This window comes from Paroedura picta, chromosome 7 (genome assembly GCF_049243985.1).
Source record: "Paroedura picta isolate Pp20150507F chromosome 7, Ppicta_v3.0, whole genome shotgun sequence".
NCBI lineage: Eukaryota > Metazoa > Chordata > Lepidosauria > Squamata > Gekkonidae > Paroedura > Paroedura picta.
The window spans coordinates 103,271,653-103,377,521 of record NC_135375.1 but is presented as its reverse complement, the minus strand read 5'-3'; the positions used below and the strand labels follow the sequence as shown (position 1 = coordinate 103,377,521).

At 47.2% G+C, this 105,869-nt stretch overlaps 1 protein-coding gene across 1 annotated transcript; it reads right to left on the bottom strand.

Moving 5' to 3' along the window:
- Positions 1–6,614: 6,614 nt before the first annotated feature.
- CLCN1 (chloride voltage-gated channel 1) lies at positions 6,615–94,810 on the bottom strand. The gene is made up of 23 exons (XM_077345855.1): positions 94,619–94,810; positions 57,837–57,978; positions 56,593–56,724; positions 54,054–54,182; positions 52,869–53,002; positions 51,331–51,408; positions 40,065–40,143; positions 37,233–37,358; positions 30,849–30,933; positions 29,098–29,199; positions 28,090–28,174; positions 25,143–25,292; positions 24,141–24,210; positions 22,515–22,625; positions 22,196–22,409; positions 21,201–21,334; positions 19,845–20,032; positions 18,090–18,195; positions 13,907–13,983; positions 12,904–12,942; positions 11,448–11,552; positions 9,240–9,326; positions 6,615–8,287 (listed from the first exon to the last, which is right to left on the bottom strand). The coding sequence occupies exons 1-23, from the start codon at positions 94,805–94,807 to the stop codon at positions 7,901–7,903; spliced, it is 2,949 nt and encodes a 982-aa protein (XP_077201970.1). The 5' UTR covers positions 94,808–94,810; the 3' UTR covers positions 6,615–7,900.
- Between the last annotated feature and the right edge of the window lie 11,059 nt (positions 94,811–105,869).

Below are 105,869 nucleotides of genomic sequence, written 5' to 3'. Positions count from 1 at the left end.
TCATTAGTACTGTACCAGGGACATAGGGCTGTCAACTTCCCACCGGGGGCGGGAGATCTCTTGCACCCAGCTCCCGTTGCTCATTACTGTTCAGGTGAGTGACAGGAGGCCTGGGCAAATTGGGAGGGCACAATGGGTATCCCTGGCTTGACACCATCACTTCCAGCAAGGTCCGGAAGTGATGCTGACATGCCAGGAAGAAGGAGGCTTGAACATTCACCGCCAACTCTGTGGTTTAAGCCATAGAGTTTTAGGTAAATGCTAGAGCAACAGGCCAGCACAATGATGTCACTTCCAGATTGCTCCAGAAGTGATGTCATTGAGCCAGAATACTGGCCACCCCCTCCCAAAGCAGAAGACCCCCTACCTCCCTCATCTCCTGCCAGTTGCTGGGCCATGGTTGGCAATCCTACAGCAATGGTGGGAAAGGCACGCTGAAAAAAATCAATTAATTAAAAGATTAATATGTTATCATATTATGGAGTTGTGGAGCAACAGCTGTCTTACTGTAAATGTGCAGAGGCCAACAACAATGGCAGCCTCCTGCATCTAGTCACCCACTACGTAACTTAAGTTTGGTCCCTCTGTAACGCTTATGGGATTGATCACTCAGACCCTCGACAAAGGCTGGTTTCACCTTCACTCTGTAGTCATGGAGAATTGGATTGGGAAGCTCAAAGCACGGATGTGTATATCTGAACATCACATGAAATGATAGTTAAGACCAACTGTGGTTAATAAAGATGGACTCTGACCATAGTCAAGAGGGCCTACTGCACTTTCGTTTTAGTCAGACCCTGGTGAACCAGTTGCCTCAAGGCATGGCGGCACAGTGTTGTTACCTGAAACAACCTTTTACGGGGAGACACACAGAAAATGCAGATAGCACAACCTGAGGTAAGTTCTACTAGATTTTACAAACAGGGAAGTAAATTCATGACGGCCATTTTGTGCAGCAGCACCATGTTTCCACAGAAACTTTGATGGGGCCTTAGAGTATGTCTAAACAACAGTGTAACAGAAGAGTTGGAAGTTATAGTGTCCTGTGTTATTTTAGAGACATTTTTTTTTAGTATTTCTGTTGTTTCTAATTAAGAAAGCACTACTGACATTTTAAGGGGGAAATGTCTTTTCCCTCAGGAGAGATGACATTTGAACAAAAATTGATAGTAATAAGGTCTCTCTTTCTCTCTCTGCCTCCCCAAAATAAAGTGCCAGTGTAGTCCCATGAGAAAAGAATTATGGGGGGAAAGAACAGAACAAGGAATTGGGAAACAGTAAAACACAAGGCATTATGCAGGGGTGGCCAAAGTGGCTCTCCGGATGTCCATGGACTACAATTACCATAGCCCCCTGCCATGCTGTATGCTGGCAGGGAATCATGGTAATTGTAGACCATGAGCATCTGAAGAGCCAGTTTGCCCTCCCCCGCTTGCAATTAGTGTACTCCAAGGAACACATTTCTTTTTGCCATCTCATTTAGGCCTCTGAAGTCAGCGGTCTTGTTTGCAATATGGAGGGAGACTATCAGAAGAACGTTTTTAAAGAGCAATTTGGCAAATCTTTTATGCTTTTCCTGGGGCCATTTAAGTCAGTGGTCCCCAACCTTTTCATCACCGGGGACCACTCACCGGGGACCACTCAACGCCTTTTACTGAGGCCCGGTGGGGGAGATAGTTTACTCCTCTACTCTCAACCACTGCCCTAACGCTCTCTGGTCGCTATGGTAATGTTTAAACATCCCTTCAAAATAAGATACAGACACGCCACAACCATGAACCTAAGGAACATTTTATTTTCATGGAAATTTTAACTCATGACAATGACAAATCAATGGGGACCCTGAGTTTGTTTCTCTGCAACGAGATAGTCCCATCTGGGAGTGATGGGAGACAATGACACCCAAAGTGTGTTGTAAAGGGCTGGGGGGGATGAAGTAAAGGGCCGGGGGAGAGGGAGAAGGCGTCCTTTGCGGCCCACCTCCAATTAGTCGGAGGACCACATGTGGTCCGCAGCCCACATGTTGGGGATCGCTAATTTAAGTGATACCTGTTGGAGATCACGGTTCTAAAACTGTGGCTTCAGTGGCTCTTTGATATACCACCTGTAGCTCTTCTGAACACTGTTCCCCAACATGACACCTGCCATTTTTCAGGAATGCACACAAAGCCCTTGCCTAGCCGAGGATATGGCGGGCAGGTGGTTTCCACCTTGAAAAGCTGTTGCCGGGCGAGCAGGTAACCTGCAAGCTTCCCTGAGGTGTAGGCCTTATGTCAGGTATTGAAGTAAGGTTGACTTTGCTGGCTGACAAAAACAATGAATGTGACTCCCCCTGAAGCGTGCAGTGAATAGCCCTGGACTAGAAATAAAAGGAGCACTAGCCTTGCTCACAAAACTGCACATAAAACCTGCACTCTCAGAGCTAGGGTAACACTTTGAAAACATACTTCTCAATACCTCTACTAAAACTGCTAAAAAATAGCAATGCATTCTTACTATAAATGTCTTTAATACCATGTTTTATAACCTAAACCTAGGGCATTTCCGCACCCGTTAAATGTAGTGTAATGTTTGGCAAAAGAAGTCGCTATATTCCGGCCCGTCCATATGACGTCGCCAACATCCAGCGTCTGGGCAGTAATCGGCTCGCTGCATCCTCCATTTCAAAGCACGAATTCAGGAATCACATAAAGTGAATTCACCAACCTATTTAGTGTGAGCTACCGGAGCGCAACCAGCAGACGAAACGTATGGAGGCTCAATTGCACTAAAGGCGCATGCCTCATCCCACCCTCTCCCTTGTTCCTGGGGACAGGAATCTCTTTTTTAAAATAGCTAACTTCCAGGAGCAATGAATAGGCAGACAAGCATGCAGGCGATGCCAGAAATATTTTTTTCCAAATTTGTAACACAAACCGTGCCTCTCCAAAGTTTCCCCCCCCCCTAAAAAAAAAAATCAGGAACGAGATTAATTTTTAAAAGTATCAAAGGACTCATGATCCCTTAAGGGATAGTGTTCAAAAACACTGCATCTATGATTCTGTGCACAGGCATTTCAATAGAGAAGTATGAATTTTTAAAAAAATGAATGGGCATTGCGGGACCTTTAAACATGGAGAAAGGGGATTGGTTGCCTGGATTGATTGACAGGTGGAAGTGCAACGCGTATAAGGCATGTTGCTCTCTTCCATGTGAAAAGAAGGCAGACAAAGGCGAGATAGCAAAAAGTGAGGAGGGGCTGGGAGGCACAATATGTTTTAGTGCTTTGCCTTTGAGCTGGCATAACACTATTTTTGCTGATGTGTGGAAATTGCCCTAATTCTCTCTGATAAGATAAGCCTGTGCTGGAGGGGGGTGGCGTGGACACACTGCAGCCGTCTCCATAGAAGACTAGACTAGAACTTTCCCCCTGACATGCTAGCTTTCTACAAGGAGGGAGTTGGGAGGGGGGAATTGGAGGCAAAATTCTGTTAGGTGATCATTTGCCTGCAGTCTGAAGTGCTAACGGTAAAGGCATATAATTTCTCTGAGAACTCAGCCATGTCCCAGTTGTTACAAACTAAACGTACGTTTCCAGTCATGGTATGCATTTCTTGCATTGTTTTAATAAATATATATTTGCTATATTACCACAGCGTTGAGAGATTTTGAAGATAGTTAACCTAGCTAAAACGGGAGAAAATCCACAAGTGCAAGCAAGGAAGACCCAAGCGTGCAAATGCAGAAGAAGGTTTGGTTTTTATATCCCATTTTTCACTGCCTGAAGGACTCTCAAAGCAGCTTACGATTGCCTTCCCTTCCACTCCCACAGCAACCCTGCGAGGTAGGAGGGGCTGAATGAGCACTGACAGGACTGCTCTGCGAGAACAGACCAATTAGGGCTGTGACTAGCCCAAGATCACCCAGCTGGCTGCATGTGGAGGAGCAGGGAATGAAACCCAGATTAGAAGCAGCTGCTCATAACCACTATATACCACTGGATCTCCAACTACCCCAACTATTCCTGGAGAAAGTGGATTTGGATAAGGCTTCAAGGAATCCATGGGAACCAGGACTGGAGGTGCTGGAAGGTCCTTTGCCAGACCAGTGCTGTATCGGACAGCAGGGGCTGAGAAGGAAAGCTGACCTGGGCTGATTATGAGGGGAACTGGTCATGCTCTCCTTAACTCGTGGTTAAAAAAAACCTCCTAGCATTCCCACTGCCATGTTTAAAATTATAGGCTGTTCATAATGCTGGAAAAGCGCCTCTTGTGGCGCAGAGTGGTAAGGCAGTGACATGCTGTCAGAAGCTCTGACCATGAGGTTGGGAGTTCAATCCCAGCAGCCAGCTCAAGGTTGACTCGGCCTTCCATCCTTCCGAGGTCGGTAAAATGAGTACCCAGCTTGCTGGGGGGTAAACGCTAATGACTGGGAAGGCACTGGCAAACCAGCATGTGGAGGTGCCAAAAGAAAACTTCACCATCTGAATGTCTGCCTGCTGTGCAGTTTTATTCCGTTTCCTCCTCACCCTAGCAGTTGTACAGAAAGGATCCTGCTGGTTGCCCAGGAGACTTATGCTTGGTGCAATTGTGTCTTTGTGAGGGTGAAACTCTTTGTTCCTCGTTGCTCCTTGAAATTGATAGTTCCTTGTAGGAGCCCAGCCCAATCTATGCTCTCTCTTCCAGTCCACAGGCCAAATGCAGGTTAGGAGCCACACTTCGAATATTAGAGGGACACTGCAGGTGCTCCAGAGACACTGGGGCTGCAGCACTGAGTGTCTTGGGGTGCATAATTTGGGGTGACCGCTCTGGCTGTAGGGCAGGGTTGCCAACCTCCAGGTAGGGCCCAGAATTACAAACATCTCCTGGTTACAGAAATGAGTTCCCCTGAGGAAAAGGTGTGCTTGAGGGCTGTTTTGCTGTGAGACTGCATTCTGCCCCAGAAAGACCGTTTCCGCATTAGGAGACATGCCTTGTTTTAGCCTCACTATGGATTTCCTTTGGATGCTGTGAACTTTGGATGCTGAAATTCACATGTAGTCTGATAGAGGCAGCCTCCCCTCCTGCTTTGCTCCCTTCCCCTTTTTTAAAATTATGATTTTTGCAAAATGGTGCCTGCTTGCCCCTTTGTTTTTGTTGCAGCCCGTAATGCCACCATTCTGCACCCTTGATCAACTCCCCCCAAAGTGCCCTGAATGTAATTTAAAAAAAAAAGAAAAAACCTGGGTTATAATGTTATATCACTGCCAGGTAAGACTCCCACACTGCTTTAAAAAAAACACACACATTGGAAACAGCGTTGTAACACGATTACCCCTTTCTTTTAAAGGCATATTTTTTTGAATGGAGGGAGGGAGGTAGGACAGCGACAAGGAAACAACTCAAAATGGGCGGGCGCAGGGAAAAACCCAATTGCATGCATTTCCACATTGGGTAGGCCCAATTTGGACCCCGTTTGGCAAGATGAAGTCGGGTTTTCTGGGGACTCCTTTGCTGTGGAGCAAGTGAAGGGGAAATTTGGGACTGTGCCTGAAGAAGCAAATTTTAGTGCGGAAACAGACAAAAACGTTGACGCTTTAAAAAAGCGGATCTGAATAATATCGTTAGTGTGGAAACAGTCTAGGTCTCTCTCCTCCCCAAACTCTGACCTCCCTTGGCTCCACTCCCCTCCCCACATTCCCAGAAATTTCCCAGCCCAGAGTAGGCACCCCAGCCGTGCAGCAGAGAAAGAAGGATGAATTGAATAACAGGAGGTTTTAGAACTATATTTATGCTGCAGACTGAAATAGGAGAGTTACTGAGACGTTGTTCTTCCTCTCCTGGGATGTATAGAAGAAGAGTTGGTTTTTTTACCTTGCTTTCCACTACCTGAAGGAGTCACAAAGCATCTTCCCATCACCTTCCCTTCCTCTCCCCACAACAGACACCCTGTGAGGTAGGTGGGGCTGAGAGAGCTCTAGCAGAACTGCTCTGTGAGGACAGCCCTGAGAGAACTGTCACGCAGCTGGCTGCATGTGGTGGAGAAGTGGGGAATCAAACGCAGTTGTCCAGATTAGAAGTTGCTCTTAATCAGTACATCATGCTGGCTCTCGAAGACTTGCTAAGGATCCCTAATGGGATTCTTGGCAGCTCCACCGAATTACAATTTTTAGGATTTGGAGGAGAGGATCAAAACCTGGTTTTAAAAAAAAATAGCCAATATAAATTTGTAGCGCACCCTTAAGAAGCAGTTGCTCTGTTTATTTCCTCAGTGTTTCCCATCGCCCCCATTATCTTACCTGAATTTCTTATGATTAAGACAAGTGCATTACAAAAAATATATATATTAAAGGACAACAGATGGGAGCCCTGCACGCACGCACACACACACACACACACAGCCTTACACAATCGAGTGACCTGAGACCTCCTCTTTTGACATCTTTTTCACAGCCAGCCCCCCCCCCCCCCAGTCCTGGTACGTCTGCTTCTGTGTGCATGTCACCAGCTGTGTGGGGGAATACAGCCTGGTTCTGCACATACCCGTCCATTCTGCAATCCATCTGCTGGGGCTGTGTGCAGAAACCATAACTCCCCTCCCCACCCAAACACCGGCCATTTAGAAGGCTCCCCCCTCCTTCCCTCCCTCCCTTGCTGAACAGCGAGTTGGCAGTATTTTGGCTTTTTCTAAAGGACTCAGCTGTTCCTTGTGCGCTCCCGTGAATCAAGGCACAGGATTTCCAAAAAGCCCTGAGTATCAGAGAGAAAGACACAGATTGAATAAGGGAGATCCAGCCAACTCCTTTCCTGCCGTTACCTGGTTTTTCTCCAATGTCTGGGGCATAGAGAGAAATACCACCACCACCACCACCATCCCACACACACACACACACACACTTTAACGCAGAAGCCCTATTCGCCAGTTGCAGTGAATGCATGTAAAATCCACGTACAATCCACTTGATTTTTCTTCATCTGTACACTCAGCAATCCTCACGTTACGTTCTGAATGCGTGATTCAAACGGCACGTTTATCCAGATGCTGGTTGTCGGATTCTTTTGGATATTGAATGTGCATCGGCTCTCGCAATCAGATGGATGCACGTACAGGCGAGATGCGTGTGTGTTCATTATGTATTTATGAGGAGGCCCCAAATAAACCCTGCTTCTGGTTTTTCTCCTCCTCCTTCCACTTAGTCCCAAAGAAATGCCCCAGTGGGGTGGGAGTTCTGAGCAGGTGAGTGGAGATTTCTGGGTGGGAAGGTGGGAGGAGGTGGGTGGGCCTGGCAGAGGGGACGTGGTCTTAAGGGTGGAGGTGAGAGGGGCTTGTGAAAGACATGAAACACAGTCCGGGGGGGGGGGGGTCAGTTCTACACTTATGCGGAACAGAAAGACGCTGCAAAAGAAAAGGGGGGAAGCAACTACACAAGAAGCAGGATTTCCCTTCTTATTCTGGACGTGTCCCACAACGGGCCTGGATGATTTCGACAGGTGGGCTGACCTTCTGTTCGATCCTCCTCCTGCCTCTTCTCCTGACCGTGCTGTGAAGCTGCAGGTGTATCAAATGAGGTAAGAGAAATGGTGACGGATACAACACGCTGTCGGCAATGACGGGAGGCGGGCAGCTTCCACTAACAGGGAATGACCTCACTTTTGCCGTGAACCTCTCCTCAGCAGGGAATGCAGCCCTACCGTTTTCAAAGGAAGCACAAGGCGAGGCCATATTCCCAGAGTCCTCCAGGCCAGGTCCACCCCACACATGCCCCCTCCACGTCTTGAAGGTGGCAGAAGAGAGAGACGGTCCATTCAGCCCAAGCCCTCCGGCGTGAGTCACCCATCCACAAACGCTTGATGGGCAGGCCGCAGGGCTCCTTCCCCCGAAGCACAAGTGTAGCAGGAGTAGCTTGGTGAAGGGGGTGCCCTGGGCCCCCTTCCGTATACAATTATAGTGGCACATCTTCATCTTCCTCGTCCAGGTCTGAGGAGTGAAGGTCGAGGTCCTTCAAGATGTCTGAGATGTTCTCAGCAGCTGGGCCGGTACGCTCCATCTCCTCCAGTTCCATATCGGCAACTGACAAGGAGCGTGTGTCTTTCCTGTCCTTTGGGCTGGAAGGTGGCTGTGGGCGGGGGCCAGTGGGGGCCACTGGGGTGTCCGTCCCTGAGTCCGCAGTGATCCCCCCAGGCGCCGTGTTTACACTCGGCTTGCTCCAGGCCTGGGTGGCCCATTTAGCCTGCTCCTTGGTGGAGGTCTGGGTGGCGTCACGGAAGCTCGCAAGGGGAGGGCGCAACTGGACACCAGAGCTCGTGGAGCCTTCGATTGCTTTCTGGAGCTGGGAGGTTCAGAGAGAGAGAGAGAGAAAGAGAGAGCAAATTAATAGGAGAACTGATCAGGAACACGCCCATGTAAACACTCACTCGGGAGATCAGAAAGATCCCAGCAAATGATTCATTTTGCTCCTGATGCCTAACTATAGTCAGCCAGTTTGGTGTAGTGGTTAGGAGTGTGGACTTCTAATCTGGCATGCCAGGTTCGATTCTGCGCTCCCCCACATGCAGCCAGCTGGGTGACCTTGGGCTCGCCACAGCACTGATGAAACTGTTCTGATCAAGCTCTCTCAGCCTCACCCACCACACAGGGTGTCTGTTGTGGGGAGAGGAATGGGAAGGCGACTGTAAGCCGCTTTGAGCCTCCTTTGGGTAGGGAAAAGCGGCATATAAGAACCAACTTCTTCTTCATAGTCCCTTCTGAGGAGACAGAAAAATGGCTACAACAAATCCCTTATTGGGCTAACGGATTTTATGCATCCCCACAAAGAACTATCTACGGAAGCAAGCACAGACTCAAGTGATTCTAACAGTCAAGTATAGCCCAACTGGCAGATACCCAAATCCACAAATCAGGGCCACACTCAGTCCTACAAACTTGAGGGACTCCCCCCCCCAGGTTTGCATAAAAATCTGAAAATAATTTTAAAAAATACAGGGGAATGGGATGTTTAAATCCCTCGTATCGGCAGGGTCCAGGGAGTGGTTTTCAAAGAACTGAAGATGAATCGAATTAGATGAGCTATGGAATGCCATTCCACTTCTGGTTCAAATTAGTTCAAAAATCTGCAGAACTGGTTTGACCGGGAGCAACAATGTAACAGGAGAAAACGCTGTCTCAAAACACAGCAATCAAAAACCAGGACCTTCTGCTCGGCTCGGCTCTTCCCCACCAACGGTAAAGCTTTTGGACAAAGAATAATGCACTGGCGATCAGGCCAGCAAGGCTTCCTTTACCTCTTGTAATGCAATCACACCTTTAAGCTTCCCCATACTGGTGACGTAGGCATGGGTCAGGCCCAGCAAAGAGAACAAGGTATGCGTCTGTGAGAGAGGGAGGTGGGAGACAGGAGGAAAGAAAAAGAAACTGATTGCTTCACAGTCATAACAAAGCCATGTGCCCATGGGGAATATTGTATACAAGCCAAGAAGTAATAGGGCTGCCCAACTCCTGTGGGGAAGCAGAGAGACTTAAGGACATAAGAGAAGCCATGTTGGATCAGGCCAATGGCCCATCCAGTCCCCATACTGTGTCACACAGTGGCCAAATCCCAGGTGCCATCAGGAGGTCCACCAGAAGCCCTCCCACTGTTGCCCCCCAAGCTCTAAGAACACAGAGCATCCCTTCCCCAGACAGAATGTTCCATCTATACCTTGGGGCTAATAGTCACTGATGGACCTCTGCTTCATAGAAGAACATAAGAGAAGCCATGTTGGATCAGGCCAATGGCCCATCCAGTCCAACACTGCCATCAGGAAGATCACCAGTGGGGCCAGAACTCCAGAAACCCTCCCACTGTTGCCCTCGAAGCACCAAGAACACAGAGCATCGCTGCCCCAGACAAAGTATTCTCTTTATACCTTGTGACCAACAGCCACTCATTGGACCTCTGCTCTATGTTTGTTCCCTGGAGCAGGGGTAGTCAACCTGTGGTCCTCCAGATGTTCACAGACTGCAATTCCCATGAGCGCCTGCCAGGCAGGGGCTCATGGGAATTGTAGTCCATGGACATCTGGAGGACCACAGGTTGACTACCCCTGCCCTGGAGGACAATTCCTTCTGCTGGCACACATGACTGAACAGCATGGTAGGATTCAAGCCATAATCTCAGATTTACTCTCTATGACTGCATAATTGCAGACATGCTGTTGTGTCATTGTCTCACTTCTGCTTCTTCTATGTACCAACAAAACATTCACTTGTTGGATAGGTAGGAACCTTTAAGGAGGTAGGCTGTTGCCACACTGATCCCTCTTCTAAGAAATAGAAGCCACTGAGGAAGAGACACTCCCTTGAAAATGAGCTATATACCAGATCTCATTTGGGTTCTGGACCTTGTTTTGGCTCCGGACCTCATTTTGGCTCCAGACCTCGTTTTGGCTCTGGACCTTTTTTTTGGCTTTGGCTTTCAGTTATAGAATAAAGAAGATTCTCTGTTTGACCGTAGCTATTTCATCAGCTTTCTTCTCCTCCTTGGTGTTCACCAGCTAGCAGGTCTTCTCTTTCTGTGCTGCCATCTCCATAAAGGCAGATGCAGCCAAGCTACCTCTTCCTGCAGGTGACACTGTGCATTAAGAAGAACAGGAGCTTTGCTAAAGAGATGATTCTTGGCACAGAGAGCTCTTGTGGCCACAGCTTTAATTGAGAGCATCTCTCTTACAAGGCACTGAATTAGGGAGGCTGGGTGCATCTGGTACATCTTCATCTGCAAAGGGAAGGTACCTATTGTAATAGGCACAGTTATATTTCTCATTACCAAAGCTTGGCACTCACAGAGGCCTGGGGAACAGCCTGCTGCGTATCTGAAAATCCCAGCTCTTATGCCTCTTCTGCCAAGTGGTATTTTGAGGCCGCAAAGAGCAGGTGTGGAAAAGAGCTCTTGCTTTTTCACCTCTTGGCTACTTTTCATTCATTCATTCATTCATTCATTCATTCATTCATTCATTCATTCATTCATTCATTCATTCCTTGGGATTCCTATGCTGCTCCTCTCCAAAAAGCTCTCAAGGTAGCTTAGCAACAAGAGGGACAATCTTGTACAATAAAACCTTTAAAATATTAAAGTTGAACTAAAATAAATTCAGCTAAAGTCACCCCAACAGTTAAACTATCTCCTGGGCTGCATGTCAAAGTCATTCAAGATAGATGTAATTGGCCCAGCTTTGAGGGCAGGAAATGGCTCAGGCAGAAGCCAGGGGGAGAGGGGGGCATTAGACAGGGTGGCCCTTTTGGATGGTAAAAGTGCAACCTTGGCCTCAACTGAATGCCTGGTGGATCAGTGCTGTCTTGTAGGTAGGCTTGGGCACTTGGGCGATTGCAGAAGTCCAAGGTGGCCAGCGCCGCGGCGCAGAGGCAATGGGGGTATTGATACAGAGACTCATCAGGGGACCAGGGTGGGTGAACCAAGGAGTGTGGAGATAGCAAGGAGCCCAGCAGACACTCACCTTGTGCAAGGATGTCCTCTCCACCAGCTGGAAGGGAGAAGGGTCTATGCGGCAGCTGTCGAAGCACACCTCTTTCTCCAGCTCCTCCTCCTCCCAAGCTTCTATCTGACACAGGAAAGAAGGGATCACACCCACACACTTGGCTGTCCTGAGGGGTCCCATGAAAGATCGGTCCCCAGGGCACCACTCCTGACAGTCCCACCGAGCCTAAGGGGGATTAAGCTCCCTTCATTCCCTTTTCTGCCGACACGGATGCTGTAACTCCATTTCCCCTTGCTGTTTCTTATGTTGGGATCTCACCTTTGGAACCCAAAATTTGGAACCTCAGAAACCTCCTTTCTCATGAAGATGCTGGCGTGATTCAACCACTTGGGGGCAAATAGGAAGGGAACTGGGAATCTATTTGTCTGCCCACTTACATGGAAAGCAAGTGGAGAAAAGAAATCCCCGCCCAGCACAGCACATGAGGGAGGGGTGGTTAACCATGGTTTCCTCCTTTCACATCCCTCCATTATTTGAAGCATTTCTCCTCCCTCCTGGCTGGCCCTAATAGTGAAATGGCAGAAAAGAACACTGCAATAGTGTTCTGCAATAGAGAGCCAGGGGGAGGGACTTTGCTGAAACCGCAACAATGTTAACGCACATGTCTTTTTCGCTAGTGTTGCAGATTGCTTGCAAGAGTGTAGCGTTTTTCGGAGGGTGAATCCACTTTTTGGGATTTCCCTAGAAGCGCTTCAACGAATCGCTTTTAGCGGGACTGTTTCAGGAGTGTGGCAGATTGTGTACGACGTCGTACATAACTGCATATTAGTAGCGATTACAATTTGCAACCCTTTTGCTACATTAAACTTGTGCGGAATGGACCCAAGTACTGAAGGAAAGCAACAAAAAGAGGAGGTGGGGAGGTGATGGTTTGGCTGTCGGCAGCCTGGATTTGCCAACCTTTAGGTAGGGCCTAGAGATCTCCCAGAATTGCATCTTGTCTCCAGAATACAGAGATCAATTCCCAGAAATGGCTACTTTGAAAGGGTGAACTCTATGGTATTACGCCCTGTTGAGGTCCCTCCCTAGGCTCCCTCCAGTAGCACCTTTAAGACCAACAAAGATTTATTCAAGGCGTGTGCTTTTGCGTGCATGCACTCGAAAGCTCGCGCCTTGAATAAATCCTTGTTCATCTTAAAGGTGCTATTGGGCTCTGATTTTGTTGTGCTACTTCAGACCAACACGACTGCCCACTTTAAATGTATTATAACTCTCTTAATGGCGGGGGACCTTTTCCACTTCAGTCACAGACACACCCCAAGCTCTCCCTGCTTGTAGAATCAGCAAGGGAAAGGACCCAACCACTTGCTGACAAGAAAGAGGGCTGTGATTATTTTTCAACCATAAACAATGCCTAATTCGGGACGGGGGGCAGTTCCTGTTGGCTCTCCCACATCCGTTTTTCCAGACTTACCTCCTCTGGCTTCATGGTGTCGACAATATCCGTTGAATCCTAAGGAGAATTGGAAACCAAAGCCAAGATCAGAACCAAGATGAAGCCTTAACTCTAGATTGCTCCTCATATTCAATTTAGTCCAGATTACATCCCCCCAGCCCTGGGAGACTTCATCTGACTGAGATGTTTCTTCCTATTTGGCTAGAGGAAGGCTCCAAACATGCTTGGGTGTGTTGGCAGAGTTTAAATGTGCAAAAGAGGGGTGTAGAAAGAAGAGAGAGAGAAAGAGAAAGAGAAAGAGAGAGAGAGAGAGAGAGAGAGAGAGAGAGAGAGAGCTAACTAACTGTTCTAACTATTGTCTGCAGACATTCTGTCTGTTTAACTGCTGTTCTCGAGGCAAGCAGGGAAGAAATATGCACAAAGAAACAAGAAGCCTCCTATTGTGCCAATCGGGACACAGGAGGAGTCAATTTGAAAAATATCAGGAAGTTCCTGATCTAGCTATGCTAAATACACGTTTCCTCCAATGCCCCCTGCAGGACACACTTTATATTCTGCTCAATCACGCACACTGCAGATCTTGCATATTCCAACAGTGTGGGGTCATAGGACATCAGCCACTGACTTCCCTAACAGCCCACAGGAATTCCAATTTTGAGGGATAAGCACGTGCAGTAATTCTGCTACGGCTGCAGCATTTCGTTGTTCTGACAACTGGACAGATTGGCTAAAAGTTTTGGATTGACTGACAAAATTCTCCCTGTCCATTGGGTAAAAAACAATTAAAGTTAATAATTGTTAATACAACTATTTATAAAAATGGCTACGCTGCACACACACCGTACAATAGATAAATAACCCTGGTCTGAAAACCCTGTCCCCCACCCGGGGGACACCCACTAAAGCTGCTTTCCTTGAATCTCCCGGAGATTTTTCTAGTCTGGCTCCTTCTCTTCTCCCCTGTAAGAATCAGGCTTCCTTTCAAACCGTTGGGCACCCGAGGCACTTTCAGATTCCTCACCTGCTCAGTCATCTCAGGCTGAGGCGGAGGGTGGTGAAAACACAGGAGCCGCCGTGTCAGTCGCCAAAATCTCTGGCCTGTGGGGAGGAAGCGAACGAGAGGAAACATGCGGGAGGCCAGATGGTGAAGCAGCCATCTTCCCCCTCCAGAATCCGGGCCAGACAGATATAAACAAAATCCTGCAGCTAGGGAATGCTAACTGCTAATTATTTCCAATAATTTTTGGAAATTATTATCATTATTAATCTATTTGAATGATCAATTATATTACTCAGTACTAGGGGTAAATTCTTGGTGAGAATCCTCTCTGGTTGAAACATTTACCCGGATGCTGAGAAAATAGTAATTTTTCTCTCAGATGTCAATGCCTAGGCATCACACAGACGTTTTTTAAAAATGAGGTCTGAGGTTCAACTGAAGTGATTAATTGTCTTATGGCTCTAATACAGTGGTTCTCAACATGGGGGTTGGGACCCCTTTAGGGGTCGAATGACCTTTTCACAGGGGTCATGGCAGGGCAAGCAGATTGGCGGGGGGGGAAGGGCATCCACACAACAGCCTTGCGGGGTAGATTGAGCTAGAGCGTTCATCTGTCTGGAGCAGTGGAAAAGAGCGATATCGGCATGGTGGGACAAGAGGCAGAACTGAACTGAGAAACCCCGGGAAAAAAACCTTGTTTATATACAATCATGAACGATGGATCTTCACACCATTGGTCAGTTTTGGTTTAATTTCTGTGAAAGAACACTGGCATAATTTTATAGTTGGGGGTCACCACAACATGAGGAACTGCATTAAAGGTTGCAGCATTAGGAAAATTGAGAACCACTGCTCTAATAGCACCTTTAAAAGACATTATTAAAAATCTGTTTATGTTTGGATAAACCTGCAGCTTCACTAGAGTTTTACTGTCTTAATTGAAGAGCCTCTTGTGGTGCAGGGTGGTAAGGCAGTGACATGCTGTCTGAAGCTCTGCCCATGAGGCTGGGAGTTCGATCCCAGCAGCTGGCTCAAGGTTGACTCAGCCTTCCATCCTTCCGAGGACGGTAAAATGAGTATCCAGCTTGCTGGGGGGTAAACGGTCATGACTGGGGAAGGCACTGGCAAACCACCCCATATTGAGTCTGCCATGAAAACGCTAGAGGGTGTCACCCCAAGGGTCAGACATGATCCGGTGCTTGCACAGGGGATACCTTTACCTTTTAGGTCAATAAACTTAACTGACTGACTGGACTATTGTTGCATCATCTACTGAAGTATCAGGCTTTCTCAACCAGGCCTTTGTGAAACCCTGGGGTTTCTTGACAGCCCTGGAAGGGTTTCCCCAAATGAGTGGGAGTTCATTAATTTTTAATCTATTTTTTTAAACTTCTTAAACATTTATCGGCTGATAAGACCATATACGGTCATGTTGACCTGCCCCCCCTCCCAAAAAGGCCAATGATGGGCCTGGAGGGGATGGGGAGGGGATGTACACAACTATGCTTCCCAACCACCAGTTCTGGGGTTTCTGAAGAATGTTTCAGGGGTCTCTCAATAGTCATAAAGTTGGAAAAGGCTGTCTTAAATTATAAATATAAGATTTCATTTCTCCTTATATTTATCGTCTATCATACGGAGGGACGACAAGACAGGACACAATTTCTCATGAAAATCCCCTGGCTTCAGAGGAAACGAAACAGCTGGCCCAGCTGCAGCCGACCCACGGGGAGAAGGCCCCTGTGGGTAGAACAAGGTCACTTTGGAAGAACCAAGGGAAAGAAATGACAGGCTGTGTCAAAGAAGTGACAGAAAACTGAGCTGCTTGAACGCCTGGGATGCAAGGATGACAGACCTGTCCTTCAGGAATTTTTATGCTTTGACTTTACAAATCAACCACCACTGGCAGCTGATATCATCTCCTGTGGAGAACTCCCTAAGTTAAACACAAAGCTTTATTAATGGGGAGGGGGGTAGTGTACCAATTCATGTGCAATAGGTCTATTCACCAACACAGCCATTCTCAACAGGGTCTGTACAGCTCCCTGGAGGCCCTGGCACATTTGAAGGGAGCCGCTGACAGAAAGATCGGCAAAGGGGAGCTGAAAAGTGGGGCCCTGGTAACTGGACCGATGAAATACCCTTCTTGACACGTGTGACGTCTTTAATTGCTAGAAAGTTTGACCTTCGTCGAGGGAAAGAAACAGTCCATGCCTTTGTGTGTGCTTGGATTAATGCATTTAAGAAAACAAAAGAATGCACATGGTTCTCTTGGCTGAATGTTCTAGAATTCTGGCTCACTTATAAGCGTAGCTCAAGATAGTACACAGTCATTGACCTTCAGAAGCGGGAGACTTCAAATAACAGTAAAATTAGATATACAGGAAAGCGGAGTAAAATATAACTTGCGGAGTGAGATAGCCAACATTTCTACCGGGATGCCATCTTGAAGCCTCAGCACAACTTGGCTAGCTTATATGTAAGACAAGGTGCATTGGGTATAGTTAATTCACTCTTAGCTTAGGCCTTTATTTAGCCTAGCTCACGGCACAAGTGGCCGGCCTGCAGCAGAGGGCCCTGAGAGAAGACCTCCTAAAAAGCACCTTAGCCAAAAAAAGGGTTGAGAATGGCCAAACTAGAAGTTCTACATAGGAGGAAGAGGCATCTGGCTAGCTACAGCTGGGAATAAAATACTTGTAGGCTAATTGGACTTTTATTGCATTGGGCAATTCTTATACTTGCCTGTTGTTTGGACAATTTCATCCCCAGGGCAGGGGAGTGGAGAGCTCAGAAACCTTTATTGGTCTAACAGCAGGAGAACAGAGAGCCAATCTTATGGGATTTCATTTTGCAGCACTCTGATCATCCAGCATCCTCATGGCCTTTTCACATCAACCGCTACTGAGCCTAGGCTCAACAGGTGGTGGCAGCAAATCTGAACTCCTTGACAAGCGTACCTATAAGATGCACCTGCGTGAGACCTTCACACATATTTAGGTGTGCACTTCAAAAGTTCTTAAGATTTGCACCTAAAACATAATACGTAAAGTGTCCATCAGAGACTATTAACTGTCGGCGTTGCTTTGCAAAGCTTTCATGCTAGCATTCATGGTCATGTGTGCTTTTGGATCTCGAACACTGAACCTTGCAGGAAGAACATCAATTGCCACCTACTTTAGCCAACTCTTGGAAAATGACGTTGACCTGAAGGCCAGTTGACGTGTTGGCTTGGTGAGAAGGCGGATTGATTAATATTGAGAATAGTTTTATAGAGAGAGACTTCCCAAGGGTGAAATTTGTACCTGGAGCCACTTAAAAAGGTAAAGGTATCCCCTGTGCAAGCACTGGGTCATGTCTGACCCTTGGGGTGACGCCCTCTAGCGTTTTCATGGAAGACTCAATACGGGGTGGTTTGCCAGTGCCTTCCCCAGTCATTACCGTTTACCCCCCAGCAGCAAGCTGGGTACACATTTTACCAACCTCAGAAGGATGGAAGGCTGAGTCAACCTTGAGCTGGCTGCTGGGATTGAACTCCCAGCCTCATGGGCAGAGCTTTCAGACTGCATGTCTGCTGCCTTACCACTCTGCGCCACAAGAGGCTCTTAAAGCCACTTAATCTGCCCTAAATTGAGTTGCAAGTACTCAATAGTAATAGAAATGAACTCTGAGGGTGTTTCCGCAGAAGAGAAACGTGGAATAAAAGGCGCCATCTGCATTATCACCTATCACCTGTCCCTGTTTTCCACCAAACAACCACTCTCAAGGCAAGTCACAAAGCTTCTCGCCCGCTGTCTAACACCACAACACCTGGGCTCGTCTCCCGTTCTAATTTTTATTTATTTTATTCAACAAAATTTATACCTCACCTTCCTGCCCTCACAAGGGGCCACCAACGTGGCTAACCAATTTGAAATACACCTAATGAAATCACATTTTAAAAACCATCAACACAATTAAAATTAAGCAAAAATACACATACAAAAACTTAAAAAAAAACAATTACAATGTAGGGCAGGAAGAACAGGGAACTGAGGAAACACCAAACCAAACAAAAAAGCTTTCACCCACTGGTGAAAGATGGCAATTGAAGGGGACAAGCAAATCTCCCAGGGAAGAGGGTTCCGACGTTTTCTATGTCCAACTTAGTGACAAGGCTCACACCTCCGCACCCTACTGGAATGTCCCACCCCCCAAACATCTGTACCTAGAGTTTCCTGAGGAGTTGGTGTCTCTGGCAAAGGTTTGTGAGGAGTCACAGGGCCATTGGGTTCTTCTGGGTGACTGGAGGCTAATGGGGGCAGCTGAGGCAGCTGTCAAGAGAAAGCAGAACAGAACAAGTTTCAGCATTTCCTGGAGAATGAGCATTTAGCGTTTCCTTAGCACTTTCCTCTAAATACGGTTGCCAGCTCTGGGTTGTGAAATCCCTGGAGATTTTGGCGGTGAAGGTGGGAGTGGGCGGCATTTGGGGCAGGGAGGGACCTCAGTGGAGTAGACTGCTATGGAGTCCCCCCTCCATAGCAGCCATTTTCTCCAGTGGAATTAGAGTCGCCAGCTCTGGGTTGGGAAATCCCTGGAGACTTTGGGGATGGAGCTGGGAGTGGGTGGGATTTGGGACACAGAGGGACCTCAATGGACTATAATACTGTGGAGCCCCCCCCCCATCCGAGGAAGCCATTTTCTCCAGGGGAACTGATCTCTTGAGATGAGCAATTCCAGTGGATCTTCAGGTCCCACCTGAAGACTAGCATCCCTACTGTGGACCCAAGATCAGCACAGGATGGCATTGATGTAGTTCTCATTTATTCTGTTTATTTCATATTATTTGTTTCCTTTGTTTGTAGCCCACTTTGTGGCTTGTCTGCTTGCAGTTGCATTTATTTAAACTACTGTGGTGTTTCTAGAAGGCACTTTGGGTGTCTGTGGAAGAGAAAAGCAGGATATGCATGGATGTAAGAGCGGTCCAGTTGCTGATGACTTATGGAGACCCCATAAGGGGCTTCCAAGGGAAGGGAGAAACAGAGGGCCTTCCTCGTCATGGCCTTCCTCTGCCGAGCCTTCTTTGATGGTCTCCCATCCAGGTACTGATCCCGCCTAGCCCCTGAGACCTAATGAGATGGGGCTATACCATGTGGCCTTCCCTCTCAAAAAGAAGTCCTCCCTCACTCAGAGGAGCCACGCTTTGATTTCCTTGTGGCTGATGGCTGCCCATCTATTACTATCACTGTTGCCACGTTTATACATTTATTAATTAAATTAAGGAAGAAATTTGTTGAAGGAAATGTCGAGGGAAATTAAAACTGAAGTTTTATTTGGTTTTTTTTTTCTAAACGGATTTTTTATGATTTGGACTTTTATTGTTTTTGTGTTTGTTGTGTATATTTATTTGATTGTACATTCTTCCTGAAGTTTATTGTTGCTATCATCATTCTTTTATTTTACTTTCCTTTTCGGTTAGAATAATGGTAAGGCTGATGGCTACAACATCTAATAAATAAACTGAAACTCAAAAAAATCAGAGTCCAGTAGCACCTTTAAGACCAACGAATTTATTCAAGGCATGAGCTAAGCTTGAACAAATCTTTGTTGGTCTTAAAGGCGCTACTGGACTCTGATTTTATTGTGCTACTTCAGACCAACATGGCTACTCGTTTGAATGAAACTAAAAAAGCAGGAGATATATTACATACATAAAATCCCTCACTTCGGCAACCTTTAAACAGGCCCTGTTGAGTAAGCCAGATGAGGGACTTTAGTCAGAGAGCATCTTGCCTACGTCAAATCAGTGAGATGGTTGCTGAGGTAACCTTAGAAGTAAAAAATTGCAAGGCCCACATTTCTTAACCACGGCGCCACATTCAGATTCCTTTCCCATCCTTCTTCCCTTCTCTGCATCTTTATAACTTTCTCTTTCGCCCTTCCCTGCAGCTTGCTCTCCAGCTGCTTCCCTCTAGTTCCTCACTTCAGTCTTCTCCTCTTCATCCTCATCCTCATCCACAAAAGCAAAGGATTCGTGTTTCCACGCAGATAGCTCATCTGACTTCTGAAGCACCTCCTTGGCGAGCCGCAGGCGCCGTTCTGGACTGAGGTGCCTGAGCAGAAGTCCCTGGAGATCGGGCCGCTCCACCGACCCCAGGAGAATCATGGATTCTACAGGAAGAGAGGAGGGGAGACAATAAAACGTTAGGTCTGTCGGAATTGTCACCTGATAGCTGCATACCCCCGGGATCTCCCCTGATCTTCATGAGCAACAGGGCAGGCCTGCACCCAAGTATGATCTTGTAAAGTTGCCCCGTTTGGGAAACTCCTGTAGGTTTGAGGGGGAGTGCCCGAGGAGGGTGGAATCCAAAGAATGGAAGGAACTGAGTGAGGACGTCATATCACTCTAGGGCAGCCCTTTGCAATCTTTTGACCACTGAAATATTTTTCAGGCTTTGAAGAACTCAGGAAGTGGTGACACGCCTGTCATGACCCCGTGAGGCACATCCAAGGAACATGAAACAGACAAAGGACATTTTTTAGGAATGTCCATAAGCTGTGTATTTCAGTTCATAGAGAGTAAAACAGGCTTTCGCCCACAACAGAACAACATTGCTAAAGACAAGGCTTAAAAGTGAGATCAGGCCTGATTCTGCACTTACTTTTTTTTTTCTGCTGTCGATCCTGCTGAATTCAGATCGATTTGAACCCGGATCTTTCTCCTCCCTCCCCCGGGCAAATTGAAACAGAAAGCCTTCTGCACTTGATTGGGGAAACTCAGAGTGGGGAGGGGAGCGGTGGTCACAAAGCTGAACTACCTTTCCTGAACTGGTGCTGGTGGGGGGTATTGGATGAAGTCCAGCTGGCACTAGTGCTTTATTTCATCTCTTTTGACTCCCAAGCCAGCAGCAGCCCCTCAGAGAATGAGGCAAATCTCTGCTGAGAGAAGTGTGGGCATCTGGAGCACAGTCTCTTTAAAACAGGGAGGGAAGCCTTGCAACCAGGAACCAGGAAGTCTTTGAACTGATGCCATGGCCAATCAGGGAAGACTGTGTGCTCAGCATTGCAGGCATGGAGAAGTAAGTTAATTGGCAAAAAGAAGAAATCTACACTTCTACTGGTGAGGGTTTTTCACATATTGAGGCTTATATCCACTCCTGGATATCACGGGAGAAAGGTAGGGTCACCGTGGATCAATCATGCATGTTGCAGAGGGAGCAGTCGGGTGGGCAAAAGGAAGCCGGGAGATGTCCTCATGGAAGATCTCTTTCCAAGGTAGCGATCCCAACACACTGAACTAGAGTGAGGTTAAAAAAAACCCACCTCCACCCTGGCTCACCTGTAGAATCCACTAAAGGAAAGGTCTTGAAAGCTGTGTCCTGTAGCAGAGCCTTCAGATCCTTGTATTTGCAGTTGGACCAGATGAATTTGACGTCACACACCATGATGTCCTCGACGTAGATGTTGTATTTGCTTGACGAAAGAAAGAAAGAAAGAAAGAAAGAAAGAAAGAAAGAAAGAAAGAAAGAAAGAAAGAAAGAAAGAAAGAAAGAAAGAAAGAAAGAAAGAAAGAAAGAAAGAAAGAAAGAAGAGTGAGCTAACAGCAAGGAAAGGGCCTATGGTCAGTCATTCATTGCATCAACTTACACTGCTGAATCAGCTTTGAGGCTCAATGAGACAGGCAGACTATAACCCTAGTAGAACATACATACATACATACATACATACATACATATATACATACATACATACTTATATTTATTTATGTTTACATTTATATACTGCCATTCCCTGCAAGCTCATGGTGGTTCACAAAAGAAAGACATTGTAACATCCAATAAAAACATATAATTAGCAACCCATTAAAACAGTCCTTAATAACACATAGAATGGCGGTATCTCATAGGACCTAAGAAAAAACCCTCCCCACATTCCAGAGCATCAGTCTTGGTTAAGGTGACCAGCTTTTAACACTGGTAAAGCGGGACACCATTGACCGGGAGAGTTCTTGATTAACAATTTGGTCTATATGGAGCAACAAAAAGTTTAATAGAAAGCATAGAACGCAAAAATAGTATTGTAATATATATTTTTAAAATTCAACGTAAGTACAATTTGCCAGGTACCCCTAGATGTCCCATTGGACATTTGGCCCTGGAGTGCCACTCGGAGGAGCGAATCAGGAGCCGCTTTGCGGCTCCTGATTCGCTCCTCTGAGTTTTTATCCCGGACAGAGCCCACCCTAATTCCTCCCCACCAGCCCTTACTGTTTTATTTAGTCCGCGGCGCAGATCTGATAAGCCGCTTCTGCAAAAGTATATTCCCTTGATGTACCTGATTTGATTCCAACCCAGGTCTGGCAGGTAGGGCAGCTTCTTCACTTGAATAATGCTGTCGTACAGACTGGGCTGCAGACTCTGGGCCACCATGTTGGCCAGGATGACGGCCACCATCATGGGCAGGATGTGAGAGATCTGTCCCGTCAGCTCAAAGCAAATCACCGCCGTGGACACCGTGTGGCTCACTGCGCCTGTCAGAGCCGCTGCACCTTCCCCAGACAGGAGAGAGAGAGGGAAAGTCAGCGTCCTATGAGTGGAGAGAGCTTGGAGATGAAAACCTTGCAGCCAGAGGGGAAAGCACAGGCTGGACTTACCAATCACTGCATAACCTCCTGGTAAGATTTTGTAAACGATGCCATCAAATAGTATCCCATCAGGGAAAAGCCAGGCCATGATTTCACCCACCAGACGTCCAAAGGCAGCCCCTACAAGCCATCAAGAAAACAATATTTCACATCTGGGAGTCCAGCAGATAGGCCATCCCACAGCCCCTCCAATCAGCACTGGTGTGAAATCAGTCACATGTCTCTCATGTGTGTAATTCTCTGTGTAAGAAAGGAAGGAGCTGAGGTACAGAGGTGCAAATCCTGTCATAAATCTTCCAAATGTGAATTATCTGACTAGAAAAGAATTCACAGTTAACAGGGTTGAAGAGTACCTCTTGCTTTAAAAACAAAATCCTGTAAGGGGTAGTAGCGTAAAATGATGTTGAAGTAAAGCAGAGGAAATAAATAATGTTGGTTGATCACCCATGTACTCATTTACCTCTCCCCAATAAACATTTTCTGGCTACGGGGCCTGTTCACAGAGGAAATGGGTCCTCACCTCTGCCCTGCCACTTAGGACAGCAACATATGGAATATTGCTCAGGAGCTGCTCACACTATAACTGTAGGCCAGTAGTGAGGCTGAGGAGTTGCTGCATAATGTTGTCGTTATTTATTAAATTTATAGACCGTCCCTCTCTGCGAACAGGCTCGGGGCTGTTTCCAACATACTAAAATCCAGTTTAAAATACAATAAGAACAATAAATCCCCATGCTCAGCTTTCCCACTTCAGGAGATGGAAGGAGGGAAGCCCAAATTATTTTATTTCCTTGTTCTGGCCTCCACCGTAACCCTGAGGGAATCATGCCCTTTTCCAGGCCCTGTGGAACTTGAGTAGTTCCCTCAGGGCCCGGATCTCAGCTCAAAACTGATTCCACCAGGGCGGGGCCAAGGCCGAGAAGGCCCTGCCTCTGGTCAAGGCCAGACGCACATCGTTCGGGCCAGGAACTGCGAACATGCGCATAAAGTAATGGGTTTAAACTTCAAGTACAACGATATAGGCTAGATATCAGGAAAAAATTTTCACAGTCAGAGTAGTTCAGCAGTAGAATAGGCTGCCTAAGGAGGTGGTGAGCTCCCCCTCACTGGCAGTCTTCAAGCAAAGGTTGGATAAACACTTTTCTTGGATGCTTTAGGATGCTTAGGGCTGATCCTGCGTAGAGCAGGGGGTTGGACTAGATGGCCTGTATGGTCCCTTCCAACTCTATGATTCTATGATTCTATGCTGATATTTGAAGATCGTCGAGAGACTAGTCTAAAGATAAATACATGGAGAAGAAGCAAAATGGCCATATTCTACTCCCACGAGCTCAAAAGATCTGTATTGCAGCTAGAGGAAAGGGGATTCTTCGCACTGACTAGACGCGAAGGAAGTTCAAGCTGGATCCATTCAAACTAGAGTCGCACAACCCAGCACTGTGGGCAATGGCTGGCATGTGAGGAGGAGCAGGGAAATGAGAAGCGGGTGTGTTAATGGGTTTCCCCGAAAGGTGCCAAGAGGGAAAGGGAGCCAAGGGCCTGGCTACCTCACTTCCCACACGGCTTCGCGTTTCCTTGCCCACTGCGTTACCATCCTGACCCATGTCAAATCCCCCGGAAGAAATGAAGACTCACCCAGCACAAACACAGGCATGAAGCCTCCGCAGGGGATCGGCATGGTAGTGGCGACGACAGACATCCAGAACTAGGACAGAGGGGACAGGCAGCAACCGTTAGTGTGTGGTATTGGCGTCTCACATGGCTCTGCCGGAAAGTCTGTTTGGTCAGGAATGGTCTGAGGTGAGCCTGAGACAGGTGTGGTGTGGCTGAGGGTGTTGCAGGCGTCGGGAAGCAGGAAAGCAGTGAGGGGAATCCATGCAAGTCATCCACATATGGGTGGGGTGGAGAAAATGGGAACAGAGGACCAACCAGTGTTTTGGAGAGAATGTCAATCAGCGCTTCCCCTGCAGCATTTGCTAGCCACCCCCTTACACCACTCCTTTTCCACACTATTCTATCTAGCAAAGATGCGCATAAAGTTGTTCTGGAATGTTTAATAAACCTATGGTTTGTAAGGATCCCGCCGCTCACATGCCTGCAATAAAGGGCTTTGGGGTCCTGTCTTCCTCCCTGCACTTCTAAAAAGTACCTGCTCAGAGTTTGGTTTGGAGGTGGTTTAATCACAAAGGAAAGCCATGATGCTGTAAAGTCACTGGAAAATTTAAGAAGACATCTGGCTGGAGCATCAGGAAGGTGGACTGGCATGGCCCTTTCTTCTTCCATGTAATGGGCCAGATTTTGGGATTTCTTCAGTGGAAGTCACCAGTCCTTTCTGCCTTCTTCTCCCCCACCCAGGACCTGGAACATCTAGGTGTGGATTGACACTCTGCTGTGGAAGCTGTGCCTTTAATGGTGCCATAGTAGTAACGGTGCAGAATCAATTCGGCCAAATTTGCATTTTTGAATCCAAACCAGTGATTCGGGTGATTCAGATTTGGCCAAATCGATTCAACCCGAATCTGAAAAGTACCAATTTTTCCCCCATGCACATCTCAACTCTCTACACCTGCCAAAGGAAAACTATAGGGTTAAGAGCTCTGTTGGCACTTTGCACACGACTCATGCTCTCAGACAGACCTTCATGAGGAAGAAGAGGAGGATGATTACAAACACGCTGACTTTGGGATGGATCCAGACCGCAGACTTCCCCAGGATCTGGGGGTCTTCTGTGTGCTTGACCCAAGTGTAGTTATCAAAGAGGCTGCTAATGGCCTCTCTGGGCATCAACTGCAAAGAGAGAACAGCATTTTCTTGAATCTTATCTACTGTTCTTAACTGAGCTGAAAGCTTTTGGCTGGCCTAAGAAGCTTTCCTCCCCCAAAGTGGACTCCTGTTCTGAGATTTTTCCATCAGAGGAAGGCTCTTTAGGCTGGAGAAAAGCTTTAAACTTGCAGACCTGCAGGCAAGTTAGCAGAGTGGGACAAAGCCTTCAGTCTGCAACTCCCTGATGTTCTGAGTTTTCATTTTAAAGAACTATTACCTTCCAAGCCCTTGATGGTTGTGAAGGTACGTTGAAGTGTGTGGGCAATTGCCAGGCAAAAGCCAGAGAATGTAAAAGCAGGGAGATATTTTGTTTAATTTGCATAATTTATGCGGTACCAGCATTTAGCTGCGGTTGTTGTCAGATCTGGGTCATCGTTGCAATGAGTTCTGATGTAACTATTTATTTTGTCACAGCACACATGCATCCTCCAAAAAACGATGGCTTCTGCCTTCCGGATCCACCCAGCTAAGTTTGAGGCTAGTGTTGCTGGCTACGGACTGGGATGTTCCTAAAGATTTGAGGATCATAGAATCATAGAGTTGGAAGGGACTCCCTGGGTCATCTAGTCCAACCCCCTGCACTATGCAGGACAGGATGGGCCCTGGAGAAGGGAAGAATCATAGCAGGGCACACTACCATAGACTCCAACTTCCAAGGGAGCAATTTTCTCTCGGGGAAATTGATCTGTGCAGTCTGGAGATCAGTGGTAATTCCGGGAGATCTCCAGCCATTTTCGCCAGGGGGAATTGATCTTTCCAGTCCAGGTTTTTTCAGCCAGGGTTTTGTGAAACCCTGGGGTTTCTTGACAGCCCTGGAAGGGTTTCCCAAATGGGTGGGAGTTAATTTAATATATATTTTTAAAATTTCTTAAACGTTTATCAGGTGATAAAAAGGTAAAGGTATCCCCTGTGCAATCACCGAGTCATGTCTGACCCTTGGGGTGACGCCCTCTAGCGTTTTCATGGCAGACTCAATACGGGGTGGTTTGCCAGTGCCTTCCCCAGTCATGACCGTTTACCCCCCAGCAAGCTGGGTACTCATTTTACCAACCTCGGAAGGATGGAAGGCTGAGTCAAACTTGAGCCGGCTGCTGGGATTGAACTCCCAGCCTCATGGGCAGACAGATTCAGACAGCATGTCGCTGCCTTACCACTCTGCGCCACAAGAGGCTCTTTTATCGGGTGATATGACCACATATAGTCATGTTGACCCACCCCCCTTCCCAAAACAGCCAATGATGGGCCGTGAGGGGGTGGAAAGGGGAGAGGCCCCAAGTGGGCATGTACACAGCTCTACTTTCTAGCCATATTCTGCACAATTGCATCACTTCTAGGGTTTCTCGGAAATGGTAGAATGTTTCAGGGGTTTCTCAACAGTAGGAAAGTGGAGAAAGGCTGCTGTAGTTTCCAGATCCATTCTAATTCCAGGAAGATCTTCAGATCCCTCCCCAACCGTATTTGACCCTCCCATTCTTCCAACGTACCCATGGAAGCCTTTTTGCCTGAGCATGTTGGAGGTGCTTGGGACCCTCCCAGCCGTTCCATATTCTGCTCAGTTGTTCCCGTAGTAAACCTCCCTTCCTCGCTGTGTGCAAAAAGGCAGCCAGTTCATGCAATCCCTTGTTAAGTAATCGGAGCAGCTTTCATCCCAGCAGTCCCCTATTGATTGACTGCTGGGAGTATTACTGGATGGGCTCACCGTAGGGTTCGCCCCCTGGCATTAGCTTACTGCTGCCAGATCCAGCAGTATTGCGCAGCAGCTTCTCCTGGAATGATTGTAATAGACAGGGTGGGAGCTCAGGAGGATAGCATAGCTGGCCGGTCTGCCTTGGGCAGAAATAGTTGGATGGCGCACCCTTTCAAAAGGCAGGACCCCTCAACCTCCCAGACTGAATGCAAAGGCACCTGGGATAGCCACTGCTTTGGTTTTGAGCAAGGGACAGAGCAGGAGGCCTGCTGGATTGATCGAGCCGCCATGCAATGGAGAATGGGGTTCTTTTGCTTCAGCCAGCTTCTGTTAGAAGAGGAAGATGCAAAGACACATTACACCTTTCTCAATTAAATCAAGAAAGAAATTTATGGAAGGAAATGTCGAGGGAATTTAAAACTGAAATCCGATTCATTTTTTCTATATTGCATTTTTACGGTTTGGACTTTTATGTTTTTGGTCATTGCTGTGTGCGTTCATGATAGTGCATATTCTTTCTTGAAGTTTATTGTTGTGACCCTTGTTCTTTTATTTTAGCTTCCTTTTTGATGTTATAATAACGTTACAGCTTGTAATAACATTATGGCTGCAACATCTAATAAAGACTGATACATTATGTTGAGAACTAACAGTCTACATTCTAGGGCAGTGGTCCCGAACCTTTTTGAGGCTGGGGACCGGCAGGGCAACTGCCCGCCTGCGCATGCCTTGCATGCGCGGCCATGCCTGCGGCCAGGCCACGCATGTCGTGCATGCCGTGCATGCCATGCATGCACCATGCACGGCCGAAATTGCGCATGCGCGATTTTGGCCATGCATGTGCAATGCGTGGGAGTGGCCCTGATTCCCTCTCCCCCCCTCCCACAGTAAGAAGCTTCCCGGGCCGCAAGCTTGTGGCCTGGGAAGTTTTTTACTGCGGGGGGGCGGGAAGAGGGAGCCGCGACCTGGCGCCATGGCCTTCACGGCCCGGCCCCGGGCCGTGGCCCACGGGTTGGGGACCACTGTTCTAGGGAACTGACAAGGGACACCTTACGAGCAGAACAGCAGTCTCACCTCTCCAGCCATAAACTGCCCGAAGCCTGGAGGAAATGTCAGAGATGCTATCAAGAAGGTTATCACTCCTGGATAGATAAGGCGGCTGGAGAGAGACAGAGAGAGAGAGAGAGAGAGAGAGAGAGAAAGAGAGAAAGAGGGACAAAGTCAGGTGGCTCATAAGGCAAGCTGATCTCTTAACATGGAATGCCACATCAGCAGGGCTATTTCTTTACTCATTTATCGCGTGAAGTATAGAGCCAGGAGATCTGAAGATTGTTTGGCTGCCAGGCAAGGGACATTCAGAGGGGGTTTGCCATTGCCTGCCTCTGCGTCATGACCCCTAGTGGTCCTCGGAAGAACTACCACCCAAATCCTTGGAGGTCTCCCATCCAAACCTCAATGTCAATAGGTCTAGTACTTAAGCTAAATCTACAACAGGCCAAAAACATCTTAGGGCAAAAACATCAAAGATACAGACTGGCAAGAGGACCTAAGGGTCCATTCCGCACAGCGCTAATGTTGCCGAAGTGTTACCATTGTGTAATGCTATTTATTTTGCGTTATTTTGCGTTATTCACGACATTGTACACAATCTGCAACACTCCTGAAACACTCCCGCAAAAATCACTTCGTTGTAGCGATTTTCGGGGAATCCACAAAAGTGGATTGGAGAGCACAAAAGTGGATTCCCCCTTAAAAAAACCACTTGACTCTTGAGAACAACCTGCAACACTTCCGAAAAAGGCATGTGCGTTCTCAATACAGTGGTAGCAAGAGCTTTTCAATAGCGCTCAGACTTAGCAAAATTGCCCATTGTGCGGAATTGCCCAAGAAATTCCCCGGGCTTTCTAGCATCAGATAGGAACAAATGCGTAATATCTCCGGCCACCTATCTATATAACCTTGAGAACAGTGAACAGAGAAGAGCTTTCACTCTTGCCCGATGCTCAGCCTTGCCTACAGCAGCACAAGAGAGCTGCCCCCCTGTTCACCTCAAAGAGAATAACTGGTCGAGAGCATACTTACTACTTGGTAAGGAATTTGCTCAGTGCGGTATGTCGCCGGACAGACAAAACCACCTGCCGATTGAAGTAAACAAAAAAGGCTCCCAGGAAGCCAGAGCAGATCCTACGGTGGAGGGGAACATAATTAGCCCAGGACTTGACCAGCTTCATTTCAATTCATTAATTCAATTATTCATTGTATACATCGTGCTTTTTCGATAGTCATCGCAGGCAACAAAAGTCCCAAGGCTCTGACAGCAACAGGAAGGCCATCCTTCAGGCGGGACCTGGAGATCTCAGAGAATTACTACCTACGTCCACACTACAAAGATCAGTTCCCCTAGGGCAGGGTCTCTCAAACAGGGGGCTGTGAAACCCTGACGATTCTTGACAGGCCTGGAGGGTTTCCTGAATAGGTGGGAGTTAATTTATTTATCTACTATAGATTTATATAAATTAATTTATATAATAGGAATAGGCTGCCTAAGGAGGTGGTGAGCTCCCCCTCACTGACAGTCTTCAAGCAAAGGTTGGATACACACTTTTCTTGGATGCTTTAGGATGCTCAGGGCTGATCCTGCGTAGAGCAGGGGGTTGGACTAGATGGCCTGTATGGCCCCTTCCAACTCTATGATTCTATGATTCTATACTATATATCGTTGTTCATTTATCAGGTGACATGACTGTATATGGTTGACTGCCCCCCCCAGATGGCCAATAATGTGCTTGGGGGGCGGGGAAGGGGAGGGACCCCAGCTCTGCTCCCCAACCACATTCTGCCCAATTGTGCCACTTCTGGGATTTCTTGAAACCTGAAGAAAGTTTCAGCGGATTTTCAATGGCAAAAAGTTGAGAAAGGCTGCCTTAGGGCCTAGAGAAAACGGATGCTTTGGATGGTGGGATCGATGGGACTGCAGCCCCCAGGCTCCACTCCCAAATCTCCAGGAGCTTCCCAAACTGGAGCTGGCAGCCCCATCCTCCCATCTTCCACAGATCGCCCTGGAGGGTGGTGTTAACCCTGCTATATGAATAGCAGCCCTCAGGGTTGCCTAGCCTCGGACTTGAGCCGAGCGGCCCATTTGGATGCCCGTGCTCCACAGCTCCCGAAATTGGAGAGCACAACAAAATCCAGACTGTTCACCTCTGCTTAGAGCAAATGGGGGTGGCCAAACGCCAAGAAGGGCAGCTGGATTCCTGAGCTCATTGCACAGAAGACGGTACTTGGGACAGAGGCATTTTTCCATGCAGGGGTGCAACAGACCCGCTTGGCAGAAACCGTAGGGATGCCAGCCTCCAGGTGGGACCTGGGGGACCCCAGGAATTCCAACATCCCCAGACTACAGAGATCAATTCCCCTGGAGGAAATGGATGCTTTGGAAGGTGGATTTTATGGCATCGCAGCCCACTGAAGTCTCTGCCCTCCCTGAGCCCTGTCCCCAAATCTCCAGGATTTTCTCAACCTGGATCTGGCAACAACGCACCCCCCCATAAAACTTTTAGGATAAAACTGCCTTTTGCATCTGGTTCCCCTGGGGCAGAGGCCTGGCAGGCTTTCTCATCTAACAATCAGCCTCACACTCCTGTACTGAAATGAGTCCTACTAAGACCGCACTGGGATTGTGCTGTCCAAGCACTGGGATTGTGGCCGGGTTTTAGCACTGCCTCCCGGGCCCCTCCGGAGAGCCCCAGCTTCCTTTCGCAGGCAAGGCTTCTCAACAGGGTCTGCCTCTGATCCTTTCCGCCCCGCACTTAGCAGCCTCCCTTTGGGCTTACCCTATGACAGCGAAGGCCGGCAACTCCTGGAGGTCAAAAGGGAAGTCCATTCGAAAGTTCGTTCGGAACAGGGCTGTGATGGTCACTGCAGGAATGGAGGGGAACAAAGACAGGAGGGATTATCGGCTGGGAGAAGGAGAACGTCAGAGGATGTGAAATGTGAGCTACAGATGATGGGAGACGGGGCGGGAGCATGCAAAAGAGACAAGATCTTGGCGCAGATACTAAAAGGACTCCAGAGGTCTTTCCTTTGGCAGCCTCAGCCTCACTTTGAAGACTAGCGATATTGTTGTTTTCAGGTGTTTTCGGGCTCAAGCAGCATCCTAAGAGTCAGCTAGGTAAAGTGGTTGAAAGCAGAGGCCTCTAATCTGGAGGACCGGGTTTGATTCCCCCACTCCTCCCCCATATGCAGCCCGTTGGGTGCCCTTGAGCCAGTCACAGTTTTCTCAGAGACCTCTCAGCCTCACCTACTTCACAGGGTGTCTGTTGTGAGAGAGGAAGAGAAGGTGATTGTAAGTTGCTCTGAGACTCCTTCACATAGTAAAAAGTGGGGTACAAAACACCAGCTCCTCCTCCTCCACCACCACCACCACCACCACCTCCACCTCCTCCTCCTCCTCCTCCTCCTCCTCCTCCTCCTCCTCCTCCTCCTCTTCTTCTTCTTCTTCTTCTTCTTCTTCTTCTTCTTCTTCTTCTTCTTCTTCTTCTTCTTCTTCTTCTTCTTCTTCTTCTTCTTCTTCTTCTTCTTCTTCTTCTTCTTCTTCTTCTTCTTCAACTCCACACAGAGAAATTCTTTGGCTTATAGGCCACCTGCATCTACAGTGATGTTTTGTTATAGACGGGGGGGGGGTATTTGCCAAGTGGGTATTTGGTTAGCCACGTAGTCACATCACAGAAGGGCAGGATGTAAATATATCTGTGCTATTTTATTGGATGCCTATTAGAAGGCCATTTTTTGCCTTCCAGTAGGTCAGCATCCACAGAGAAGGACAACAGGGTGATATGAGTAAAAGTCATTCAGTTTGCGAATCAAATTACACTACAGAGCAAATCAAAGGTATGCATGTTTTTTTATATGGCTGGCTTGCAGATTTCTGCTAGGGGGCTGAAAGGGGATCGGTGGACTGACCCTGGAAAATGGCAGGAGGATTGGGGCAGGGAAATGGGGTGGATGGGTGCAATCCAGGTAGCTCTATGAACTGCTGAAAACTGTGGTTTTCCATAGAGTTTCCAGAATTCCTAGAGCTACCCTTTGTCACTTCTAGGCTGAACCTTCTGGGAGCTCCCCTCCCCATGTTGGAGATGTTGGAGGAGATGACCTGGCTTTTAGGGAAACTGTAAGGTAAAAAATCAGCTTCAAACTTTAGAGTCAGACCTCAAACCCACAGCATCAAACACCCCCTGAAGACCCTAGCATGCTGATGTCATTTTTGGGTAATGGCATGTTGGAGATATTGGGGGGGGGGACTCTGGATTTTGGGGAAAGTGATTAAAAAATCAGCCTCAAACCATAACATTTTGTCCAAAACCTAGAGCATCTCACATACACCCTGATGACCCTGGTATGTTGATGTCATTTCCAGGTGACATCAGCATGTTGGGATGTTCTTCCTGGTCTTGGGGAGTATGGGAGGTTGGGGAGGGGGGCAAGATCACTGCAAAAGCAGCTGCTTTTCAAGGTATTTCCCCCCACTTTTTGAAGTCCCCAATGTTGGGGGGGGGGAGTAACACCAAAGCAGGGGTTCCCCTGGCCCCAGTGGAGGTCTAGCATCCCTACTATTAGATAGATTTGTTTCCATTTAAATAGATTAATTATTTTCAGTTTAAAGTGCTGCTACCTCTAAATACCTTCTCTAACAATGAACTCCCTTAAGGAAGTGACCTGGGCCTATTCTGCACTTTCAATGCACTTTAGAAGTACATTTTCCTGTTCTGCACAGGAAAATCCAGCTGCCAAAGCACATTGAAAGTGCATTATCCTATGTGTGTGGAATTGGCCCTGATCTCTCGGGAGAGCCAGGGTATTTTTACTGGCAAGAATTCATTAACATTTCTAACAGTTTCCCTTAGAGTGCATCTCCGTGAGCTTTACAATCACATTCAAACCCCGGGAAAAGATGCTGGAAGGAAAAGGAATTGTTTGGTACTGGAGAACCATGTACCAAGATAAAAGGTTCAGTTTCTTGAATGGGTAACCTTTGGGTAGCCCAACCTTACCTTTGAGGTAATTTGTTCAGACATCCCCCCCCCCCAGCTTCCCATTTCCATCTGAGAGAGAAAAAGAACCCCAGTCCAGAGGAAGGAGGGAGGGGCCATTTTGAACTTTCTCTTCAGGCACTGAAATGTCTAATAGCATTTTCATACATGGGTCTTAAATTGCTTTTGAAATCCTCTATTTCTTGCTATTTATATGAAATATAGACGCACTGTAAACACCCAAGTTCAGTTTGGTTCAATTTATTTGCCTAAAGCCATCTGTCTGTGCAAAACAGCAAGCGGGAATGCAGACCAAAAGTCTGGCTGGAGTGACATGGATATACCCTGCATTCGGTAACTCCAAGCGGAACATTAATAGATCGGAACTAAGACAAGGCCTCTAAGCTATATGCATGACGCTTGGTGTGAAGATTTGAAATTAGGAGAGTGCCTTTGTAGGAAACCGGGAGACTCTAGGACCGCTTCAGCACTGAGAACTTTGCCATGCGGGAGCACAAATCTAGGACAGATGAGGTACACTGGGCCAAATGCTCCCCTGATCGGGGGCAGGAAAAGGCGGGGCAACATGCCCCGGCTCAAACTCCAGCCTGCAGCCCAGAGCAGAGCCTCCAGTGTGGAAATGGTCTAAGTCAGGTTTCCCAACCAGGGCTTCATGAAACCTTGGAGTAGGGTTGTGCGATTCGGCCGCTTCGTCGGCCGTTCCCTCCGGGCGCTGGCTGCGCCCGGAGGGAACAGCCGACGAAGCGGCCGAATCGCACAACCCTACCCTGGAGTTTCTTGACAGCCCTGGAAGGGTTTCCCGAATAGGTGGGAGTTAATTCATTTTGTATATATATATTTAAAGGTAAAAGGTAAAAGTATCCCCCGTGCAAGCACGGAGTCATGTCTGACCCTTGGGGTGACGCCCTCTAGCGTTTTCATGACAGACTCAATATGGGGTGGTTTGCCAGGGCCTTCCCCAGTCATTACCGTTTTACCCTCCAGCAAGCTGGGTACTCATTATACCGACCTCGGAAGGATGGAAGGTTGAGTCAGCCTTGAGCCGGCTGCTGGGATTGAACTTCCAGCCTCATGGGCAGAGCTTTCAGACTGCATGTCTGCTGCCTTACCACTCTGCGCCACAAGAGGCTCTTATATATATATTTACAAATTGTTAAACATTTATTGGACCGTATATGGTCACATCAACCTACCCACCCCTCCCCAAAGGGCTATTGGTGGGCCTGGCGGGGGTGGGAAGAGGAGAGGCCCTGGGTGGGCTTCCCAACTGTATTTTGCACAGTCATGCCACTTCTGGGTTTTCCCAAAGCCTGAAGAATGTATCAAGTGTTTCTTAGTGGTTGAAAAGTTGAGAAAGGCTGGTCTAAGTACTGATTTTCTCAGCTCAAAAAAAAAAGTCACATTTTTATCCAAATGAAACAGCCAGTAACAGTTTTTCGAACGCTTTTAGTCTAGTGACACTCCTGAATAACCCTGACCGAAATCTTCTCCTGTATAGAGGGCAGAGCATGTACTGAGTTAAGCTCTCAGCCAACTTCTTGTTGACACAGGTACACTCGTTCTACTGGGATTCTATTATAGCTGCCAATCAAATATGTCAGACACTGGGGAGGGGCAGAGTGCGAAAGAGTATGCAGAGGCAGGAAGGAATGAGTTTTAAGCCTTCCAAAGTCTTCCAAAGAGCTCTCAGAGGACCCAAAGAGAACAGCACTCAGCAAAGCTGTTCTGCTGCAGAGGCATTTCTAATGTAAACAAATGTGTTAGCCCACGGAGGTTTCCCATTCACTTTGCAAGCCAAGAACCTGCTGAATAAAAACTTGAAGGAAGCTCTTGACTGCCACATCAATGCCTGAATGTGCAATTCTATTCGGATATGCTCCAGTCTAAGCCTGCGAAGAGTAACTTTGCATAGGACTATACCACAAGGGACTAGGGAGGCTGTGAATTCCACACAGGGACCATTTCTGCATTAGGAGACATACCTTCTTTTAGCCTCGCTTTGGATTTCCTTTGGATGCTGCTAGTCGACTCTAGCCTTTCTGCATTTGGCATTTCCTCCCCTTATTTCCCAGGCTGAAATTTGCAAAATGCTTTCTGCACTGAGTCTGGTGGAGGCAACCTCCCATCATGCTTTGCTCCCTTCCGCTTTTCAAAAATGTTTTTTTTTTGCCAAATGGTTCCTACTTGCACCTTTGTGTTTGTAGCGCCCCTTAATCCCACCATTCTGCACCTTTCATTGCCTCCCCCTCCCCCCAAAGGTTTCTGAATGTAAACAAAAAAAGGCCAAAAACAAAACCCTGGGTTATAACGTTATAACATTATAACACTACTGTACAAGACTTCATTTTTTAAAGTTAGAAATAGTGTTGTAACGCAAACACTTTAAAAAAGGGCAGATTTTTTGGAATGGAGAGAGGGGTTGAAGGTAGGGGGAAGGGAAGATGGTGACGAGGAAAGGCATGTTCCCAAATGACTCAAAATGACATGCATGGGGAAAAACCCGATTGCACACATTTCTGCATCAGGCAGTCCAGAATTAGACCCCACTTGAAAGCACAGAACCAAGTTTCCAGGGGATTCATTTGCTGCTGGGCAAGTGAGGGGGCAATTCGAGACTGTGCCTGAAGAAGCAGATTTTAGTGCAGAAACGGACAAAAATGTCGACTCTTTAAAAATGCAAATTCGAACAATATTGCAAGTGCGGAAGCAGTCTGAATGTGTTCAACCATCAAATTTGTCTTGTTGTGCTGTATTGATCACTTCATCTGTTTGGTTTGGCAGTGATTGACTCAAACCCTGACTGAACAAGTTTGCAGAAGTTTTTTTTCCTCAGAATTGTATGCATACAAAAAACTTGCCCATCCAAACAGATGCATAGCTATTAATGTCTAAGGCAGGTTTCCCAACCATGGAACCAAGGTCCCATACAGTACCACAAAGGCCCCACAATGGTACTATGGCATGGGAGTATTCAAAATGGCAGCTGGAGAGAGCCCCCACCCGCCACCTTGTGAAAGAAAAATATTTTTTAATTGGTTAAAAAATTCTACCCTTATTTGGGCAGGTTGTCCCACCCCCTCCCAAATCAGCCAATGATGGGCCTGGAGGGGAGCAGCCCTGGCCATTTAAACCTTTGCCACCCAAGGCTCCTTCCACCTTCACGGGGAGCACAGCAGGGAGGGACCAAGCCCTATGAAGATAGGTTGAGGGACTTGGGAATGTTCAGCCTGGAGAAAAGGAGGTTGAGAGGGGACATGATAGCCCTCTTTAAGTATTTGAAAGGTTGTCACTTGGAGGAGGGCAGGATGCTGCTTCCGTTGGCTGCAGAGGAGAGGACACGCAGTAATGGGTACAAAGTACAACGATATAGACTAGATATCAGGGGGAAAAATTTCACAGTCAGAGTAATTCAGCAGTGGAATAGGCTGCCTAAGGAGGTGGTGAGCTCCCCCTCACTGGCAGTCTTCAAGCAAAGGTTGGATACACACCTTTCTTGGATGCTTTAGGATGCTTAGGGCTGATCCTGCGTTGAGCAGGGGGTTGGACTAGATGGCCTGTATGGCCCCTTCCAACTCTATGATTCTATGATTCTATGTGTGGCCAGCTGACCTCATTTCCTGGAAGCTCAGCGCCTGAAAAATATTTCAGTGGTACTTCCATGGCTAAGAGGTTGAAAAGAATACCAAACAGTGTGTGTGGGGGGGTAAAAACTAAACACAGCATTTCTGATTGAGTCACGCACATGCTGCTTGTGTTGCACTTTTGGGAAGGAATGTGGTGAAGCACCTTGCCGAACAGCCGCTGGTGAACACGTAAACAACCCACTGATAAATTGGCTCCCTGATCGCTAGTGACAAACAGGATAGGACCTGAACCAGCAAGCATTAAAGCAGGGGTGGGCAAACTATGGCCCTCCAGATGTTCATGGACTACAGTTCCCATGAGCCCCTGCCAGAGAATGCTGGCAGGGGCTCATGGGAATTGTAGTCCATGGACATCTGGAGGGCCGCAGATTGCTCACCCCTGCATTAAAGCGTCACAACAAGGGACTGGAACAAATTCGTGGGACCCTGCCCTCTTTAGCCACCCAGAAGCCCTGCATGGAGGAATCCTCAGTGTCGGAAAGGCGGTATTCACAGCAGAGGCTGGGAAGGCCTCTCAGCTTACCTGCATCTTTGTTCCAGACCGCAAAAACCCGGAAAACAAAGGCGCTGAAGGTGGCTGCGAAGAACCCGCGCCAGTAGTTTCGGACTGCAAAGTAGGTGGAAGTCACCTCGATGCTGAAGAGAACACCTAGAGGAAACAGAGATGTTCTCATTCATATGTGATAATAGCCTGTTACTCCCTCACCCTCCTGACCTGGACAAGCCCGATGGCCTTAGATCTCGGAAGTTAAGCAGGGTTGCCCTGACTATAAGATGGATGGGAGACCTCTAAATGTTTGGGTCATCATGACACAGAGGCAGGCAAGGGCAAACCACCTCCGAATGTCCTTTGCTTGGCAGCCAGGCAATCCTCGCATCTCCTGGCTACACTACACAAGCCAGCTTGGTGTAGTGGTTAGGGGTGTGGACTTCTTATCTGGAGAGCTGGGTTTGATCCCGTGCTCCTCCTCCACATGCAGCCAGCTGGGTGACCTTGGGCTGGCCACAGCGCTGATGAAGCTGTCCTGACTGAGCAGTGATATCAGGGCTCTCTCAATCTCCCCTCCCTCACAGGGTGTCTGTTGTGGGGAGAGGAAAGGGAAGGCGACTGTAAGCCGCTTTGAGCCTCCTTTGGGTAGAGAAAAGCGGCATATAAGAACAACTCTTCTTCAGTAATATCAGGGCTCTCTCAGCCTCACCCACCTCACAGGGTGTCTGTTGTGGGGAGAGGAAAGGGAAGGCCTGTAAGCCACTTTGAGACTCCTTCGGATAGAGAAAAGCAGCATATAAGGACCAACTCTTCTTCTTCCTCCTCCTCCATCCATTAGATAATAACTCCCCCATCCAACAGCATGCATTCAACTAAGGTATCATCTCCTTAGAGCACATCTAAATAGGGTTCCCAAAGGGGAGGTTGAAAGAAATAGTTTGGATTCCTTTCTCACTCCAAAGGAATGTTCCCCCTTCAGGTCAAGGATAAGACCACAATGGAAAGCAAATTCATAATAACTCATAAGAACCCAAGTTACACTGTAACTCAGCACACATTGGCTTTCAAGCTTGCTTTCTTGTGGGAACCTTTCCACACTGACTTGTTCGTGTGACATGGTTCCACTCTGATGGACTGCAGAGCATGATATAGTCCACCATGCGCGTTCATTTCACTTGAAGTGCAAGGGAATGCTCGTGGATGCCGTGCATGATCTCAGAATACAACTCTGAGCTGCACTTTGCACGAGAAGATGCATAATGGTTGGACAAGCCATTTTTCAGGGACTGGTGCTAAAAGTTCTGTGTTCAGGGTGGTCAGTACAATTATTGAAACTTAACTCAGAGGGGGGTGGTTGTGACGCTGGGAGGTTTTTATTTATTTGTCCCTTGGGGGAAATTGAAATAAAATCAGGAGGATTAATAAGTTTCCCCAGTGGGGCAAACAGCAGCTCCTCAGGGCTGTTTCGAGTTGGGAAAATGGCACAGAAGGGAAGGCTGAGGCTCCTGCATGCCATATTCCCAGACTGAATTGGGCCCAAGGGACCTGAGACTTCAGTTTGAACAAAAAACTCCCCTACCCACTCCACACGTCTAGTCTGGCAGGACCCAGGGGGTGGAGGTAGGGGTAGGGAGGGGGGCTCAGACCAGCCCTTAATCAGTGTAATGTCTAGCTAGAGAACGAACTGAAAAGACAATTAATGCTAGTTAATAATCTGAAAACAATTAAGAAAAACAAAGTCAGCAAATGGCAAGAGCAGGCTTTCTCAACCAGGGTATCACAAATCCTTTTCTTGCAAGGTTGTGGCTCAAAGCCAACCAAAAGTGTCATGCAGTCCTAAGTCCGCTGGATGCTATGGCCTAAGGAAGGTCTCATTCTGCTTGGAAATGCCGCGGCAGTTCTTCAAGGGAGGGGCCAGTATCTGTGACTACTGACCCAGCCATCGTAAATGGGAGAACTCTGAGATTCTGGACAGGGCTTAAATGCAGAATGTGGCAACATTGTTTGAAGCAGAGAGCGGTGACGGGGTGACATAGAAGGCCAGTGCGGTGCAACAGTCAGAGCATCAGATTAGACCCAGGGGCGAATCCTTACTATGCAAATGTGATGGGCGGCCTTGGGCTGAATACATACTCTCAGGGTTGTTGTGAGAACCAAGTATAAATGAAGAAGAAGAAGAAGAAGAAGAAGAAGAAGAAGAAGAAGAAGAAGAAGAAGAAGAAGAAGAAGAAGAAGAAGAAGAGTTGGTTCCTATATCCTGCTTTACACTACCTAAAGGAGTCTCAAAGTGCCTTCCAATTGCCTTCCCTTCCTCCGCTCTGTAAGAACAATTCCATCAGGGCTGTGACTAGCCTGAGGCCACCTAGCCAGCTGTGTGTGGAGGAGCAGAGAATCAAATCCAACTCTCCAGATTAGGAGCCACCACTCTTATCCCCTACACCAGGGGTAGTCAACCTGTGGTCCTCCAGATGTTCATGGACTACCATTCATGGTAGTCCATGAACATCTGGAGGACCACAGGTTGACTACCCCTGCCCTACACCACACTGGTGAAGTAAATAAATCCATAAGTGCTAAAGTAACACATGCCCTGTCATTTCCGGTTGGATAGTTGTCTGATGCGCCCAGTGTGTTGGGCCACCCCCACTTTCTCCAGCAAAAAAAGTGGCCCAATGTGGAGGGTGAGATTCTACTGGTCGAAGGCCGTAACAACACCAGACTGAACTGAACTGGTGGGTGAGCCACGATTGCATGCTGCAGATATAAACAGTGGAGGGTGCTGCTATGTGCTCTGGCTGGAGGCGGGGAAGGAGGGAGGGCACCTTGCTTCCAAGAAAAGCTTGATGGGAATCAGCGGCCACTTGCCTCCCAGCGGAGTCCCGAAACAACAGCCAACCCCGACGGCACATCCCACAGTCAGGACATCGGTGTAATAATATGGCTGCTACTGGGGGAAGAGACATGAGAGAGAGAGAGGAAGACAGAGAGAGAGAGAGAGAGAGAGAGAGAGAGAGAGAGAGAGAGAGAGACGCACATAAAACAAGACATGGAGAACGGGAGAAAAGAAAAGTAAGTGACAGAACTGGAAGCTAGAGGCATTTCAATGATGGATGGATACGTTGTTTACGGCGCATGATCTGCCTCCTCTCAAAAATATTTTCTGTGCCCAGAGTTTCCTTCCTGCATCTCCCTTGCATACAAGCTCCTGGAGGAGACCGAATTCCAAAACAAATTCGTGATGAACAGCTCATCTCTCGGTGGCTTCCGCACCGGGACTGCCTTGCTTGGTTTTCCCCATTCCTAGTGCAGCTGCCGGTACATCACAGCAGCCACAGGGCTTCCACAAGGCAGGTTTTCCGACAATGTCCTAGACCCAGTCCTCCAGAAGCAGTCATAACCCCATCCCCAGTTCATTGGGGCTTTCCCCATGTTTTTTCAAACCATCAAATATTGATTGCAGCTTTATAACAATAGGTAGTAGCTTCTCTGAATTGCCAGCCATTAAGTTTATAAAAAGTAGTCTCCAACTTCTCACGTGATATGCCTTTCCTCTTATATCTCTGCAACAGAAAGGGCCGGACACTTACTTAAACAAATGAAATCTGTAAACTCACAGAATCCGTTACACAGATTGGTATAACATTCTCCTGATATCAAAATATTCAGCCCAGGCTTTACTACCATCTTTCCCAAAACTTTGCTTTGCAAAGCAGGTTTGAGAAAGAAGGAGAAAAGTTGGGGGAACCCCAGTATGCGCATGAATGCACCACAATGCTGTGGGGAAATTGTGGTGGGGTATGAAGCCTTCCCAACAGCATTGGCTCTGGGGGTAGAAGACATGACCTTATGCTTACAGAATTCTCCACCTTGTCCATGTGAGTGAATTTCAGTCACGGGGGGGGGGGGAATCCATAAGAACTGGAAAAATTAGAGGCAAACATCTTGAACAACATCTTGAAAATGCCAACACGGAAGTGGCATAAATAGCACAAACCTTTTCTGTAGATTAATCGTGTCTGATCATCAAATTGCTGTGCAGATGGCTTCACCCATGCATGCTGGCAAGATACTGCCAGTAGAAACTTTGCAGGATATGCACACATGGCAGTCTGTACACATGCAACTTTGTTACCTTTAATAATCTACCTGCACACTACCTACATGACCCACTGGCCAGCAACTAGTCTCTTTTAATTATTTCTTTTCACAAGCGGGGAAGGGTCTGCGATTAATTACTAATACAAACAGTTTTACTGCTCCAATGTTTTTTTGTGAACTACAACTGAACTCAAAAGGACTGATTAGCTGTTTTAGCAAAGAATTATCATATGGCCTCACATGGCTTAATCTGGATATTATGATACAGTTTACTAATTTGCCACAATTTTCTTTTGCCTTATATCTCTCTGGTTATGATGGTTGTCCATTGAGTCTGAGGAAGGGTGCTTGCACTCGAATGCTCACGCCTTGAATAAATCTTTGTTGTTCTTAAAGGTGCTATTGGAGACTATTTTTTTGCCCCACTTCAGACCAGCCCGGCTACCCACTTGAATCTATCTGGCTGGTACAATAGTGATTAATTGCAGTTTTGTAAATTTTACAATTTTAACTTGATTGTATAGCTGTTAGTTTTATTGGTTTTATTGTGTCTTTAGATTGTGTAAACTGCCCAGAGACGGTATTTTGAAAGGGGCAGTATATAAACCCCTAAAATAAAAAAAATAAATGCTTTAGGGGTTTTTTTTTCCTGTTTTCTTTTTGCATGCCAATAAAGATCTTCGAAACCTGAATCTGAATTTGAAAAAATTGATCTATTTCTGACTTCTAGAATCTAGTATTTTGGGACAGATACAGGAATATAGAAGCTAGAAATACAGGATAGGATGCTGGCCACTTTTCTGCTGAAATATTATGGAACTGTGGGATTTGTGCAGGAAAAAAACTGTGGGGAGAATGCAGAGTAGAGGGAAATCAAGCAAAAGACAGTGGGGCAGCAAGTAGAATTTGTTAAATTTGTGGGTTCAAGGAAGCCAGTACCACTAGGTCAGTTCTTTACCGTGATCTCAGTATGATGTTATAAGACCCAAAACTGAACTGAGAGAAACCCACAAACAGCCCCAAATTATATACAAATACAGAACAAAAGGATCTCTCCGCCCAGTAACCCCATTGGTCCTAAGCGGAGACCTCTGATTGGCCATTAACTCTGGCATTCCATTGGTTACAGATCAGCTGTAATCTTTGTTCCCCATTGGCTGTTCGTACAATCCCCAGCTCAGATCTCAAGCTCTGGTCCCCCTGGGGATCTGCATATGCAACAGAATTCAGCCCACAGAACTGAATAACCTGCCCAATCTCTGTGGATTCTTTTCATTCCAAAGCAACCCTTCCCCAAAGGTATTATTCCGGAATTGGGCCAAGGCAAGAAGAGAGGAAGACAGGGATTGTCGAGGAATTTTCTGTCCCGTGAACATGAAACCCCGGTTGTCTCCCACGGCTCATTCCCTTTGCAAAGAGGAAGCTTTGCGCTTGACTGGAGGCGGAGGACGCATTATTTCTCTGGCCGTCTGTTTGGATAGCTACCAACCCTCAAGGGCACGCTGCAGCTCATTCGATACGAGATGCCAGGAGCCTTTGCAGAAAGCCATCGCCGAAGATCATATCACAACGGAAAGGGGGAGAAGACCCAGCAAACTGCTTGCGCTACATTAATATTGATTGGTTTTTTATTTTAAATTATCTCATTTTTCTCCTTCTCTGTTAGGACTCAAAACAGCACTTCATGTTCCCTCTGGCTTGATGGATGCCTGCTCTCCGGAGCCTCCTGGAGAGAGTAAATGCCTAAAGGAGTACATTCTTGTCCGGCTAAGACAAAGTGCTTCTGCTGAAAATTCTGTACCAAGTCGTGCGGCTGGGATGAAACGACAGAACCAGGGCCTTTCTTAGAGTCTGCTGGCTTCTCTCTAGATTTCGATTCCGTTCCTTTGGAGAGAGTTGCGATTCGTTTTCAAGCAGAAGAGTCTCACTCACGTTTGCAGAGCTCAAATCTACCTGCCCAAACTCAAATTTATTTCTACAGTGCTCTCTTTTTTATTCAACGTTAAGGATGCCACAGGATCTGGAGACTGGGTGGAGGGGTGGAGAAGTCACTGAATTCCCTAGCAAGAAAGTCCTTTACGCTGTTGCCTTTCAAGTCAACAGGAAGACACAAAAGGTTTATCTTTGAAAAATGAGTCGCATAAAAGTCATATCTTTAGAGTAAAACTTTTGTTGTTGTTAGGTGCGAAGTCATGTCTGACCCATCGCAACCCCATGGACAATGATCCTCCAAGCCTTCCTGTCCTCTACCATTCCCTGGAGTCCATTTAAGTTCGCACCGACTGCTTCAGTGACTCCATCCAGCCACCTCATTCTCTGTCGTCCCCTTCTTCTTTTGCCCTCAATCACTCCCAGCATTAGGCTCTTCTCCAGGGAGTCCTTCCTTCTCATGAGGTGGCCAAAGTATTTGAGTTTCATCTTCAGGATCTGGCCTTCTAAGGAGCAGTCAGGACTGATCTCCTCTAGGACTGACCAGTTTGTTCGCCTTGCAGTCCAAGGGACTCGCAAGAGTCTTCTCCAGCACCGGAGTTCAAAAGCCTCAATTCTTTGACGCTCGGCCTTCCTTATGGTCCAACTTTCACAGCCATACATTGCAACTGGAAAGACCATAGCCTTGACTAGATGCACTGTTAGACGTGTTAAAATATTTAGAGTAAAACTTCAAACATGTCGAAGGAGGGACAACTTATTTGCTGCAGCTTTAGAGAGCAAGACTAGGAGCAAAGGGTTCAAATGACAGGAAAGGAGGTTCCAGATAAATATTAGAAAGCATTTTCTGATGGGGAGGTCTGTCCGTAGATGGAATCTCCTGCCTCAAAGGGTGGTGGAGTCTTCTTTGTTGGAAGTTTTTAGGAAGCAATTGGATAAGCACCTGTCAGGAGGGTGTGATTTTTAAGTCCCTGAGTAGGCGGGGGGCTAAACTAGGTAGCCCTTAGTGGTCTCTTCCAGCTCTGCGTGATTCTGAAAAGGCTCAAGGATCTAAGTCAAATTTTGAAATTTGTCATTGCATCATGAGGGGGATTTAAACTTGATAGCATGGAAGGAATTGGCAAAAGGACTGCCTCACATAAGCCCCGGGGCCATCGTCAGCTCTGGATCGAAGAAAAGAAGGTGAACTGAGCCATTGGTATATTGTCTGTCCTTGGCTATATTATGAAGAATCCATCCCCTAGTTGAATGACTCTTTCACCTACAAGGATAGTACAATCAGCTAGCACCAGTTTCCGTCTCAAAGGAGATGGCAACCACCTTGCATAGTCTCCTGTGCTTCATGGCTGAAAACTGAGGGGCTTTCCGCACCGGGATCTTTGTAGCAAATTGGTTGCTGAATGAAAAATCGCCATTTAAAATAGTGGAATTCGTCGTTATGCATACCTGCCTTTGTAGTGGAATCCAGTTGCGTTTTGTAGCGTTTCCCACAGGCTTCCGGTCTCGGCAGAAATCGCTAGAAAGGAAGCGCTATTGCCAAGCTCGTCCCGCCCCTGGCCGTCAAGCAGCCAATGGGCAGCCGTTAGCATGCTCCCAAACAGCCCCTTTCCCTTTAAGAAAGTTTAAAAAAAAAAAAAAACAGACCCATTGCAACGAATCTGTGTTGATTCGTTGCAACGGAGAGACCCATCCAGCTGCCTGGTGTGTTTGAGCTGTCATTTCATCGTTGCCACGCTCCCTCCGAGTGAAAAAAAAAAATCCCCCCCCCCACTCACGGGCCCGATTTTCGACTGAAAATCCAATGGGCAGCCGTTAGCATGCTTCCAAACAGCCCCTTTCCCTTTAAGAAAGTTTTTTTTAAAAAAAAAAAAACCAGACCCATTGCAACGAATCTGTGTTGATTCGTTGCAACGGAGAGACCCATCCAGCTGCCTGGTGTGTTTGAGCTGTCATTTCATCGTTGCCACGCTCCCTCCGAGTGAAAAAAAAAAATCCCCCCCCCTCTCACGGGCCTGATTTTCGGCTGAATGAATGTGTAAAAAATAAAGGGAAAATACATCAGCAAACGGGCTTTTCTGTTCTTTGTGCTTAGTGACTGAAGGGGAGGGACTGAAGCCAGGGAAGCCTCTAAACAGAAAGAGGCTCGCTGGTGCGTTTATCCCCGCTCGCTTGGAGAGAAAAAAAATGGCGATCGCTTCGCCGGAAGATCAGAGGAGAGAGCCAGGGGGAGGGACTTTGTAGAAACCGCAACAATGTTAACGCACAGGTCTTTTTCGCTAGTGTTGCAGATTGGTTGCAGGAGTGTATCGCTTTCCGGAGGGTGAATCCACTTTTGGGGATTTCCCTGAAAGCGCTACAAGGAAGCGCTTTTTGCAGATCGGTTTCAGGTGTGTGGCAGATTGTCAACGACGTTGTGCATAACGGCAAATCAGTAGCGTTTTCAATTGGCAACCATTGTGCGATTTTGAAGGCGTGCGAAAAGCCCCTGAAGTAAACTCCTGTACACTCTGGGCCAGACACTGATGTATGGAATGCAGTCAGCTTTCCTGCTAATCAAAAAGGAGAGAGGAATCCCCTTTTAACTACCAAAAAGGTTGTTGTGGACCAGAGCTTGATATCCCAGTTAGGATCATAAGAACAGCCTATGGGAAACATGGATTACAGGTATTCTGTAATCAGTGAGATGCCACAGTTAACGTCCAAAGAGAGGTCTCCACTTAGGACCAACGAGGTTACTGGGCGGAGAGATCCCTTTGTTCAGGATCTGTATCTATAGGGGGAGGCCGGGAAACTTAGTTCAGTGTGTTGTGCTTGGGTCAATAAAGAGCTGAAATGGACTCCCGGCATCCTGATCTCTGAGCCCACAGATTTAACGAAGCCAATGCTGGGGAATCTCAAGATCTGCATGTGCAAAAACTGAGACAATAGTAAGAAGGGGAACTGAGGGAAAGAGCAGGCCGGATCAAATCAGTTGTGCGTCTCCCATTTGTACACTTCATCAATTTGATCTGCAGTCACCATTTCTGGACTTGCTTCTGAAGGTGACTTTAATAAGCTGACTTTAAAATGAAAGACCGCTTAATAGAATATTGAATTAGCACTGAATCCAGAGCCGGTTACACTCACATTAGAATAGCTAGCATAACTCAAACACATTGTGTAACATTGACCATGTAGACAGGGAGTCGGGGAGTGAAAGCAGAAGAGAAAGTGGTACATTCCACTACACCTGTGCACATTAGCAACTTATTTTCAAAATGACGCCTCCCCCCCTCCCCAATTCCCCACAGAGGTAAAATAGGGACAGTGATTTTCTAGGGTAAAGTAAACAGGAAGAGAAGGGAGCAATTGCACAGGTGTATTAAGACAACTTCCTGTCTGTCTCTTTTGAGATTTCTTTTCCTTGCATCACTTTATATTTTTCACAGATTGTCCTTCACCCTCTTGGGTCACATGAGATTAAAAAAAAACCCTAGTCCTTTTCGGACATCACAACTACACATACTGAGGTCCCTTCCGACTGCACATATAAGGAGTGTGTGCTGACTTCAGTTTTCTTGATGGTTCTCATGTTGTCTGAAAAAAGCAATGTGCAGCTTTTGCACGTGTCCGACCGTTTATGCACTGGGAACTTCACTGCCCCAGCGCCCATGCAGCAGCACAAATCGGGGGCAGATGAGGTGCACCAGGCCAAATGCTCCCCCGTGTGGGTGCAGGAGGAGGTAGGGCAACCTGCCATGGCTAAAACTCCAGCCTGCAGCCCAGCATTAAACCTCCAGTGCATAAACGGTCTCCATGATACATCGTGTACAAAGGTGATGTACAGCCTCTGCACATGATGCGCGAAAGCCTGATTTTTCAGGATTCTGGTTCTCTGCCAACCCACATGAAATTCCCCGTATTGTGCCTTCCAAACATTAGGATAAATAAAATAAAAAGAAAGTCTCCTTTGTTCGCTCTCCATAACATCTCATCACTGAATACATGGAGAAGAACCAGGAAAATGGAGCATAGGGTACATATTGATTTATTGTAGTTTGAACTGAATTTTAACATGACGCAAACCACCCCAAGCCTGACAGGAGTGGTCTATAAATTTAATAAATAATAATAACTGTATTATCTGAGCAGGGTGGTCAGCCTCCCAAAATGTGCAGCCTGCAATACATAACAGAAGCAGAAGACATTGATGGGCAAGCTGACTTTATGGATGGAAGCCAGAACGAGTGCTGGTGAAACCTCGTTTATATCTTTAGAACAGATCACGGATCTTCAATACACAAAGACTGATACAATCATGAAATGCCTTTTACATCTTTAGAATGGATACTGTAACCCCGCACGGTCTTAATAGCAATTTGAAACTATCTTTCTTTCTTTAACTGTATGGATTGGGAGTCCTTCCCCCCTTGAAAACGGTGATGAATTCGGGATGTGAACAGTATTATTACTATATTTGGGGTATGTCCTTTGGGAACGTTGTAGGTACACACCACATCCCCTTATACGACTTGGGAGATTGAGACCATTTGTACGACTGGATATTTGTAAGTAAGGCTCTTTAATTGAATTTGCTTGGTGATTCAATTATGGGAGGTTATGATAGATTGCTAGTCATAACAACTATTTCTATTTAGGTATATATGAAAATTGCTTTAAGATTTTGCTTCAAGCAATGCTGTATAGAACAGCATTGGAAACCGACGAAGGTAAGCAGCTTCGAAGGATGTCGGATTAATTTTGTCCCATACTTTATTAAGTATGATTATGAAATTGACATATGAGACGTATTATATGTTTAGCCACTGAGGGGGACTGCAGCTTGGCAAACGAGGCTTCATCGGCATTCATTTTGGCTTCGATGGATAAACACTTGCAAACCCGTTTGTCCATCGTCGTCTTCTGCTTCTGCTTCGGCTGACTGGGCTTTCTTCCTTGTGATACGTAACAGGCCTGCTGCAACGCCACAAAGCAAGCAAGATGTGTTGAAAATACGGGGTCTGAGCCAGGGATTTCGTCAGCCAGGAAGAGGAAAGGGTATAAATAGGGGGAATGCACTTGCCTCCAAGAGGTGCCCCGAAGCAACATCCAACGCCAACTGCGCAAGCCGCCGCCAGGAGGTCGAGCTGCCTGTACACATTCTGGAACAGAGAGCCCAGCCAAAGAGGCATGCCAGGGTTAGAGGCAGCACAGCCATGTGGTTAGTCCCCCTCCTCTTCCTCCTCCTCCTCCAAAACCAAGCCATGGGCAACAGCAGAGTCTGCCTTCTCGGACAGCACATGGAGCCTGTCTTTAGTCCACAGAACAGGTCGGGTATGGAGAGGCTCTGCTTTCATCCCTACAAAATCTACATCTCTGTGCCAGTCTCCATACTAACCTGGCCTTGGCTGGCCACTTTGGGAAGGCATCTGCTACAGCCAGCCCCGATCTCCTCCATGTTCCAGCCAGTGCTGCTTGCACGCAATTAGCTTCTAAAGAGGCAGCCCACCTCGGGACACAGCTGCTCACGCAAACCACATTTTCACAGCCCAGGATGGTGGCACTGGGGTCTCGTGATCTGAGGACTAGACTGGGATCTGAGGGACCAGGTTCGAGTCCCCGCTGTGCCCTGGACACCCCTCATCCTAACCAACATCCAAAAGTTGTTGCAAGGATAAAATCGAGGAGGACAAGGAAATAACAGAGGAGGGGGAGAGCAATGTTGTAAGCTGCTTTGTGCTCCCAAATTAAGTTTTAAATGTCTACATCCATGAATAAGCACTGCCTGCTCTCCTGACAATTCCCATGAATACATTCGTCTGTCTGGATGAAATCGTTAACCATTTTGAATCGCTTTGAGTCCAGACATTATATATGGGTAGGAGGTATGGTGAGAGGTCTGTTTATTATGTGCCAAAACCACGGGGATCTGGGTCTAGAAAACAGAATCAGGCAGTTTTGCATAGATAGCTGGGATTTTGGGCAGGAATTTAGAAAGATGTTTTTGCACACAATAGCAAGGGATGGAACGAGGTGTGGACATAACGGGGTTAGATGTTTAGTAGGGGAGATGCAGCCATGGGACAGGGCTAGAAAGCTGTGCATTTCTTGAAAAAATTAGTTCTTGTTGACAGCTGCGCAGAGGATTAAAGGCCCACCCATGGCTGCCAGAAGCCCCGCAAAACCACCTTTGGTCTCTGATTCTTTACAAGAAATTCGTAGCGACTACAGAATTCTTCTGTGAGGTAGAGGACCCTGCCTTTTATTTAAACGGAAGGCAAGCTTCTCAAGGTGCCAAAATTCAGGCCAAATACGTGACACCAGTGACGTGACTGAGATCACGGTTGCCCAACCTGATGCATGATTGAGGGAATTCAGCTTCAAAATATTCTGTTACTCTGGTGAGCTCAAGAGAGCTGCGAGGGAGGAGGGGGTTTCTGGCCTGGTTTACCCCCAGCTTGGAGTCATGGTTAAGAGTGGTGGAGAGCTGGGTTTGAGTCCCCCCTTCTCTACATGCAGCCAGCTGGGTGACCTTGGGCTAGTCGCAGTCCTGTTAGAGCTGTTCATACAGAGCAGTCCTATCACAGCTCTCTCATCCTCACCTACCTCACAGGGTGTCTGTTGTGGGGAGAAACGGGTTTATAAGCTGCTTTGAGACTCCTTGACCCATTATGCACGGCGGGAGCCACGCCAGGCTGCTGCCGGGCATTGGGCCGGGACAGCATGCCCCAGAGCTTCCAGAGTATGCACAGGGGAGGGAATCCCCCGGCGTATGCGGACTCCCCCGGCGTAGCGTGCGCACATGCAAAACACCAGTGCTGGAAAGCCCGACACACTGCCCGGAGGCAGTGGTTGTGGGGAGAAGAGGGGGCATGGGGCCCCCACCATACAATGGCAGGGAGTGGCATGCCACTCCCCAGCAAGGTGCCTGCTTCTCCCCCTCCCCCTTGCAATGCTCCAGAGCCACACAAAGCAACAGAACACTTTGAACATGAGTTCCTCCCATCATATGTGTGACTACAGGTCACATTAAGCATCTATCGCCTGACTCACCTAAGATCTATCATGTATTTTGACCCTATTGTACTTGCTAAGTGGAGTTGGTCCTGGTTAGTACTTGGATGGAAGACCCCCATGGCGGTTCAAGGTTCCTAGGCAGAGGTGGGCAATGACAAACCACCTCTGAACGTCTCTTGCCTTGAAAACCCTATGGGATTGCCACAAGTCAACCATGACTTGACAGATCTTTTGTCGGAATTGCAATCAGCAAGAAATTTGATGAAGTCAACCTTGAAGGGCTGTTGTTAAGCTGTTTAAACTGCTGAGCTGTACCTGTCTGCCCACTGGTGAATCAAGTGGTCACAAGTGAGCTAACAATAGAAAAACATGTCTTGAGGATTCTTTTATTTAAAGTGAACTCCTGCCCACTTCCTGTTTCTTCCTGTATGTGTGTTCTGAAGCAAGGAGCAGATGCTATTAAGGCTCTCTGCTGACGTGTAGGCATGTAGTCTGCTTGAGCCAGCCATAGTGGCTTGCAATGTGTTTTCTTTGTAACTTATCTTTTAAGCTTTTGTACTCTGCTTCAGTAAGGAGCCTGAATCAGTTGTAGCTGTAAATAATGGTGCATTAAAGAGTCTCCCCTTTAATCCTCAAAGTGCTGTGAGTCTGGATTTATGCCTCATCCATAAAGGTAACTAGTAACTGCACGCTGCTGTTATTCTGCAGCTCTATTTTTCTGGAGGGACCTAAGAAAAAGTCTAGTCCGCTAAATGTTTTAGGTTTGGTATCTTGGGGCGGGGGGACGACGACGACCAAGCAACCAAAACTGTTAACCCTAACTCTGACTACAATTATGCATTGAGAAGTTTTAGCATTGTTTTAAGCTTTCTGCTACCCAGTACTCTGTGTACACAGAGCCATCTCTTTTTACTCTACCAGATAGCCAACATAACTATCTACTGTAATTACTAAACCATCTGCTTTATAACTGCTGAATTTATTATGGTTTCCACTGATTCCACTGATTCCACTGCCATCTTCAGAACTCAAGGCCTGTGAGGCACTCATGGCTAATGTTGCTCACAATCTTTTCCCCCAAAGCAGATGGAGCATGCAGAACGCTTACCTCATAGACACCGCAAAAGATGGACATGAACTTGCTGAGCACAGCAGCGCAGATGCTAGCAATGTGCACAAAGGGGCCCTGCCAAAAAGAAGAGCAGAAGGCCAGCAGAATTAGGAGCACCCCAACATTGGGCGGAGACGGAAGCAGACTTCTCTGCCAGTATCCCACCCACCCCCACACCCATTGCCATGAAAGTATCTCCAGCGCCTTTTGCTAGATTGCTTCATCTTCTCTCCTCTGCTTCTGTTTCCTCTGGGCCTTCCTGCTTTCAGAGGCCTTCCCTCCCCATCTATGAGGCTTTCTGAGCTTCTCACTCTCAAGCTGCTTCTACGTAGCGAGGCTTTACCCACACCCGTTTTGTCCCTAAGGTGTATATAGTAGCATCCACACTAGTGACCGAGATTTCACATGGAACTTTTCTGCATGAGGACACTGGCCAAGGCCAGCACTATTGTGGTTGTAGTACTAATGCCCACTTCCAGATGACATCGGTGCTGGCCTAGACCATGCATGACTCAGGCCCTCCACTGCCCTGTGGCAAGGAAACACGGGTTCTTCTGAGTCGGGCCCTCCAGGCCTTGCTCCTCCCCATTGCAATGCAATACCCCATTCTTAAAAATTCAAATCAGGTCGCCACTGCCACACAGCATGGTGGAACCTCGCCACCCCAGCTGCCTCATCTGGAGGCACTAATCTGGGGTGGACCAGGTCTGGTTGGGGAAATGCTCCCCCAAATGGACCCAGGAAGAGTTCAGACCCTGGGAACTGAACCAATGAAATATCCTTTTTGTCACAAAGTTCAACCTTTGACAATAGGAAAGAAAAGGAGATAATGTAATCCGTTCCTTTGTGTGTGTGGTGGGGGGGGGGTGAACACACTTATTTCTCTTGGTCAAATGTTCTAAAAATCTGGCTGGTGTATATATAAGACAAGGTTGGTTGAGTAGATTTAGTTCACTCTTAGCTTAGGCCTTTTTTAGCCTAGCTCACTACACAAATGGCCAGCCTACCGCAGGGGGCCTGGGAATGGAGAAGAACTCCTCAAAGGTCTGGGGCCAAAAAAAAGTTGAGAGCGGCTGCTCTAAAAGATCAAAGCAAAGCAGGTTTGAGTACAACATTCGGCAGATGCTTTTTAAAATGCAGTTTTATTCCAGACCGGAAGCAAAAGCAAAAGAAAAAAACACTGTGTGGAAGCATCTTCAGATTTCAGCATTTTTACAACAAAGATGGTCAAATCTGCTTCACTGGTACTAATTGGGGCGTCTGTCTTCTGTCATTCACTCTCCTAGGGGTGCCAGCCTCCAGGTGTGACTTGGAGATCCCCGCAAATTATAGCTAATCTCCAGGTGACAGAGATCAGTTCCCCTGGAGGAAATGGCTGTCTTGGAGGGAGAACTCCATAGCATGATACTCCCCTGAGGACCTTCCCTGCCCCAAATCCAACCCATTCTCGGCTCCATGCCCAAAGTCTCCAGGTATTTCCCAACCCAGAGCTGGCAACCCTACTCTTCCCCTCACCTCCATGCACTTATGCTCACCTCTTTCCCAACAGGTATCCCACTTCCCAGACCAGCTGTCAGGCTTACTACTTTGGCTACAAAAGCTTTAGGTGTGAGGTATTCCTTGAGGACTACTCCCCGCATAATAGTTTTGAGCTCGGGGATTCCAGAGCCTGGACAAAGGAGAAAAAAATAGCACTGAAGGACAGCACAGTAGAAACAGAAGAAATTCACAGAGAGAGACTGAGGCCTCACATCTCCTTAGGCCTATACAGTGCTGTGCTACTAATATTTTAAAGAAGAAAATAAAGGTCCCATATCAACCATGCTTTCTGATGGGACTGCAATCAGTATCTGGTGAAGTCAGCCTTGAAGGTCTGTTGTTAAGCTGCTTAAGCAGCTGAACTAGCTCTTCTGCTAGCAAGGAAGAGCAACATCCTCCTGTCTCTCCAACTACTGATATGTGTGCATGTAGTCTGCTTGCAGCCTAGCCATAAGGGTTTGCAATATGTTGCTTTTGTAACCACTCTTTAAGTCTTTGTACTCTGATTCAGTAAGGAGACTGAAGCAGATGAATATGAAAAATATTTGTAAATAATTTTTCCTAGTAAAGATTACTCTTTTAAACCTCAAAGTGCTATGAGTCTGGATCTCGGCCTCATTCTCAAACTATTATCTGCATAATATCAAAATGTTCTGTTACTCTCCAGCTCTACTTCTCTAGAGGGAATCAGGACCAAGCCAAGTTCAAAAGTCCCAATACTTTCTCTCCTTTAAACCAAGTGAAGGCTAAAGGATCAGACTGTCTCTCCCTTCCCCTGACAACCCCAAGGCAAAGAGAGGCTGCAGAAGCCTGCAGTTAGCATTTTATGGATAGAGAAAGATGCATGGTCTTCATCTGTCTGAGCCACGACTGAGATTCAAACAAAACACGATGGTGCCAAGAACATGCAAGTCTGGGACACTAATCCATTCCATCCCTCATGGCTAAATATCCAAATAGGTTCAAATGCAATGAGTCCAGCTATTGAAAATGAAATCGGGTGCAGGTAGAGATCTGCTCTCCTCACCTGCATAACCCTATTGTTGTAAAAAATCAGGGAGTATCCCATGCCCCAGAAGGGACTGAGGGACACCTGGGTTTCAAAATCTGGGCTTGCCACTGTCAATGGTTGCCTGTGTTTGACAGGCAGGCCGATCATCACACATGGATTGCTCTCTCACCCACGGCTTGTGGAGACACAAGCTGGCAGAAGACGGCTGCAAAGAGGATCAGGATGAGGGGGTAGGTCACCCAGGCCAGGTACTGCATCGGGATGCTGGGGTGGAGCTCTTTGTAGATCCACTTGTAAGCTGCAGACAAAAACGAAACAGGAAGAAGAATGTTTTGTTGAAGGCTTTTGCAGTCGGAGTCACCTGGTCATTGTGGGTATTCCAGGCTGTGTGGCTGCAGTCTGGCAGTTTTGGTGCCTGCTGTTTCTCCAGTGACTGCGGTTGGCAACTTCAAAGGTAGGACACGACAAGATGAGACTCTCACCATGCCAAAGTGTGGAGTCTGTGAGAGGAACTCCACCCAGACACAGGAAAAGCGCTTTCTAATGAACTTGCTAATGAACTCTACCCAGATGCAAGAACATTACTTCCTAACCGACTTGCTAATGAACTCTACCCAGACTCAGGAAACGAGTTTCCTAGTTACAGTCTGGCTCCTGGGAGCCTCCAAGATAAGACAGGAATGTGATACCTTACACACACAGACATCTGAAAAGTAAATAAAATGTACAGTGACTTTTCACACACCCCACACTTTGGCACAGATAGATTTCCATCTTGCCATGTCCTACCTCCGAAGATGACAGCTCTAGTTACTGGCAAATCGTCAGGAGCTAAAGCTACTAGTCCGTGGCTACACCAGCCCAGACTACCCACAAACAGCCAAAGCAGAATGTTATTAAAGGCAGCACACGCTGCAAGGAATGCAAAGAGGATTGAAATAAATCACAGCGAGTCCAACACAAACAAGGTCACTGGTTTCTCTCAGCAAAAGCAGAGACTGAGATTGGGCCTCAAGGAGGGGCTGGGGCAAGAGCTCAGCTAGCTGCTGTCAGCAATTGGTTATCTATTTGCCCATTATTCTCTTAAATGTGGCATATTTATTGGACGCCAAATGGTTCCCATGCAATTCAATCTCAAGTGAAAGCAAAGCCAAATTGCTGTATTTTTCCTATTTATCTCTGGAATCTGTTCCCCATTTTCATTATGCTGTGTGTTAATTTACTCTCACACTCTTCCTATAAGTTTCATCCCATTATGTTGTCTCTGAGGAAGTGTGTGTGCACATAAAAGCTCATGCCTTGAATAAAACTTAGCTGGTCTTAAAGGTGCCCCTGAACTCTCAATTAGTTCTTTACCTCCTGGCTCAGCTTCTGCCCAGAATTGGTTTTCACCTCTGCCTTTTCACCAACAGAAGAACATATATGGGGAGCCTCTGTAAATGTGCCTCTGTGCCTGCAAAACACTCTGGAGCAAGGAATGCTGAAAGTGACCTCTCCTTGCTCCACGCATCTCGCTTTTATAATATTGGTTCTACACTTCATGTAAATGTCTTTGAATTTGGGAGAAAGCAGGGTATTTAATTTATTTGCTTGCTACCTTTGTTCCCTGCCTTCCCCCACCCCCACAAAGGGGACTCAAAACAGCTTATGTGTCTCTCTTTTCTTCTATTTTATTCTCACAACAACCCTGCAAGGCAAGTTAGGCTGATTATAACGGGCACAAGGTCACCCACCTAGCTTCCACAGCAGAGTTGTAGATTCAAATCTGGGTCTCTCTAGGTCTTTGTTTGATGCTCTACACCAGGGGTGGCCAAACTGTGGCTCTCCAGGGTTTTATCTGCACTGGGTTTTTTATCCTCTATCAGCTCGAATATAAAAGAGCAATCTTCACCTGATTTGATTTCCAATCTGTTGTCAATTAGGTTAATTTTTTCCATCTGCAACTTTCTGTCCCCACTATAGGGTGACCCCACCTTTTCCCTGGGATATCAGAGAGTGGATATGATCTACTTGATTGGAAAAAAGTGCTCCAAAAACCCATTCTTCCTCACGCAGGCATTGCCTTTCAGATTTTCTTCCCCTCCTAGCCTGGCCACACCTCCATTGTTCTCTCTGAGGTTGCCACCTCCACTTACCCCCTCCCCTGCTCACTCTGGCAGCAGAGCCAGTCAGGAAAACAAAAATCAACAAGCTGCCTCTTGTTCTGGCAATTCCCCTTCCCCCAGCTTGCTCTCACTGTAGAGTAGGAGGACAAACAGCTGGAAATAAACTCCTCTCCAGCCCCGTGCTCCTTCAATGCCAGCTGGAGCTTCACAGAACCCCCAATTCTCTAGCTAAAATGCACCAACAGGCACTGGCACACACACATTGATCAAGCAAGAAGGAAAGAGGAGACTGACAATTAGAACTATTCAAGTGCAGAAGATAGTTTCTGGCTGAAAGCTGTTTCAAGTCAGAAAAAAGGAATGTTGCAGATTCGTTGCAGGATCTGGGTTCAGAAAATATAAGTGCAGACAGTACCTAGATGTCTGTGGACTACAATAACAATGAGCCCCTGCCAGCATTGATGGGAGATCATGGTAATTGTAGCCTATGGTCATCTAGAGAGGCGCATTTTGGCCAACCCTGCTCTCCTAACTACACCATGAGGCACAGATAACTTGTTTCTCTTTTGCTTCTTGTTTTCTTGAGACTATAAGCCCACTTACCTTGCAGGCTCTTGGCGCTGGCATAATCCACCCCCCAGCTCACCAGGGCCATGACAAGGCCCAAGAGAACCAAGAATATCCAGTCTTCTCCCAGTTTCTTGGTGACATACTTCTGGATGCGTTTAGCACAGGCTGTGGAAGACAAGGAGGAGGCAATGGAGTGAGCTGGAATCAGCTTGCCTGGAGAGGATCCATTCCCAGTGAAGTGCTTGGAAAGTCCTGTCCATCTCCCTCAAAAAGTTCAGTCTTTGCTCCTGACAAAATTGGACTGGAACAAATTGGATGTTAAGCTTAAACCAACAAGATGCAAAGAATTTTGTTCATGTAGCATCCACCAGGCCTGATCTTTCATTTGTTTGTTTTGCAATTTATATACCGCCCCTCTCAGCTGCCTGTCTTTGGGTGGCTTACATAGTTATGGCAAGAAACTTTGCATTTGCTTTGAGAACTCTGCCATAGACTAAGTAAAGTGAAACTAGCCATGTTAGATTGACTTGATTAGTTTAGTTGAACGTCTGTATGCTGTTATTGTCTGCTTTCCCGGTATTTTGTTCTGACCCCTTTTTTCTAACCCTTTTAAAATATGAACAGTTCCCCCCCCCCTTTCTCTTTTATAATAGACTTTCTTTTTTATAAAGATTTTGTGGGGGGTTAAGTACAGTAGACTCTGGGATATTTCTCTTAATCTCTTCCCTATATGCCAGACTGCATGGCTACTTACATGATTTTCCCCAAGGTTTCTTCCAGGGCTTACACTCTGTTACATCCTGTCTCTTGAATGATCTTGAACTACACCAGAAGGTCAGCCTGGATGTTCTCAGGAGCGTCCCAAGGAAAGGCACCCTCCCCCTATCCTTCTGTCACAATCTTCTCCCATTCCCCCCTCCCAATTTCTCCTGTGTTTTTTCAGACCTTTGCAAAAGAGGTCTGAAAAAAACCACAGGAAAAAACCTGAACAAAAACCGGGAGAACAATGACCAGCAAATGATGTGTAAAGGGGGAAGGGAGACTGCTGCAGTTAAAAAGCCAAACGAGGTAGAGAAAAGCCCCTTGTATCATTTGTCTGATAAAAACAGAATCCCTCTGGCTTCTTTTAGCCCCGGTAGAGAAAAAGACAAGCCCAACAAAGGTATCTGTCTTTTTTTGCCTTACTGGAACTAATAGCAGATTGAGGAGAGGAGGCTTTGAGCCATCCCTCACTGGCCAGAAGAGCTATCAGAAGACTGTGCTTTATGGTAGCTTACTGTGGCACTTGGAGTAACGTTCCTCTTTGATTTCAGCCTGACTGCTCCGCTTCTGGGGGCTCTGGGTTTTTTTCTCTCTCAGGAATTCGGATGCTTCCTTCTCAGAAAGACTGGGCAGCTGGTCTGTGTACTGGCCGTACAGCTGGGGAAAAAAAGACAAAGTAGACTCGTGCATCGGCCATTTGTCAAGCTACCTGTGAGCTGACAGGGGCAGAACAATAGAGGCAAACGCAGCAACATGCACAGACCACACAAGCTGCTTACTGACTTTGGGGAGCTATGATTCACGCCTGCATTATCAGGCTCGGCTGGGGCAAAAGGCCCACACAGTAAATGTACTCACAGGTTGCTGGTAAGATAAATGTTTGCTTCAATCCCAGTGGGATGTACAGACTGCTCGCCCATTTACTTGATTGCACCGTACGGGTAAAGGAAGGGATAATTTGGTGGCTGAAAATGATGAAATCATGCATTGCATTCTTTCCCTAAGATGCAATGCAATTCTATCCGTAAGTCTCAATTTGTCTGAGGGCTATGCTAGGAAAGGTGTTCAATTCTTGGTTTTGCTGCTCGAAATCAGGCCCCATGCTTTGCCATTAGCACATTAAGGGGAATGGGTGGGCATGTTTAAAGGACCAAGATCCTTTCTCCTGTTAATAACAAAACAGGTTTTGAATAGCAAACCAGAGTGGACGTTGAAGGGTTAAACCCCCTCTCCCGTCCTTGGCCCCAAGGCAAATTGAGGCTGTATAAAATCTGTAGTTTGCATTTTAGAAATGAAAATGGGCAATCTTCCTCTTGTCTGTTTCAGCTTTCAGTCCACTGAAAAGCCAAGTATTTGATTTAAGGTTCTGTGGAGAGCCCATTCACACACACAAACCGTTTCATTATTTCTTGTGGAAGAAATAAATGAAGGAACTTGGATATGTGACCCAGCCCATACTATGGAGAGGTGCAGGAGGTATTCTGCACGGAGCCAAATAAAACAGCTTAAAAAACAACCAGTTTAGACCGCTTTATTATACTACAATCGTTGTTCTGCATTGAATATAGTCTGTTGAAGAACTACCTTGCAATGCTTTCTGCATGGAATAGTTCATAGCCCTGCCCCCTGTAGTTTTGCCAACTCTGCTTTGTTCTCTACTGCAGTCACTAATCTGCATAACCAAAGGAGCTTCTCTGCATGACTAATAGAGCATCTCAGGCAGGCAGGAGAGAAATGAAGCAGTGAAAAGTCTCTTTCAGAAACAACGCTTAAAAGACGCTTAAAGCACCAAAGAGGCAGTTCACCATGCAGAGCAAAATCAGTTTTGCGGAGTAAATTCACTCTTCTGTGCAGAGATCAGAAAAACAACGATGTATTTAGTGAGTTGTCATCAGCTTATCCATCATGCAGAAGAGGCCCTAGACCAAATGAAATATTGCACTGTGTATAAAAGTTTGCAATTATTTAAAGAATGAAAAATGTCCATGGGAAGCCTGGGGGGGGGGAGGTGTTAACCCTTTCTTGTGGAGATTTTTTTCTGATCAAAATATTGCTTTTCACAGAATCATAGAGTTAGAAGGGGCCATAAAGGCCACCTAGTCCGACCCCTGCTCAAGCATCAGCCTAAAGCACCTGAGTAGCTGTCCAGCTGCTGCTTAAAAATCACCAGTGAAGCTCACCACTTCCTCAGATAGCCTACTCCTCTGCTGAATTACTCTGTGAAATTTCCCCCCCTGATATCTAGCCGGTATGTAGTTTAAACCCATTACTGGGGGTCCTATCCCCTGCTGCCAACAAGAACTGCTCCCTGCCCTTCTCCAAGTGATAATCTTTCAGATACTTAAAGAGAGTAATCATTTCCCCTCTCCACCTCCTCTTCCCCAGGCTGAACATTCTTAAGTCCTTCAGCCTTTCCTTGCAGGGTTTGTTCCCCAGGCCCTGGATCATCCTTGGCACTCACCTCTGCACCCTCTCCATTTTGTCTGTGTCCTTTTTGAAATGCCATTTGAAGTGCTACCATTCTACTTGGGGAGGGAGGGAATATAGTTACAACATGCCCAGAGTGTGTCTTGAAAATTTCCACAGTAACTGCAATTCATGGAAGGGGTATGTGTGTGTGAGAGCGAGGAGTCTGATTGTTTTTTTAAGAATCCAGAATTATCACATTATTTTTGGACATCTACCAGATCCAGAATCCATACCAGGACTAAAGAAGCCACTGATTTTAGTATACTGTGGCATCCCTTTTGTTGGAATAGACAATGTCTGGTGTACAAAGATAAAAAGAGAAGAAGACCCTGAAGGGGGCAGCAAGAAGACTGTTAGATAGGTCATAGAGTTCAGGACCTTTCTATCTGTTGTGTGCTTTCTTGTCTGTCCCTAGATTGCTGCTCTTAGGGCAATTTCCTCCTGCTTCTCGGAAGCTTCTCAGACTCTCTCTTCTTAGATAGCCATGTAGACAGATGCCTGTCCCTGTCTCTCCTCTGCACTATCACAGTATGTCACTCCATAAATAAATCCTTTTATCTCCCTTATCCTAAAATACAGTATGTGCATATCAATGACTTATTTAACCTGCTAACAAAAGGGTTATGGGCCCAGCATGCTGCTAACACCTTTTCCACTCACATGGAATGCCCACACCCTCTGCACCTTTCTCTATCTCAGGTCCAGGGTTATCAGTATGTCCCCTCTCTCACTCACAAATACATCAGCAGCCAGGGTAGCCCACCCAGCTTTCATAACACAGAGTTACTGGGGTTGGTGCTCAAATGCTGTTCATTTCCCCCAGCAGCACCATTTCATAACCTAGAATTCCTATATAGATCAATACATGCACTTCTGTTTTCATGTCTGTTTCTTTCCCATAGACAGGCAGCTCATAGGCTTGAACTAAAAGGAAAAGTTAACTTTTATATGAAGAAGGAGTTGGTTTTTATGTTTTTCTCTACCAGAGGAAGTCTCAAAGTAGCTTACAATCAATTGCCTTCACTTCTTCTCCCCACAACAGATACCTTGTAGGACTGCTTGGTCAGAACAGATTTATCAGGGCTGTGACTAGCCCAAGGTCACCCAACTGGGTTTGAATGTGGGGGAACCGGGGAATCAAACTCGACTTGCCATGTTAGAAGCCACCACTTAACTACTACACCAAGCTGGCTCTTTATGCTGTTATGCTTTTTAAATAATTTTATTGATGTCTGAAGAAGTATGCTTATACACAAAAGCTTATACCCTAAAAAAAACTTTGTTGGTCTTAAAGGCACTGCTGGACTCAAAGTTTGCTCTTTTATTTGTGCTGTTAACATGGAAGGATTCACTTCCATTGAACTGTGGTCCTAGTCCCCCAACTGGGAGCCTTTGGTTGAAAGCGGGCTGTTTTCTGCCTGCTCTCAGCAGTTCTTCTGCACAGTGTAATTCGGTTTGACATCATCCTTTCCCCCCTCTACTCCCCAGGTGCTAACTCCCAACTGCCACTCTTAACTGCTGTTTTCCAACTGTCTCCCCTACATTCCATCCATTCTCATTTGTCACACTTAGGGACAGGCATAACCTTATCTGTCTGTCGCAGATATCTGTCTGTCTGTCTGTCTGTCTGTCTGTCTGTCTGTCTGTCTATCTCGATAGATAAATAACTATATAAATCGCAGAATAAATATATAAATCGCAGAATCTGTACACAGCCCGTGGCGCCACGGGCACCACGGACTATATAAAGGAGTAAGGGGTTGTGGGGAAGAGTTAGGGCGGGACCAGTCTGGGATAAAAACTCGGAGGGGTCCAATCAGGAGCCGCGAAGTGGCTCCTGATTGGGCCCCTCCGAGTGCCACTCAAGGGCCAAGTGGCCAATTGGCCACTTGGCCCGCCACTTGGCCCGCCACTCTGATTCTCAGCCCCAGAAACTGCAAGCCGCGCGCAGTGCGGCTCGCAGTTGCTCCCGGCCTGACTCGCCAAGAGGTGCGAAGCGCCTCTCGCCGCATCAGCCGGCTACCCAAGGGAGCCCCCGGCAGCCGCGCGGAGCGCGGCTGCTGGGGGCTCCCTGCCCGGCGGCCTGATGCGGCGAGAGGCACTTCGCGCCTCTCGCCGCGTCGGGCCGCTGCCACACAAAGACCCTGCCAGTCGCGCGGAGCGCGGCTGCCGGGCCCTCCCTACCTCCCCCGCCGCCGCTCACAGGAGGGAGCCGTCGCCGCGGGACACAAGAAACTTTAACAGCCGAAGAAAGGCCGCGCGAGAGGCACCCAGCAAAGGAGTCCGAGCTGCCTTCCTGCAGCCGGACCCACGAGCAGCAGCAGCAGCAACGTCCCCCGAGCCAGCCAACAGCTGCAGACAAGCCTCGGGGAGGGGGCTGGCCAGCAGGCGCCTCTCTGGCCCGCATCTCCTTCGTGCTGCCCGACCTCCTCGGCCACGCCCGCCCCATTAACGCCCAGGACCAGCGCGAAGCCGGTGAGTGTACCTGGGGTTCTGTCTCGCCTTGGGAGGGAGGACCGCGGCGCCGCTTTTCGGGGGGGCTCTGGGAGAGGGAGGGGGTGGGTGGGTGGGTGGGAGCGTGTCCCTTACCCTTCCCCCTTCTCCCCTTTCAAAGCCCATTTTTATAAATGGGCTTTGAAACTAGTAAATAAATAAGATACATTACCGCTGTGACATTAAATCCCAAACATAACAGAAAGCATTCCACCACCCACTCACCCAGGGTTTTATTGTGGACTCTTGTACCCTGCCACAAACCAAGTTTGGGAGTGGCGGCAAACAAATCGGAAAATAATAATAATAATAATAATAATAATAATAATAATAATAATAATAATAATAATAATAATAATAATAATAATAATAATAATAATAATATAGAGAAGCGAAATTAGACAGACACAAAAAATAAGTTCACAAGATTCAAAGGACAATGAGAACGCAATAAAAATAATTTCTCTTCAAAATGCTCTGACCAACATTAAGCTAAACACACCGAGTCGCAGAACACAGGGCAACAATTAAAAAAACACACAGTGAACTATTCTTGTCGCAGTTCTTCAGAATTAAATATGGAGCAATTTTACTTGGCCAGCAGAAGTTCATCCTACTTCTGCCAAAGGGGGAATTCAAGAAGTTATATGGTTTCAACTGCTGTTATGAAAAATATATACATTTGCCGGTCATGCAAACAGCCCAATCCTAAACATGTGTACTCAGGAGTTAGTTCCCTTGATTCCTTAATAACCATGCATCTGTAATCATTAACAACTCCTTGGGATTTTTTTCTTGTTGCTCTGTGCCCCAATAAATCGTGTATTCACAGAGATGACAAAAAGAGAATTTTTTTAACCAGAAACTGAAAAACACATTCCTGTGGGAGTCCCCTATTGGCAAACTGAAGGGGCTTTTTGCACGGCTTCAAAATCGCACAATGGTTGCCAATTGGAAACGCTATTGATTTGCCATAGCGCACGACGTCGTAGACAATCTGCAACACTCCTGAAACCGATCAGCAAAAAGCGCTTCATTGTAGCGCTTTCAGGGGAATCCCAAAAAGTGGATTCACCCTCCGGAAAGCGCTACACTCTTGCAAACAATCTGCAACACTAGCGATAAAGACCTGTGCGTTAACATTGTTGCGGTTTCTTCAAAGTCCCTCCTCCTGAGCCTGTCCTCCAAACTTCCGGCGAAGCGATCGCCATTTTTTTTTCTCCGAGCGAGCGGGGATAAACGCACCAGCGAGCCTCTTTCTGTTTAGAGGCTTCCCTGGCTTCAGTCCTTCACCTTTAGTCACTAAGCACAAACCACATAAAAGCCCGTTTGCTGAAATAAAGTCCCTTTATTTTTTACACATTAATTCAGCCGAAAATCGGGCCCGTGAGAGGGGGGGGGGATTTTTTTTTTTATCACTCGAGGCAGCGTGGCAACGATCATACGATCAAACGACAGCTCACATTAGGCAGCTGGATGGGTCTCTCCGTTGCAACGAATCCACACAGATTCGTTACAATGGGTCTGTTTTAAAAAAAAAAAAAAAAACCTTTCTTAAAGGGAAAGGGGCTGTTTGGGAGCATGCTAACGGCTGCCCATTGGCTGCTTGACGGCCAGGGGCGGGACAAGCTTGGAAATAGCGCTTCCTTTTCTGCCGAGACCGGAAGCTGTGGGAAACGCTACAAAACGCAACTGGATTCCACTACAAAGGCAGGTATGCATAACGACGAATTCCACTATTTTAAATGGCGATTTTTCGTTCAGTGACCAATTTGCAACAAAGATCCCGGTGCGTAAAGCCCCGAAGAGTTGTCAGACATTTGAAACTACTTGAGGATGATTATGGTGCTCTAGCCTCTGCTTTGAAGGATATGAATTATTGGCTGACTTGTAGTATATCCTGAAAGGTAGAAGCGTGCCCTCGTATGGCAATTAAGAACAGAGTGGTCAGAATGCATGAGGTCAGAAAACAACTAACAAAGACAGGCAATACAAAAAAAGAGTCCAATAGCACCTTTCCGACCAACAAAGGTTTATTCAAGGCGTGAGCTTTCGAGTGCAGCATGCACTCAAAAGCTCATGCCTTGAATAAATCTTTGTTGGTCTTAAAGGTGCTATTGGACTCTATTTTTGTTGTGCTACTTCAGACCAACATGGCGACCCACTTGAAAGAAAGGCACGTTCATCAATGTGGTGCTTAACTAATATAAGATCTATTTATTAGAGATCTTAATTCTATGTACTTAGAGGTAAAGATTCCTATTCTAATCCTGAGGTATCACCATTCTATCATGTAGCGAGCTTGAAGAAATGGAGGAGAAGAGGAGGGAGAAACTGGAGAAACAAGAAATTACCTTCAAGGGACAGGTGAGTGAGATCAAAGGTGGGTGGTCAGTGTCCCTGTCTGTCTCACTGACTCTCTGGTAAAGACAGTTCCTGTGTCACAAGTCAAGAGGCATTGCACAGAGAACTATTTCCCAACATGCTTCAACATCTCCAGAGAAGGAGAAAGAATTTTGGGTAAGGATACAAAATCGAAAGTCCTGTCTGGGAGACTCTGCTGTTTAGTTTTGTGACCCTCTTCGGCTGCCACCAAGTTTCCGCAGAACCAAGCTGCCTTCTGCCACCACAAGTTCTGGGAGAATGAAGGATCAGGCTGCTTAAAACAATATTTTTTTATTCAGAAGAGAAACAACCATGTACAGAAAGAAGAGAGATCTAAACGTATAGATCTGTGGCAGCCAGTTTGGTGTAGTGGTTAGGAGTGCAGACTTCTAATCTGGCATGCCAGGTTTGATTCTGCGCTCTCCTACATGCAACCAGCTGGGTGACCTTGGGCTCGCCACGGCACTGACAAAACTGTTCTGACCAAGCAGTAGTATCAGGACTCTCTCAGCCTCACCCACCCCACAGGGTGTCTGTTGTGGGGAGAGGAATGGGAAGGCGACTGTAAACCGCTTTGAGACTCCTTCGGGTAGGGGAAAGCGGCATATAAGAACCAACTCTTCTTCTTCTTCTTCTTCTTCTTCTTCTTCTTCTTCTTCTTCTTCTTCTTCTTCTTCTTCTTCTTCTTCTGGTCAGCTGCTGTTCTGGAGAGAAGCTGGGAGGAAATATACTCAAAAGAGCAGGAAGTCTCTGTTGGGACAATCAGGATGCTGGGAGAGATAATTTGAAAATCCTATCCCAACTATGCTGAATGCACATCTCCTCCGATGCCCCCTGCAGGACATTCCATGTTCTGCTCAATCGTGAACACTGCAGATCTTGCATATTCCAACAATCTGGAGGTGAGCAGGCATAGAATCCTTCTGTTCTCTGATTAAGCAGGCACCACTGTTTAGCTCCCTGGCTCGGCCCTCTGTCTCTCAGGGCTCATTCTGCTCATACGAGAGCCAGCTTGGTACAGTGGTTAGGAGTGTGGACTTCTAATCTGGTGAGCCGGGTTTGATTCTGCGCTCCCCCACATGCAACCAGCTGGGTGACCTTGGGCTCCCCACAGCACTGAGAAAGCTGTTCTGACCGAGTAATAATATCAGGGCTCTCTCAGCCTCCCCTCCCTCACAGGGTGTCTGTTGTGGGGAGAGGAAAGGGAAGGTGAATGTAAGCTGCTTTGAGACTCCTTTAGGTAGAGAAAAGCGGCATAAAAGACCTAACTCTTCTTCTTCAGTAATGTCAGGGCTCTCTCAGCCTCACCTCCTCACAGGGTGTCTGTTGTGGGGAGAGGAAAGGGAAGGAGATTGGAAGCCACTTTGAGACTCCTTCGGGCAGAGAAAAGTGTCATATAAGAACCAATTCTTCTTCTTCTTCATTTTAGATGCACTTTAGAAATAGATTTTCCTGTTCTGCACGGGAAAATTCAACAGCAAAAGCACATTGGGAGTGCATTATCCAGTGTGTGTGGAATGACTACTGGCAGGATGACCAGATGGCACCTGAAATCCTTCCCCTTCCCGTCCCACACGCTCAAAAGGAAGGCGAAAACTGCTGTAACACATTCTCAAGGCTACAAACTGGGCAAACCGATTGATTAAACTGGAGGGCGTCGAAGCGGCTTGTCCAACCAGATGTTAACACGGAGGGCAAGTTTGGAAAAGGGGAAGACAGCTCTCCAGGAACCCACTTTATTGTTTTCCAGCTGCTGCCCTAATGCCGTTCTCAGCAACCTCTGAAGCAAAAAGATCGCAATGTGAACTCAGGAGTGAAGACACACGATTCCGGCATGGCGCACTCATGTCAGCTAGAGCGTGACCCAGATTCTGGGATGCATTCCTCGCTCGCCTGAAGCCAAGGTGGAGGTTGCGTTCAGGCATTGGGTGCTTGCGGGTGGTCGGTGAACGGCGCATGGTGCGGCTTTATCGTTCAACCTGTCTTGAGCCTAGTCCGGAGGATAATAGAGCATCCTGCCTAACATTGCATTGACAAAAATAGGGAGACTCTTGAATCGTCTCAACACTTATTTTCACGTTGAGGATTGCCATGGGAGCACGTTTCCAGCCTCCAAGCGGAACCTGGAGATCTCTCAGAATGACAACCATTTTAATGCATTTCCTGCAGCTCTTTTGGAAGGCAGGTGCCATAGCTGACCGTTGGAGACACACTCATGTCCCTGTTGTTGTCATTGTTCTTATTGTTGATAGTTGCAAAGTCGGGTCCGACCCATCGCAACCCCATGGACAATGATCCTCCAGGCCTTCCTGTCCTCTACCATCCCCCGGAGTCCATTTCAGTTCGCACCGACTGCTTCAGTGACTCCATCCAGCCGCCTCATTCTCTGTCGTCCCCTTCTTCTTTTGCCCTCGATTGCTCCCAGCATTAGGCTCTTCTCCAGGGAGTCCTTCCTTCTCATGAGGTGGCCAAAGTATTTGAGTTCCATCTTCAGGATCTGGCCTTCTAAAGAGCAGTCAGGGCTGATCTCCTTTAGGACTGACCGGTTTGTTCGCCTTGCAGTCCAAGGGACTCGCAAGAGTCTTCTCCAGCACCAGAGTTCCAAAGCCTCAATTCTTTGACACTCGGCCTTCCTTATGTTCCTTGTAATACTAACAACCAAATTAAAGATAATCTCACACATACTTCTATCTTGCCCATTTTATAGCACTATCAGGAACAATCTAATTCTCCCTCTGCTATCACATTGTACTAGTTATTCATCTCTATCCTCATATAATAGCGATACCTTAGTAAGATTTCTGTTAATGGGACAAGGATCCAACCACCTCTCATCCGGTAGCAAAAATTCTTTCTACCTGCACCAGAATAAGACTAGCAAAGGGTAGCAAAGTACAGGGAAATATCATTCTGTTTTGATTACTGAAGTGAACAATTAGATATTTTGTATTTCGGCAGTTATCACTTTATTTCCCTCTCCATATAGTACCAAATGTTTAGGGTAAACTAGAGGCAAAGCCTCTTGAGCCTCTTGTGGCGCAGAGTGGTAAGGCAGCCGTCTGAAAGCTCTGCCCATGAGGCTGGGAGTTCGATCCCAGCAGCCGGCTCAAGGTTGACTCAGCCTTCCATCCTTCCGAGGTCGGTAAAATGAGTACCCAGCTTGCTGGGGGGTAAACGGTAATGACTGGGGAAGGCACTGGCAAACCACCCCGTATTGAGTCTGCCATGAAAACGCTGGAGGGCGTCACCCCAAGGCTCAGACATGACTCGGTGCTTGCACAGGGGATACCTTTACCTTTAGAGGCAAAGCATGTTGTACCCAGGGAAACAATTAGCTCTGGGATACACACTGTGGCCTTCGTGGGGACTGGCTACCTGGCAAAAGCTCCTGCCCACCCCTGGAGTCTTGAGGCCCCTCTTCCAAACCTCAAGGAACATTCCTGACCCAGGGGTCACCAACCTCCAGGTGCAGCCTGGAGATCTGGAATTGGAGGTCATCTGCAGACTATAGAGATCTGCTCCACATGGGAAAATGGCTTTTGGGGGGGGGGGGATTCTACAATGGCATGATACTCCGAGGGTCCAGCCTTCTCCAAACTCCCACCCTCCTCTGGCTCAACCATAAAAAATCTCCAGGAATCCCCCAGCTAAGAGCTGGCAGGCCTCTTTTCCTTCCGCTGTATTCATTTACCCTGGAGTAGCCTGTCTTGTGTTGGCTTCTGAAGAGGGCTGTTTCCTTTTTTTTAATGGAAGAATATCCATTCTCCTCCATGATTTATGCCTGCTTACAAAAGAACAGCTGCAGCCGAAACACGTTCAGCAGCACACGCGGTCTGTATAAGCAATCACTGAAGGACTGAAGGGAAGCCGTCCAGAGGAATTTTGTGCTCATCAATCTAGCCACATGCGTCTTTCAAACATTTCATATCTTTTTTTTTTTCGAGACTCAGGCACAGGACCTGGAACTGGAAAGAACTCTGATTAAGAGTCCCATCAAAGTCTTGACAAGTAACAACAGACTGGGGAGGGGGGCAGGTTGCCACTGGGGGAGGAAGTTTGGAGAGATGTGATGTCACTTGTGGATGACATTCTAGGCTGCTTCCTCTAGTCTCTGTCGTCTAGCATAGGGCAAATTCCTAGAGCGTCATTTTGTGGTACATTGCTTTTTCTCCCTCTCCTCAATTCATGGACAGGGGAAAGTTTTGTGGCTCAAGACAGGTGTTTCCAGGTGGGTAAATAAGAGTCTCACCTCTGATAGAAACATGGAATTGAAAGGTGCCATAAAGGCCATCTAGCACAATCCACTGCTCAATGTAGGATCAGCCTAAAGCAAATGTATACCTACCAAATCCACCTTTTGAAACCACACTGCTTCCCCTAATGGCAAAAAATTAAAAAGGCAAAAGAGCAACAGCGTTCTACTTGTGACTGGTTCCCCAAAACAAAATACCTCCCCTGAATCTCAAAGAATGTCACAGCACGTTGACATCACCTAGAAGTGACGTTGGCATGCTGGGGTCATTGGGGAGTAATGCTCTGTTTTTTTGGGCAAAACGACCACTTGAAGCAATTTCTACCATAGAGTTTTGCCCAGAAGCCAGAGTGTCCTCCCCCCAATATCTCCAACACAACAACATCATTTCCGGGTGATTTCAACATGTTGGAGAGCTCCTGCAAAGTGCCCCTAATCCCCGGCCAGCATCACATATAGCCCTGGCAACTCTATTTTGGCAAATAAATACTGTGGAGTACGTATCTCAGTAGAGCAGTGGTCCCCAACCTGCGGGCCGCGGCCCGGCACCGGGCCGCAAAGGCCATGGCGCCGGGCCGCGGCTCCCTCTCCCCGCCCCCCCCCCGCAGTAAAAAACTTCCCAGGCCGCAAGCTTGCGGCCCGGGAAGCTACTTACTGCGGGAGGGCGGGGAGGGAATCAGGGCCAGGCCGCGCCCGTGCAGGCCGCGCCCGCTCGGCCCGATCCGCGGGCGCAGCCCGCGGGTGCGGCCCGATCCGTGGGTGGGGCCCGCGGGCGCGGCCGGGCGCGGCTCGTGGGTGGGGCCCGCGGGCGCGGCCGGGCGCGGCTCGCGGGCGCGGCCCGAAGCATGGGCGTGGCCCGCGCGGGCGCGGTCCCTGCGGGCGCGACCCGATGCCCTGCCGGTCCCCAGCCTAATAAAGGTTGGGGACCACTGCAGTAGAGTACTAAGCCACAGCAAGGTGTGCTGTGGAACACTCATGTGTTTTGCAAACTCATAGCAGAGTTCATTCCACACAGGAGGCAAAGCCTCCCAAGGCTCCCATGGTCTTTGATGCAGAAAGCGCCAGAACAATGCTGGAATCACACACATATATGGACTGTGGCCATTGCTAACACAAGCAGGGATGGCCAAACTGTGGCTCTCCAGATGGCCATGGACTACAATTCCCATGAGCCCCTGCCAGCCACCCCTGCATGGCGGCTGACGCCCACACCCATTAATACACTGGATCTAGAAACTTCTCTGCTGAGGAGTTAGTGTTGGTGCCATATGGTCATATTGACCCACCCACCAAAATATGGTCATATTGACCCTATATGGTCATATTGACCCACCCACCACAAAATGGCCAATGAGGGGGTGGGAAGGGGAGGGGCCACAGGTGGGCGTGTCCACAGCTCTGCATCCCAACCATATTTTGCATGATCACACCACTTCCTGGGCTTCTCAAAGCCTGAAGAATGTTTCAGGGGTTTCTCAGTGACAGAAAAGTTGAGAAATGCTGGTCTAACATATACACCAATAGTACAAATTACCAAGTACATTTTTCAACCAACCTCCTGACTTTGCACATAGAGAGAAACATAATTTGATTTACTGCCCCCGAAGGGGAGATTACTGAGAGATGCCTGTTGAAAAACGTGCCTGGTATACAACAACTAGCAATTGCAAAGTGTCGACCCAAGAAAATGCAAAGGCATTCTACATAAATAGAGATGTTTTAAACCTCCAGGCTGAAAAAAGAATTTTTATACTTGTATTGTATATATAACTGTGTGCGATTATCTTGACTTCTGATGAAGATCTTACAGATCAAAATACATTAGGTCAAAGTCATTTGGTGTAAATGTTAGACTGGTTTGTGTGTGACTTACAGGGAAAAGAAATATTCCCTTGTAATGTTTTTAACAGAGCCTCTTGTGGTGCAGAGTGGTAAGGCAGCAGAAATGCAGTGAAGCTTTGCCCATGAGGCTGGGAGTTCAATCCCAGCAGCCGGCTCAAGGTTGACTCAGCCTTCCATCCTTCCGAGGTCGGCAAAATGAGTACCCAGCTTGCTGGGGGGTAAACGGTAATGACTGGGGAAGGCACTGGCAAACCACCCCATATTGAGTCTGCCATGAAAACGCTAGAGGGCGTCACCCCAAGGGTCAGACATGACTCGGTACTTGCACAGGGGATACATTTACCTTTAATATTTTTAAATATTTTTCAGTGACCTTGAGCTGTGTTAAATAAATGGTTTCTGTTCCACATAATATATTTCTGGTAAGGCCTTGGAGGGGGAGTGTGTCTCATGGCTTAAGTGCCACTCAGCACTTAACACCCATTCAGGGCAGCTGTCCCGCCCCTGAGTGCCTCCTCCTCCAGCCGGCTTGCCTATGTGTCCAATGGCCAGCCAATTGCCATCTATTCCCCACCCCTGACCACCCCCTCTTCTTCCACTTCCCTCTGAGGCTCGGAGGCTGCAGATCTCTACTGCCTGAGAACTGCTCTTGCCGGTGAGTTCCCTAACAGCTGCCTGCAGCCTTTCCAGGTCCCGGGGGGAGGGGGAGGCTGTCTGCAGAGTTTTTCCATTTCACGCCCCTAATCTAGCACCCGTTGTATTCCTGAATGCAATGGGCTTGGTCCCTAGTTTAATGTACTTTAATACCAACTTTTCCTCTTCACAGGAAATGAGGGAGACATCTAGGATTTGTGGAAGCATTAAAAACAACAACAATTGAGCCTATATGTCATTTGCCTCATATTTCTGATATGAAACTACAATGCTGAGGATTTTAATTTCAAAGCAACAGAGAGGAGGAAATCTGGGGTGGTCAAAGGCAGGAGAGAAGGTATATTTAATTCTTAGCTCCCCTGAAGGCCAAACTGACCCCCACTTCGGCCAGGAAATTGCCCACCACACCAGAGTTCTACGAATACAATCAGTCCCTAATCTGTATCACAGGAGCTCCCGGGCAGAAGAACTGAGTTTCATTTGACTTAGGGTAGCCAGCAATGCTTCACCCCGTGTCTAGTTCTGCTGATCCAAGCATGGCCCACCCTCTTCTTGGCACTGGGTGTATCTTCAAGGAGCACGTGTGTGCAAAAGATGGGGGGGAGGCAGCGGTGTTCCGCGAGGTGCGAATTGCCAAGATCTCAGGACATGCATGACTGGGAGGAACATGAGCTCTGCGTGAGCCGTCGGGTTATTGAAGGGCATGTGACAAAGAGCTGCTGGTTCTTCAACAGCCCTCCCCCCCCCCTGCCTGCCCCACTCCACTCAACAGCAGCCACCGTTTGCTGAGGGACGGGGGACATATGGAACAGAAAGAATGAATGACTGGGTCACCATTTGATGTCCTATGAGGAAGAAGAACAGCTGGGGTTTGTCTACTCCAGGGGTAGTCAAACTGCGGCCCTCCAGATGTCCATGGACTACAATTCCCAGGAGCCCCTGCCAGCAAACGCTGGCAGGGGCTCCTGGGAACTGTAGTCCACGGACATCTGGAGGGCCGCAGTTTGACTACCCCTGGTCTACTCCATTTTTCACTGCCCAAAGGAGTCCCAAAGTGGCCTACAAACACCTTTCTGTTCCTCTCTCCGCAACAGACACCCTGTGAGATAGGTGGGACTGAGAGAGCCCTAAGAGATCTGTTCTGGAAGAGCAGCTCTGAGAGAGCAGCCATTAGCCCACCTAGCTGGCTGCATATGGAGGAGAGGAGAATCAAACCTGGTTTTCCAGATTAGAGTCTGCTGCTCTTTAACGGCTAGATCTTGACCATGGCTTTTTCCAAGGCAAGTTTGGTACTAAATAGTGTCAAACCACTCTTAACCACCAAGCTGGCTCACGATCCACCATGATCTGGATGGCCCAGGTAGCCCGGTCTTGATAGTTCTCAGAAGATATGCAAGGTCAGCCCTGGTTCATATTTAGATGGGAGAGCACCAGGAAAGCCCTGGTTTGCCCAACAAAAGCAGGCAATGGGAAATCACCTCTGCATGTCTCCTGCCTCAAAAACCATGCAGGTAGGGTTGCCAGCTCTGGGCCATGCTGCTATGTAAGGCTGGAAATTATACTGCAACTAGAGGCAAAGCTCGTTGTACCCAGGAATACAACGGGCACTAGCACATCCACCTGCACTGTGACCTTCCTGGATTCTGGCCCCCCTCCCACCTCCCACTCCCTGCTCGATCCTGAGATCCAGTGTGGTGAAGGGGTTAAAGAGAAGTGGACTCTAATCTCAAGGGCTAGGTTTGATTCCTGACTCCGACTCCTCCTCCATATGCAGCTCCATATGCAGCCTGCTGGGGGCCTGGAAACCTTCAAGAACATGAAAGAAAGACAGGATGAAAGAGAGAGAAAGAGACAGGGAAAAAGAGAAAGAAAGACAGGGAAGGGAAGGGAAGGGAAGGGAAGGGAAGGGAAGGGAAGGGAAGGGAAGGGAAGGGAAGGGAAGGGAAGGGAAGGGAAGGGAAGGGAAGGGGAAGGGAAGGGAGGCATCAGTGCTCCTGGAGAAAACAGCTGCCTTGGAGGGGCACTGGCCCTCCTACCCCAACCCACACAATAGTGTCTACACAGGTCATCACTGTCCCCACCTTCTCATCCAACCCCACATTTCCCAAAGGCCAGGCCAGGTAAGCTGTGGAGGGGTGGACTGCTACCTTCCCACTGCGTTCTCCGTATCTCCCAAAGGTCCGGCTAAGTGGGGAAGGCTGCATTCCCTGAGATGCCACGGGCACCAGCGGAGGCTAGGTCAGGCTGGCGCTGTGCATAATCGGTCCCCTGCAGGGACACCGCATGCTCCTGTCAGCTCCACAGAGCCGTGGAGCTGGCCGGGGAGTCTGCTCACCCCCACCTTGGTGGGAGAGTGGCATGCCGCTCCCTACCATCGTGCAGGGGGGGGCCATGCTCCCTGCTCCCCACCCACCCACTGCTGCCGGCTCCAGACAGTGTTTTGTGCGCACTATGCTGGGGCAGCCCACATACGCCATTATTGACATAATGTTCAAGAAAAGCAGTATTAGGTTTATGGAGGAATTCTACTTTCAAATTAAGGCTGTTTCAATGCGTCATTCCAGCGCATCTTCTATCGTGAACCTGTTCACGATCGACTTTGAAAACAGACACCTTCTCCAAAGCAGTTTGAAAATGAACAAATGGAAATGAACACTGATGCTCTGTATACTTGATCCTTGGAGGGTAACAGTGGGAGGGCTTCTGGGGGCTTCTGGCCTTGCTGGTGGACCTCTTGAGGGCACCAGGGGTTTGGCTACTCTTTGACACTAAATGTTCGACTGGATGAACCATTGGCCTGATCCAACATGGCTTCTCTTGTGTTCTTATCAGGCTCTTGGGAACTCTCTTGTTGTTATTGTTATTTACAAAGCATATTGGGGGGGGGGGGCTGCAGGAGGTGGCTGAGTCAGATGAAGCCGTGAGGTAGCTAGACCCTAGACCAGGGGTAGTCAAACTGCGGCCCTCCAGATGTCCATGAACTACAATTCCCAGGAGCCCCCTGCCAGCGAATGCTGGCAGGGGGCTCCTGGGAATTGTAGTTCATGGACATCTGGAGGGCAGCAGTTTGACTACCCCTGACCGAAGGCTGTATTAAGTTTAGATTATGTTGTTCTTAAGATCCCCTCAGAATCATGTCGGTATGCTCCAGGTATGGCCATCACTGTGCACAGAGGAAAGCAGCTGTAATCCTCCATTTTTATTTCTGGTTCACTATAAGCAAGACAGGTCAGGCCAAACACATGGCTACCCGTAACATTTTGCACGACAGAAATAGGCCAACTGGCAGGCTCTGTGTGAAGCCAGGTCTCCAGCCAGAGATCTCATGGCTGACACAGGAGTGGTGCAATTATCTGCACAAAGAAGGCCCACCGAGCACAACAGGAACACAAGAACAGTACCTGTGGCTAATTAACCTCTATTGTTTCACTCAAACTTCTCTTCCTGGTTAAGTTGCAGTTTCCTCCTGACTTTAATTACTGGCACATAAAATCCCATTAACAGAGGGTCCGCCACAGCTGGACTCCCCTTCTCAAGCAGAATACAGATGTAGTCCTCTCCCAAGGACTTACCTGGGCCTAGTCTGCACACAATAGATAATGCACTTTCAATGTACTTTAGAAGTAGATTTTCCTGTTCTGCACTGGAAAATTCAGCTGCCAAAGTACATTGAAAGTGCATTATCCTTTGTGTGCAGACTACGCCCTGGAGTCTTTCACCAGTGCTAGAGGTTCCCTTAATGGCCCATTAGGAGTTTCTTTATCAGAGTTTCGTATGCCCGTAAACAAACTTCTGTTTCTTTGACATTGCCCAATTGATCACATCAAGGCTTAGGGCAGGGGTAGTCAAACTGCGGCCCTCCAGATGTCCATGGACTACAATTCCCAGAAGCCCCTGCCAGCGTTCGCTGGCAGGGGCTCCTGGGAATTGTAGTCCATGGACATCTGGAGGGCTGCAGTTTGACTACCCCTGGCTTAGGGCTTCTGTGCCCTGCCCCTAGCCCCCAAAGTACAACATTTGCTATAAAAAGAGAGCAGAGACAAGCCAACTCCATTCTTGTGTTTGGCTCTGCCTTATGCAAGACCCAGCTTGCTGGCAGGACTGTCTCTTCTGAATACCTTCTCCCTCGGTGTATCGGATGATAAACTCTTCATTTACTGCTAATCCATCAGCTATAAAATCTGTAATAAATTCACAACTCAGGTAGCATGCATATGCCTGAAAATTATGGGGAGAGTACTGTGAAGGTATTTGAGAAAAACCAGCCAATCAATAAAGTGGACAACTCAAGACATAGCAGCAGTATGGAGATGCTTCAGGTTCATGTGGATTTCCAACCGCATCGGAAATGCTGGGGATGGATGGGAAGCAGTTTATGTTCCATAAGGAAACCAGTGGGCTGGATCCAGCAGAGCCTGGTTGGAAGCAGAACTGAGTTTCTTGTCGTAGTGCACAAGAAAAGTGGAATAATTAAGTCCCTCCAATGATACTCCTACTGGTTTGAGCATTAAGAAGTCCCTTTGGGTCTAGCCATTATAGCACTTCCATGAATGCCCATGCAAGCATCTGAGAAGAACAGCCTTCTTATGGTTCTCTAGAGGCAATCCAGTGTGTTTCCAACAAGACCTCTCCTTTCACAGAAAACAACAGAGTTAGGCACAAATTACTGTATGTCAGCAGTCCTCAACCTTTTAGAGGCTCAAGCAACTTTGGAATTTGAGGGGGAGTAGACACCACTCCAAAATGGCTTCCACGGGAACCACAGCCAAACACAAAATGGCCGGCTCAGGTAGGAGAACCAAACAGAATACATCCTTCCTTACAGATTCTCTGAGTGAAAACTTAAGCTTCAGAAAGTGAACTTCATGGCATTACATCCCTTATGAGCTCCTTCTCCCTCCTCAAACTCTCTCCTCCCCAGGGTCCGCCTCCAAATCTCCAAAAATGTCCCAATCCAGAGTTGCCATTCCTTCCTCCATGCGCTACCCTGTTTCAAAAGGTACACAATCATAAGGCTGTCATGATTTCCTTAAAGACAGATTCTGGTAGGTCGCCCTGTTTTATTCTGGGTTTAACCTTTCGTGTGCATGCCATTGGACTCAAGCTTTGGTCAAAACCTCAATGAGACCAGAGCTTGGCTCTTAACATTTAAGTTCTGGCTAAAAATAAGGCTGAACCCAGTAGTCTATTGTACCATCTTCTAAGCGACTCATATAGCGCCATATGGTTCTTGGTGGTCGAATTAAAACTGAAACAAGAGTGGATCTAAACCTCCTATTGCCCTTTGATCAATCTGATAACTTCATTTATCTGGAAGATATAGTCCTTTCCCTTTCAATGTGGGATGGGTTTGCCTGAATCTGTTCCCCATATAATCCTAGAATGTCTTCTCTTTGGTATACCACATAGGAAATTTCTTTCCACCTTTCTTCAGGAAGAGGCTTATCAATATTCCTTCTGAATGACACCAATGCCGATATTACAAAAGAGGTTGCCAAATTCCTTGCTTGTGTTCTTGTGACCAATTCTAATTCTTAATTGTCACCTGCTAATCCCTATAATTTCTTGATTTTATCAATCCATTCTGATGCTGCTTTCTAAATGTAATTGTTGGTTAATGGTCTGTTCATTACTCTTAATAGGCTTAGAGTCTAAAAACACAATAAAACCAATAAAATTAACAGCTATACAAACAAGTTAAAATTGTAAAATTTACAAAACTGCAATTAATCACTATTGTACCAGCCAGATAGATTCAAGTGGGTAGCCGGGTCGGTCTGAAGCGGAACAACAAAAATAGAGTCCAGTAGCACCCTTAAGACCAACAAAGATTTATTCAAGGCATGAGCTTTCGAGTGCAAGCACTCTTCATCAGGCCAAGAACTTTCCTGTAGAGATGATAGGCAAGAGAAATCAGGCTGCACGGGGACCGTGCAGGGTGTTCAGATGAATCCCACAGCTACCCATTTGAATCTATCTTAATAGACTTAATAGTCATCCAAATTTTTATCATAGAATCATAGAATCATAGAGTTGGAAGGGGCCATACAGGCCATCTAGTCCAACCCCCTGCTCAACGCAGGATCAGCCCTAAGCATCCTAAAGCATCCAAGAAAAGTGTGTATCCAACCTTTGCTTGAAGACTGCCAGTGAGGGGGAGCTCACCACCTCCTTAGGCAGCCTATTCCACTGCTGAACTACTCTGACTGTGAACATTTTTTCCCTGATATCTAGCCTATATCGTTGTACTTGTAGTTTAAACCCATTACTGCGCGTCCTTTCCTCTGCAGCCAACCGAAACAGCATCCTGGCCTCCTCCAAGTGACAACCTTTCAAATACTTAAAGAGGGCTATCATGTCCCCTCTCAACCTCCTTTTCTCCAGGCTGAACATTCCCAAGTCCCTCAACCTGTCTTCATAGGGCTTGGTCCCTTGGCCCCAGATTATCTTCGTCGCTCTCCTTTGCACCCTTTCAATTTTTTCTACATCCTTCTTGAAGTGAGGCCTCCAGAACTGCACACAGTACTCCAGCTGTGGTCTGACCAGTGCCGTAGACAACGGGAATATGACTATCTCCAATGTTATTTTGATCTTATGCCTGATCTTATTGTTATGAACTCAAAAGTTGAGCTGCAAAACAATGTTAAAACAATATTAAATTACAAATATTATTAAAGTGCACCAATGATATATCAAAAACAAAGTAAAAACAAAATATATCTAACTGCACATGAAGAACAGACCAAACGCATTTCGACCCAACCACTGTTTCTAAAGTGTTCCTTTTTGGAGCCCACCTTCTGAGATGTATATTGTCTGAGACACCACAGCTATTGTCTCATTCTGCATCAAGAGGGCATTTCATGTGTGTCAGAAACATTGGTTGGGGCTACACCAAACAGAGCCTCTTGTGGCGCAGAGTGGTAAGGCAGCCATCTGAAAGCTCTGCCCATGAGGCTGGGAGTTCAATCCCAGCAGCCGGCTCAAGGTTGACTCAGCCTTCCATCCTTCAGAGGTTGGTAAAATGAGTACCCAGCTTGCTGGGGGGTAAACGGTGATGACTGGGGAAGGCACTGGCAAACCACCCCGTATTGAGTCTGCCATGAAAACGCTGGAGGGCGTCACCCCAAGGGTCAGACATGACCCGGTGCTTGCACAGGGGATACCTTTACCTTTACCTTACACCAAACAGATTTCTCTTGGCCACCCTGCAAAACTTGAGAATTTGTTTTTAGGCAAGACAGTATATATTGACCACTGATGAAGACCCCTGTGGGTTGAAATGCATTTGGTCTGTTCTTCATGTGCAGTTAGATATGTATCGTTTCTACTTTGTTTTTAATATATTATTGGGGCACTTTAATAAATATTTGTAATATGTTTTTAATATTGTTTTAACGTTGTTTTGCAGCTCACCTTTGTGAGTTCCTGACTTTGTCCAGTTTGGGTGTCTGTTCCCTTTTTGGTTTTGTATGATCTTACGGTTATGATATTACTGCTCTGACTGATTCTATTGTTGCTTTTATGACTGATGCCAATTAAGGTGACTCGCTGAGTCAAGCTTTGCTCAATGGCTTTCTTAATCGATCCATCCATTCTGTCCCTTTGTGACTCTTCCGTCACATTCCCACAGTGGTCTCCTGCATATGTAAGTAAGGCCTAGATCAAGCTTTCTCAACCAGGGTTTCATGAAACTCTGGGGTTTCTTGATGGCCCTGGAAGGGCTTCCTAAATGGGTGGGAATTAATGTTTATATACAGTATTTGCTGGCGTATAAGACTACTTTTTCCCCCTGAAAAACATGCCTCCAAGTGGGGGGGTCGTCCTATACGCCAGGTGCACTTCAGTTGGGATAGACATAGCTGCCCATAGTGGCCCTTAATACTGTAATGTAATGTAACAAACTCTATATTTTGAGTGGAAATGTTGGGGGGTCGTCTTATACGCCCAATCGTCTTATACGCCAGCAAATACGGTATATTTTTAGTATGTGTTAAACATTTATTGAGTGACATGACCATATATGGTCATGTCAATCTGTCCTCCCTCTCAAAATGGCCAATGATGGGCCTGGAGGGGGTGGGAAGGGGAGGAGCCCCGAGTGGGCGTGTCCACAGCTCTGCTTCCCAACCATATTCTGCACGATCGTGCCACTTCTGGGGTTTCTCGAAGCCTTCAGGGGTTTCTCAACGGTCAAAATGTTGAGAAAGGCTGGCTTAGAGGGTCAACCGAAGAATGTTTGGGAAAAGGCACCTTTTGATTGGGGCGGGGGAGTGGGGTGGAAACAAAGAGCACTTTGCTGGTACCTCAAGTGAATTCTTTAAAAAGCTGTTAAGTGCTTTTTGGCTTGTCAGTCATTATTTCACGGGACAGAATCTATAGAGACTATCAGTTGAAGGAAAAATTAAAAGTTCGTGTGAAGGCCAGTGATGGGCCTGGAGGGGGGCCCTGGGTGGGCATGGGCACAGCTCTGCTTCTCAAACACATTCTGCACAATTGCGCCTCTTCTGGGGTTTCTTGAAGCCTGAAGAATGTTTCGGGGTTCTCAACAGTAAAAAAGTTGAGGAAGGCTGCTTTATGCTATCAAAAATATCCATGTTAAAAGTGCTGCTTGCACAATTAAAAAAACATTTTACTCTGGCGTTTAGCAATCACTCTGAAACATTTAAAATCTGTCCCATGGAAGTGGGGGGGGGACACTTGCTTAATTTTGGCCAGACCCTTATTTTTAATACAATTGTTTCTTGTTGAGGTGTGTGGTCAGTGACAGGGGACCCTGCGGTAGGGATGCCAATCCCCAGGTGTGACCTGAGGATTCCCCAGAATCATAGCTCATCTCCCGGTGACAGAGATCAGTTCCTCTGGAGAAAATGTCTGCTTTGGAGGGTGAACTCCATTCCATTATACTCCATTGAGGTCCTTCCCCACCCCAAATCCCATCCACCCACAGCTCCACCACTCCCAAAATCTCCAAGAATTTCCCAACCCCAACCTGGCAGAAGCCCTGAATGCTGGCAGCTGGCCCACCTCAGGGTCTGCTGTCCGTGGTCCTGGCTAATGTCCAACTGCCTTTGAAATACCAGCAGCAACCTCCAGAATCGCACTGCATGATCTTTTGTGTTGTTTGCTGCTGGACAATGCTCAAGAACATCAGTCTAAACTGTGCAAAAGAAAACATTTGCAGCACACGCATGCATGCACAGGTCAGATTCCACATATCTGGGCCTCTAATGAAAGGCTTTTCCCTGAGGCAAGTAGCTTTCCGTTATCTGTTGGAGGAAACCACAAGGAAACACTAGCCTGAGGAATCTGACAGGACCTGCATTGTTGTTAAGGGAGGCTGCAAAAAGAAAGACATTAACATTTGAGGGGCCCACAAAGAAGAAACAGAACCACCTTCTTGTTAGCAGAATTCAGATATGGAAGAAGGCAGAGCACCAGGCTACTTAAAGGAACAAGGTGGTTTTACTGAGAAGACCAGGTTTGTATCAAAAGAGGAGAGAAAGTCCTAATAGTCTGTCTAACTGTTGTTTTGCATTAATTCAGGGATTATGGTCAGAATCATAGAATCATAGAATCATAGAGTTGGAAGGGGCCATGCAGGCCATCTAGTCCAACCCCTGCTCAACGCAGGATCAGCCCTAAGCATCCTAAAGCATCCAAGAAAAGTGTGTATCCAACCTTTGCTTGAAGACTGCCAGTGAGGGGGAGCTCACCACCTCCTTAGGCAGCCTATTCCACTACTGAACTACTCTGACTGGGAAATTTTTCCCCCCTGATATCTAGCCTATATCGTTGTACTTTTGTACTTTTTCTAGTCCTGCAATGTGACCAGAACAGTGTTTCAAACAAGGATGCACCAAAGATCTATACATGGACATTTCAATATCAGCCATTTTATTCTCAGTCCCTTTCCTTATGATCTCTACACTGGATAATGTAATTTCAGGGCATTTTAGAAGCAGATTTTTCTGTTTCCCTGAAAATGCATTATCCAGCAAGTGCAGAATAAGCCATAAGAGTTTGTCTTTTTCTCCACTGCAGCACACTGGATTGACACTTTCATAGAGCGGTCCACTGCGACCTCAAGATCTTTCTCCTTTAACAATCAAATAAAAACTTCTCAAGCTCAGCCTGAAACCTACAAGCAAGCAAAAGAAAGAAGAGCAAAACCTATGCAGAAAGTTGAACATGAGGCCGTGCCCACATAAATGCTACTTGCAAAACAGAGAGGCTGGATTTCTTTGCATGCCTAAGTCAGTCGCTAGCAGAAGTCCCCATAGATATATGAGCCAAAAGGAACTAAGCCAGCACATGTGGTATCTTAATCACCAGAGATAGCTCAAGTTCTTCTTTTAACCGGCAAGGTTGCACGGCTTTGGGTCTCAAGGACCATTGTGCTTCTTGAGCACAGATTTGTCACATTAGAATGACCTGTGTTTTCTGTAGCGCAAAAGGCCACAGAGGCCATTACTATGATCCAAAAAATCTTCATAAAAATATTGCTTTTGTGTTCCCGAATCCATTTGTTTATTTAGACTTCTCAATGTTATACACATACAATAAAGCTTCTGACAAGGGTATTTAAGGACATATACTGCTTGGAACTACACATTGGTGAAGTCCTTCCAAGTGTATTTTCAGTTCCGTGGCCAGAATATTTTGTTTTGTGAGTAAGTCTGTAGCAAGTAAGTAAGTTTTCCACAGGGGCATCTCAGAGAACCTATCATTGGCCATTGGGGGGGGGGGCGGGTCAACAGGACCATATATCGTCATATCACCTGATAAAGAACAAATTTTAGACATATCTAAACAATTAATTACCTCCCACCCATTTGGGAAACCCTTCTGGGGCTGTCAAGAAACCCCAAGGTTTCACGAGACCCTGGTTGAGAAAGCCTGGCTTACAGAGTATCAAGCTGTCAGACAGAGGTAAATAAGATACAAGCTTTTAACAAACATAACAGCATATATTGTGAAGGAAGCCAAGCATATACGTCACGAAACCGTGGTTGAAGAAACTTGCCCTAGATCAGGGGACCCCTTTCACAGGGGTCGTGGCAGGGCAAGCAGCTTGGCCGGGGGGGGGGCATCCACACAACAGCCTTTTGGGGTAGATCAAGAGAGCGTTCGTCTGTCTGGAGCAGCGAAAAGGAGTGAGATGGGCATGGTGGTACAAGAGGCAGAACTGAACTGAGAAACCCTGGGGGGAAAAAACAATTTATATACAATCATGAACAATGGATCTTCATGCCACTGGTCAGTTTCAGTTTAAATTCTGTGAAAGAACACTTGCATGATATAATTTCACCACAACATGAGGAACTGCATTAAAAGGCCACGGCATTAGTAAGGTTGAGGACCACTGCCCTAGATAAAGACCCAGATGGGCTTGGCCAAAGCCCCTTAAACAAGAAAGTTTCTTTCTCATGTCCTGAGAGTTTATAAACTCTCCTTTGAGAGTTCGTCCCCCTCTGGGATCAATCCTGATCTTCCTGCCTCAAGGAGAAGAAAATTCTACCTAGCCTTTGTTGCTGTCACAGCAGATGATAAATTTTCTGTTCTATTCTGGCCAGAGCTCTTTGCATAGCTAGGAGCCAGAGTGCTCTGTGCTTGGCTTGGTGAGACCCATGTGCTGCTTGCTACCATGCTGCTATGTTGTTTTCCCCTGCCACACGCTGCTTCTGCTCTAAATAACATTGATGCTACAATATAGGCCAGGACGTTTTAGGTTAAGCCAAGCCGCATGTTCTCAACGTAGTATCCCTTTTGCACTGGGGTGTGAGCTGGAAATTCTGGATCTGGATAAAAGCAAATCCTTGTTAGAGACGATAGACCGATAAAACTCATAACATTCATGAACTTGGTTCATTCTTTCCCCTTGAAATGTTTTTTTGCCAAAATAAGATTCGGAAGATGTCTCTTACAGGGCCAGGTTTAGTCTGGCACTGCTGCAGGTCAACACTAGGAAAACATTAAAAAGGAAAGACACCCGGGAAGTAGCTTGCTTCTGCCTTCCAGCGCTTCAACGAATAATTGCAAGAAAAATAGACTAACCAGCAAGCACTCCATGCAATCCTGTGCTGAGCTATTGTCGTCTAATCCCATTGATTTTTCTGGATTGAGGCTGGCCTGACTCTATGCAGGATTACAATGTTGAGTTCCTTTTTTGTGCAAGGTTAAAGTTTCTCATCCGGAAGTCTGATAATTTCTTGTAGGCATAGAATAAAATCATAGAATAACAGAGTTAGAAGGGACCTCCTGGGTCATCTAGCCCAACCCCGCGCACAATGCCGGACACTCATAGAATCATGATTGCAACAAACCATTTGTATTTGGGCTTCAGGAGCTAGCCATGATTTACCACCTCGCTTTCCTGCCTTTATACATCAAGGTTCCCCCACACACATTTCTGCTTGTAGCCTGGATGACCGAGAACGCATCTTCATACTTTATTCAGTCCATTGACCAGCAAAGAAAAAAGAAATACACACAGAGAGAAAATAGAAATCAAGCATAAGAAAAAAGCAATGATATTATCACACAGTTCCACCAGGCACCAGATGGCTCTGTACTCTGCTAGCAATATAACAAAACTTTGCCAGTATGAGATCAAAGAATCACGGTGTTGGAAGGGAGCTCCAGGGTCATCTAGTCCAACCCCATGCAGGATGCAGGAAACCCACAACTACCTGCCCTCCTACAGTGATACCATCTCCATACCCAGATGATGTCCCCTTCAAAAAGAAAAATCAAAAAACAAAACTAGAATCCCTGGCCAGTCTGGCTTGGAAGAAATTTGCCTCCTGGCTCCAAAATGGTGATCGTCATTTCCCTGGGCGTGCAAGAAAGGGCCACAAGAGCCAAGCTCAGACACAATCCCTTCCTACCCATCACAGTCTGCCTAAATTCACAGAATTCAAGAGGCTCCGTTAACCGCCCACTGTCTCGAATTTAAACATGAAGCTGAGGACCTCCGATTCTATGGAATAGAGCAAATTTCACCAGGAAGACATCAAAGGCTGGATGTGAGGAAGAAACTGCTGCAAAGGGAATGCTGTTACATGTTCAGCTTACAGACAATGCAACCCTTTGGGTTAAATATGGACTTTGATTTATCCTGTTTTTTTGTAAAGACACGTTCTAAAATTTGTTAAATTTGCAACATTGCAACATATATGTATTTAGATTATAACATGTAGATAGATCATCAGGTGATTGATGGGATGAGAATCGTGACTCATGTCTCTTTAAGTTGCATAGCAAGGTGTTGCTGACTCAGATGCTCAGCAAAATAAATGAACACAGCTGAAGTATATAATTTGAGACCAAGAGCTCATAGCCTTGACTCTCCATTATACAAGAGCATTTGCCTTATTATATTTTCAAACATTAACAAGGACGGTAAGATATGAATGTTTTTGGCATTATAAGACTTGCTCTAACAGCTACTTTTATGTTATAGATAGCACTCTTAGTGAATATATTTAATTCAACCATGTGGGGGTATGGATATTTGTGCACATTTCCAATTATTATTTGTTATTTGTTATGTGTTATACTAATAAGGACATTTGTTTATTTAGGACTGATTGCCACTGACGAAAGCCAGACTGAAAACGGAAAACAAATGAATCTAGAGACCGTTTTGGCAGAGTCAAAGTCTAAATAAATGTGATAAGAGACTTTTCATCTTCTTATATTTAATTAAGCCACTGGACAGATTCTGTCTCTCCTTTGTTAAATTCACAGAATCAGCATTTCTGTCAGAAGGCTCTTGAGCCTCTGCTGAAAAGCTTCCAAAGAAGGAGAACCCACCACCTCCCACGGAAGCCGGTTCCACCGAAGAACCATTCTTCCAGATGTTAGAAACTGAAGTAAGAACTTAACTAATAAGTTGTTAGGGAAATTAGAATAACTAGAACATCCAAAACGGAGTCTGCAAGGGCAGAATTAGACAATTTCTGAAAAGGAACTTCAGTAAATTCCTTTTAAGCCTTTATCAAGGAAAGTCCAAGAGCAGGGCCTAAAAGTAATACAAAAATGGCACTATACCCCAACTAGAATATATTATATGAGGGATTCTGGAGAGGTTGTGGGAAGGTGAGAACCTTGATTCATATGTGGTGGGGATGTTCTGTAAGAATGATGATTTGGGGGGGGGGATCGTAATAGAAATCAGAAAAATTATAAACAAGAAGCTAGATCCCTCAGTTCAATTTGTTTTCCTTCAGACATTCTTGAACAGTGATACTCAGCAGAAGCAGAAAACATTGCTGAACTTTCTCATTGTAGCAGCCAGAATGATCATTGCCAAACATTGTGAAAATGCAGGAAATATTAGATCAATGGAGAAATAAAATAAGGCAATTTATGATTTTGGAAAAATCCTTAACACTATTTCGCTCCCTTATATTTGGGAAACAGCCTCCTGGGAGGAGACTGTCCGGGGCCCTGTCCGTCCAGGTCCACCCTGATTGGCCCTTCCCCTCCAGCTCCCACCCTCCCTCCTTGCCTGCTAGAAGCCTTGTGGCTGCGGCCTCCGTTTGCACCCAGGAGGAGAGAGGCAGCGACAGGGCTTGGCGGCTCGCAGGTACACTCCTGCTGCGAGGAAGCCGGCGGGGGTGGGGGAGGTTTGGAGCCTCCCTGCAGGCCGCAAAGCCCTGGTACCACCTCGCCCTCGAATGCTGTGCCAAACTGGTCAGCTGAGAAGGGGGCCATTCCCCTTCCTTTCTCCTTCTGTCCCTTTCAAAGCCCATTTTTTAAAAATGGGCTTTGATGCTAGTTAACCAATAATATTAAAGTACTTCAAGGCAAGAAAGAATGAGGATTTCAATAACATTTGGGTCAATCTGGTAAATTACTTAAAGAAGTTTTCAGAAGATATGTAAAAAGATAATGTAATGAGTTATGGGTATGACTTAGAATCATAGAATCATAGAGTTGGAAGGGGCCATACAGGCCATCTAGTCCAACCCCCTGCTCAACGCAGGATTAGCCCTAAGCATCCTAAAGCATCCAAGAAAACGGTGTATCCAACCTTGTAATAGACATGACAACCTTGTAATAGACATGTAATTGACATGACACTTTGATAGGCATCAGAATAATGAATGATGTTTCAGACTATTTGCATTTTCTTTTGGTGTTTCTTATGTTGTTTCCTAGTTTTATGTGTTATTGTTCTAGTTAGGAAATCAAATATACATATACATATATGCCTATACGTCTATATGCCTATATACCTATATGCCTATATACCTATATATATACATATACCTATATATATATATACCTATATATACCTATATATACCAATACATATATACATATATACATATATACATATATACATACATACATACATACATACATACATACATATATATATATATACACATACATACATACATACATACATACATACACACATATATATATATATATATATATATACACACACACCTATATATGTACATCCATCTATCTATCTATCTATCTATCTATCTATACACACACACACACACACACACCCCTATATATACATATATACATACACATACACATACATACATACATACATATACAAACACACACACACACACACACACACGCATACACCTATATATATATATACATATATACATACACATACACATACACACACACCTATATATACATACACACACACACCCATACACCTATATATACGTATATGGATACACACACACACACACACACACACACACACATATTAGACAATTCTTGATGTCAGTCTAGAATTCCCAGTAAAGCAAAATGTGAGAAACTGTCTCCATTTCATTAGCACTACAGGGGTATAAACACACTTCTATTAGCTCATGCTGGAAACTTCCAGTGAGTAAGTCTGATGGAAAAGCATCAAAACAGGCTCTGGAGAAGCCCCTTCAGAAACTGGAGAAGGTGATGGAGAATAAAGATGGAGCAGCAGAGATTCCTACCTCCTAAATCCTTGGGTTCAGCAAAGACACGGACGCTTCAGCTCCAAACAACCAACTCTTTACTAAGCACATGAACACCGGACAACAACAAACAAAACCGGGGAACTTATATACAAGTGTGAGGCTCCCGCCAAGACACGGAATTGGTCCTTAACAGAGGCCCTTGATAGTTCTAGTACATAATCCAAGACATGATTAAGAGCAGAGACTCAACAAATCCCATTCAAGAGTCCAGGATCTCAGACTCTTATTCCTTGCCTCAGATTGTCTGCATACAGAGCACTACTTATACTTTTAAAACCCTGTATGGGAATGGAAGGAGAGCAGTCTCATCCTGGACCCATGAACACCTATTTCTTGTCAGTGTTGGAACTCCCCTCTGTACACCCTTTGCAACATTCTTTGTTCCCACTGCAAAGGAAAACCAGCCGCAGGCCGTTCGGCTGCTCAGCGTGGGGGAGCAGCGCCAGGAAGGTCCTGAAAAATTGCCGGAGATCCTGGAGAGCAGCTGGAGGGACTGACCCGAGGAGGAAGATTTAGAAAGAGCTAGCTAAACGATGACTAAGAAGCAACACGAGAACATGCTGAGAATATCGGACGGGCATAAACACCAAGTCGAAAGGAGGGGAAACACTGAGCCAAAGAGATGGAAATTGGACTTTGGTGGGGGGAAAGAAGAACTTTTCACATTCTGCACCACAAACCTGTTCTCGAGGCTGCTAAGGAAAGGCACAAAGGAAACCCGGGGAAGCCTCAGTACTTGGGGGAATGCCAGTAGAGACGGAATATAGAATGCCCTGTGGGAGCGTGGTGATCTCAGAAGGTTTTCCATGTACTATTCCTGTCTCGGAGGCCGCACATAGCGGTTGGCACACAAAGTTCAGGCGCTTTCCCATTTTCTCCACTTCCTTGAGTGTCTTTTTAGGTTATGCTTGCCAGCTCTTTGTTGGAAATCCCTGGAGACTTTGGGGGTGGAGCCAAGAGTGGGCGGGGTTTGGGGCGGGGAGGGACCTCGGAGGAGTAGAATGCAATGGATTTCCCCATCCAAAGCAGCCATTTCCTCCAGGGGAACTGATCTCTGTTGCCTGAAGATGAGCTATAATTGAGGACTGGCATCTCTATTTTTGATCCTCAAACTATACAGCCATTGATTTTGAAGAACCCTTCAGCCCTGGGCTTTGCCCCTTTGTGGCCTCTGTCCCGAATTCCCACCCCACCAGCCTGATCCCTCTGCTGTTCTTTCTTAAGCATCACAAAATGCAAAAAAAACTACGACAGCAGACATGCTTCCCTTTGCCGTCACAGTAGGTTTGTTTCAGAAATGGCTCAACGGCTGAGCACCCTTCAGACCACCCCTGTCTGGATCCCCAGGGACTGCAGAACTTTCTCAAAAGTGGCCTTGGCAATGAGGCAAACACCGTTGCTGCACTGTTGAGCAGAAAGCATCCCAGAATCCTTTAAAAAGTAGCCAAATCTGCAAGCGAAGGAGCCGATACAGCGAATCCTTGGATTGACTATTATCGAAAATTTTACAGCATAACATTAAAGAAAAAGAAAGGAAAAGAACTAAAGAGAAAGAAGAGAAGAAAGGAATAAGAGGCTACCGATTTTACGGTGAATATAAATGACTATTTATGAATGTATCAACAACAAGAAAAGCCGATTCCTCTTTTTTCCCTATAGTCTCGTATTTTCCCCTTAATCCCTGGTCTACGCCATCACTACCTTTCTGTTCGTACCACACAAGGGGTCTATAAGAGGCTTGCTGTTAACAGCAAATAGAGCAGTTGTCTATTCTTGAATTCTAGAGTTAAGGTTGGCCATCTCTGCCTCTTCCCCATTTTTATCAACCTTTCTCCCATTGTGGGTAATAACAAATGTTGCCAGGTTTGAGCATATAACCGTCTTGCTGCCATAATCCTATACAGCAGTGGTTCTCAGCCTTCCTAATGCCACAACCCTTTAATATAGTTCTTCATGTTGTGGTGACCCCCAACCTTAAAATTATGCAAGTGTTCTTTCACAGAAATTAAACCCAAACTGACCAATGGCGTGAAGACCCATTGTTCATGATTGTATATAACTTGTTTTTTACCCCGGAGTTTCTCAGTTCACCATACCGATCTCGCTCTTTTCCACTGCTCCAGACAGACGACCGCTCTCTCGATCTACCCCGCAAGGCTGTTGTGTGGATGAAACGGAAAAGGTGCAATGTCAGCCACTTTGGGACCCCCTTGGGGAGGAGGGCAGGGTACAAACCGAGTCACGAAAACCAATGATTTGGAAGAACAAACATGGAGACCAGGGGCACTTTTAAGACCAACAAAGATTTGTGTGCAGGCACCCTCCCTGAGACAAAAATTGATTTTCGGGAGACACTAGTTTGCTTGCACTGCCGCAACTCCTGTGAAAGGGCCATTCGAACCCCAAAAGGGTCCTGACCCCCAGGTTGAGAACCACTGTTATACGAGAACTAAGATCCAGGCTTAAAGGCATTGCGACACAGTGGCAGGACAAAGGAGAGGACAAGGGCAGCAGGTGTCTGGGGAAAGTTGTACTTTCCCCCCTTGTCCCGCCAACGAGTTGCGATCCCTGCAGTTTCTGTGGCTGCCCCAAACATTCAACAATTCCAAGGCCGGAACCAGAATCTACATCATGATAGACTTTCCCTTCTCCTGAAAAACAACTTGATGGATTGGACCCCTGGTTTCTTTTGCTGGCTGGCCATGGATGTTGGGTGTAAATCTTGCAAGCAAGGGATGTCTTTGTGCCTCTCCCACCACTAGTTGTTCCCGCATGAGACGCCCGGGGTTTTGACGTGGAAACACAACTTATGGTGCGCTCGGGAAATAGAAATCATTCTGGATGTGATGTCTGTCCCTCCCCCCCCCCTCCAGCTCAGCATAAGAGGCAGGGAGGCAGCCTCAGAGCAGCCACGTCCCGGAGCCAGACACCAAAGAGGGGTGGTGGCAGCGCAGCAAGTGGGGCTGAGCACAGCCATGTGCCAGGGACTGGGCTGGGCACTGAAGTTGGGCAGTGGTGACAGCAGACTGACCAGGTCTCAGTGCCGGCTCTGGACAGCTGCCTCCACACCCGTTACGTGGAATGTGTTTTGACCGAGCAGTAATATCAGCCTCACCTCCCTCAAAGGGTTCTCTCAGCCTCACCTCCCTCAAAGGGTGTCTCTTGTGGGGAGAGGAAAGGGAAGACGACTGTAAGCCACTTTGAGCCTCCTTCGGGTAGAGAAAAGCGGCATATAAGATCCAACTCTTCTTCTTCTTTTTACATCATGGGCAAGGTTCCACTAGTTGCTAAATTTTTTATTCCCCCCAGTTAGGGATCATGCACTCAATGGGAGAAGGTCCCATCGCTGCGTGGCCAATCAGAGATCCGGCTACACGATGACATCACAGGGGGCAGGTGGGGAGACGGTGAACAACTGAGCGGACATCCTTGTGTGAAGCATCCCCCCCCCTCCCCAAAGTCGCTGAAAAGGAGGAAGGGACCGAGAGCTGTCAAAGATTTCATGCCAGTCATGATTATTTGCGTGACAGCTGGAATCAGTACTTTGCAGCAAAACACGTTGGGGCATCAGAGCCGATGGCTGATCTGTTTGGGTTCTGTTGGGTGGAACTGAGGGCATGTGAAGAATTCTAGGCCTTTGGAAGCACATTGCAGCCTCTTCTCGGTTTCCTATGAGGTGACGGGCGTTGGTGAGAAAAGGGGGAACGATCAGTCGACAGCCGGCGTAGTGTAGGGGTTGAAGAGGGCCAACTCTAATTCAGAGAACTGGGTTAGATTCCCTGCTCCTCCTCCACAGGCAGCCAGCTGGGTGACTATGGACAAGTCACAGTTCTCTTAGAGCTGTTCTCACAGAGCAGGGCTCTTAGAGCTCTCTCAGCTCCACCGACCTCACAGGGGGTTGGTTGTGGGGACAGGAAGGGAAAGGGGTTCTTTACTCTGCTCTGGTTTGGCCTCACTTGGAGTCCTGTGTTCAGTTTTGGGCACCACAGTTGAAAAGGGATGTAGACAAACTGGAGCGTGTCCAGAGGAGGGCGACGAAGATGGTGAGGGGTTTGGATACCAAGATGTATGAGGAAAGGTTGGGGGAGCTTGGTCTGTTTAGCCTGGAGAAGAGACGACTGAGAGGGGACCAGATAACCATCTTCAAGTATTTAAAAAGGGTGCCATATAGAGGATGGAGCAGAGTTGTTCTCTCTTGCCCCAGAGGGACAGACCAGAACCAATGGGATGAAATTAATTCAAAAGAAATTCCGTCTAAACATCCGGAAGACGTTCCTGACAATCAGTGCGGGTTCTCTGTCGAACAGGCTTCCTCGGGAGGTGGTGGGTTCTCCATCTTCGTGAATTTTTAAACTGAGGCTGGATAGCCATCTGACGGAGAGGCTGATTCTGTGAAGGTTCAAGGGGGTGGCAGGTTACAGTGGATGAGCAATAGGATTGTGATTATCCTGCACAATGCAGGGGGTTGGACTAGATGACCCAGGAGGTCCCTTCCATCTCTTGTTATTCCATGATTTTCTGTGTTTATAAGCTGCTTTGGGACTCCTTCGGGGAGTGGAAAGCGGGATATAAAAAAACAGCTCTTAATCTTTTGAAAGACTGTTGGAAAGATGCTTTGCGTGCACTGCTCACAAGAATGCCAGCATTTTATTAGGGATAACTGATCAAAAACAAATTCAGGATTACCGTTTCCCCAGATTATTACTTGGAAACCTCCCCAAGTATCTTACTGTGAGCTCTTCAACTCCATGGCCATGCATGCTAATTCCACACTACAAATCCATTCACTAAGGTATACAAAGCTTCACAAGATCTGAAGAACGATAGAAGATTTTGTGCATCTCGAAAGCACAGTAGCCCTCTTCAGAGTTTACGTCCGCACAAGCTGGGAAATTTCCAGAGGTCTGAATCAGGAGTGTGGGGTCCCTATACTGCTCCTGAATATATGTGGTCACCATTTCATGTGACCCTGGCAATGCATGGATTGTCCATGTGCACACCACTTTTGTTGTTGTCCAATGCTCTGATTCACATGTACGGAAGCTGTATGTGCATGGAATTCCCTGTGTCACTTGAGTCATGCAAATGGTTACCATGCTTAGCAGGTGCATCACAGAGACCCCCAAAATCTCCAAGAATTTCCCAACTCAGAGTTGGACAGCCTGCCTGGACCAAAACCAAAAAAAGGAACACAACCGAACCTCAACAGGTAGGAACTCAGAAGTTGAGCGGTACAATAAAATAATGTAAAACTTCTTGATTATAGTGCACAATTAAAAACAGATTAAAAACTTCATTAAAAAACTATACAGAACTAACAGCACATAAGACCAGACCGAACACGTTTCGACCCTACTGGGTCTGCCTCAGTGCTCAGAACTGTGATAATACACTCTTAGGATAAAGTGAGCAGAATTAAGGGAACATAAGGCGGGACACACCACCACTGCATAGCCCCCCCCCCTTCCCCTCCCCCTCCCCCACGACTGGACTCAAGAAGTGTTGTGGTCCGGGAACAGCCCGGCAGACGGGTCCATCTTTAAAGGGAGGAAGAGGCAGGATGGCATGCAGGAAAAGGCTGCCTGAGTCGGCGGCAGCAGAGCCGGCTGGGAACTAAGCCACGACTTCTTCGGGTAGTAAAAAGTTCCCTACAGCGGCAGGCCGCAGCGGGAATGGCGGCGCCACACAAGCCCTGCCCCGGAGCTGGGCACCTGCGCAGGGGCCTCCTGATGCCGGCCTGCTTGTTGGGCTGCTGCACAGTGCGCCGCCTAAATAAATAAATAAATAAATAAATAAATAAATAAATAAATAAATAAATAAATAAATAAATAAATAAATAAATAAATAAATAAATAAATTGGAGAATGCCGCGGGACATTTGGAAAACGCAAATGCCCCAAATGCAGAACTATCCTGGCCACCTTATCCTAGGAGGCTGTCTCCAAAAAGGATAAAATTTACATATATTGTTTGGAGCCATAATTTACAGTAAGTCACCGGCTACGTTTGAATGATTTCCATATTAGACTCTCCTCTTTAATCATGCTCATTCTGATATTTTTCAGTATTTATTGATCTTCCCGGATCCCATTTAACCACAGCTACGCTTTATAAAGAGTTTAATGTAGGTATTTAATATAAGAGGGTATCATCACAGTTCTGACCACTGAGGGTGGCTAGGGTGGCTAGGGGAGGGGCGTGACAATCAGCCACGCCAATTAATGGACCGGTGGGGGAGCCTATTTTCCAGGGGGGGAGCCCCATCCGATCTTCTACCGGCCCTGGCCTCATCCATAGCCCTGGAGGACGAGCTCTATTGTGCAGGCCCAGAGAAAAGCTGAAAGCAACTTCTGAAAGGATTCCACGTTAAACCATCTTTTCCAGCAAAATGTGCATCAGTGCAGGCTATGTCTTTGCAGACTATGTCTTCTTTCTAGGCCCTCTCCACGGACTCCCTCAGTCTGCTAAGGGTGCCCCAATGGAGATTAACCCCTCCTTAATTCACTGCACTACTCTGGCAGGGTGGTGATCGTTCCCCCATTGCCCATGGGCTTCTGAGAGTCTGGCTTTGCATTGCTTTTATGTGTCCACATCAGGGCTGGTCGACACACTCAGCAGTAGAACAGGGGCGATAGGACAGGCCGGCCGGCTTCAGACCGCAGGGGAGGGACTGCAGCTGTTTAAAATTCCGCAACATGCAAAGAACTAGACTGGCTGTTCCTCCGTCCTGTGCTAAGCATCTAACTGCAGAGCATTTTTACAGGGGAGAGCATAAAAAACACAACCTCTACCAGCACCAATACCAACACCGCACACAAACAGGCAGTCTGAAGTGGTATCTTTCTGTCGATCATGCACTCAAAATCTGCGACCTCATTGGGTTGCCAACCTCCCGGTGGGTCCTGGAGATCTCCCGGAATCACAACTGATCTCCAGACGACAGGGATCAGTCCCCCTGAAGAAAATGGCTGCTCTGGACAAAGGGACCTATGGCATCATATCCCACAGAGGCCTCACCTCTCCCCTACCCCAAACCCTGCCCCCTCCAGCCTCCAAACCTCCAGGAATCTCCCAACCTGGAGGTGGCAACCCTACCACTTGATTTGCCAGTCCACTAAGGCCTCCCCAGGTGTGGGGGTGGGGCAGCAACAAAAGCCTCAGAGCTGGTTTAGACCCGCCAGCGGATTCCGCCCCCTACCTGAGCATGGTTGAAGGCCTTCTCCGGATAACGCGTCTTGTCCCCGGCCCCCCCAGTCTCGTGGCCCGCCTCCGACGGGATCCCATAGGTGGTGCAATGCTCAAACTGGACATAGTCATACTGGGGGGCACCGCCCCACAACGCCGTGTCCTTCCGGGCATCGCCTGCCTTGCGCCCTGAATGCTCCATCGTGCCGTGCTCAACCTTGGCTGGGCCACGTCAAGGCTGCCGCCAGCCGAACGCCAAGCCCCCCGAGCAGCTTGGCCCGCTGCATGGCCTGCCTCTGCCTCCCTCCCTCCCTCCCCTGTTCCTTCTGCCTTCCTCACTTTCTTTTCTTCCTGCCCCCAAAGGCGTCTGGGGCAGCGATGGAAGGGTGTCACTATATTTATAGCAACTTTCTTGTGTCACATGACCCCCCAAAGCCACATCTGATCTGAGCAAGAGGCATGAACTCGGCCAGGATAGAATATCAGGTGTGTGCCAGAAGGGAATCCTGAAGGAGAGGGGAAGGGGGGGGGGGAGAAGGCGGCCAGGAGGCAGCCAGAAACACGCCAGAATCGTGGAGGGAGGAAGGTGGAATTCCCATGCAAAGAGGGCAGAGAGAGAGCGAACAAGGAAGAACCCGCAGGAAGAATGATACTGGCATCCGGGCCTTTTTCGATGCACGCCTTTCTGCAATATGTGCCATTCAAATCGCTGGCAGATAATTTGGTCTGGACTTTCTAAAGGCACGGTCGACAATGCAGCACATCTGAAGCTAGCGAGAAAGCCAGAAAGCCAAGAATGCGCATTGTGTCGTGGTTAAGAGCGGTGGACAAGAATCTAGAGAACCTGGTTTGATTCCACGCTCCTCCACATGCAGCCAGCTGGGTGACTTTGGGCTAGCCGAAGCTCTCTTAGAACTGTTCCGGCAAGGCCGTTCTGGCAGAGCTCTCTCAGCCCCACCTACCTCACAGAGCGTCTTTAGTGGGGAGAGGAAGGGAAAGGTGTTTGTAAGCAGCTTTGGGACTCCTTCAGGTAGTGAAAAGCGGGGTATTTAAAAAACAGTTCATTTTCTATTTTGCTGGATCCAACTACAACTGGTTTAGCCCAGCCATAAAAACTGGTCAGTCGTAAAAATTGGTTACAGGTTGTTTGCCCCCAGGATCTGGGTTTCAGGGGTATATTGCTTCTGCAGCTGTCCTAGTTAAACACCAGACAGTTACTCTACAAGAGTTTATCTAAGCCAGCCTGGCTCAACTTTTCTACCACTGAGAAACCCCTAAAACATGCTTCAGGCTTTGAGAAAACCCAGAAGTGGCACAATCGTGCAGAATATAGTCAGGGAGCAGAGCTGTGGACATGCCCACCTGGGGCCCCTCCCCTTCCTGTCCCCTCCAGGCCCATCATTGGACAATTTGGAGGGGGGGGGGGAGAAGCCGGTCGACATGACCATATATGGTCATATCACCTGATCACTGTTTAACACATTTTAAAAATATGTTAAAAATCCATTAATTCTTGCCCATTCAGGAAATCCTTCCAGGGCTGTCAAAAAAACCCAAGGTTTCACAAAACCCTGGTTGAGAAAGGGTCTTTAAGACCTCTTCCGCCAGGTCTCTGGTTGAAGCTGGGCTATGAAAGATCTGATTCACCCCCCACACACACACACAAGAAAAAGCAGAAGGAGGAGAAGAAGAACTGAAGAGATGAGATCTCCACCCAGCTGTCCTTCACTTCTGGGGACAGCCAGGATTTGGGACCCCTTGGACACCTGAAGACAGCCCAGGGGTTATGAGATTTGGAGCTGTTGCCGCTGGGGAGTTTTATTTGGGGTTTTATACTGATGTTTTATGTGGGGTTTTATGTGTAACTCACCGCAAGATGGTTTGCCAGCAGCGGCAGGATATAAATCGAATAATAATAACAATAGTAATGAAGCCAGGTTTCACCCCTTTTTAAAAATCCTTCTGTCTACATGGCCATCGCTTCGCCTCATGGCAGTGGATCCCATACGCAAATGACACATGCAGCTTGACCAAATCATGTCTTTCATCTATAGCTTCAATTGATTTCACTGGGGGGGGGGTTATGTGTGTGAAATGAGAAGAGGGAGGAAAATAGCTTTGCACCGACATGCGCAGCAGGATGCACTGATGCCCATTAGCTGAAGAAGGCATTAGAAAAAGACTGGAGAACTATATTTAGAGCCGGTATGTCTCTGAGACCCAAAAGCCCGGGACAAACAGCAAAGGACTGTGGACTTCCTGGATGCATCTGACTGGAGGTTATTCGAGGCGGGAACCTGGGGAAGAGGGACCTTTTGTCTGATTCAACAAAGCCATTCTCTTTGCCTTTCATGCTCTGCCAATGAAGCGCATTTGAAATTATTTAAGGCACTGTAGCCCTGCTCCCAAAGCACACATCTGAGCGATTCTCCACTTAAAACCCCAGCGCATAAGAAGAGCCCTGCTGAAAGAAAGTTTTCTTTCTTTCTTTCTTTCTTTCTTTCTTTCTTTCTTTCTTTCTTTCTTTCTTTCTTTCTTTCTTTCTTTCTTTCTTTCTTTCTTTCTTTCTTCCTTCCTTTCTTCCTTTCTTCCTTCCTTCCTTCCTTCCTTCCTTCCTTCCTTCCTTCCTTCCTTCCTTCCTTAGGAGACTGCAGGAATGGATCAAAAATAAATGTATTTGGTACTCAACCCTGGCCAAGTAAATCAGAGATTTCCTTCTTTGAGGCCTAAGTCCTGTACCTGGACATAAACCACACTAGACGAGAGAGAGAGAGCCCTGCTGGATCAGACCAGTGGTCCATCTAGTCCAGCATCCCATCTCACACAGTGGCCGGCCAGTTCTTCTGGATGGTCCACAGCAGGGCATAGAGGGCAAAGTCCTCCCCAATGTTGCCTGCTGGCTCTGGGATTCACTGCCTCTGAACATGGAGGTTCCCTTTAGTCACCGTGGCTACCCAATGCCCTTTTAAAGCTGGTTCCACCCGTGACCATCATTACCTCCTCTGGCCATGAATTCTACCTCCCCATGTAAAGAAGTATATTCTTGTGCCTGACTTGACTCTGTCACCTATCAGCTTCAATGGATGCTCTTGAGTTCTGCTATTTGGGCAGAGGGAGGAAATCCCTCTTTGTTTTCTTTAGTCTTTTCCCCATCACCGCCTACCTTTGGGCATAACTGCCTCGATGCAACAGGCCTTATGGGTTGCCTGGTGCCAACTTCCCTGGCATGGATGCCCCTCCCACGCACAGACAATCTGTCTTCAACTACTGCAGCAGCCAGGAAGAGGCTGACTCAAAAACCTGGCAGCGTGTGAGAAGAATGAAGAGTCTGTTTCTCCCCCAAGTGGATGGCCCACTGACAGTTTCCAAACCTTGCTCCGTGCCTCGCCCTGCTTGCATCCATGCAGCTCTTGGAATAGCCACTAAGAGGAAGGAAAGAGAAAGCGCACGTGAGATCCCCCCCCCCTTCCCCGATCATCTTGCAAGAGGGATCGAGCACAGGAAAAGCAGATGTATCTGTCAGAGACCTCTTATCAACACCTCTTTGTCCTCTCCAGATAGCTAAGTGGGTCGGACACAAAGATCAAGATCAAGAGAAAGGGTTTAATGAGCTCTTAAAATATGTCATTCCAGCGTGCCTTCAAAATATTTCCCTCCTTCCTACTTTGGCGGGGTTCCGAAGGGAACTTCCACAGAAAGGTTACAGAGAAGGCCGTGAAAGAAGACAAGCAAACCCACACCCTGGCTCAAAATTCCTGGTCGTGTCAACGTATATTAAAAACAACAATTGGGCGTTCGCCTTCACTACCCAATTGTAAATTGTGAATCCCAACAGAGAGCGGTAAAAGCTAACCCAGGATAAAGAGAATGGAGAACACTGCCAATCGGCCCCCCATAGAAGAGATTGCCTTGATGTCATAAAGATTTTAATGTTTTATATTGAGATGCGTTTTAAACGCTTTTATGGTTTATTTGTATTAATGTTTAACGAATCACCACTGGCATGTTATTATCGTTGGATGCTACCCCGAGCCACGAGGAAAGGCGGCATATAAATTTAATAATGATAATTATAATTATAACTAGCTTCAAAGCCCGTTCATTAGAACGGGCTTTGAGAGGCCTTCCCTCCCCCCACACTGCAAGGTGGCGAGGCTCAATCCCCAGGGCCCGTGCGAGATTCTGCACTCCCCCACATGCAGCCAGCTGGGTGACCTTGGGCTCAGCACAGCACTGGTAAAGCTGATCTGACCGAGCAGTAATATCAAGGCTCTCTCAGCCTCACCCACCCCACAGGGTGTCTGTTGTGCAGAGAGGAAAGGGAAGGGGATTGTAAGCCGCTTTGAGCCTCCTTCGGGTAGAGAAAAGCGGCATATAAGAACCAACTCTTCTTCTTCAGTAATATCAGGGCTCTCTCAGCCTCACAGGGTGTCTGTTGTGGGGAAGGGAAAGGGAAGGCGAATGTAAGCTGCTTTGAGCCGCCTTCGGGTAGAGAAAAGCGGCATATAAGAACCAACTCTTCTTCTTCAGTAATATCAGGGCTCTCTCAGCCTCACAGGGTTTCTGTTGTGGGGAAGGGAAAGGGAAGGCGAATGTAAGCTGCTTTGAGCCGCCTTCGGGTAGAGAAAAGCGGCATATAAGAACCAACTCTTCTTCTTCAGTAATATCAGGGCTCTCTCAGCCTCACAGGGTGTCTGTTGTGGGGAAGGGAAAGGGAAGGCGAATGTAAGCTGCTTTGAGCCGCCTTCGGGTAGAGAAAAGCGGCATATAAGAACCAACTCTTCTTCTTCAGTAATATCAGGGCTCTCTCAGCCTCACAGGGTGTCTGTTGTGGGAAGGGAAAGGGAAGGCGAATGTAAGCTGCTTTGAGCCGCCTTCGGGTAGAGAAAAGCGGCATATAAGAACCAACTCTTCTTCTTCAGTAATATCAGGGCTCTCTCAGCCTCACAGGGTGTCTGTTGTGGGGAAGGGAAAGGGAAGGCGAATGTAAGCTGCTTTGAGCCGCCTTCGGGTAGAGAAAAGCGGCATATAAGAACCAACTCTTCTTCTTCTTCTAAAAGGAAGGGCATGTTTCAGGGGAGGATGAAAACGTTCATCCATGTGTCCTACCTTTTAGCTCAGCATCAAAGGATGTACTTTATCCTACATGGAAAGTGTGTAAATCCTATTTGGGTTATGTAGCATAGATGTTAGGAACCCAAAGGTGGAGCTGCAAAAATAATTTTTTAATTTTTTTTCCAAATATTTGTTACATAGAGTGTGCTAGTTCAATATATTTAAAACATAGTCATCATAATTTTAAAACATCACGTTTCTAACTGCACATGGAATAGACCAAATGTGTTTTGACCCTGAGTGGTCTTTCTCAATGGTCAAATTATTGTGTGGAATGCTCTTTTATGCAAGATCAAAATCAAAAGGCTTGCTGGGTGGCAAAGAGAAATCTGTTAGGTGCTGCTCCAACTTTCTAATGTAAAGGTATCTGGTTTGGAGCCCACCTTCTAAAATATGCCCTTCCAGAGGCCACCTCTCTCTGCTTTTGCCCAGCTCTCAATCACCAGGGCATTCCCACGTGTGTCAGAAAAAGCTTTGTAGCACAGAGACAGATTTGTGGGATGTAGAAGAAAGCCAGTGCGGAGGGGCGGGGGGGGGGGGGTAGCGGCCTCTAATCAGGAGAGCCAGGTTTGATTTCCCACTCCTCCACATGCAGCCACCTAGGTGACCTTGAGCTAGGTACAGTCCTGTTAGAGCTTTTTTCACAGTGCTGTTCTGTCAGAGCTCTTTCAGCCCCACCTACCTCACAGGGTGTCTGTTGTGGAGAGAGGAAGGGAAGGCGATAGTAAGACTCCTTTGGGCAGTGAAAGTGGGGTATAAAAACCAACCCTTTTTCTTCTTCAGGTTGAACCACCAGCAGCTCCCTGCCCCAATTTAAGTTTGTGAAGGAGAAACCAAAGTCCTGCAGCCAAATATTACATTCTCTATGGGTTTTATGTCTCCTGTGCTCAAACACTGTTATGAAGGAAACAATATACTGTACCCTACTTTTTGACAGCTACAGATAAAAGGGCTCTCCTTTTTTTTAGACTGAACTTGTAATGAAAACTGCCTTGGGGTATGAGTGTACCAAACATCAATCTGGGGAGGAAACCTGGAAGTAACTATTTAGGATTGTTCTCCATCACTGGAAAAAAATGTACAAAATCCCCCATTTGCAGACAGGATCAGCTTGGTGTTGTGGTTTGATTCCTTCACCTGGAGTCACCTGGAGTCTGGGCAAGTCAAAGTTCTCTCAGAGCTCTCTCAGCCCCACCTACCTCACATCATGTCTGTTGTGGGAAAAACAAGGGAAAGGTGATTATAAGCCACTAAGATAAAGTACAGAAGAGCCAAAGTAAGAACCTCAGAGCAGCCAGACCAGAAGAAGAAGAGTTGATTTTAAACCCAGCTTTGCACTACCCAAAAGAGTCTCAAAGCAGCTGACAACAGGCACCCTATGAGGCAGCTGGGGCTGAGAGAACCACTGAGCAAGAACAGTTCTAACAGGACTCTGACTAGCCCAAGGTCACCAAGCTGGCTCCATGTGTAGATGCAGGGAATCAAACCTGGCTCACCAGATTAGAAGCTCTTAACCACGACACCAAACTGGCTTCTAGACTAGACCAGACCAACAGTTAATCCTTCTGGTCCAGCATCCTATTCTGTACGGTGACCAACTAGACATTCTCAAAAAAGCCTCCAGCCAGAGCACGGGGGCCAAAACTTCCCTCTGTGGCTGCCCCCCCCCCCGCCCCCTGGACAGGTTCTTAGGAAGTTACTCACTCTCAAAATGAGATTCGATGTCATTATCAGGACCAACAGCCCTTGATGGTCTCCATTGTTATGAATCCATCTAAAGTCTGAGTAAACCAGTGACAGCAAATTCTATGCAGTCTGAAGCAGCAGAACAAAGATACTGGAGGGGTTAGCACATGGAGACCCCATGTAGGCTTTTCGAGGACAGAGTTGCCAATAGAGGTGGCTTCACCATGGCCAGCCTTGCTAAACTTCTCTTGGCTCGAAAGCTCCCAACTTCTCATCAATTTGTGCCACTCCAAAAGCTGAAAGGTGGTCCACACAAAACGCACACTTGGATGTGTTTCAAAACCTAGGACAGCCTGAAATGGGGAGGGGGAATTAACAGTGGAGGAGCCATTGGGCCTCACCTGAGATGGAAGTCTTCTCCACTCGGCCATATCCTGCCTGATTCTTCTCCCTACCTGCTCTTCCCTTCTGTCTCTGGTGCACAGGATGAAAAAAAAGTCACCTGTGAGGCTCAGCTGCTCTAATATAGCTCTCACCTGCCGCCTCCACCCCTCCTGGCTCGCCTCAGCATTTTTGGTGGGAACCCTGACACTTCCCTTCCCAGGCTGAGTGGGGAGGAGGGATACACCGAGGGTGACCTTGGGTGCCAGCTCCTGCCATGCCACGCTGCCAGGGGAATGATGGATCACCTCCTATCCCGCAATGATCCATCACAGAGGGAAAGAAGATGCCTCCGTGCCTCACCCCTCCCCTCAGAGAGTAAACATTTCCCTTTCCCATCCGGAGACTGGGGCAATAAAGGGCATATCAAAGCACTCGTGTCTAAATCAGTCAAAGCGTTCAGGGTCAGATCTGAGAAGCTCAGAAAGGCTGCCCCCCTCCCCTTGGGAGACCTCTGGAGAAGCCTGAGGTTGCTACGAAGAGACAGGCCACTGATGAATGATGTTGCCTTCAAAACCCCATGAGGAGTGACCAAACATCAGTGGGAATCTGATGGCGCTGTACACACAAATGTAAAGATATTCTTGCCTCCAACTTTAGACTGCATGTGCTAACTGAATGCTGGTGGGGGCTCATGGTCATTATAGTTCTGGACATCTGGAGAGCCACCATTTGGCCACCCTTGGAAGATGCTAACTGCATGCTGGCAGGGGCTCATGGTCATTGTAGTCCATGGACATCTGGAGAGCCACCATTGGGCCACCCTTGGTAGGTGCTAACTGCATGCTGGCAGGGGCTCATGGTCATTGTAGTCCATGGACATCTGGAGAGCCACCATTGGGCCACCCTTGGTAGGTGCTAACTGCATGCTGGCAGGAGGTCATGGTCATTGTAGTCCATGGACATCTGGAGAGCCACCATTGGGCCACCCTATGATACATAGTTATTATATTCAGATTAGAAAATCTCTTCTTGAGTCCTTATTGGCCCAACTGGAGACTTCCTGCTCCTTTGAACAAACTTCTTCCCTGATTGCCTCCAGAACAACAGTTGGTCAGTTAAACGGCTAGAACTATTTCTCTCCCCTCTTACTCACAAAGCTTGTTTCCCTTTCTCAGGTCAACTATTTTATTCTTTTTAGCAGTTTGTGCTACAATCCTTTGCATATTTCAACTCTGGCAACAACGTCTTGGTTGGAATTCCGCAGCAACAGTTTAGAAAACAGAGATGACAGTGAAATCGAGTTGAGAGACAGATGAATTCACCTGCTTAATTAGCATATCACCACCCAATTAAGAAGTGTCACGTAGGCACAGATATTGCACAATTGTTGCACTAGGGATACCCAGAATTCCACTGCAGTATCTGACATTTGAACTTCCTGTGTTTGGCTCTGTCAATCAGCTGCGTGAACCATTTACTGGGCTGTTTCAGCTCTGCACCACACTACTCAAAAACCATTCACTGCACTGGGTTTCTGCTAACCTGTGCATGGGTGACCATGCTGCCAACTCAAGCGGCTTGGCAGCCCTTAACATCTCTGAGGACCACTTAGGTGAAAACCAAACTGAGGCAAGGAGGCAGTGAAGTTGAATTCCATTGGGTTTTACAAGAAGCCAAGACACTGACCCCTTAGAGCAGGGGTGGTCATACTGCTGCCCTCCAGATGTCCATGGACTACAATTCCCAGGAGCCCCTGCCAGCGAATGCAGTTTGACTACCCCAGCCTTAGAGATAGTGTGATGTAGTGGTGGTTACTACGGGAACTAGATTCTCAGGTGGCCTTGGGTTCCAATCCCCACTTCTGCCATGGAAACTGGTGGGGAGAACTTGTACCCATCACAAATTCTCAGCCTGGCCTATCTTGCAGGGTTGCTGTTGGGAGAGGACAGTGTTCTAAGCTGCTTCGAGTTCCAACCGGAGAGAAAACTGGGGGATAAATCAGTGCATCGATGCAAAAAACAAAAACAAAAAACAAGTTGCGAGAATTGGATTGTCATGTAAGATGTGTATGAAAACATAGAATCATAGCATCATAGAGTTGGAAGGGACCTCATGGGTCATCTAGTCCAACCCCCTACACTATGCAGGACACTCACAACCCTATCGCTGACAGTGTAACCTGCCACCCGCTTGAACCTTCGCAGAATCAGCTTTTCCGTCAGATGGCTACCCAGCCTCTGTTTTAAAATTTCCAAAGATGGGGAACCCACCACCTCCCGAGGAAGCCTGTTCCACTGAGAAACCGCATTAAAACTCAACATTTTTTTAGACAAAATTTCATTGCATTGTTAGTTGCAATTGAAAAATATGGAGATGTCGGAGTGCAACACTTTCTACCTGTGGCTGTACTATAGCATGGCTCAAAAGTGAAGTGCGCACCCCATGCCTGGCCTCCTGGATGTTTACAGCTCATGTCTCTGCGGCCTTTAAATGTTGCCAATCAACCATTCCATCTGTAATGCACTTCCGTTGCATTTTCCGTTGTGTATCTTAAAGGTTTTCCCCACGGCTGCTACATAAGATGTCTTCACATCAAAAAGCCAAGACAACCTCTTTCTTTACCTGCAGCACTTACCTGTTGGGGTGTGGGGATGAATCTCCACCACCCCCAGACACGATATACCCATCATTTCTGTTAAGTGGGTGTAATTGGTTTGGAGCAGAAAGTGACTGTTACACCGGATCCAGGCCCTACCTGTGTACTCTGTAATGTGTGAATTGTGGAAGTCAGCTTTTTGGGCATTGCTTAGTGGCAGCCCCAAAGGTCTGGGTCATGGGAAGGGTCTAGGGACGGGGATGTTTTGGCTTATTTCAGGGGTGGGCAATCCACAAATGGCAGCCAATTCCTTCCTCTAGCCCTGCATCTGAGCAATGTACTGTGTGAATAATCTCCCAATTATCTCCCCTGGAATCAACATGAGAATACAGAAAAGGTATGAGTCAATAGTTCTGCAGGCTGTGTCGTCAGAAGGAAGGGGAGGATAGCTGATTTTCTTTTTATTTAAAAAAAAATCTAATTTTCCCATGAATACGAAGAATATGACTCATTATTTGGTAACCTGTCCTTCAGACGGATGCTGCTGCACCCACCCAACGTCATAATTTGCATTTCATTGTGCAGCAAGTTGATTGCAATCCTGGCTCCCATTTGTTGTAAGGCCTGCCTTTGGCAGATCTGACTCCTCGGGAATCCACCCCCACAATAATGATCAGGGTTTATTATTTTTCTGTGCCCTGAGCTGGAGGGCCCAGGCCAGCCAGATTGAGAGCCAGTCTGGTATAGTGGTTCGGAGTGCAGACTTCTAATCTGGTGAGCCAGATTTGATTCCCCGCTCCCCCACATGCAGCCAGCTGGGTGACCTTGGGCTCTCCACAGCTCTGATAGAGCTGTTCTGAGCAGTAATATCAGGGCTCTCTCAGCCTCACCTCCCTCACAGGGTGTCTGTTGTGGGGAGAGGAAAGGGAAGGCGAATGTAAGCCCCTTTGAGACTCATTCTGGTAGAGAAAAAGCGTAATATAAAACCCAATTCTTCTTCTTCTTCTTCTAGCCTGATCTCACCGGATCCCAGAATCTAAGCAGGGCCAGCCTGGCTTAGTCCTTGGATGGGAGACCACTCCAAAGGTCCAGGGGTTGCTCCGCAGAGGCAGGCAGTGGCCAAACCTCCTCTGTTCATCTTTTGCCTTGAGGTCTGGCTCTTTCCCAACATAATTCGAACACTGCTCCAGTTTCCCCTGGGGCTGTTGCTCAGCAGCGTATGTGTGTGTGCGCGTGCACACGCAGGGGGTTTGTGTGCCATCTTAAGTGCTGCCACCACATCTGCCCAAAGAGGTGACAATGTCTTCCTCCACCCCCAGCAGCTGGGTGACCTCGGGCTAGTCACAGCCCTGATAGTACTGCTCTCACAGAGCAGTAACATTAGGACTCTTAGCCTCATCTCCCTCACAGGGTGTCTGTTGCAAGGAAAAGAAGGGGAGGCGAATGTAAGCCATTTTGAGACTCCTTCGGGTAGAGAAAAGCG

Excerpts from the sequence above, each read along its gene's own strand:
- CLCN1 (XM_077345855.1), bottom strand. The coding sequence starts at position 94,807 with ATGGAGCATTCAGGGCGCAAGGCAGGCGATGCCCGGAAGGACACGGCG. Across the intron at positions 22,626-24,140 it reads CATGCCTGTGTTTGTGCTGG|GGGCTGCCTTTGGACGTCTG; the intron begins GTGAGTCTTCAT and ends GATGGCTTGTAG. Across the intron at positions 13,984-18,089 it reads AACTCCTCAGGAAACTCTAG|GCCAGAGATTTTGGCGACTG; the intron begins GTACAGATGTTT and ends TCCTCCCCACAG.